Genomic DNA, 144179 nt, shown 5'->3' on the forward strand with positions numbered 1-144179 from the left:
GACAATGTTGCCCACTCTCATCACTATGATTCAACATAGCTTTGGAAGTTTTAGCCACAGCTATCAGATAAGAAAAAAAATAAAAGGAATCCAAATCAGGGAAGAAGAAGTAAAGCTGTCACTGTTTGCAGATGACATGATATTATACATAGAGAATCCTAAAGATGCTACCAGTAAACTACCTCAGCTAATCAATGAATTTGGCAAAGTAGCAGGATAGAAAATTAATACTCAGAAATCTCTGGCATACCTATACACTAATGATGAAAAATCTGAAAGTGAAATTAAGAAAACACTCCCATTTACCATTGCTACAAAAAGAATAAAATATCTAGGAATAAAGCTACCTAAGGAGAAAAAAGACCTGGAAGCAGAAAATTATAAGACACTGATGAAAGAAATTAAAGATGATACAAATAGATGGAGACATATACCATGTTCTGGGATCGGAAGAATCAGCATTGTGAAAATGACTCTAATACCGAAAGCAATCTACAGATTCAGTGCAATCCCTATCCAAATACCACTGGCATTTTTCACAGAACTAGCACAGAAAGTTTCACAATTTGTATGGAAACACAAAAGACCCCAAATAGTCGAAGCAATCTGGAGAATGAAAAATGGAGCTGGAGGAATCAGGCTCCCTGACTTCAGACAATACTACAAAGCTACAGTAATCCAGACAGTATGGTACTGGCACAAAAACAGAAATATAGATCAATGGAACAGGATAGAAAGCCCAGAGATAAACCCACACACATATGGTCACCTTATCTTTGATAAAGGAGGCAAGAATATACAGTGGAGAAAAGACAGCCTCTTCAATAAGTGGTGCTGGGAAAACTGGCAGTTACATGTAAAAGTATGAAATTAGAACTCTCCCTAACACCATACACAAAAATAAAATAAAAATTGTTTAAAGACCTAAATGTAAGGCCAGACACTATCAAACTCTTAGAGGAAAACATAGGCAGAACACTCTATGACATAAATCACAGCAAGATCCTTTTGACCCACCTCCTAGAGAAATGGAAATAAAAACAAAAATAAACAAATGGGACCTTATGAAACTTCAAATCTTTTGCACAGCAAAGGAAACCATAAAGAAGACCAAAAGACGACCCTCAGAATGGGAGAAAATATTTGCAAATGAAGCAACAGACAAAGGATAAATCTCACAAGCAGCTCATGCAGCTCAATAGCAAAAAAGCAAACAACCCAATCCAAAAATGGGCAGAAGACCTAAATAGACATTTCTCCAAAGAAGATATACAGATTGCCAACAAACACATGAAAGAATGCTCAACATCATTAATCATTAGAGACATGCAAATCAAAACGACAATGAGATATCATCTCACAGCGGTCAGAATGGCCATCATCAAAAAATCTAGAAACAATAAATGCTGGAGAGGGTGTGGAGAAAATGGAACCCTCTTGCACTGTTGGTGGGAATGTAAATTGATACAGCCACTATGGAGAACAGTATGGAGTTTCCTTAAAAAACTAAAAATAGAACTACCATGCGACCCAGCAATCCCACCACTCAGCATATACCCTGAGAAAACTATAATTCACAAAGAGTCGGGTCTTCCCTGGTGGCGCAGTGGTTGAGAGTTTGCCTGCTGATGCAGGTGAAATGGGTTTGTGCCCCGGTCCGGGAAGATCCCATATGCTGCGGAGTGGCGGGGCCTGTGAGCCATGGCTGCAGAGCCTGCGCCTCCGGAACCTGTGCTCTGCAATGGGAGAGGCCACAACAGTGAGAGGCCCGCATACCAAAAAAAAAAAAAAGAGAGTCATGTACCAAAATGTCCATTGCAGCTCTATTTATAATAGCCAGGACATGGAAGCCACCTAAGTGTCCATCAACAGATGAATGGATAAAGAAGATGTGGCATATATATACTATGGAATATTAGCCATAAAAAGAAACGAAATTGAGTTATTTGTAGTGAGATGGATGGATCTAGAGTCTGTCATACAGAGTGAAGTACGTCAGAAAAAGAAAACAAATACTGTATCCTAACACACATATATGGAATCTAAGAGAGAAAAAAAAAGGTCATGAAGAACGTAGGGGCAAGACGGGAATAAAGACACAGACCTACTAGAGAATGGACATGAGGATATGGAGAGGGGGAAGGGTAAGCTGTGACAAGGTGAGAGAGTGGCATCGACATATGTACACTACCATACGTAAAATAGATAGCTAGTGGGAAGCAGCCACATAGCACAGGGAGATCAACTTGGTGGTTTGTGACCACCTAGAGGGGTGGGATAGGGAGGGAGGGAGGGAGGGCGATGCAAGAGGGGAGAGATATGGGAACATATGTATATGTATAACTGATTCACTGTGTTATAAAGCAGAAACTAACACACGATTGTAAAGCAATTATAGTCCAATAAGAATGTTAAAAAAAAAAAACTGAAATGCATGGGGCCCAGAATATCCAAAACAATCTTGAAAAAGAAAAAGTTTGTAAGGCTCACCACTTTCCAACTTAAAAGCTTCCTACAAAAGTGGTCAAGACTGTGTGGTACTGGCATAAGAATATATACAAGGAATAGTATTTGGAGTCCAAGAACAAACTGAGATACTTATAGTAAATTTTTTTTTGACATGGGTGCCAAGATAATTCAATCGTGAAAGAAAAGTCATTTCAACAAATTTTCAACAAATGGTGCTGGGACAACTGGACATCCACATGAAGAAGAATGGAGTTGTATCCCTACCTCAAACCATATACCAAAGTTAACTCAAAATGGATCAGATATGTAAATGTAAATGATAAAACTGTAAAATTCTCAGAAGAAAAAACAAAGTAAATTTTCATGACTGTGGAGTAGGTAATGGTGATTTAGCTATGACACCAAAAGTCACTAGTAAGAACAAAAAAATAGACAAATTGGACTTCATCAGTTTTTAAAATTTAAATATTATTGGCTTTACAATATTATGTTAGTTTCAGATATATGACATAATGATTTAATATTTTTATACATTACAAAATGATCACCACATAAATCTAATTAACATCTCTCACCATACAAAGTTATTACAATATTATTGATTATGTTCCCTATGCTGTACATTGTATCCCCATGACTTATTTATTTTATAACTGGAAGTTTGTACCCTCTTGATCCTGTCACCTGTTTAATTCGTCCCCACACTCCCCTCTCCTCTGGCAACTATCTGTTTGTTTTCTGTATTCTATGTTCTGTTCCATTGTTTTGTTTTTTAAATTCCAAATATAAGTAAAATCATACACTATTTCTCTTTCTCTTTTTGACTTATTTCATTTAGCGTAATACCCTCTAGCTCCATCCATGTTGTCACAAACAGCAAGATTTCATTCTTTTTTCGTGGCTGAGTAATATTCATTGTGTATATACACCACATCTTCTTTATCCATTCATCTATTGATAGACACTTAGATTGCTTGCATATCTTGTCTATTGTAAATGACGGTACAGTGAATATGAGGGTGCATATATATTTTCAAATTAGTGGTTTGTTTTCTACAGTAAAATAGCTGGAGTGGATTTGCTAGATTGTATGGTAGTTCTATTTTTAATTTTTTGAGGAACCTCCATACTGTTTTCCATAGTGGTTGTACCAATTTATATTCCCACCTAGAGTGTACAAGCGTTCCCTTTTCTCCACATCCTCACTAACATTTGTTAGTTGTAGACTTTTTGATAATAGCCATTCTGGCAGGTGTGACGTGCTATCTCATTGTGGCTTTGATTTGCATTTCTCTGATGATTAGTGATATTGAGCATGTTTTCATGTGTCTGTTGGCCATCTGTATGTCTTCTTTGGAAAAATGTCTACTTGCGTCCTCTTTCCACTTTTTAATTGGGTCGTTTTTCTTTTAATATACTAAGTTGTATGAGTTCTTTGTATATTTTTGATATTAACCCCTTATCAGATAGATGGTTTAAAAATATCTTCTCCCGTTCAGTATGCTGCCTTTAATTATGTTAATAGTTTACTTCACTGTGTAAAAGCTTTTTAGTTTGATGTAGTCCCATTTGTTTATTTTTATTTCTGTTGCCTTTACTTGAGGAAACATATCAAAAAAATATTGCTAAGACTGATGTCAAAGAGTGTACTGCCTATGTTTTCTTCTAGCAGTTTTCAGGTCTTAGCATTTAGATATTTAAACCATTTTGGGTTTATTTTTGTATGTGGTGTGAGAAAGTACTCCAGATTATATCTTTTGCATGTTGCTGTCCAGTTTTCCCAGTATAATTTATTGAAGAAGTTGTCTTTCCCATTGTATGTTCTTGCTTACTTTGTCATAGATTGACCATATACATGTGGGTTCATTTCTGGGCTCTATTCTGTTCCATTGATCTATGTATCTGTTTTTGTGCCAGTACCATGCTGTTTTGATTACTGTACATTTGTAGTATAGTTTGAAATCAGGGAGGTTGATACAGCTTTTTTCTTCCTCAAGATTGTTTTGGTAATTGGGGTCATTTACATTTTCATATAAATTTTAGAATATTTGTTTTAGTTCTGGGGGAAAATTTCATTCGTATTTTGATAGTGATTCCACTGAATCTGTAGATTGCCTTGGGGAGTATGGTCATTTTAACAATATTAATTCTTCCAATCCACGAGCATGGTATAACTTTCCATTTGTTTGTGTTGTCTTCAGTTTCTTTCATTGTCTTATAGTTTTCCTAGTACAGCTCTTCTACATCCTTATTTAGGTTTATCCCTAGAATTTAATTCTTTTTGATGCAATTGTAAATGGAATTCTTTTCTTAATTTCTCTTTGATAGTTTGTTTTTAGTGTATAGATACACAGCATATGTCTGTATGTTAATTTTGTATACTGCAACTTTACTGAATTCATTTATTAGTTCTCATAATTTTGGGGGACATCTTTAGGATTTTCTATATATAATATCATGTCTTCTGCAAACAGTTATAGTTTTAATGGTTCTTTTTCAATTTAGATTCCTTGTATTTCTTGTCCTGTCTGATTGCTGTGGCTAAGACTTTCAATACTGTGTTGAATAAAAGTGGTGAGAGTGGACATCCTTGTCTTGTTCCTGATCTTAGAGGGAATGCTTTCAACTTTTCACTATGGTGTGTGATGTTGTGGAGTTTTCATATGTGGCCTTTATTATGTTGAGGTATGTTTCCCTCTATATCCACTTTCTGAAGAGTTTTTATCATAAATCGATGTTGAATTTTGTCAAAAGCTTTTTCTGCATCTATTGAGATGATCATATGGGTTTCATTCCTCAGTTTGTATTGTGGTGTATCACATTGATTGATTTACTGATATTGAAAAACACTTTCACCCTGAGATTAATCCCACTTGATCAATGTATTGTTGGATTTAGTTTGCTAATATTTTGTTGAGGATTTTTGCATCTGTGTTCATTAGTGATATTGGCCTGTAATTTTCTTTCTTGTGATGTTTTTTTCTGGTTTTGGTATCAGGGTTTTGCTGGCCTCATAGAATGAGTTCGAAAGCATTTTATACTCTTCATTTTGGTGAGGAATATTTTGAGAAGGACAAGTGTTAACTCTTCCTTAATTGTTTGGTAGAATTTACCTGTGATGCCCTCTGGTTCTGGACTTTTGTTTGTTGAGATTTTTTAAAAATAACTGATTCAATTTCACTAGGGGTAATCAGTGTGTTCATAATTTCTATTTCTTCTTGATTCAGTCTTTGGAGATTGTATGTTTCTAGGAATTTATCCATTTCTTCTAGGTTGTCCATTTTATTGGCATATAGTTGTTCATAGTAGTCTCTTATGATCCTTTGTATTTCTGTGCTGTCCATTGTAACTTCTCCTCTGTCATTTCTGCTTTTATTGATTTAGGCTCTGTCTTTTTTTCTTGATGATTCTGGCTAAAGATTTATCAATTGTGTTTATCTTTTCAAAGAACTGAATCTTAGTTTCATTGATTTTTTCTATTATTTTTCAGTCTTTGTTTAACTTTTTTTATTAGTTTCTGCTTTATAACAAAGTGAATCAGTCATACATATACATCTGTTCCCACATCCCTTCCCTCATGCATCTCCCTCCCTCCCACCCTCCCCATCCCACCCCTCCAGGCGGTCACAAAGCAACGAGCTGATCTCCCTGTGCTCTGCGGCTGCTTCCCACTATCTATCTACCTTACGTTTGGTAGTGTATATATGTCCATGCCTCTCTTTCGCTTTGTCACAGCTTACCCTTCCCCCTCCCCACATCCTCAAGTCCATTCTCAAGTAGGTCTGTGTCTTTATTCCCGTTTTACCCCTAGGTTCTTCATGACTTTTTTTAAAATTCCATATATATGTGTTAGCATACGGTATTTGTCTTTCTCTTTCTGACTTACTTCACCCTGTATGACAGACTCTAGGTCTATCCACCTCATTACAAATAGCTCAGTTTCGTTTCTTTTTATGGCTGAGTAATATTCCATTGTATATACTTATTTCTGCTAATATTTTTATTTTTATTCCTTTTACTAACATTGGCTTTTGTGTGTCCTTGTTTTTCTAGTTCCTTTAGGCATAAGGCTAGGTCGTTTGTTTGAGATTATTTTTGTTTCTTGAAGTAGGCTGTATCACTATAAACTTTCCTCTTATAACTGCCTTTGCTGTATCCCATAGATTTTGTGTTGTTGTGTTTCCATTTTGATTTTTCTCTGGGTATTTCTGATTTCTTCTTTGATTTCTTCAGTGACCCATTGGTTGTTTAGTAGTATATTGTTTAGCCTCCTGTGTTTGTGTTTTTTGCAGTTCTTTTCTTGTAGCTGATTTCTAGCCTCACATCACTGTTTTCAGAAAAGATGCTTGATATGATTTCAGTCTTCTTAAATTAATCGAGGCTTGTTTTGTGGCCTAGCATGTGATCTATCTTGGAGAATGTTCCATGTGCACTTGAAAAGAATGTGTATTCTGTTGTTTTTGAATGAAATGTTCTGTAAATATCTATTAAGTCCATCTAGTCTAATGTGTCATTTAAGGCCAGTATTTCCTTGTTGATTACCTGTATGATCTATCCATTGAAGTAAGTAGAGTGTTCAAGTTTCCTATGATTATTGTGTTACTGTCAGTTTTTTCCTTTACATTTGTTAATATTTGCTTTATGTATTTTGGTGCTCCTATGTTGGGTGTATATATATTTATAATTGTTATATTTTCTTCTTGGATTGATCCCTTTATCATAATGTAATATCTCTTCTCTGTCTCTTGTTTTAAAGTCTATTTTGTCTGATACAAGTATTGCTACCCCAGCTTTCTTTTCATTTCCATTTGCATGGAATACCTTTTCCATCACCTCACTTTCAGTCCGTGTGTGCCTTTAGATCTGAAGTGAGTCTCTTGTAGTCAGCATATATATGGCTCTTGTTTTTTAATCCATCCAGCTACTCTATGTCTTTAGATTAGATCATTTATTCCATTTACATTTAAAATAATTATTGATAGGTTTGTACTTATTGTCATTTTGGTAACTGTTTGGGGATTGTATCCATAGTTCTTCTTTGTTCCTTTCTTCTGCTTTTGCTCTCTTCCCTGGTGATTTGATGACTTTACTTAGTATTATGTTTGATTCCCTTTTTTTGTGTGTGTATCTATTATAGATTTTTGGTTTGTGGTTACTATGAGGTTTATATATAGCAATATATATGTAGTTATATATATATATTTATATTATATATATATATATATATATATATATATATATTTCAAGTTGATGATCTCTTAAGTTCAAACACATTGTAATTGCCCTGCCTTTTTACTCCCCCAACCACACATTTAATGTTTTGACATCATGTTTTACATCTTTTTGTTTTGTGTATCCCTTACCTACTTATTGTGGGTATAGATAATTTTATTACTTTTGTCTATTAACCTTCCTACTAGCTTTATAAGTGGTTGATCTATTACCTTTACTGTATATTTGCCTTTACAATGAGATTTTTTCCTTTTGTAATTTTTAATGTTTCTAGTTGTGGTATTTTCTTTTCTATTGATACTTTGATATGTCCTTTTAACAGTTCTTGTAAAGCTGTTTTAGAGGTGCTGAACTGTTTTAGCTTTCACTTATCTGCAAAACTCTTGATCTGTCATTCAAATCTTAATTATAGCCTTGCCGAGTAGAGTGTTTTTGGTTGTAGGTTTTTTCTTTCATCACTTTAAATATATTCTGCCACTCCCTTGTGGTTTGCATAGTTTCTGCTGAAAAGTCAGCTGATAGTCTATGGGAGTTCCCTTGTATGTAACTAACTGCTTTTTCCTTGCTTCTTTTAATATTCTCTCTTTATCTTTAATTTTTGCAATTTTAATTACAATGTGTCTTTGTGTGGATCTCTTTGGGTTCATCTAGTTTTAGACTCTCTGTGCTTCCTAGATCTGTTTGTCTGTTTCCTTTCCTAGGTTAGGGAAGTTTTCAGCTATTATTTATTCAAATAAGTTATCTGTCCCTTTCTCCCTCTCTATTCCTTTGGAACTTCTATGATACAAGTATTAGTATGTGTGATGTTGTCACAGAGATCCCTAAAACTAGCCTCATTTTTTAAAAATTCTTTTTTCTTCTTTCTTTTCAGCTTGTGTGATTTCCACCACTGTCTCCCAATTTGCTGATCTGTTCCTCTGGAAAATTATATCTACTGTTGATTCCTTTTAGTGTATTTTTTATTTCAGTTATTTTATTCTTATCTTTGGTTCTTCTTTACATTTTCTAATTCTTTGTTAAAATTCTTGCTGTGTTCATTCATTCTTCCTGTGAGTTCATTGAGCATCTTTATGATCATTACCTTGAATTCTTTATCAAGTAGACTGCTTATGTCTCTTCACTTAGTTCTTCATCTGGGATTTTGTATTGTTCCTTCATTTGGAACATATTTTTCTGTCATTTATTTTGCTTAATTCTCTGTCTTTATTTCTATATATTAGGTAGGTAAGTTACATTTTTGATATTGGAGGAGTGGTCTTATGTAGGAGATGTCTTATGGGGCCCAGCAGCACATTTCCTTCTGGTCACCAGAGCTATGTGCTCTATGGGTGCCCCCTATTTGGGCTGCATGTGTCCTTCTGTTGTGGTGGGGCTTACTACTGGCCACACTGGTAAGAAGGGCTGGACTCCAGGCCAGTTGGTTGCCAGGCTCTGCCTCATGCTCTTGGGCAGGGCTGGGTCCCCAGTGGCTACTTGTGGAGCCTATGGTGTCCAGGGGCTGGGGCTGGCCTGCTGGTGGATAGGGGCAGGTCACAGGTGGCTGGCTGCAGGGCCCCTGGGCCTGGGCCTGGTGTTGACTGGCTGGTGAATGGGTAAGTCCTCTGGCACTAATAGGCTAGAGGGAGGAATCTAAAATGGCAGTAACTAATACCAGTGTCCTTTTGGTAGAATGAACTTCCTAAAATCGCTGCTGCTGGGATGCAAATACTATTAATATACTAAAACACATTGAATTGTCCACTTTAAAGGGTAAATTTTGTAGAATGTGAATTATATCTCAATAATAAAATTAATGAATAAGTAAAATATATAATATATTAAAATATGATGAGTATAGATCTGAAAGTCGTCGCTAACATGATTCAGCCAATAACTACTGGGGATCCTCGATTTCCTCCTTAGCAAAATAAGGGTTTAGTCTAAATGATCTATAGGGTGACTTCCAAATCAAGTTTTCAGTGATTCCCTCAGTCTTCCCGCATGATTAGCAATTTTAAAGTAACTGATGGAAAGGTCACCTCTAGAATAAAATCCAGTCCTTATACCTTTGGTATCTCATTGAAGGCATCTCTATTTTTAAGTATTGGTTATTTTATCGATTTCCCTATTAATAGAGAACAACTTTGACTTGGTGGAATTTCTGTAAGTTTATAAATTCTCATGAAGATTTCTGATTGTGTGCTCATGGAGAGAAATACTGAAGTTAAAGTAATTTATAAAACTGAGTATAACCAGAAATAAGGGAACAGCTCTTACAAGGGTTTAATGAAGAAAACAACATGGGTAACTGTTGGATTTTTGAGCCAAGTTGTGAACATATAAAATAGTCATTGTTGACATGAAAACAGATGGTCAAAAGTAGTGATTACATAAGTTCTGAGTCCAAAGATTTTGTATAAACCTCACGGCACAGTGGTTAAGAACTTGGGCTCTGCGATCACCTTCTCTGGGTTAGGATGATGGATCCACCACTTACCAAGTCACTTGTGCCTGTTTCCTTATCTGTCACGTGGGTATAGTAGTTGTACCTCCCAGTAAGATGGTTGTGAGGGTTAAATAAGATGATGCTTAAAAAGCACTGAGAAAAGTATCTGAGCCATGGTAAGGACTCAGAAAACATTAGCATTATCTATTTTCAACAAATACTCAAACTCTTGATGAATGTTTTAAACACAACTGGCGTTGTTGACAAATACAGTGTTTACAGTGTGTTGTGCTCTAAACCAACTTTACCAGTAGTTATTTCTTGTTAGACAATGAGATTTTTTATATTGTAAATAACATTTTTTACAGAGTAAAAGCAAGAAAACGTCACCAGCAAAATGAAGATCATGCTAATTGTATTTGTTCTCACCCTTTGGACTGAAACACTGACATATCAGAGCCCAGGTACCAGTACATTTTATGTTTATTATTATCAGGAAAATAAATATTTTATGTCTCAACAAATCTTTATTTTAATAAATAGAAACAAGGAATTTATTTCTTTACTAAAAAAATCAAAGCAGACAGCATTTATTTGTAGTTGGTAATATATTATATCAAGCAAATGTAAGCTCTCAAGGATGATGGAAAGCCATGGGCAAAAGGCATGTATTATTCTACACCTGGCTAGGAAAACCTTTAATTATTCATTGATTTCTTGAAGTCCTGATGTTCCATGTCTGTATGAATAGAGTCAACCCATACGTTTTGTGGGTCAGTTTGCACCTTGGCTTTAATAAATGAAAGAAAAGGAAAAAAGGAACACCACAGAGGAAATTATATATATATATATATATATATATATATATACATATATATATATAAAATAAGCAATATAAAAGCTTTCATATTCCATACATGCATATATGGAATATGAAAGCTAGGTTTTTCTACTTTTCTGTAATTACTAAAAACATCATTCAAAGAAGTATTTTTAACCCTGCACTATGCTACCCTAAGACTTCCTAGTGAATTTCAGGATCATTTTGAAAGAAATGTCCTGCTTAGTTAAACATTTACCAGTAGATCACTAACTGGGTGGGTGGAGGTGGCTGACCATGACTGCTAAAGTCAATGCTCCTGGTGCCTCCCCTTGTCCAGACTCTCTTTATGAGTCAGGTACACACTCCCCCACCCCCAGCTGCTGTGAATATTGCCTACAATGGCAATAACTCATGGCTGTACCCCTCTTTCTCAGGACATTTGCCCTTGGCTTTCCCAGAGCCACCTTACCCGTAACCCTCCACTCCTTCCCTCCAGTTCTTGGGAGAAGTCTGCAGCTGATGACTGACTGATAGGCGGGTACAAAAACTATCCCTCTTGACCCAAAGGGTTTGTTGTCATTTTATTTTGATAGAGCCAGGCCCTGAGTATGCCAATGTGGTGTTTCTGGTGGATAGCTCCAACCACTTGGGAATTAAATCCTTCCCATTTGTGAAGGTGTTCATCAACAAGATGATCAGCAACCTCCCCATAGAGGCCCACAAGTACCGTGTGGGCCTGGCCTAGTACAGCGATGGGCTCCACGGAGAATTCCAGCTCACACCTTCAAGAACAGAGGACCCATGTTGAACCACCTCAAGAAGAACTTCAGGTTCCTGAGCGGTTCCTTGCGGATTGGGAATGCTCTCCAGGAGGTGCACACGACCTACTTCTCAAACGGGAGGGACAGGAGACAGTTTACTCTGATCCTGGTGGTCTTGGCTTCAACTGAGTCCGAGGATGCCATAGAAGTGCCCTCCAAGGCGCTGCGCAGCGATGGGGTGAGGATCATCTCAGTGGGGATGCAGGGGATGCCTGAGGAGACTCTGAAGGACATGGCCACAGGCCAGTTCCACTACAGTCTTCAGACGGTCCAAGATCTCAGCATGTTCTCCCAAAACGTGATGCAGATTCTCAAGGATGCAGCTCAGTACAAGGAGGAAGCAGCCCACTCTCATACAGTAGGTAAGGAAGCCTTTGGTTGAAGAGGTGTCCCATCCCCATGTAATCTGGTCCAGAGAGCCATCTCCTATTATCTCTATGGTGCCACTCACCAGAAATCTCAGTATTTCATGTGGAAATGCAGAAGACCTCCTTCTCATCAACTTTCAGTCTTGATCCCTTAGGCTGAAAGGAGGGCTAATTTTACCCCCATGACTTACAGCTTCTCATTTGAAAAATGCTTTATTTATGTCTTAAGCAAGTTCTCCATGAAGACCTGAAACAGAAGACCCTTGAGTACAAGTAGTTTCTGTGGGAGGTAATCCTAGAAAGCATTAGTAAAGAAAGGGTAAAGTGAGACAGGAAGTTACACATGCACTGTTGATGAACAGATGAAACAGGCCAGTACACACTCATGGGAGGTGCCCAGTAAGTGTGCTGCACTGATGAGGGGCCCCAGCCATTGTCTCCAGAGTGAGGTAGAAAGAGCCCCAAGCAAAATGGATCTTCCTGGCTGTCTCTGTGCTCTATTGTTGATGAGGGGCTATTCTAAGTAGGTGTTATCTTGTTCTAAGACTTGAGGAAGCCACCTGGTTTGGTACAAAGTGCCCTGACCACAGGTCAAGAGGTCCAGACAATGCCACTAGCTGGCTGTGAACTTGAGGAAGTGATGTCATCTCTCTGAGCCTTGCATCATCATCCTCCTTTATAAGGTATGAGAGTTGGAATGATCTTGAAATTTTTTCCTGCTCTATCATTCACCAATTCCTTGGCTATCACTATGGGTTGATTTTGCAGTCAGACCAGCCTAGGCCTTAATAACAAATAGACTTCCTGAATCATAAGAAGTTTATTTATTTCCCTTGTAACACTATAGGGCCAGTGTTCAAGTTGACAAGTTGTCTTTCTTCTATTTAGATAATTAGGTTGGCGGTGGCTCTTTCATCTTCAAATATTACTTTCAAGGTGCCTTGGGAATTGGTATAGAGTTGGTGGAAGGGAAAAAAGATGGAACGTCACTCAAGATGTGGTTTTATGGGCTAAGCTTGGAAGAGACACACACTACTTCTGCTCACATTTCATTAGCCAGATCTCAGTCCCATGGCCACACCTAATTGCAGGTGAGGCTGAGAAATCAGGTCTAGGCCTATGAGCAAGAAGAGGAAATAGGTTTGGGTACGTATCTAGAAGACTCTGTCACAGTTAGTGCTGCCCCTGAAGCATCAGGGAGTACTTTTACCTCCAGTCTTCCCATTCCTCACTCTTCCTGCCTTGGGAGAAATAGCAAGTTCTTACAGCACATGTGCTTCTCTTCCCAGAGAAAAAAACTTTCCTGTGACCCTTCACCCTGAGGACCTTGGAGATATTACAGCCCTGTAGGTAGCCTGAGCTTTCCAAGGCCATAGGACTTTACCACCTTCTTAGAAGGCTTTGTGTACTGATCTGTGTTTCTCTCACTCCTCCTAATTTATTTCACAGCAGTATACAGTGCAACAGGGTTTTGTTTGTCAAGACCCTATCCTTGCCTTTAGAGGTTAAGAGTAAGGGCTTTGGAGTCTGGATTCAAACCCTGGCTTGGCTGCTAGAGACCTTGAGTAAGTTACTTAACCTCTGATCTTCAGTTTCCTTACCTATAAAGTGAGGATAATAGTATCTACCTTACGATATGGGTGAGATGACTTGTATGGAGTTTGGCAGTTTACTGTCATTAATAGTAATAGCTCTTTGCAAATAAATACTGAGCTGAGTGGGCCATGCTGTAAGTTTGTTTTAGCCAACTATGTGAGGTTCAGAGTACATTGGTAGATTTATGAGAATTATTATAATTCCACAAATATTTCTGAGCTCCCAACAGGCACCAGGTACTGGAGAGATAGAGATAAGTAAAACATGCCTTCTGGCTTCTAGAGCTCATAATTTTGTGTATAGTTCTTGGCAAGATTGAGCTTATCTCTTGGCTACACCCCCCACAGTTGTGACTCCTCCACTTGTTCCTGGAGTGGGCATTCTGTGCATGTGATATACTCTCCTGTGGATTCCAGATTTATACAACCAACTGCTTACCTGGCATCTTCAATAGTATCGCAAACTTAATATGTCTGAAATGGAGCTCCTGACTTCTCCCTCCAACCTGTTCTTCCCACTATCTCCCCTATCTTGGAAAAAGATACCACCAATATCCACTCAGTTGTTCAGGCCAAAAACCCAGGAGTTTTCACCACTTTCTTCCTGTCTCCCAATACTCATATTCAATTTCTCATCAAGTTCTCTCTGTTCTATCTCTAATTCATATATCAAAACTACTCTTGTTGTTCTGTCTTACCTGCTTTATTCTTGACCAAGAGCCATTATCTCTTTCCTGGACTAGGGCAATTTTTTTTAATGAATTTTAATGAATTCATTATCTCCCCTCAGGAACTAGGGTGATATTTAAAAGATTTAAATAAGATCATCTGAGCCCCATATGATTGGGCCCTGCTTCCCTCTGACCTCTGACCATGATTGTTCCCCTCACTCATTGTCTCTGGCTACTCTGGGCTTCTTGCTTGTTTCTATTTCTTGCTTTTCTTTCTGCCAGAATTCTTCTTCCTTTCACACAATGTGTAGTTCAATCTTTCTCTTCATCTTTCTCAACCCAAATGTAATCCTTTCAGAGAGGTCTTCCCTGACTTTTTATGTCTCAGATCAGTTAGTTCTCATCCCACATCCCCAACATAGGGTAACTCAATTGAGTCACTTATTTTATTTCCTTGTTAGCATTTACTATGGTCTGAAATAGCATAATTTACTTATCTGTCCTCCCCATAGAATGTGAGTTCCCTGAGGTCAGGTATATTTCTACTAATTTATGCCTATATTTCAGCATTTGAAAGTGGTGGTGGTGGTTGTTCATACTGATAGTGGTGGATTTGGAGGTGGTGGTAGTGATAGTGTTGAAAGTTCAGGTGGTAGAGTTGCTGAAGATGAGGGGTAGTGGTGGTAGTCATAGTGGTGGTGATGGTGGTCACGAAGACCATGGTGGTGGTGGAGGTGGTGGTAGAGGTGGTACAGGTTGAAGTAGTAGTGGAGGTGGAGGTAGAGGTGGTAGTGGTGGTGATGGTGGTGCTGGTGGAGGTGCTTGCTGTTGGTGGTAGTAGTGGTGGTGGTAGTCATACTGGTGGTGATGGTGCTCATGAAGAACATGCTGATGAGATGTGGTAGGAAAATCGTAAGAAGCATTCTTCAGATAGAGGGAATAGCATTGCAAACCCTCTGAGGTCAATGGCCCATGTAAATTTTGCTGAGAGTTTTTATCCTTTGTTCACTAAAAAGTGTGCTAACTGCATCCATCATGACTGCCTCTATTTTCACTAACGCCTTCTGACAATCTGTAGAGTGCCTTTCTCACTCTGGGCCAGGGGTGTATACTAACATTCCTACTTTTTCTCCCTCTACAGTCCCCTTCCCCAGTGCCTGTCAGAAAGATTCGCTTGCCCACCTCATGCTCCTGGTGGATGAGTCTGTTGGGACCAAACAGAATCTAAGGAACCTGCAGAAATTCCTGAAGAATATCACCTCCTCCATGGATGTGAAAGACGACTGCCTGTGGCTTGGTCTTATGAGCTACAGTGACAGAGTTCAGGCTTTTTCTCTTCTGAGCTCAAGCATAACCCAATCTGAATTTCAGAAGCAAATCCAGAAGCTTTCTCTGCGGGCTGGGAAATCCACTGCTGGTGCTGCCATTGAGAAGATGAGTAGAGAAGGCTTCTCAGTATCAAGTGGCAGCGGAAGGGCACAGGGAGTGCCCCAGATTGCAGTCCTGGTCGCTGACAGACCATCAGATCACAAGGTGCATGAGGCTGCACTGGATCTCTGGTTGGAGGATGTAACTGTGTTTGCTATGGGCATCCAAGGGGCCAACAAGACCCAGTTAGAAGAAATAGTGTCTTACCCTCCAAGACAGACCATCTCCATGATGAAGTCCTATGCAGACTTGGAAATTTACAGTAAGAACTTCTTGAAAAAGCTCCAGAATGAAATATGGTCCCAAATTTCAACTCATGCTGAACAAATGGAACTTGATAAAACTGGTATGTCTTTAAAAATCCTGTTCATAGTATAAAAATAATATGAGCAGTTGTCTAGGGCTGGGGCAGGAGTGAGGACTTGTTGTAGTTGGGTAAGGGAACTTTAGGAGTTATGAAAATGTTCTAAAACTAGATTTTGGTGATGGTTGCACAACTTTATGAATTTCCTAAAAATCATTGAATGATTGCAGTGGATAAATGTTTTAAGCATATAAGTCATACCTCGATAAAATATAAAAAATGTTAATTATAAAATAGTTTGATAGTGTTGATGAACATAAAGAAGAAAATAAAATCACCTGTGATCTTATCTTTCAGATAAAGCCATTCTTATCATTTATTTCTCTTATCTTTTAGTCTCTTCTCTGTCTCTACACTCATGTACACACAAACACATGCATACACATTTTTTGAAAAACGATGTGACATTATGTGTATCAGTACTGCCAAACAGAATTTTTTGTAATGATAGAAATGTTCTTTATCTTCACTGTTCAATAAGGAGGCCACTAGCCAATCATGGCTATTGAGCACTTGGAATGAGGCTAATGGAACTGAAGAGCTGTGTTTTTAATTTAATTTAATTTAATTTTTAGTTTAATAGCTACATGCTGGAGGCTGTCGTATTGGACAATGCAGGAACACACTGTTGGGTAACTTGTACCAGTTACAATTACTTCTGAGTGTGACTAACTAAAGAAAAAAATAACAATGATTTCAATAGGATAAAACTATCTTTTATTTCTGTTTCACAAATAAGTCCTAAGGTAGGTATAAGGAGCTGGGTAGTACAACACAGTATCAGGGACCCTGTCTCTTTCTAAGTTACTTTTCTGCTCTTTGTGGTCTCTATTCCCAGCATGATAATCCAAGATAACAGCTCCTGGCATTACCTTCACATCCAAGAACAAGAATTATAAAAGAGAAGGAAAAGACAGGCTTCCCCCTTTTTTTCTTCAAGGATATTCCCAGGAATTACACTCACCATCTTTGCTTACATCCTATTGGCCAGAACTTAGTCACATGTCACTCTTCATTGTAAAAATGAGAGGTAGAAAATGTAGTCTTTACTTGGGGCAGCCAAGTACCTAGGCAAATATTGGGGACTAAATTAGTGTAGAAAAGAGAATGGATATTGGGGATAGCCGGTATGATATGCCTTATTCACTTTTCTGTCAACCGTATAACATGAACTTTTGTCCATCTCCTTAAATATTTTTTGGCAATATTCTTTTTAGGTTGGGAATAATATTCCATCCTGTTATATATGGATATAACATAATTCATTTTTCTATCACTTTTTAGGTTGGGAATAATATTCCATCCATGTTATATATGGATATAACATAATTTGTTTAACATGTCCTAAATTGTTGGATATAGAGGTCATTGCCAATGTTTCGCTCTTATAAAAGTATTGCAGGGATCATCATTGTACTTATATCTTTATACACAACTGAATCTGCTATAGTTTCACCAAGTTCTTTTCAAAGATGCCAGGACATACTGCCAAAAGATACTTGATGTGACTTCGAGTTTATCTAATTCTGAGATATCTGCTGACACTTCCCTGCAGATAAAATGCTTCCAAACAATTGGAACTCAAATTTGGCAGCACTCACATGGAAAAGAATCCTCCAATGATGTTAAAGGCTAATTTTAAATTCAGATTAGCCGATTGAAAGTTTAAAGATGCAATCCTGGACCAGCCCTTGACTTCCTCTTGCATATATACATTACAAGATAGCAGCAAAAAACCAGTCCCCTATTACCTCCTGAGTGATACAGAGAGGAGTCTCTCAGAGTGGCAGCTGCCTTGGTCTAGTAGCAACTTTTTGGGAATAGGAGGGATGTGTATCGTGATCTCTCTCAGAGAGTTTGAAATTATGTGACAAAAAACTATTATTGTCATTACAGAATTTCTAAATGGGAAGATATGGGACCAAGGCTAGGACAAGGGCCATCCTTATCTTCCATAAGACCTCAGTAAGTGGCTTCTTATTAATTCAGTGGCTCTCTAATACTGGTACCTGACTTAGATTGAGTTCCTCAGATGTAGATGTCAGATAAGGATTCATGTGAAACTGATATATTACAAATATACCCAGGAAAAACTGGAGATTGGTAGAGAAGGGAGGATATGGGACCAGGAAGGACAGGATGATAAGCAAAGACACATGGAGGGTCAATTCCACAGGACCATTTGAGAGACAGTGTGGGTTAAAGCTTAGATTTGTCCTAGTAAGGGGGCAATGTAACGAGAATTTATATGCCAGAACACAGAAGAGAATGTACATTTCCAGACACCTCTGGCTTAATACCAAGCAAAAAGGGTTTCAACAACCTGAGAACAGCCCACCCACCCACAGACACAGGTGCTAGCTATTGGAATGAAAGTGCTGGGAACTGGTTACACAAAAATGGTAAAGGATTTGAGGGGATACAGGCGGAGCACCAGAAGTGTCTGCTGTAAATTTATCAGGACTTCCTGAGGAGCTTGTTAATAATTCAGTGGCCCAACCCAATGACTCAGTCTCTGCAAGTAGGGCCTAGGCCACCTGGATTTTAGAAAACTCCCCAACAAACTCACTCTAGCAATATCTGAGAACCACTACCTCAGTGAATTTGCCATGGTCTACAGTGGGGTGGCCAGCTTTGTAGTTTCAGAATGGTCAGACACAGAGAACCAACCTCTACTGACTTAGTCCCTGCTGTATCCACCACCTTTGGCACCACTAGGTATTCAATTTATTAAATAGAACTTCATTAAAGCAAGGAAAGACTTACATTAACCAAACCAAGAGGCTATGCATAGAAAAAGATTGACAATTATCTCTGCAATGGAAATATTAGTGCCCAGGGACCTAGACATTCATGTCCACTGAGCAACATAGTCTCTCCCTGTAGACATATAGACAAGTCAGAAGCTAAACTGTAATCAAAAGACTGCTGGAGGATGTGGAATCAGAGCAAGGGAGTTAGTTTTATGACTGAAATGTGTAGTGGTATTTAATCAGGGGAATGACTATTTTAAAATCAAATATATATATATCTACATCTCTGTCTATCTCTCTGTATAACTGTGCAGGTGAGGCCTTGTGCCAGGAGACACATTTCTCTTCAACCCTGTGCACTTGAACTTTTTAGATGGATATATTCTGTAATTACACTGTCGAATATAATAGCCACTAGCCACATGGGACTGTTAAGCACCTGAGATGTGGCTTTTGCAACTGAAGAGCTGACTTTTAAATTTTATTTAATTTTAATCAGTTTAAGATCACATTTTAATAGCAACATGTGACTCACAGCTCCAGGCAGGGTTGGATGGGTATTGCCATGGTTACCCCTGGACTCAAATTTTTCTCTTCTTCATTACCAACCACCATTCTTCTTTATTGCATATGTAAGTCAATTCATTCTGGTTGCTGTCAAGTTTTTGTGGCCTGGCATCACCCCTGTCTTTTACAGATAACTGCTAACCTTTGCCCTGCTACTTTTTTTAAAATAAATTTATTTATTTATTTTTGTCTGTGTTGGGTCTTTGGGCTTTCTCTAGTTGCAAGGAGCGGGGGCTACTCTTCGTTGTGGTGCATGGGCTTCTCATTGCAGTGGCTTCTCTTGCTGCAGAGCACAGGCTTCAGTAATTGTGGCCCGTGAGCTCTAGAGTGCAGGCTCAGTAGTTGTGACTCATGGGCTTAGTTGCTTAGCGGCATGTGGGATCTTCCCAAACCAGGGCTTGAACCCGTGTCCCCTGCATTGACAGGTGGATTCTTAACCACTGTGCCACTAGGGTAGTCCCTGCCTTAATACTTTATATGTAGATTTCATAGTTTAATTCTCAGCATCAAACTTATTTCCAGTATTTCTGATTTCTTAAGGACCAACTCCTCATAGCCTGAAGTAGTGTCAATAGCCATATATTGCCAAAAGCTATCAAGAAAGAAAATATTTCTGAAATGACTAAATTGTGTTGTATTTTAAAGACCTTTTCACATACTCAACCAGGAAATTGTGCACATAACTAAATTTTAAACGTATGCTTTTCCTTCTACCTAACTTCAAAAATGGTTAAATAGAGTTTTAAATAGACTACTAGGAAAGTTAAAGCACATTTTCAGAGGAGCTGCTCAACAAAGGAAGGAACGTTGAGAGCTCCTTTATTTACAATTTTCTGTTGAAATCCTGTGATATACCAGGCCTACCGGGCAGAAGCAGAAAATTAGGCAAAGTCTCGCCCTCATGGAACTGACATTCTGTGACAGGAGACAGGCTGTGCTCATGAACAAATGAATAGGTAATTTCAGAAAGTAATGGGCATCATAAGGAAAATAGACAGGTTAATAAAATAGACAATGATCAATGTGCTTTAGCTAGAAGGGAAGCCCTTCTAAAGAACTGACATTTTAATTGGCACGACCAGGAGGTGAGAAGGAACCAGTCATGAAGATTTGGGGGGAAGAATATTCCAGGAAAGAGGGCAGGTGCAAAGGCCCTGGGGCACATTTAGAGTACAGGAGAAGCCCAGTGTTGCTGGAACACAGTGAGGAAGATGAAGAATTGCTGGAAATAGGGTCAGAGAGAAAAGAAGGGGGAAAGATCGGTTGATTTTTCATTTTTAAATTCTAAATACAATGATAAACCATTTAAGCAGAAGAGTAATATGATCTGGTTCTAGCTTTAAATACATATTCTAGTTCTGGACAGAAGAGTTTATTGGGGAAGTAAGAACAGAAGGTCATCTATCCCGTCCCATTTCTCAGGAAATGATAAGGCATAAACTAAAAAGCCAGGTGTCAATACCAGAAAAACGATTTTAACTAAAATCCTGGAGACTTGGGAATCTCGTCCTTACTCTTTAATTCACTGGCTGTGTGACCTCAGACAAACCACTAGGCCTCATTCAGTTTCAATTTCCTCAGACGGTTGTGGTAAATTTCAAAGGAGAAAATGGGTATGAATGTGCACAGCGAAGTGTCCAGGCTCTGTGCAAACCTGAAGTGTTCTCATTCTTTAGAAGCTGCGCAGCCTCATCCTCCTCTCCAAACCCTCCTGCAATGTTCTCTCCAGATTCTCTTATAGTTAACAGAGAATGCAATTTCTGCTTTCCATTTTTTTTGCAGGCTGTGTAGATACAAAAGAGGCTGATCTCTATTTCCTCATTGATGGCTCAAGCAGCATTCAGAATAAACACTTTGAGCAAATCAAGGAATTTATGTTGGCGGTGATAGAGATGTTTAGCATCTGCCCAGACAAAGTCCGAGTTGGAGCTGTGCAGTATTCCCACGAGAAGGAAGTGGAATTTGATATCAGTGACTATCCTAATGATGTGACATTAAGAAAGGCTGTTTCTAACATCAAGCAACTTGGAGGCAGAACTCTTACTGGGGCAGCCCTGGATTTCATTCTGCCACTAATAAGGAAGGGGAGGAAGCAGAAGATGAGCGAGGTACCCTGTTACCTCATTGTGTTGACTGATGGGATGTCCACGGATGGTGTCCTGGAACCTGCTGAGAGACTAAGTGCTGAACACATCACCATCCACGTGGTCGGCATTGGTGAGGCTAACAGAACACAATTGCAACAAATTGCTGGGACAGAGGAAAGGCTTAACTTTGGGCAGAAATTTGATTCTTTAAAAGACATCAAAAATGAAGTTGTTCACAGCATCTGCACTGAGAAATGTAAGCAAAAGAAAAAGACTTTATTCTCTGTACTTCGTTGGTTGCTTCAGGTGGACTAATAGGCTGAAACAAGGAATGACGTGACCAGTTGTCTGGCTTACATTTTGCTAACTTCCTTTATAACTGTGGAGGGATTCAACCCCTCACTTTAAGCCAATTGCCAAGGTTGGAGAATCCCTCTATAGACAGCTGCCCTTTTCGAAAGCCATAAGTGTGAAGGTTGCTAAGAATGTCGTTGCTTTGACAAAGCCCACTGCTGTGGAGGATAAGAAACTTTTTATTTGTGTGTGTGTGTGTGTGTGTACACACACTAATTCAGGCAGATGAGGACAGTGGAAAGAAAATGGGCTCTGGCTTTAAGTAGATTAAGGTTCAACTCACTTCACTGCTTGAACCTTGAACTTCCTCATCTAGAAAATGAGGATAATACCTACATCAGAGTATCCATATAGGTTTAGCATAATAAACACCAACCATTATTTCTCTATTATGAATGCATACCTAGGACATATGTAACCCTTGCTTATTTTTATTTATAACAGAAACACGTATTTGCATTTTTGTTCTGACTAAAATTAAGTGACAGAAGTAAGGAAGAACAATGTGCAAATTCCTGCACCTGATTGTTATTTCTCTTGTTAGTAATAGCCACTTATCTAAAAAAAATACAAATGAACTTATTTACAAAACAGAAGTAGACCCACAGACATAGAAAACAAACTTATGGTTACCAAGGGGAAAAGGAGGGAAGGGATAATTTAGGAGGTTAGGTTTAACACATACTGTATATAAAATAAACAACAAAAACCTACTACTGTATAGCACAGGGGACTGTACTCAATATTTTGTAATAGCCTATAAGGGAAAAGAATCTGAAAAAGTATATATATATATATATATATATATATATATATATATATATATATATATATATATATATATATATATATATGAATCACTGTGCTGTACACCTGAAACTAACGTGACATTGTTAATCAACTATACTTCAATAAAATTTAAAAAAATAATAATAGCCACTTACTAATTGAAGATGGTGTGTGTTTACCGCGAGTGTTAGCACCTGAAAATATTGTCTGCCAAGAGTCATGTTACTTATTGATTAAGATAAAGGATGATGGAGTCAAAGCATCAAAGTTCACAACCCAGATTTATCAATTATTGGCTGTGGACCTTGAATTGGTTACTTACTGTCTACCTGCCTTTGTCCCAGATGTGTAGGCATATTGTGAATCTTAAAGGTACTAATACATGCAGGGCACTTAAAAGAGGGCTTAGCCCATGGTAAGTGCTACTTAAAACGTGGCTATTTTAAAAGTTGGTCAAGGTGTTCACTGATGTGGAAGGGAAAAGAATTCTAACTTACTTGAACTTACAAAAGTGAAAATGTGTTAGAATTTTTTCTGAGTCACTAAAATCCAAAGAAAAATAAACCAGCAAATAAGTAGCATTAACAGCAAAATCCTAAATCACAACTTCATTGATTTTTTTCTTCCTGTTATGGACAGTAGTAGAGTAGGGTCTTCAGGATGTCTTAGAATGAGTGTAAGAGTACAGGTTCCCTGACGTTTCCTGGAGTTGATGCCAAGGAAAGTAAAAGGGTTTCAGAAAACCTAAAATAGATTGTACTTCAGGTCTTCTCAAGGGAGAAAGCCATGGACCAAGCTGAAGAAAGACAGTATGTTTTTTGTTGATCAGGTAGTGGCAGGTCAGGTGCCAAAACCCTGGCACACCTGAGGGGGGGAGACAAACTGTGGACAAGGAAATGAGCCATAATATGGTGAATAGAGAGGCAGGAAAACTAAGGACCCTATGCTGGAGGGCCTGGAAACCACTGACTGGTCTCAGAGCACATGTGGATGGAGTGACACTGTGTATTGGTTCAGGGACAGGTTAAGTGGTTCTAGCAAAAAGACCCTAAACTACACAACATAGAATATTGTTTATCTTTTGTGTAATAGTCCAGGGTAAGCAGTCCAGGTCTAGCAAAGAGGCTGGTCCATACTCAACACATAGCACCCATCTCTAGGTCAAATGGAGCTCCAGTCCTCATCACCCTGCATTTGTGGAAAGGGAGATAGGGCCAGGGGAGCCCACCATGCTCAATTGTTTTATTGTTAAGTCCCAGAAGTGGCCAAATCAGTCCTGCTAATATCTACTATCAAAAATTTAGTCACAGGGCCACAGCTAGCTTCAAGGAAGCCTGGGAAATATAGTCTTTACCTGGGCGACCATCTGCCTAGTTGAAACTCTTTTATTGACATGGAAGAGTGGGAGATGGTAGAGGGCAAGAAGCAGCTTCCATCACAAATAGAGATGAGGAGGTACATCCTGTGAATACTGAACCACAGGTAAAAGTCTCCTCTTTTGACATGTGTTCATGGAAGAGAACCTTCCACACTTTGCAGAGCTGGGGCTTTGCCAAGGCCACAAACGTCTTCAGGAACTTCCCTATTTACAACTTTCAAAATGGCTCCAGGGCAGCATGGATCTCAAATGATGGTTTTAATACTCTCTGGTGAGCCTTATACAAGTTATTAAAAAACAGATAGCATCTTTTAATTCTTCTATGGCTGATACTGTATCATCACTTTCAAATGTATCATCATTTGAAAATGATGATACATTTTCAAATACTATGGGATAGCTTCTGTGAGTATTGAGGGAGGGGCTGGTAAAAGAATGGCAGTGATAACAGATAGACAAAAGGGTTAAGACTAAGGAGATACATGCTAAAGAAAATATATTTACACTATATATAGAATATGTAATATAAATATATACTATGATACATATATATGTATATATATATACACACACAACTCCTGAACCATGAATTAATAACACATTTTTATGGCTTATAGAACTTGGTCTTCTATGCATATATATATGTACAGATACATATATATATGCATATAAACATCCACTTCCAGTCAGTAGGCTATCTACAAATTTTATGTATAAATAAAGGAACAGTCCATGTTGAATGGATATGTGCTTACTAATGTACTTATTATCTCTAGTAAAAGCTTTTCACCCAAATTTCTAATATTGATTTGTAGTGTTTATCAAATCACTTTATTATGTTTTAACATCTTTATTGGCATATAATTGCTTTACAATGTTAGGTTAGTTTCTGCTGTATAACAAAGTGAATTAGCTATATGTATATATATATCCCCATATCCCCTCCCTCTTGCATCTCCCTCCCATGCTCCTTATCCCACCCCTTTAACTGGTCAAAAAGCACTGAGCTGATCTCCCTGTGCTAGGCAGCTGCTTCCCATTAGCTATCTATTTTACATTTGGTAGTATATATATGTCAGTGCTACTCTTTCACTTCTTCCCAGCTTGTCCTTCCCGCTCCCAACGTCCTCAAGTCCATTCTCAACATCGGCATGTTTACTACTGTCCTGCCCGTAGGTTAGTCAGAAACTTTTTTTTTTTAGATTCCATATATACGTGCTAGCATATGGTATTTGTTTTTCTCTTTCTGACTTACTTCATTCTGTATGACAGACTCTAGGTCCATGCACGACACTACAAATAACTCAATTTCGTTTCTTTTTATGGCTGAGTAATATTCCATTGTGTATATATGCCACATCTTCTTTATCCATTCATCTATCGATGGGCACTTAGGTTGCTTCCAGGTCCTGACTGTTGTAAATATAGCTGCAATGAACATTGTGGTACATGACTCTTTTTGGATTATGGTTTTCTCAAGGTATATGCCCAGTAGTGGGATTGCTGGGTCATATGGTAGTTCTATTTGTAATTTTTTAAGGAACCTCCATACTCTTCTCCATAGTGGCTGTATCAATTTACATTCCCATCAACAGTGCATTGGGGTTGCCTTTTCTCCACACCCTCTCCAGCATTTATTCTTTGTAGATTTTCTGATGATGCCTGTTCTAACCAGTGTGAGGTGATACCTCACTGCAGTTTTGATTTGCATTTCTCTAATGATTAGTGATGTTGAGCATCCTTTCATGTGTTTGTTGGCAATCTGTATATCTCCTTTGGAGAAATGTCTATTTAGGTCTTCTGACCATTTTTGGATTGGGTTTTTTGGTTTTTTTTGAAATTGAGATGCATGAGCTGCTGGTAAATTTTGGAGATTAATCCTTTGTCAGTTGCTTCATTTGCAAATATATTCTCCTATTCTGAAGGTTGTCTTTTCGTCTTGTTTATGGTTTCCTTTGTTGTGCAAAAGCTTTTAAGTTTCATTAGATCCCATGTGTTTATTTTATTTATTTATTTATTTATTTTGTGGTACATGGGCCTCTCACTGTTGTAGCATCTCCTGTTGCAGAGCACAGGCTCCAGATGCACAGGCCCAGCAGCCATGGCTCATGGGCCTAGCTGCTCTATAACATGTGGAATCTTCCCGGACTGGGCACGAACCCATGTCCCCTGCACCAGCAGGCGGACTCTCAACCACTGCGCCACCAGGGAAGCCCTGTTTATTTTTATTTTTATTTCCATTTCTCTAGGAGGTGGGTCAAAAAGGATCTTGCTGTGATTTATGTCATAGAGTGTTCTGCCTATGTTTTCCTCTAAGAGTTTTGTAGTGTCTGGCCTTACATATAGGTGTTTAATCCATTTTGAGTTTATTTTTTGGTATGGTGTTAGGGAGTGTTCTAATTTCATTCTTTTACATGTAGATGTCCAGTTTTTGCATCACCACTTATTAAAGAGGCTACTTTTCTCCATTGTATATTCTTGCCTCCTTTATCAAAGATAAGGTGACCATATGTGCATGGGTTTATCTCTGATATTTCTATCCTGTTCCCTTGATCTATATTTCTGTTTTTGTGCCAGTACCATACTGTCTTGATTCCTGTAGCTTTGTAGTATAGTCTGAAGTCAGGAAGCCTGATTCCTCCAGCTCCATTTTTCTTTCTCAGGATTGCTTTTGGGTCTTTCTTGTCTCCATACAAATTGTGAAATTTTTTTTCTAGTGTCTGTGGAAAATGTCACTAGGAGTTTGATAGGGATTGCATTGAATCTGTAGATTACTTTGGGAAGTATAGTCATTTTCACAATGTTGATTCTTCCAATCCAAGACCATGGTATATCTCTCCATCTGTTTGTATCATCTTTTTTTTTTTTTTTTTTTTTTTTTTTTTGCGGTATGTGGGCCTCCCACTGTTGTGGCCTCTCCCGTTGCGGAGCACAGGCTCCGGACGCACAGACCCAGCGGCCATGGCTCACGGGCCCAGCCGCTCCGCGGCATGTGGGATCTTCCCAGACCGGGGCACGAACCCGTTTCCCCTGCATCGGCAGGCGGACTCTCAACCACTGCGCCACCAGGGAAGCCCTGTTTGTATCATCTTTAATTTCTTTCATCAGTGTCTTATAGTTTTCTGCATACAGGTCTTTTGACTCCTTAGGTAGGTTTATTCCTAGATATTTTATTCTTTTTGTTGCAATGGTAAGTGGGAGTGTTTCCTTAATTTCTCTTTCTGATTTTTCATTGTTACTGTATAGGAATGCAAGAGATTTCTGTGCATTCATTTTTTTATCCTGCTACTTTGCCAAATTCATTGATCTGCTCTAGTAGCATCTTTATGATTCTCTATGTATAGTATTGTTATCTGCAAACAGTGACAGTTTTACTTCTTTTCTGATTTGGATTCCTTAAATTTATTTTTCTTCTCTGATTGCTGTGGTTAAAACTTCCAAAACTATGTTCAGTAATAGTGGTGAGAGTGGGCAACCTTGTCTTGTTCCTGATCTTATAGGAAATGGTTTCAGTTTTTCACCATTGAGAATGTTGTTGGCTGAGGGTTTGTCATATATGGCCTTTATTATGTTGAGGTAGGTTCCCTCTAGGCCTACTTTCTGGAAGGTTTTTATCCTCAATGGGTGTTGAATTTTGACAAAAGTTTTTTCTGAATCTATTGAAATTATCATATGGGTTTTATCCTTCAATTTGTTAATATTGTTTATTACATTTATTGATTTGTGTATACTGAAGAATCCTTGCATTCCTGGGATAAACACCACTTGATCATGGTGTATCATCCTTTTAATGTGCTGTTTGATTCTGCTTGCTAGTATTTTGTTGAGGATTTTGGCATCTGTGTTCATCCATGATATTGACCTGTAGATTTCTTTTTTGTGGCATCTTTGTCTGGTTTTGGTATCAGTGTGATGGTGGCCTCACAGAAAGAGTTTGGAAGTGTTCCTCCCTCTGTTATATTTTGGAAGAGTTTGATTACAACAGGTGTTAACTCTTTTTTAAATGTTTCATAGAATTCGCCTCTGAAGCCACCTGGTCCTGGGCTTTTGTTTCTTGGAAGATTTTTAATCACAGTTTCAATTTCAGTGCTTTTGACTTGTTCATATTTTCTATTTCTTCCTGGTTCAGTCTCAGAAGGTTGTGCTTTTCTAAGAATTTGTCCGTTTCTTCCAGGTTGTCCATTTTATTGGCATATAGTTGCTTGTAGCAATCTCTCATGATCCTTTGTATTTCTTCAGTGTCAGTTATTTCTTCTCCTTTTTCATTTCTAAATATCTTGACTTGAGTCTTCTCCCTTTTTTTCTTGATGAGTCTGGCTAAAGTTTTATCAATTTTGTTTATCTTCTCAAAGAACCAGCTTTAGTTTTATTGATCTTTTCTATTGCTTCCTTCATTTCTTTTTCATTTATTTCTGATCTGATCTTTATGATTTCTTTCCTTCTGCTAACCTTGGGGTTTTGTTTTTCTTCTTTCTCTAATTGCTTTAGGCATAATCTTAGGTTGTTCATTTGAGTTTTTTTTGTTGTTGTTCCTTGAGGTAAGATTCTATTCTTACAAACTTCCCTCTTAGAACTACTTTTGCTGTATCCTATAGGTTTTGGATCGTCCTGTTTCCATTGTCATTTGTTTTCTGGTATTTTTCGATTTGCCCCTTCATTTCCTCAGTGATCCTTTGGCTATTTAGTAGCGTATTGTTTATCCTCCATGTGTTTGGTTTTTTACAACTTTTTTTCTGTAACTGATATCTAGTCTCATAGAGTTGTGGTCAAAAAAGATACTTGATATGACTTCGATTTTCTTAAATTTACCAGGGCTTGATTTGTGATGCAAGACCTGATCTATCCTGGAGAATGTTACATGAGCACTTGAGAAGAAGGTGTTATCTGTTGTTTTGGATGGAATGTCCTATAAATATCAATTAAGTCCATTTGTTTAATGTGTCATTTAAAGCTTGTGTTTTCTTATTTATTTTCATTTTGGATTATCTGCCCATTGGTGAAAGTGGGGTAAGTCCCCCACTATTGTTTTGTTACTGTCGATTTCCCCTTTTATGGCTGTTAGTATTTGCCTTATGTATTGAAGTTGTCCTATTTTCGGTGTATAAATATTTACAATTGTTATATCTTCTTTTTGGATTGATCCCTTGATCATTATGTCGTGTCCTTCTTTGTCTCCTGTAATAATCTTTATTTTAAAGTATTTTGTCTGCTATGAGAATTGTTACTCCAGCTTTCTTTTGATTTCCATTTGCATGGCATATCTTTTTTCCATCCCCTCACTTTCAGTCTGTATGTGTCCCTAGGTCTGAAGTGGGTCTCTGGTAGACAGCATATATATGGGTCTTGTTTTGGTTTCCATTCAGCCAGTGTATGTCTTTTGGTTGGAGCATTTAATCCATTTACAAGTAAGGTAATTATCATTATGTATTTTCCTATTACCATTTTCTTAATGTTTTGGGTTTGTTTTTCTAAGTCTTTTCTTTCCCTCTTGTTTCCCTCCTACAGAAGTTCCTTTAGCATTTGCTGTTTAGCTGGTTTGGTGGTACTGAATTCTCTTAACTTTTGCTTGTCTCTAAAGCTTTTATTTTCTCCATTCGAATCTGAATGAGATCCTTGCTGGGTAGAGCAATCTTGGTTGTAGTTTTTTGCTCTCATCACTTTAAATATGTCCTGCTACTCCCTTCTGGCTTGCAGAGTTTCTGCTGAAAGATCAGTTGTTAACCTTATGGGGATTCCCTTGTATGTTATTCGTTGCTTTTCCCTTGCTGCTTTTAATACTTTTTCTTTGTATTTAATTTTTGATAGTTTGCTTAATATGTGTCTTTACATGTTTCTCCTTGGATTTATCCTGTATGGGACTCTTTGTGCTTCCTGAACTTGATTGACTATTTCCTTTCCCATATTAGTGAAGTTTTCATGTATAATCTCTTCAAGTTATCTTCTCAGACTCTTTCTTTTCCTCCTCTTCTTCTGAGACCACTGTAATTCTAATGTTGGTGCATTTAGTGTTGTCCCAGAGATCTCTGAGACTGTCCTCAATTCTTTTAATTCTTTTTACTTTATTCTGCTCTGCAGTAGTTATTACCACTATTTTATCTTCCAGGTCACTTATCCATTCTCCTGCCTCAGTTATTCTGCTATTGGTTCCTTGTAGAGAATTTTTTTCTTTCATTTATTATATTGTACATCGTTGTTTGTTTGCTCTTTAGTTTTTCTAGGTCCTTCTTAAACATTTCTTGTATTTTCTCCCTTGTATTTCTAAGATTTTGGATCATCTTTACCATCATTACTCTGAATTCTTTTTCAGGTAGACTGCCTATTTCCTCTTCATTTGTTTGGTCTTGTGAGTTTTTACCTTGCTCCTTCATCTGATGCATTTTTGTCTGTTTTCTCATTTTGTTTAACTTACTGTGTTTGGGGTCTCCTTTTCACCAGCTGCAGTTCCCATTGTTTTTGGTGTCTGTCCCCAGTGGGTGAGGTTGGTTCAGTGGCTTGTGTAGGCTTCCTGGTGGAGGGGCCTGGTGCCTGTCTTCTGGTGGGTGGGGCTGGATCCCGTCTTTCTGGTAGTCATGGCTGCACTGGTGGTGTGTTTTTAGGTGTCTGTAAACTTAGTATGATTTTAGACAGACTCTCTGCTAATGGGTGGAGTTGTTTTCCTGTCTTGCTAGTTGTTTGTCACAGGGCATCGAGCACTGGAGCTTGCTGACCATTGGGTGGAACTGTGTCTTACCATTGAGATGGAGATATCTGGGAGAGCTCTCGCATATTGATATTATGTGGGGCCTGGAGGCCTCTGGTCGTCCAATGTCCTGCACTCGACTCTCCCACCTCAATGGCTCATGTCTGACACCAGGCGGGAGCACCAACACCTTGTCAGCCACATGGCTCAGAAGAAAAGGGAGAAAAAAATAAAAGAAAAAAATTTTTTTAATAATTTTAAAAATTATTCAAATAAAATAATAATAATAATAAAAAGAAGAGAGAAACAAAACCAATAAACCAATCCACCAATGATAACAAGTGCTGAAAACTATACTAAGATAAACATAAAAATCAGAAACCAGTCAGTTGCAGACAGCAAACCCAAGTCTACATTTGCTCCCAAAGTCTACTGCCTCAATATTGGGATGATTCATTGTCTATTCAGATATTCCACAGATGCAGGGTACATGAAGTTGTTTGTGGGGATTTAATCCACTGCTCCTGATGCTGAATGGAGAGATTTCCTTTTGTCTTCTTTGTTCGCACAGGTCCTGGGGTTCAGCTTTGGTTTTGGTCCCACCTCTACATGTAGGTCACCCTCAGGCATCTTTTCCCAGCCAGACAGGACAGGGTTAAAGCAGCACCTGATTATATGTCTCTGGCTGATTCAGGCTGGGGGGATGTGTGGTATGGTAGTTATAATTGGAACATGGGGCGAGCCTGTAGTGGTAGAGGCTGCCATGACATTGAAACAGCCTGAGTTGCACCATGTGTTCTCCCAGGGAAGTTGTCCCTGGGTCACGGAACCCTGGCAGTGGTGGGCTGCACAGGCTCCTGAGGGGGTGTGAATAGTGACTTGTGTTTGCACACAGGATTCTTGGTGGCTGCAGCAGCAGCATTAGCATTTCATGCCCATCTCTGTGGTCCGAGCTGTTTTCTGTAGCTCGCACCCAGCTCTGGAGCTCATTTAGGTGGTGCTCTGCCTTCTGTGGGTGGACAGGGAAGGAATCCCCTCTCCTCATGCACCCCAAAATAATTATCTCTTGCCTGTTAGGCAGGTCCAGACTTTTTTCCAGATTCCCTCCCGGCTAAGTGTGGCACACTAGCTCCCTTCAGGCTGTGTTCATGCAGCCAACCCCAGTCCTCTCCCTGGGATCTAACCTCTGAAGCTGGAACCTCAGCTTCCAGCCCCCACCCATCCCGGTGGGTGAGCAGACAACCCTCTCAGGCTGGTGAGTGCTGGTCAGCACTGATCCTCTTTGAGGGGATTTCTTCTCTTTGTCCTCTGCACCCCTGTTGCTGTGCTCTCCTCCATGGGTCCGAAGCTTTCCCCTTCCACCCCCCGTCTCTACCAGTGAAGGGGCTTCCTAGTGTGTGGAAACATTTACTCCTTCACAGCTCCCTCCCAGAGGTGCAGGTCTCATCCCTATCCTTTAGTCTCTGTTTTTTCTTTTGTCATCATTCAATAGGATTTGTTCCACGTGTATATATATTTTTGATGTAGTTGTGGGGAGGAAGGTGATCTCCACATCTTACTCCTCTGCCATCTTGAAGGTCCCCGCCCCCCAAATCACTTTAAATTATCCCAGAAAATAATGCTATATAAAGATTACCTGGGAGAGCCCGGAGGAAGATGGCGGAAGAGTAAGACGCGGAGATCACCTTCCTCCCCACAGATACATCAGAAATTCATCTACACGTGGAACAACTCCTACAGAACACCTACTGAACGCTGACAGAAGACCTCAGACCCCCCAAGAGGAAAGAAACTCCCCACATACCTGGGTAGGGCAAAAGAAAAAAGAATAGACAGAGACAAAAGGATAGGGACGGGACCTGCACCAGTGGGAGGGAGCCGTGAAGGAGGAAAGGTTTCCACACACTACAAGCCCCTTCGCGGGCGGAGACTGCAGGTGGCGGAGGGGGAAAGCTTCGGAGTAGCGGAGGAGAGCACAGCAACAGGGGTGTGGAGGGCAAAGCGGAGAGATTCCGGCACAGAGGATCGGTGCCCTCAGGCACACACCAGCCCGAGAGGCTTGTCTGCTTGGCCGCCGGGGCGGGCGGGGCTGGGAGCTGAGGCTCGGGTATCGGCTTTCAGTTGGAGCGCAGAGAGAGGACTGGGGCTGGCGGCAGGAAGAGAGCCTGAAGGGGTTAGTGCACCACGGCTAGCCCGGAGGGAGTCCGGGGAAAGGGTCTGGAGCTGCCGAAGAGGCAAGAGGCTTTTTTCCCTTTTGTTTCCTGGTGCGCGAGGAGAGGGCATTAAGAGGGCTGCTTGGGGAAGCGCCGGAGAAAGGTGCGAGCCGCGGCTAAAGGCGCGGACCTCGGAGACGGGCGTGGGACGCTGGGGCTGCTACTGCCGCCGCCGCCACCGTGGGGCCTGTGTGCGAGCGCGGGTCACTATCAGTCCCGCCTTCCGGGGGGCCTGTGCACACCGCCACTGCCGGAGTCCCGGGATCCGGGGACGGCTTTCCCGGGAAAGCGCACAGAGCGCCTCGGGCTGCTGCAACGTCACGCCGGCCTCTGCAACCGCAGGCCTGCCCCACACTGCGCTCCCCTCCCTCCCCCTCTGCCTGAGTGAGCCAGAGCCCCCGAATCAGCGGCTCCTTTAAACCCGTCCTGTCTGAGCGAAGAAAGGACACCCTCCGGCGACCTACGCACAGAGGCGGGGCCAGGTCCAAGGCTGAGACCCGGGAGCTGTGAGAGCAGAGACAGGGAAATCTCTCTGTGCAGCCTCGGAGGCAGCGGATTAAAGCTCCACGGTCCACTTGATGTGCCCTGCGTCTGTGGAGTGCATAAATGGACAGCGAATCATCCCAAATTGAGGAAGTGGACTTTGAGGACAAGATTTAAGACTTTCCCCCCTTTTCCTCTTTTTACAACGAATTATCCCAAATTAAGGAGGTGGACTTAGAGAGCAAGATTTCAGACTTCTCACCCTTTTCCTCTATTTACCACGAATTATCCCAAATTGAGGAGGTGGACTTGGAGAGCAAGATTTTTGATTTTTCCCCCTGCTCTCTTTTTGTGAATGTGTATGTGTAATCTTCTGTTTAAGATTCTCTCTGTATAACTTTGCTTCCACTATATGTCCCAGGGTTCTATCTGTCCATTTTTTTTCAATAATTACTTTTTAATTTTAATAACGCTACTATATTTCATACTTTATTCTATTTTACTTTACCTGCTCTTTCTTTTTTTCCTACTTTCCCTTCCTCCCTCCCTCCCTGCGATCCTCTGTTCCTTCTTTCTTTTTCTTTCCTCCCTCCCACCCTACTTCTTTCCACTTTCTTTTTCTTTCCTTCCTCCCTCCCTCCCTCCTGTCTTTCTTTCTTTCTTTCCTTCCTTCCTCCCTCCGTCCCTTCTTCCATTCACTCTTCCTTTTGCTTTCATTCCTCCCTCCCTCCCTCCTTTCTTTCTTTCTTTCTTTCCATCCTTCCTCCCTCCCTCCCTCCTTTCTTTCTTTCTTCCTTCCTTCCTTCCTTTCTTCCCTTCTTCCTTTCTTTCCCTCTCTCTTTCTTTCTTCTACTAATTCTTTCTTTCTACTTTTTCTCCCTGTTATTCTGAGCCGGGTGGATGAAAGGCTCTTGGTGCCGCAGCCAGGAGTCAGTGCTGCGCCTCTGAAGTGGGAGAGCCAACTTCAGGACACGGGTCCACAAGAGACCTCCCATCTCCACATAATATCAAGCAGCGAAAATCTCCCAGAGATCTCCATCTCAACACCAGCACCCAGCTTCAGTCAACGACCAGCAACCTACAGTGCTGGTCACCCTATGCCGAGCAACTAGCAAGGCAGGAACACAACCCCACCCATTAGAAGAGAGGCTACCTAAAAACATATTAAGGCCACAGGCACCCCAAAACACACCACCAGACCCACGTCCACCACCTGTCCACCAGAAAGACAAGATCGAGCCTCACCCAACAGAACACAGGCATTAGTCCCCCCCACCAGGGAGCCTACACAACCTACTGAAACAACCTTAGCCACTGGGGACAGACACCAAAAACAACGGGAACTACGAATCTGCAGCCTGCAAAAAGGAGACCCCAAACACAGTAACATAAGCAAAATGAGAAGACAAAAAAACACACAGGAGGTGAAGGAGCAAGATAAAAACCTACCAGACCTAACAAATGAAGAGGTAATAGGCAGTCTACCTGAAAAAGAATTCAGAATAATGATAGTAAAGCTGATCCAAGATTCTATTCCCAAGATCCAAAATCTTGGAAATAGAATAGACAATATGCAAGAAACAGTTAACAAGGACCTAGAAGAACTAAAGATGAATCAAACATCGATTAAAAACACAATAAATGAAATAAAAAATACTCTAGATGGGATCAATAGCAGAATAACTGCGGCAGAAGAACGGATAAGTGAGGTGGAAGATAAAATAGGGGAAATAACTGCTGCAGAGCAAAATGAAGAAAAAAGAATAAAAGAACAGAGGACAGTCTCAGAGACCTCTGGGACAACATTAAATGCACCAACATTCGAATTATAGGGGTTCCAGAAGAAGAAGAGAAAAAGAAAGGGACTGAGAAAATATTTGAAGAGATTATAGTTGAAAACTTCCCTAATATGGGAAAGGAAATAGTTAATCAAGTCCAGGAGGCACAGAGAGTCCCATACAGAATAAATCCAAGGAGAAATATGCCAAGACACATATTAATCAAACTGTCAAAAATTAAACACAAAGAAATCATATTAAAAGCAGCAAGGGAAAAACAACAAATAACACACAAGGGAATCCCCATCAGGTTAACAGCTGATCTCTCAGCAGAAACTCTACAAGCCAGAAGGGAGTGGCAGGACATAATTAAAATGATGAAGGAGAGAAACCTGCAACCAAGATTATTCTACCCAGCAAGGATCTCATTCAGATTTGATGGAGGAATTAAAACGTTTACAGACAAGCAAAAGCTGAGACAGTTCAGCACCACCAAACCAACTTTACAACAAATGCTAAAGGAACTTCTCTAGGCAAGAAACACAACAGAAGGACTATACCTACAATAACGAACCCAAAGCAATTAAGGAAATGGGAATAGGAACATACATATCAATAATTACCTTAAATGTAAATGGACTAAATGCTCCCACCAAAAGACACAGAGTGGCTGAATGGATACAAAAACAAGACCCATATATATGCTGTCTACAAGAGACCCACTTCAGACCTAGAGACACATACAGATTGAAAGTAAGGGGATGGAAAAAGATATTCCATGCAAATGGAAATCAAAAGAAAGCTGGAGTAGCAATTCTTATATCAGACAAAATAGACTTTAAAATAAAGACTATTAGAAGAGACAAAGAAGGACACTACATAATGATAAAGGGATCGATTCAAGAAGAAGATATAACAATTGTAAATATTTATGCACCCAACATAGGAGCATCTCAATACCTAAGGCAAATACCAACAGCCATAAAAGGGGAAATCGACAGTAACACAATCATAGTAGGGGACTTTAACACCCCACTTTCACCAATGGACAGATCATCCAAAATGAAAATAAATAAGGAAACACAAGCTTTAAATGATACATTAAACAAGATGGACTTAGTTGATATTTATAGGACATTCCATCGAAAAACAACAGAATACACACTTTTCTCAAGTGCTCATGGAACATTCTCCAGGATAGATCATATCTTGGGTCACAAATCAAGCCTTGGTAAATTTAAGAAAATTGAAATTGTATCAAGTATCTTTTCCGACCACAATGTTATGAGACTAGACATCAATTACAGGAAAAGATCTGTAAAAAATACAAACACATGGAGACTAAACAATACACTACTCAATAACGAAGTGATCACTGAAGAAATCAAAGAGGAAATTAAAAAGTACCTAGAAACAAATGACAATGGAGACACGACGACCCAAAACCTATGGGACGCAGCAAAAGCAGTTCTAAGGGGGAAGTTTATAGCAATACAATCCCACCTTAAGAAACAGGAAACATCTCGAGTAAACAACCTGACCCTGCACCTAAAGCAATTAGAGAAAGAAGAACAAAAAACCCCCAGAGTTAGCAGAAGGAAAGAAATCATAAAGATCAGATCAGAAATAAATGAAAAAGAAATGAAGGAAACGATAGCAAAGATCAACCAAACTAAAAGCTGGTTCTTTGAGAAGAGAAACAAAATTGACAAACCATTAGCCAGACTCATCAAGAAAAAAAGGGAGAAGACTCAAATCAATAGAATTAGAAATGAAAAAGGAGAAGTAACAACTGACACTGCAGAAATACAAAAGATCATGAGAGATTACTACAAGCAACTCTATGCCAATAAAATAGACAACCTGGAAGAAATGGACAAATTCTTAGAAATGCACAACCTGCCAAGACTCAATCAGGAAGAAATAGAAAATATGAATAGACCAATCACAAGCACTGAAATTGAAACTGCGATTAAAAATCTTCCAACAAACAAAAGCCCAGGACCAGAAGGATTCACAGGCGAATTCTATCAAACATTTAGAGAAGAGCTAACACCCATCCTTCTCAAACTCTTCCAAACAATATCAGAGGAAGGAACACTCCCAAACTCATTCTACGAGGCCACCATCACCTTGATACCAAAACCAGGCAAGGATGTCACAAAGAAAGAAAACTACAGGCCAATATCACTGATGAACATAGATGCAAAAATCCTCAACAAAATACTAGCAAACAGAATCCAACAGCACACTAAAAAGATCATACACAATGATCAAGTGGGGTTTATTCCAGGAATGCAAGGATTCTTCAATATACACAAATCAATCAATGTGATACACCATATTAACAAGTTGAAGGAGAAAAACCATATGATCATCTCAATAGATGCAGAGAAAGCTTTTGACAAAATTCAACACCCATTTATGATCAAAACCCTGCAGAAAGTAGGCATACAGGGAAATTTCCTCAACATAATAAAGGCCATATATGACAAACCCACAGCCAACATTGTCCTCAATGGTGAAAAACTGAAACCATTTCCACTAAGATCAGGAACAAGACAAGGCTGCCCACTCTCACCACTCTTATTCAACCTAGTTTTGGAAGTTTTAGCCACAGCAATCAGAGAAGAAAAGGAAATAAAAGGAATCCAAATTGAAAAGAAGAAGTAAAGCTGTCACTGTTTGCAGATGACATGATATTATACATAGAGAATCCTAAAGATGCTACCAGAAAACTACTAGATCTAATCAATGAATTTGGTAAAGTAGCAGGATACAAAATTAATGCACAGAAATCTCTGGCATTCCTGTACACTAATGATGAAAAATCTGAAAATGAAATCAAGAAAACACTCCCATTTACCATTGCAACAAAAAGAATAAAATATGTAGGAATAAACCTACCTAAGGAGACAAAAGACCTGTATGCAGAAAATTATAAGACACTCATGAAAGAAATTAAAGATGATAGAAAGAGATGGAGAGATATACCATGCTCCTGGATTGGAAGAATCAATATTGTGAAAATGACTCTACTACCCAAAGCAATCTACAGATTCAATGCAATCCCTATCAAACTACCACTGGCATTTTTCACAGAACTAGAACAAAAAATTTCAAAATTTGTTTGGAAAAACAAAAGACCCCGAATAGCCAAAGCAATCTTGAGAACGAAGAATGGAGCTGGAGGAATCAGGCTCCCTGACTTCAGACTATACTACAAAGCTACAGTAATCAAGACAGTGTGGTACTGGCATAAAAACAGAAAGATAGATCAATGGAACAGGATAGAAAGCCCAGAGATAAACCCACGCACATATGGTCAACTTATCTTTGATAAAGGAGGCAGGAAAGTACAGTGGAGAAAGGACAGCCTCTTCAATAAGTGGTGCTGGGAAAACTGGACAGGGACATGTAAAAGTATGAGATTAGATCATTCCCTAACACCATACACAAAAATAAGCTCAAAATGGATTAAAGACCTAAATGTAAGGCCAGAAACTATCAAACTCTTAGAGGAAAACATAGGCAGAACACTCTATGACATAAATCACAGCAAGATCCTTTTGGACCCACCTCCTAGAGAAATGGAAATAAAAACAAAGATAAACAAATGGGACCTAATGAAACTTCAAAGCTTTTCCACAGCAAAGGAAACCATAAACAAGACCAAAAGACAACCCTCAGAAGGGGAGAAAATACTTGCAAATGAAGCAATTGACAAAGGATTAATCTCCAAAATTTATGAACAGCTCATGCAGCTCAATAGCAAAAAAACAAACAACCCAATCCAAAAATGGGCAGAAGACTTAAATAGGCATTTCTCCAAAGAAGATATACAGACTGCCAACAAACACATGAAAGAATGCTCAACATCATTAATCATTAGAGAAATGCAAATCAAAACTACAATGAGATATCATCTCACACCAGTCAGAATGGCCATCATCAAGAAATCTAGAAACAATAAATGCTGGAGAGGGTGTGGAGAAAAGGGAACACTCTTGCACTGCTGGTGGGAATGTGAATTGGTATAGCCACTATGGAGAACAGTATGGAGGTTCCTTAAAAAACTAAAAATAGAACTACCATATGACCCAGCAATCCCACTACTAGGCATATACGCTGAGAAAAGCATAATTCAAAAAGAGTCATGTACCAAAATGTTCATTGCAGCTCTATTCACAATTGCCCAGAGCTGGAAACAACCTAAGTGTCCATCATCCAATGAATGGATAAAGAGGATGTGGCACATATATACAATGGAATATTACTCAGCCATAAAAAGAAACGAAATTGAGCTATTTGTAATGAGGTGGATAGACCTAGAGTCTGTCATACAGAGTGAAGTAAGTCAGAAAGAGAAAGACAAATACCGTATGCTAACACATATATATGGAATTTTAAAAAAATGTCATGAAGAACCTAGGGGTAAAACAGGAATAAAGACACAGACCTACTTGAGAATGGACTTGAGGATATGGGGAGGGGGAAGGGTAAACTGTGACAAAGCGAAAGAGAGGCATGGACATATATACACTACCAAACGTAAGGTAGATAGATAGTGGGAAGCAGCTGCAGAGCACAGGGAGATCAGCTCGGTGCTTTGTGACCGCCTGGAGGGGTGGGATGGGGAGGGTGGGAGGGAGGGAGATGCATGAGGGAAGGGATGTGGGAACAGATATATATATATGACTGATTCACTTTGTTATAAAGCAGAAACTAATTAAAAAAATCATAGAATATTAGAATTAAAAAAAAAAGATTACCTGGAATTTTGTGTTTCAAGAATATACATAAAACCCTGACATATTAGTCATATTAGTGCCAAAAATTGCTTACTTTTCTCTGTCCTTCTTTTTTGATCACCATTGCATCTTTAATGCATGACCTGATGCTTTCTATTTCATAAACTTCGAAAATTATGAATAAATAAATGCATAATGCATATATGCATAAGTGAGTGAATGAATAAATACTTTTGAAGTTGCATTTCTTCTCTAAAACTTCTTAGGTAATCTTCAATGAATTTCTGATTTAGGGTTATAGTCAGCAGGCTTCTACAAAAGAAGCAGATAAAATTTTCAAATGCAATGGAAATTGCTTGAGTTAATTTTAGATGTTTTCTGATTAAAGGATTTATTTCTCCTTTACTGTCTTTTATACATTCTGAGGACAATTCCAACCTGGTTTATTTCTGGTCTTTTTGATTACATGCAGGATGTGAATACATGAAGTTCGATATCATGTTTCTGGTGGATGGTTCTAGCAGTATAGGATCTGAAAATTTTGGGGAAATGAAAACCTTCATGAAAAACCTGTTAGCTGAGGTTCAGATTGGCCCAGACAAAACCCGAATTGGTGTCATTCAATTCAGTGATTATAAGAGGGAAGAATTCCAGCTGGATAAATACTATACACAAAAAGAAATTTCTGATGCAATAAACAGAATGTCTCCCATCAGCCAAAACACTTTTACTGGAAGTGCACTAACCTTTGTGGATCCATACTTCACTGAGCCCAAGGGGGGCCGTTCAATGGTCAAAAAGTTTCTCATCCTCATCACTGATGGAGAAGCCCAAGATGATGTGATAGACCCTGCAAAATCTCTTCGGGACAAAGGTGTGATCATCTTCTCTGTGGGGGTGTACGGGGCCAATAGAGCTCACCTGGAGGAGATCAGTGGGGACGGCAGCCTGGTCTTCCAAGTTGAGAACTTCGATGATCTAAAGGCAATAGAGAGTAAACTCATCTTCCACGTGTGTGCTCTTCATGGTAAGTGACCCTGTTATCCTGCAGGACTCAAGGGTGTGAGCTGTTGACTTTATAATGGGGTGAACAGTGACTTGGACACTGGGCATGGCCTCCAACTGGACTTTGGTATTACATTTTGGTCTTATCTATGCTATGTTAAAATACCCATGACCTCAGGAACATATATACGAAATACCAAGGCATATTCTAGAATAAAAGTTTTGTCAACTAATTTGGCAAAATGTACTCTGATTTTAATGACTTTAAATATATTCCAAAAAGGTCTCAGAATTTTACATTAAATTTCCAACTCTTTAGTACCTGCATACCTAGATTTTCCAGAGCCAATTTTTAATCCCAAATAATTCCCCAAATTGTTTCTTGGCTACCTATAACCATTGTTAAGCAGTAAATAGAAATACAAATTCATCTTCCTCTTAGTTAAATTAAAACCAATATCCTAAGCACAGCATCCCCCCAACAAAAATCCTCTGTATTTTAAAGTTATAGTGTATATTTTCATTACTTCACATTATTCTCTTACTCTCTATCGCCTAAGTATCATGTATCAGCTGTTCGTCTGTCTATCCCTTTGGAAATTTTTAATTTGCTACTTTTCTTAAAACAATTGCTTGAGGTCATCACTTTTATCTGACAAACTGTAATCCTTTTCAAATTGAATTGAGCAACCTTCAGTTTGAGCCCATCAATTTTAATGACTCGAGTAAGATCTTGCTATAAATCCACATGTAAGGTTAACTTTTAAATCTACCACGTGCTGTTGTTATCTGTGTTTTGGATACAACTAAGGGAACAAACCAAAACATTAGTAATTGTATATTGTTCCTCTGGCAACAGAGGCCTCCTTTGGACTTCGTTCTTCAGGATTATGTGTTTCAAAATTTCAGAAAGTTAACAAATAAGATGTCTTAGTATAAACTCTGAGCTTTAGGCAATAGCTCTAAGATTTCTCTTGCAACAGCTTAACTGGAAATTTTTTTCTTCCTCCAAGAATGGCAGTGATTCCCAAACTCTTGGGATTGTGGAGACATTCTAAGAAAGGCTTACCTTAAGGCCACGGCCCCACCTTTGAAATCCAAAGGGCTCTTTCTGGCCTTTCTTCATTTTGAGAAATGTAATGTTTGTGGAGACCCTGTCTATAGCAAGAGGTGAAGTTTTAGCTGACTCATACATTAGATCAGTTCATAAATATTTATCAAGTTATGAGTAGTCACCAAATCACACTGGGTTTTTTTTCTGACATAGCCTGGGCTCATCCACATTGGATGAGACTTGAAATTTTGAGGCCTCATTGCCAGAAATAAGGATTGGAGGTAAGATAGGCAGGTGGAGGGTGAACCTTTGGGAAGCATGTGCTTAAGTTACTTAGGGAAGGAAAAGAGTGGAAACAAGCTCACACTTTGGAGACTGAGCCAGAGTGGTTGCTTGGCTTCTAATGTGGAAGAGGGCTTGGGGCTGGGGTGAGGTGACAGGAGACTTAGCTCTCCCCCTACGTGGGCTTTTCTGGGTTCCAGTTTGAGAAGTCAGGGGAAGGAATACGTATAAATACAAAGAGGCATGGTGCACATGGGAAATTTTCTCTACTAGAAAATGAGGAGACAGCTGGAGCCTGAAGGAGCAGGATGAAACTCCAAGTTTATCCACTGAGCCCCTGACCCTTTCAAAACTACAGGCCAGTCTGGCAAACATTGATCGTGTCTCACCACTATACTACATTGAATTACCTTCTGACATTCCCTTCCAGTTGAAAGCCTGCTTAGCAAAAGGTGTTGCACGACCCGATGAAATTTAGCAGAATAGAGTCAGGAGGCGTGAGGAGCACCAATCTGATCATGGAGTTATATAGATAAGGGTGCCAGTGTCCTTGGAATCATGATATGGGCAAGTTGTACATCTCTCAGCCCTCAAATTCTTTCTCTTTAAAATGGCAACAGTACCTAAGTGAAGTACAGTATCTGGCACTTGGGAGGGATGTGGCAAACATAGTTTCTTCCCTTCTAGTCTGTCTGTGCAAAACACACAGCAGAAAGTTTGTGATGCCTGCTCTCTTCTCCTTTCAGATTGTAAAAGGATTAGACAGTTAGACATTGTGTTTGTGCTGGACCATTCAGGCAGCATCCTTCCCCAAGACCAAGAAAGCATGATCAACGTCACTATCCATTTGGTGAAGAAATCAGATGTTGGCCCGGACAGAGTTCAGTTTGGAGCACTCAGATACTCAGATCATCCTGAGGTTCTCTTCTACCTCAATACGTACTCAAACAGATCAGCCATCATCGAGCATCTGAGGAGGCCCAGGGATGCGGAAGGGAATACCTTCACTGCCAGGACTCTGCAGCATGCAAACAACATGTTCATGGAGGAACATGGCAGCCGTCTCAAACAAAACGTGAAGCAGATGCTGATCATCATCACAGATGGGGTATCCCATGACCGAAATCAGCTCAGTGACATGGCTTCAAAATTAAAAGCCAAAGGCATCATCATCTATGCAGTGGGTGTAGGAAAGGCTGACCAAGAAGAACTGGAGACTATGGCAGGGAATAAAAGCTATACTATCCACGTCAGTAATTTCAACAAACTGAAAGATATTTACCTGCCTCTGCAAGATAGTATGTGTACCAATGCACAAGAGGGTAAGTTGGGCTGTTAAAGTTTCTACAGGGATAGCAATACAAGTTTACACAAAAAATATATGATAACTTGGCTTCCCATTACCTGGGTGTCACAGGATGAACATTTCTCTGCTCAGGCTACCAGTTTTTCTCATCTCTGAAAGAAATGCATTATTGATTAAGCAAGAGTCTAAAGGTCCTTTGCCACCATACTGAAGACATTATACAAGAAGGTTTCAGAAGCAGTCCTTGCTATCTGGCCTCCCTGTTTCCTTTTTCTTGGCAGAAAGGACTCTTCTTAGGGCAATATTCACCTTTCCTCATTTCACGGCTGCCTGTGCTGCCCGTTTGCTTAATGGCCCCAAGTGCAACTACTCGGTATCAGTTTCAGGCCAAACTCAAGTGGAGAGTTTCATGGTTTAAACAGATAGACTTTTGTCTTCAAAGTTCCAGGGGCCTCTAAATGGGATTGTCGGCATCCTGTAGGGCCATTGGAAGTCCAAGTGGTATAGTGAACTTTTCTGGATAAAGGCCAGGAATGGGGTAATAGAGACTGGCTGCTAGGAACCAGTAGGGAAGGGGCCAAAGCTGATCCATGAGATACCCCGGGGCAGGAGGGGCTGGAGGCATCACATCTGAGGGAGGAAAGGGTGAGATTTGCCACCTGACCTCAAAGCAGCAGATATTGACAAGTCATCTAGGAGATCTCTGTGCCTCCTTGGAAGGCTGGAATCCTGGCGAGATATTAACCCAGGCCTCCCGACATGGCAGATGCATCAGTCAACCAGCTAACTTCGTTTCTTCTTTCCTCTTCCCTCCCTTCTTCTGACTTCCTTCTCTTTTTCTTTTCCTCCTCCCTTCCTTCCTCTCTACCAGTTTGAAACCTACTTTTGTGTCCAACACAAATCATGTTTCTATGACTGACATTAACTCACTCTCATCTCTGTGAAATAGTCCAGCCCCAAACAAAACCTCCCCCCATATGCTGTGTCGGACCAGCATTTGCTAGGCTGGGTGAAACTACTTCTGATCTCCACAGCTCTACTTTACTTAAGTAAGCAATAAATTCAGCTTCTTGGTTTCAGATACTGAATAATGGTATTTAAGAAAACATGACTTTTCCCAAGGGAGTGGGGCCAGCTCAATTCTTGCACCTGTCTGGTCCTTCCCTAGACTCCCACCCTTGCCATCTGTCCTGCTCCCTTCCAGACCATCCTTAACACGGAGTGATCTTTCTGATACACAATGGGCTGTGTCACTGATCTGCTCACAGGTTACAGTTTCTAAACTCCTGTGATCCACGTAGCCCCTGCTGACATCTCCCACTTCATCTCCTGTCCCCCATTTCACAGTCTTTCCCATCATCCTGAAATTCCTCCATCTTTGCATGCATCATTCTACCCACCACGAGCCTGCCACTTCCCTTGGCTGCACCTAGCTTGTCTGTCACATCCAGCCTTTGTTTGCCAGTTTCCTGACCCAGCACCTGGCAGTGTCCCCACCGTGGTCCTCAACTCCTGCACCTTCTATTTCTCCTGGTGGTAGCACTTAACACATACTTGCTGTTTCATTACCTGTACCCATCACAAGACTACGAGCTCCTTGGGCAGGCTTGGGCTTTTTTTATCACTGGGTCCTCACCAAATCTAGGACATTACTAGGACTACAGTCTTTTCCTAGGAATATGGGGACTGCTTTCTTCTCATCTCCCACACCTGTCTTTTTGGAGTACATGCTGAGATGGAGTTTGGGATGCAAGAAGTTTATTAGGGAGGCACAGCTGAGAAAGAAAGGGGGGAAAGCAGAGCAGGCAGTAGAAGTCAGTGATGCATGCTCCGTCGTCTCAGTTACCTTCAGTGATCACTTTAGTGCTGCCCCATCCCAGCCTTCGCATTTGAAGGGAACCGAGCATCATCCCTTGGTTATGGACCATTTCACACTGGACTTCAGGGAGATGACCCTGTACCCTGTTTATTAACACTTGTCCATGAAATTTTAATATTTGGGTTATGATATTATTAAAACAATTTGTAATATAAAAAAGTGCTGGATTTAAGGATAAAAGGGACCTAGGTACCAGCTCCTCTGCATAGTAATTGCGTATTCTGAGGCAACTTACTTAACCTCTGAATTCCATTTCTTTACCTAACAAACAGAATAATTCCTCACAAGGTGATCATGAATACTAACCATTATTGTATGCTAAACAGGTTTTTAAAATGATAATTTTCAACACAAATGTAAAATGGTAGCATTAATAGTAACAGGATTACTAATAATAGTACAGTGGTACTTGACTTGGGTGAACGTTCCAGTATGGGTATGTTGAAGGGAGTTCAAGCCTTTGTAATGACTTTTTAAAGAATATATTCAACCTAGTCAAACATCTTACTTTCTTTCTCAGAGTAGTGTTCAGTGTCCTTTCAAATGAATCATGTAATTAATTAAAATTTGAAACAAAGTCTTTTAGCTTTCTCGTCCCCACTATTTTTTCTTCTCTTTGAGGGCCAATCGTGGTTCTCTCGTCTGTTACCTTATCTCAATTTGCCATGAAAGTGAGGATTTCATAAAGCAATTTAAATATTTGAACAAAGGGAAAACTTAGAATGACTCACAAGAACAGTAACTGATTTATTTTTTCAACTTCAGTCTGTAACATTCAAGAAGCCGATGTGATTTTCTTTTGTGATGGCTCTGACATGGTATCTGATTCAGACTTTGTTACCATGACAACTTTCTTGTCAGACTTAATTGATAATTTTGACATTCAGTCTCAAAGGATGAAAATTGGGATAGCACAATTTGGGAACCACTACCAAGAAATTATTGAGTTGCAAAACTTTCTGACTAAAACCCAGTGGAAGTCTGAATTCAAACTATGACGAAGAGCAACGGGCTTCCACGAATGGACTTGGCCCTGAAACAAGTGAGCGTTATGTTTGAGCAATCCACTGGTGGGAGAAGGAAGGCTGGTGTCCCTCAGACTTTGGTGGTTATCACATCTGGGGGTCCCCGCTATGATGTGGCAGAAGCAGCGAAGACCCTGAGAGAAGGTGGCATTTGCATTCTGGCTTTGGGCATAGGAGATGTTTATAAGGAACAGCTCTTGTCGATAACGGGCAATTCTGAAAAAATCATCACTTTTAAAGACTTTGATAAACTAAAGAATGTGGATGTGAAAAAAAGAATGGTCCGTGAAATCTGCCAGAGTTGAGGGAAAACCAGTGAGTGCTCCCTTTCTCTTTCTTTGTTATTATTTGATTGCAGCTTCCCAGTTGTCCATTTCCCAAGGTGTTTGTGGGTGAGTCCAGCAGAACACGTGTGTGGTGAGAATAGACATCTCCTCTGTTTCCAGAAATCGAGATCGGTCAGCCTCCTTCAGAGACAGGGAAAGGGTGCAGAGGCTGGAGGAGGCCCTGGGTTGTGTCCCCTGGTCAGCCCTGCCCCCTAATGTAATCCAGTGGTTATACTCCTCTAACACCTGGAACTCAGCCTCCTATTTCTACCCTCTCTGCTTCTGGAAGTCCTAGAGCAATGCCCTGCATCCCACAGGAAGTAAGTAAAATAAATATTTGCTGATTGGACATTTTCCTATTTTAACTTTGTTAAACCATCTTGTAAGGGATTCAGTGCGCATGTGTGTGTGTGTGTGGTCCATCTGTGTCAGATGTGTCAGCACACATCTGTACATTTTCTTCTTTGAATGATGGCATTCATATAATCATAACATAGTAAAGATTTGAGTTGTCCTTGGGGATTATTTAATTTCCAGAGTTCACCAATGCTGATGGCTACAAAGGCCGGGTGGGTCATGGAAGTGAGTCAAGTGGGCAGGGAGTGAAGAAAATGAACGCAGAGCCACGGATCACCTGATGAGGATGTCATTTTTCAGCTCCAGCTGAGAGTTGCCGCGTGGGACTCAGGTTCTGTACACTTGAGGCTGAGAGTTGGGAGGACAGAGCAACAGTGAAGGCTAATATTTTGTGGAATTTGCACAACAGGCAGAAATTCCCCAGAGTGCTTCTGTTTATAGACTCGTTATGATGGAAGCAACTTCTTTTACAAAACACATTGGTTTTTCCAAGCTCTCCATTGGGGTGCTCACTGGGGGCAGATGACAGTGGTGGAGGAGCCCGGGACTGGAATCAGAATGCCAGGGTTCCCACTCTGGTTCAGCAACAGCAACCTCCATGCATGACCATCTCCTCCTGTGTAAAATGAGCAACTGGACAGGGTCAGGGGTGACCAAGTGGCAACTTGTAGCTGAATTGGGTTTGTCCTATTTGGTGTTGACAGCTTCTTAATTAATTGATAACTTTTACAAACTGGAGATATTGTATTAAAATGCAGATTTCAGGTTTCTTTTTGAAAAATCAGACAACGTAACCACATTAGGCCCCGTTTCCCACATGGCTACTCTCAGCTGGAACTGAACGGTGAACAGATGTGTCGTTGCTCTGCGTTCATTTTCTCATTCCCTGCCCACTTGACTCGTTGACATTACCCTCCCGGCCTTTGCCGCCAACTGAGTTGGTGGCCTCTGGATTAAATAAACTCTAAGGACAATTGAAATGTTTAATATGTTATAATTATATGCATCATAATATGTCATCATTAAAAGAAGAAAATATGCACACACACGCGCACACACACACACGAGGCCAGCCACTGAGAATAAGACTAAACCATGATTAGACTTCAAACAGTTACTGAAACATGTAACATTTGAATGGGACATGCAAGGGTGGGGAGGGGGAGGGTGAACCTGTGCTACATGTTGACCGAGCAGCCAGTATTTTCCTTCTTGGACACTTTTGGGTCCTAGAGACCCTCTAGCCCTAGACCATGACTGCTTCCCCTTTTCCTGACCCATCTGCCCTTCCTTGCTCCTGTCTGTTCATTAATTTGGCCTTATTTCCCTTGGTCTCCAGACTGCTTTCTGGACATAGTGGTCAGCTTCGACATTTCCACTCACCTGCTGGGGCAGTCGTTGTTCCATGGCCACCCCCGGCTGGAATCATACCTCCCAGGCATCTTAGAGGACATTACCTCCCTCAGGGGTGTGAGCTGCAGGGCAGGCACAGAGGTACAGGTGAGTGTGGCCTTTAAGGTGAACAGTGACCAGAAATTCCCCGCCAAGTTCCAAATCTACCAGGAAACAATATTTGACAGCCTACTGCAAGTCACTGTCAACGGGCCAACTCACCTGAATGCACAGTTCGTGCAGTCCATCTGGGACACGTTTAAGGATACCTCTGCATCCCGAGGACAATATCTGTGACACATTCTAGCTCCCATCTCTATGCTCTTGTATTGGTTTCTCCCTCCCAGTTATATGTTTTGTTCTCATGTCACCCCATTCTATGCTTTCCTCTTTCTCCAGGTATTACTCATCTTTTCAGATGGTCTTGGGGGTGAAAGAAAAATAATGCTTGAAGATAAATCGGACAGGCTCAGAGAAGCAGGTAAAGTTGAAATTGAAAAAGTAAATGATGAAGCATGGAATCTGCTGAACAAGTCTGTACCTACTAGGGTGCTCTGGAATTTGGGATTTGCCTGGCCATTTGAAGCAACTGCTGCTAGTGTCCTGCCCAAACCCCCTTGACCAGCTGCCCACTTATCCCCCAAAGGCTGCAAATGCTACAGCCAAGTTCTTATACCTGTGATCTTCTATAGATGTGTGCCCTTGACTGACCCCAACAGTGACCTGATGCTTGGAATGGAGGTTGGGGTCACACATCCCGCCTGAGGGATGGGAGCAGGGGTAATTATTGCAGAGGGATACAGAAACCCAGCACTCTTGCCTGAAGTGGGTCAACTCTGGTACAGCCTACACTCCAGGGACCCTCAGAAATCAGACCCAGGTGAGGACTTTACTGAGACACATCCTTGCTCACAACCTCCCCTTCCCTTTCCTGCTTCTCTCTCTCCCTCTGTAAGCCACTTACACACAGATTCCTGTCTCAGATTCTGCTTCTAGGAACCTAAGACACTTCTTATTGTGTCTGATTTTCCATGGGATAGATTGCAGCATGGATTTTGAAAAGCACTTCTCACTATACCTCCCCTGTCCATGTCATAGTTTCAGAAGAGCTGGGAGCTAAATGCAGAAGCAGAGAGTCACATACAGAGACAGGAGGCAGGCAGGTGACTGGCAGGTGGGGCATGTTATTGGAGGCTTCCTTGGTGTAGCCCTCGTGGCTTCCAGTGTTCAGCTTCCATGGAAACTCCCAGGGGCCATAAATGTCCTGGTTGTGTCACCTTCCCTTCTTGAATCCCTACTATATATTTCCACTGTTCTTAGAATATCAAATTCCTTCATATGGCCTGTGAGGCTTTACAGGATCTGGCCCCACTTCCCACTCAGCTTTACCTGGCTGCTCACACTCTGTTCCAGCATCAGAACTTTTTCCATTCTCCCTCCAATGTCCTTTTCAACCTCACCCTCCCCACCCTTGCATGTCCTCTTTCCTTCTGCCTGGGACTCTCCCCACTCTCAGCTTCCCCCAAGTTCTCACCACCTCCCTTCTCTGGTTCTTTCTCTTGACCAACTTCCATTCATCCTTTAGGATCAGTCTAGACATCAGTCCTTTGCAGAAACCTTGTGTGACCTTCCAAAACCGAGTTAGGAGCTTCTTCTTCAGGTTTTTGTAGCATCCTGACCCTCTCCCTGGTACAATGATTAATACATAATAGGCTCCTAATAAGCAAATATTTGTTTAATGAAAGGAGGGAAAGAGTAAATGGACCAGCAAATGAATTAATGAGTGAGTGAATGGGTGAATAAATGAATTCCTGGGTATGGCCAGGAGTTCAGCTGAGACTGGAATCACCCTAGGCATTCCTCAAGCTTCCAGGGCCCACCCAGCTGCCAGGGTGTTTGGCAGTAGAGATGATTTGAGAGCTATTTACATTCTATTTACAAATTTTGTGATTAATTTACAAATTACTGTGATTAATTTACATTCAGAAAAATTCAGTTCATAGCAGCACTATTTACAATAGCCAAGACATGGAAACAACCTAAATATCCATCGACAGATGAATGGATAAAGAAGATGTGGTACATATATGTAGTGGAATAGTACTCAGCCACAAAAAAGAATGAAATAATGCCATTTGCAGCAACATGGATGGACCTATAGATTATCATACTAAGTGAAGGAGATCAGACAGAGAAGTACAAATATCATATGGTATCACTTTTATGCAGAATCTAAAAAAATGATACAAATGAACTTATTTACAAAACACAAATAGACTCATAGACATAGAAAACAAACTTATGGTTATCAAAGGGAATAGTGGTGGGGGAGATAAATTAGGAGTTTGAGATTAACACATACATACAACTATGTATAAAATAGATGAACAACAAGGACTTACTGTATAGCACAGATATTGACTATATTCAATATCTTATAATAACCTATAATGGAAAAAATATATATATTCTGTTATATATATATATATATATATATATATATATATATATATATATATATATATATATATAACTGAATGACTCTGCTGTGCCCCAGAAACTAACACAACATTGTAAATTAACTATACTTCAATTTTTAAAAATGGTGAAAAAAATAAATTAAAAAAAGTTACTAACTACCATGTTAAAAAAAAATTCAGAAGAGCTCTGAAGCTGAACAATATCATTTCTTAAAAAATTGCTTTCAAATGCCCCAGAACTGCATTAAGATTGGTGGTGAGGCTACTGGGCATATACCCTGAGAAAACCATAATTCAAAAAGAGTCATGTACCAAAATGTTCATTGCAGCTCTATTTACAATAGCTCAGAGATGGAAACAACCTAAGTGTCCATCATCGGATGAATGGATAAAGAAGATGTGGCACATATATACAATGGAATATTGCTCAGCCATAAAAAGAAACGAAATTGAGCTATTTGTAATGAGGTGGATAGACCTAGAGTCTGTCATACAGAGTGAAGTAAGTCAGAAAGAGAAAGACAAATACCGTATGCTAACACATATATATGGAATTTAAGAAAAAAAATGTCATGAAGAACCTAGGGGTAAAACAGGAATAAAGACACAGACCTACTTGAGAATGGACTTGAGGATATGGGGAGGGGGAAGGGTAAGCTGTGACAAAGCGAGAGAGAGGCATGGACATATATACACTACCAAACGTAAGGTAGATAGCTAGTGGGAAGCAGCCGCATAGTACAGGGAGATCAGCTCGTTGCTTTGTGACCGCCTGGAGGGGTGGGATAGGGAGGGTGGGAGGGAGGGAGATACAAGATGGAAGGACTATGGGAACAGATGTATATGTATAACTGATTCACTTTGTTATAAAGCAGAAACTAACACACCATTGTGAAGAAATTATACTCCAATAAAGTTGGAAAAAAAAGATTGGTGGTGAGGAATTAAACACAATTTCTGCTAGTGTTTTTCTGCAAGATTTCTTAGATTTCATGCCGAGGTCAGGAACCAGTGCCTCATGTGTGTACTGAAGATGCAGGCAAAGCGCTGTTGGGTTCTTCAGTATCAAGAACACTCCTTTCTCTTGGAAAGGAAATAAGATGGGCTTTCCTTCTTTTTTGTGTACAATTCCTGGGGTTTTATATCTGTTGTATTTACTGCCTAGGGCTTGACGCTTTGCTGGTGGTTTCCCTAAACTCAACCTCTCATGATGAGTTTTCCAGCTTTGAATTTGGAAAAGGATTTGATTACAGGATTCACCTGACCATTGGAATGAGAGAATTGGGCAATATGGTATCATAGTATCTGGTGAGTTGCTGAAGAAAAAAAACCCATTATTCAAAATGCCCAGGGAACATTGGAATTGGAATCCTGATGAGTATTCCCAAAGATTCCCTTGTTTGCCCTAAATTCAGTTACATGGTCTTTAACATATGAAAAAGTGTGAAAGCCCAGAGCATTGTTTTTTGCTTCCCCATGCCCTTTCATCCTTTGTCATCTCGCCAAATGAATGCATAGGAAGCTAAAATCCAACCAACCCCTAATCAAATCAAAAGCCCCCAACAGTTTATGCTGCTGAAATCCCAGGAAACAAGAGCTGTCAACTAGGAACCAACCAGTCTTGTGCACACCTGGCCTGTGGCCATCTGTGTAGTGAGTGCCCCTTCTATAAATAGAGGTCATTTCCTTGGAAAAGATATGTCACCAGTGCAGTTACTGATCTCGTGCTCTCTCTTCAGGGTTAAGTCAAAAAGCACCTCTTATTCTCTGCAGCCCCTCACCCAATGAGACAGTACAGGCTGTAGGTGGTGAATTATGATTTATGTCAATTCAGTTCTTATGTGATGAAGTTCCTCACCATAGTTGCTCACCCATTTTTTCTTTTTTCCAGGGAAACATTGCGGAGAGGACTTGCTGCTGTACGTTTTGCAAGTGTTCACAGACTCCAGGACCTCAAGGGATCCGAGGACCACAAGCCTTAAAGGTGCCATTCAGTTGTGACATGCTTTTACCTAATGGGCTTTGATTTGGTGTAGGTGGAGCTGAGATTGAGTAGCTGGGTTTGCAACCTTCGCTTGATGCTGATGTAATTACTTTGGGCCATTTGTGTGACTTCTATGGTGTAGGAGCCAGATCAGAAGGGCTCACATTTTTTAAAATATACATTTTATTGAAGTATTAATTTATAATGCTATGTTAATTTCTACAATACAGCAAAGTGATTCAGTTATACATATATAGACATTCTTTTTCATATTCTTTTCCATTATGGTTTTTCATGGGATATTGAATATAGTTCCCTGTACTATATAGTAGGACCTTGTTGTTTCTCTATGTTATACATAGTAGTGTGTATAAGCTAATCCCATACTCTTAATTTATCCCTTCCCTCCTTCCCCTTTGGTAGTATAAGTTTGTTTTCTATGTCTGAGTCTATTTCTGTTTTGTAAATAAATTCATTTGTATCATTTCTTAGATTCCATGTATAAGTGATATCATGATATTTTTCTTTCTCTGAGTTACTTCACTTGGTCTGATAATCTCTGGGTCCGTCCATGTTGCTGCAAATGGCATTATTTCATTTTTTATGGCTGAGTAATATTCCATTGTATAAATATACCACATATTCTTTATCCACTCCTCTGTTGATGGGCTTTTAGGTTGCTTCCATGTCTTGGCTACTGTGAATAGTGCTGCTGTGAACATTGGGGTGCATGTGTCTTTTTGAATTAGAGTATTTTCAAATATATGCCCAGGAGTGGGATTGCAGAATCATATGGCAACTCTATTTTTAGTTTTTTGAGGAACCTCCATGCAGTTTTCCATAGTGGCTGCACCAATTTACATTCCCACCAACAGTGTAGGAGGGTTCAGAAGGCTCACTTTTGATGCTACTATTAAGAATGACTCCCTTTTCTCTTATGTATCCTTGGTGGTGTTGCTCCTTGGCTTTGCAATTTACACTTTTGCACATTAGACAGTTTGAAAGGTGTCAAGAGGTGTTAGAAATGGTGGGGAAAGTTGTGCTTCATCAACAATGATATGTGATTGAACTGCAAAAAGAACATAGCACTGCAGATTAATAGCCCTTAAAAAAAGATTATGAAAGATCAATTACACAGCAATAGCATAGATAAATATATCACGGTATTTTAATTCAGTAGAATGCTCTAAGGTATTGAAAATGAATGAACTACAGCTACACATAACAACAGGGATAAATTTTACAAACACAATAATGGCCAAAAAAAAGCAAAACACAGAAAAGTACATATGGTATGATTTCATTTATAAAAAGTTTGAAAAGAGGCAAAACTAACCCATAGTGTCTAGGGATGAATGATTAAGTAGTGAAGTTTTTTTTTTTTTTTTAAGTCCAGGAAATATTATCATAAAAGCAGGAGTATGTTCCCAGGGGAGGGATGGGGAGTTGTTTGTGATTGGGTAGCTGCTGTGTCTGGGTACCAGCCATGTCCTATTTCTTGGCCTGGGTGGTGATGACACAGATGTTCACTTCATAATAATTAAGCTGTACCTTTATATTTTATTTACTTTTATGCACTTTTCAAATGCATTTTAGATATCACAATGAAAAGGAGTCTGGGCTATTTTATTTTAAGAGCTCAAACACGATTCTTGCTCCTCAGTGCTGCATTGTCCATCCTTGTGAAAGGATAATTGATCAAGGACCTCCCTTTAGGTCCTTGTTGTTTATCTGTTTTATACACAGTAGTGTGTATATGTTAATCCCAAACTCCTAATTTATCCCTCCCCTTGACTTTTTACTAAGTTACAGTGTTTTGTTTAACACAGTTTCGTCTCTTATTATGTTGCTTGTTACGAGAATTCTATTCCAAGAGCAGAACTCCCCAGTATACTGAGCAGACAGTGCGGACCTGTGTTAGAGGGTGAGGAAAGCAAACCTTAAAGGAAATCCTTGCCAAAAATAAACCACGAGGCAGTTAAACGCAGAGGGAGAGATGATAGCAACTTAAATATGCGTAACCTTGTTGTTGGAGAAGGGCTTATTCTTTTTTGGACTCTCAAACAAGCAGAAGAAAGTAAAATGATCTCTTTGGAAATGTTATCAGTTTGCCTGATGAAAGGGTCCTGGTGGCCACCACTGTCCTCCATGCAACACTCCCAAGCACAGGGCTGACCCTGAAGCCCTGAGCTGCACTGGATTTCAAACTCAGCCTCCTGTAGGCATCAGGAGGCCACCTCCACAGAGGGCTTCAGAGCCAATAACAAGGACAAAATCCAGCCCCAGAACTTGTCTGACTCTCTTCACACTCACAGCCACACCTGCAAAAACCACAACCAGGTTGGGGGGAGGGTCTTGCTTAAAATGCCTAATGTAACAAGTTTGAGTTGATGGAAGATGATTAAGATCGAATTTTCTCTCTTTCCTCCCAGGGTTTTCCAGGTCTGAAAGGCAGCAGAGGACACAAGGGAGAGGAGGGAGACCCTGTAAGTTTTCGTGACACACTGCCCGCCATACTTACTGATTTCCTTTTTTCATAAAAAAAGCTTTATTTTCCAGAAGGGATAAATGGGGTTTTGTTTATATATTTTTTGTAGTTTGGGGGGAGGAGAAATGAGTTGCTTTTCTTTTTTTTTTTTCCTTTTCCTTGTTTTAATCATGAGGCACTTGCTAAACCTACTATTTGGGAGAAGGAGGGAGCAGGCTCACCTACATTTTGCCTGGCACAATTTTGTGGGTGGCAGTGAGCTGGGCATCCTCTTTCCTGCCCCTGCGCACAGTGAAGCTGGGTTATTTGCGAAGGGCTCTCTCTGGACCTGCAGCCCAGTGCTTTGGACATGGAAATAGAAGCTGGCAAAGCACCCCCTAAACATGGTGTCGTGGTCCCATGCCACATGTGGTTTTCGAATCTCAATCTTTGACCCCCAAACCAGAACTCTCACTTGGTTCACCAAATTATAAAAATGGATTTGGAGGAACTGAAACCACTTAGGTGGCTCCATTGGGATAAGAAAAGCTTAGGAGACATCCAGCCTGCATCTCCATCCCCTTAGAATCCTTATCTGCACAGCAAGTTGTGATTAAAAGTATAGGCTTCCAGATTGGGATTGACATATATACACTAATATGTATAAAATGGATAACTAATAAGAACCTGCTGTATAAAAAAATAAATGAAATTCTAAAATTCAAAAAAATAATAATAATAAAATCATTTTTGAGATCTGAAAATAAATAAATAAATAAATAAATAAATAAAATTATAGGTTCCCAAATCAGACAGTCAAGGGCTGATCTAGATGTGAAACCTTAACAAGATATGTAACTTCTTGACCCTCGGTTTCCTCATCTGTAAACACTTATAAATTCCTCTAAGACTATAGTTTACCCACCCTGTACCTGCAGAGGGGTCATGGAGCCTACTGAGCCAGCTAGGGTTTGAGTGAGGGTAAGAGTGTCACCCAATGCCTGACTGTGAGCCCACAGCTGGCTCTCAGCAACTGTGGCCATAGGTGAGGCCTCCTGCTTTTACTGGGAACAATCCTCAGAATAAAGAAAGCAAAGCAGCAAAAGGAAAACCATCTCTCCCCTCACCTACCTGGAAAGAAAGAACTAAGTTCATTTCTAAATGAGTATTTATCCACACAGCAAACCATTAGCACCTTCTGTGCACCCAGATCTGAACCAGGCACCAGGGACACAATGGGAGAAGAGACAGTTGGGGGTTCCTGCTCTCAGGAAACACAATATCGTTCTTCTCTTGAGACTCATTTTATTCTAACCCTTATCTGTATTTAAATATTTCCTGGGAGAAGGCAGACTAATGGGAGAGGCACATGTCATTGACCTTGAGTGCTCTTCCCTGTGTGGATGCTCTAACTTTGGGGATCTTTAACCTGGTGGTCCTTCCCATGAGCACTGGCTTGGGGCAGTGTCATTTCCTATCAACTGCTTCTACTCAGTTCTGGTCCCCTGGCACAAACTTGCTTCTCTGCCGTGAGCAATTTTGGGTTTTCCAGGCCAGCGTAAGGGCCTGGGCAAGATGTTAGGGCCAACATGTATCAGTGGAGCATTGGGAATGTGGCTGTGAAGTGAAGTGACTTCAAACCTTTGGCTGTGCTTTCTGATAAGGGCAGGGAAGCAACTGAGCCCATCCCACACCTTTGTGTGATCTTGGATCTGTAAGAAAGCCCTGAAGGGAAAATGCCTGAATCGAGGGGAAAAACAGAGTTAATTAATGAATTTGCAGGAGAGTTTGCTTTGTCTAGAGCTCAGAGTGTCCAGCTGCTCTGGCTTCACTCTTGAAAAGTAAACAGCTGGCAGCTTCTGGCAAAAGAGTCACTTTGGATACCTGTTTGGGTACCTTTTCTTAGGGAAGACAAGGAGACACTGGACCCCAAGGAAATAGAGGGATTGCAGGATGTCCAGGGGAGTGGAGTCGAAAGGTAAATATTGTATTTTAAATTCTCTATGGCATCCTCTCCATCTCTCCTCTGTCCCCTCCCTCTTCTGTGTTCTCTCTTCCATCCCCCCTCCCACTTTCCCTTTCTCCAATTACATGTTAGTTTCCTCTTCTGCAGAGTAAGTCTATTTAGTCATCTCAAATCTTGAGCATTATTAAATTCCACATGTAACCTCTTTGTGGTTGGAAACCCAGAAGCTACTAAAGAAATACAAAATCACTCTCTTAATGGAGCCAGCCCCTTCCTGCTCCAACAGACTGTGAATCCACATTCTCCTTGACATGCCAGTGAGAGATATTTAATCTTTTACAGGGAGCCAAAGGATTTGCTGGATATAAGGTACTGTAGTTACTTCTTCAGTCCAATTTCACTTCCTAATGGGCTTTAGTTTACTGATAAGCACGTGGCAGAGATCTCCCTTGACCTGACTGCTGCCCATCTTTGTCTTTCAGGGAGAACATGGAAACGATGGGATTGATGGACTCTATGGGGAAGAGGTAAAACCCTTTTTCCTCAAGTACCATAAAATCGTCATGAGGTTGATCTATTTCTTTAATGGGAATTTTGTTTTCCTTGTCTTCTTTTAGGGCTTTCATGGGCTTCCTGGGAAAAAGGGAGAAAAGGGTGATCCAGGATCCCAGGTAACACTTTTCAGTACATCAAAGAAGGAGAATTTGGTGTTAGAGATAGTCTTCATTGTTGTGTGTCACAGGTTATGAGGAATAAAGTTGACAGTAATGAAGCCTATTACCACTGAATAGATGTTACATCCCCATTTAGGGCAAGTGGGTAACTATGCAGTTTTCAAGAATTTCCAGCTAGAAAGATTCAAGACTTGCAAGGATCTTCTATGAGCATGTTTTTCAGAAGTCTGCAAATGAATGCATTTGCCTGTTAGCAGCTTACCTCTTCTCTTTATTGTATCAGAAAAAAATAAAAAGCAAGAGAAAGAGACAAAATTATTTTGGTGGCCTTGGTGTAGCAAATCACAGAGAAACATTTTTTTATTTTCAAATCATTTTGACACTCATTAATGTGTGCCTCCTTGGTTCCAAGCGGCTCTCCTTTTATGTTCTGATTCACTTATTTATCAAATACTTCTGAATACCTGGCATGTGTCAGGCACTAAGTTATGTGCTAACGACTCAGAGATGAACCACACTGTCCTTGTCTTCAAGGATCCCCTGGTGTAGTTGGAGAGACAGACATACCAATAGCTAATGACGACACAGTATGTGGTTGGGGTCATGTTATAGGTAACTAGGTGGGAGCCCAGAGAAGGGCACCTAGCTCTGCAGGGTGGGGAGGGAGTGCAGGAAACCTTCCTGGAGGAAATGATCCCTGAGCTGAAGATGAATAGGAATTAGTAAGATGTGGAGAAAGGGCAGTCCACACAGAGGGAACAGCATAAGTAAAGACATGGAGGCTTGGGGGCCCTGCAAGTTGTTCTGCTCGGTGTGAGCTTTAGGGTACAGGTGGAGGAAGGTGAGGTTCATGAACGGGTGGGAAGAGCTGGTGAAAGCACTGGTGAGCCATGGAGGAGGAGTCTGGATTTTAGCCATTAAAGAATGGGGAGCCTTAGAAAAATTGTAAGTAGGGAGGTCACAGTTAAATTTGCATTTTAGAAATATTCCGTGACAGTAGTGTGGGGGATGCATTGGGGATGACATAGATGCAAGACAAATATGAGAGGCAGATCTGTAATAATCAAGGTGAGAAGTGATGAAGCCTTCAAGTAAAGCAACAGACACAAGACCCATGAAGGTTGTAACAGGGTCCAGGCTGGAATGAGGACCTAGTGTACAAAATTTAAGGAAGCACTCATTCTCAGAGTGAAGCAAAGCGTGAGTGCCTTCCTAAATTTTGCACCCTAGGTACCTTGTTTGTCTCACCCTAGTTCTGACTCCGGGATATCAGATCTCCAGGTAACCAGAGAAGCAGGGAATGAGAAGCCAGTCAAAATACCTGCAAGGATCCCAGCTTGGGCAAGTTTAGTTGGGAACAGTTGAGTTTGAGGTGACCATGGAACATCCCAGTGGCAGTTTCCAGTGGACAATTTAATTACAGATGTCAGAAGTTGCTAGACTGGCTGGGATGCCCAATACGATACCCACTAGCAATATGTAACTACTTAAATTCAAATTAACTAAAATGAAAAATTCTGCTCTCAGTTGTATTAGCCACATTTCGTGTGCTCGACAGCCAACTATGGCCAGTGGTTACCATATTGGACAGTGCAGATGGAGAACATTTCCGTCTCTGCAGAAAGTTCTGCTGAGCAGTACTCTGCTAGACCATGAGAAGTTTTCCCTTTTCCCAGCCTTTTTATAAATAATCCTGACTATAGGCTTAAAACTGGACCTTGTACTGTTTGAGAGGTCAAAGGGAATCTGGCTGGGATAGAGGAACGTGGATCATTTTGTCTGATTGATTTTGTCCCCTCCAAACACCACGACCCTTGACATTTTAACACTCTCCTACAAGCTAACTCAGAAGCTCATTTTATTTTTTTCGGGGCAGCCCAGGTTCCAGAGGCCCTCCTGGGGGATATGGAGAGAAGGGCGTCCCTGAGGATCCTGTAAGTTACTGGGGCCCAAGTGGCTCTTAACTGTGTAGTTTACTCCACACTTCTCATGTCTCCTGCTAACCTGTAGGCAAAGACATGTCTTGGGAGGGGGTGGTAGGTGTTGACTAAGGCTTATTGGTTTGGGGAAAACCTGCATCTGATTTGGGCTGATTATGTCAAAAATTCAGAGGTGGGAACTAAAATTCCATCTAATTCATCCTTATGTATCTTGAGACTTTCAAGTTCCTTTGGGAATGAAATTTCCATAATTTTGCTTATTGGGTTTCTAACCTTATTGATTCCCTATTTGAAGACTCGATTATAGGGGAATCTTACTACACCTTTGAGAGACTGGCATAAGCATGTTTGGATGAGTGCATCAGTGAAGCTGCCAGTACAGAGAAGGGAAAATTGCCATAGCTGCAGCAAGCACTCTTTTAATTCTTCATTTATCACTAAGCCTCCTTCAGACTTGGAGAAATATTGTTTCATTTTTTTTTTAATTCGTGAGTTTCAAATATGGAGAATTTTCTCACACCTCTCGTTACTTAACCCAAATTAGTTTAGTTCTTAATATTGTACCATTTTGAAAAAAAAAAAAGCTGATATTTCTTGATTCTAAAGTATTTTTTAAATCTTCCCCTAGGGTAATCCAGGACAAAGCAATAACATCAAAGGACAAAAGGACTCCAAAGGAAAACAAGGAAGACAAGTAATTGGACCTATTTTACATATATGAGTTGATTAATTCTGTTACCAAGCTAAGGCTTTCCTGAAGTCTAAATTATTTAGTAAAATACTTAACAGTTTTTCTAACTGAACAATCACCCCTAAGTTCCCATTTAAAAGAGCCTTATTTTCTTAAAATAAGGTATGCCTGTAGTAGGTTACACCTACTACAAAGTTATGGGCAAAGTTATTAAGTTTCTAGCAGGTGATATTATTTTATGGGGAAATTGGTCATTAGCAGTGCATGTTGCTATACCATTTTCCTCTTTAATGGATATATACCCAATAGGGTTAATAATGCAGAAACATTCTGACATGACACATTTATTCTCTTTTAATAGTGCTTGAGATTTTTATGCTGATGTCTTTGTCATTTACTCAGAATCTTTTGCCTTATGATCTTGGGGGAACAATTGTGTTTCTAGGGTAGAACCAGCCCGAAAGAGACACAAGGCAGTCCTAGTTCCAGAGGGAGTAGTGTAAGTATTTCCGTGGACATTTATTTCCCCTCCTTATCACCTGGAGATGCCAAGAGGCATTCAGAATATGTGTCTCTGCAGTTTGCTGATCCAGGGCAGATACACTGACACTGTTGTCATTTGGGGCCAGGTAATTCTTTGTTGTGATGGGATAGCCTGTGCATTATAGGATGTTTTGCAGCATCCCTGGTCTCTACCCACTAGATGTCAGTAACACCCACTTCTCCCCAGTTGTGATGTCCAAAAATGCCTGCAGATCTTGCCAAATGTCAGTCAGGGGTAATGGGGATGCGGTGGTGGGGCAAATTACCCCTGGTTGAGAACAACTGTGACAGTCTGCCTTTCCCTTTCCACCTTCCAGAAACTTTTAAATGTCTTTGAAGAGAGCCAGTGACTTTCACATAAAAACCTTCCTCCAGTAGCTTAGCATCTTTGAGCTTCTGTAGAATATTAAGAAATAAGAAAATGTGCTGTCTTCCTCCTCATATGTCGCCAAAGGGAAAGAAGAATTACAGATAAATTCTTCCTGAATAAACTAAAACATTGGCGATTAGAGCCAAACTAGTGGCAACCTGAAGATGCTGTGGTAATTTTACAGCATCCCGTGTGATATCAAGCCTAAAACAGAAATGTTGGATTTCTGCTTCTTTTTAAGGAACAACAAAGAAATCACTTTTCCCTTTGTGGACTACCAAAGTTAGAGAGGATATTTATAATGTGTTAGAAACCCTTTCAGCATGCACTCAGAATGGAGATCATCAAAAGAGAATAATGTCCAAATGTAGATTTGGCCCTGAGTTTTGTTCACGAGGACACTGAAAATACTTGGCTTCCTTTTCTGTCACAAAGTTGGAATCTTCTCACCACTTTGAAAGCTATGGCTGATTGCCTCCCCCTCTGGGAGAGATAGTGGATGAATGTTTTAGTTCCTCTTGCCTTTGTTTATCTTGACTCATAGTTCTTAAGGGAAAGAGTCTGCAGTTGGATGGCTTAGACCTCCCAGTGCTTCTGGTGAAATTCATTGGGACTTTGCCCACCTCTCCATACAAGAGAATTAAAATTAATCAGAGGAAGCATGAGAGCAGCAAGATAAACTAAATGTTATAAATTTTAAAGATAAATATGTAGTTTTGTTGGTTTAAGAGAAATACTTTTAGTTTGAAATAGCTTTATAGCTGTCATCATCAATCAGGCACTTTAAAAAAAAAAGTGGGGTCGGGTAGGGGATTAGTACTTGGACAAACCAGCCAATGACTAAGTCACTCCATGGACAGGAGGCTCTCAGCCTCCCTCCCTCATCCTCACCCACTTTGCTGCCCATCTCCTCCTTTGTAATTAAACAAATCAACATGGATGGATATAAAACAATGGCTTTTCTACCCCCTCCTTCACCTTTCCAGTGAAGGCTAGAATTCTCTATGATGGTCAGAGGATCTTAAATGGATGACAAATTCTAAAAACACAAGCAAACTTAAGACATCTCCTCCCACATGACAGAATTTCAACCTGTGTAAATTAATTGTTGCCCCAGCTATTGACAAAGCAACGGATCCATGTACTAAGAACCAGAGCATTTGAAACCATGTTCCAGGCCCATTGCCTTTGGCCTGTCAGGCACAAGGAATACATATAAATAATAGTATTTATACTTCTAGAGCACATATTTTGTGCCAGGTCCTAATCAAATCACTTTTAAATATTGATTTGTTTAATCCTCATAACAAATCTATCAGGTAGATACTATTATTATATCCATTTTACAGATGGGAAAAAGCAAGAAACCTTGGACAAGTTGCACAGGATCAGGATAGGTAAATGGAAGAGCTGGGGTTTGAACCCAGGTAGTCTCACTCCTAATCAGCCAGGCTCAGACCTATTGTGCAATTGCTCTGTGCCACCCAGGCTTTAAAGGGAAGGGGTGAGCTCAAGGCTGCCTGACTTCTGAGGACACGTCCCTAACCATTGTGCTACTAAAATAGGAATGCTATTTTATCCTTGCTTTTTAATGTAGACAGAATTATGACATCATGGAAACAGTGGCTTCAAACTGTACTGTTTCTGCTCTGCTTTCATCTGTCAAGAGTTCTGTGAGTCACATCAAGGTACAAACAGCTGACAAGTTACAATGGGTAACTTCTCCCAAAGGGTATTTGCACTTTAAAAGCAAAGAGTACCTGAATCGAGGGGTAGAAACTCCATGGAAGAATCCTAATCATCAGCCAAACTGGTGGAGGTGATATTTGGTCAGGTGTTTTATTCTAAGGAGGTTCAGAAGCTGGACAGTTGAAAGAAAACAGCTGCTCTGAAATCATTTCCATGGCTACCTTTCCAAGTGAACGTAGGAAAAAGTTTTTAGTATTTGCTTTGTACATAAAATAATCATAGTTGTTTATCACCACACAAAGTAGATCAATGGGTGAGATGTTCTGCCGCTTTCTCAACAAGGCAGAGGTGGGAGGTGAGGGGTGAGAGTAGACTCATCACTGCTATTTAGGGAGAAAGTTAGGATCTGGGGCTTGGATCTTCTTCCCGCTTGACTACACTCTGGAAAGCAGAGACAGCCACTAGCTGGAGAGCCTGCACTGGCAACTTCAGGTAGCTTCTGGAGAGGTGCTGCCAGATTTTAGCTTCAGACCAGCTTTTCTCAGACAACCCTGATGGTGGCATTTGGACCAGCACAGAGCTGACCTGACCCCATCAGCCATTTCCTCCTTGGAGAATTCCATGGAGTCTAACTCCACTGGGCCCATGGGAAGCACTGTGTATAATGAGTTTGTACTCCCCCCTAAGATATGATCAGGGACCCAGGACAGGGAGATATGGCACAGCTTGTTCTCATGCAGGAAACCTCTGATCAGCAGACAGTACTTTGTAAGATTTGCTGGAGAGGGGAGGTATCAGACAGGTGCTTCAGGATTATTTCATTCTCCAAACAGCCTCCTGGATAATTGTCAGGGTTGTCAGACTGGAGCTAGGTCTGTAATGACTTTTGGATTGGTTTGCGATCAATCCTCCAAATGTTAATTAAATGCCCAGTGTGTAAACTTGTCTTTGGAGAGCGATTTCGGGGAAACCATTTCTGCGAGCTGCCGTTACTCTGTCTGTCAGGGACAAGACAGGTCGGGTTGCCTCTAAGGAGTCTCCATCCAGACACCCACACACTAACATTTTGTCTTTTCTGATCCAGTAAAGAGAAGGCCAGAGGGGGGCCCAGGGTGCCTTGATGAGTATCCTTCCCCCCACCCCCGTCCTCTGTGGAAGGTGAGGCCAAGGAGATGTCTCACAGGCAGATGGTACTGCCAATGAGTTAGCATTTGATGCGGCTGCTGTAGGAAGGGCTGAGCGCTGGACATGAGCCCCATTGACTGGGGGATCAGTTAGACTGCCAGACACAGGACAGGCCTGACCTAAGGCAAGCCTCCTTCACAGACATTTCAGAGACAGGGGACCTGTGCAACCCTGCAGGCTGTGCTATTCACACACCCTGGGCATTGACAGCAAGAGAGTGAAATTCTATCTTAGAGTAAGAAGTAACCTGGAGTTCAATTCTCAGACAGTTTGGAAGAGTACAATCCTAGACCAAGTAGGGCATGAGCCAAGAGTCAGACAAGATAGTTCCTGGGTACCATGCTCTGAAGCCCTAGGTACTATGAAGAGAAAACGTATATGGAAACCATGTGAAGAGAATCTTAACACTGAAAACTCATCCATCAGGGGGAACCAGGGAACCCTGGACTTAAAGGTACATCAGGAGCCGAAGGATTACAAGGCTCACAGGTATGCTGGAATATTTGTAATACTGATAATGCTGTTATTCTGATGGGAAGATGTAGTTCTGTATAAAAATAAATAACTGAGACAATTTGAAGCTGCCCCCACCCTCCTCCATGGTACATTTCTCTGGGATTCTACGTTTCCCATTGAGGGTGGGTGACTTTGCTCTGTCAAAATTTGCAGCTCACTGATAGAAGAAAGACTTGCTCTTGTGTATACCTGGCATCATGTCTGCATTTTAGTCATAGTGAATTATTGAGACCTTAATACTATGTTAGTAATCAGTATCCAGATCAACAAATTGATTTTTCTTAAGTGAAGTCCTGCACGCAGACTCCGATGAAGGAAAGTTAGGAATTGGCAACTATTACTCACCTCTTCCAAAGCTGACTTTACAGGGGATGACAGTGCTTCTGGAATATCACCGATAGGTCTCCATGTGAGTCATCTGCATTTTTTCTTGGTCATATCATTAGTGAGATGGGCATTGGAATTAGGACGTCTCTGTTTCTTTTCCATGTCAGAAATATGCCAGGGTCATCCTAGAGAATGGTTTGCAACACATGGGTACATAGTCACCTGATGGAGTCTACTTTAAGCCTGAACTTTTCTGGGAGGACCTGCCTACATAGATGTGTCCATTCTAAGACCTTTCCAGGAGTTCATTTTTCTTCTAGAAAGTTCTAGATTCTTCATACTAAGCCTGAATTTGGAATTCTCTTGAGTGGTTCTGGTGTCCTCCAGAATGAGTAACCATGGGACCAGCCTAAATCCATCCCCAGACTTTTTAGGGAGAGGGGTGACATTACCCTCAGCCCCTCCAGGGTCCCTTTGATGCTCAGGCTGTGAAACAAGGCCAGCCCAGGGGCTGTAACTACCATTTGCACTGGGCAGCCAGGACATCTTACAGCTGCTGCTTTGGTGATGAGAAACAATACCAGCACCTCTAGTTTTTCTTTCTGTGTGAGAGAACCATATGAGAACCATGCATTTGATGGGAAATATGACCAAAAAACTATGCTTTAATTCCTCTGACAGGGATCTGCTGCTAAAATGTCCTTTTGTGCTAACTTGCTTTCTCTTTTACACATTGATGCACTTTGGCCCAGGTAACCTGCCCCATCAAAGGAATCCATCTTCCTATTGTTTATGTCTCACTTCCTTCTTCTATGGGCTTTATTTCTCCTTTTAGTCTCTTTTCCATTTCTCCCTCCCTTTCCATTTCTCCCAGACCAAGAGGGCTGAGGTCTTACACCCAGGCAGGATATTCCTTCATAAGAGCTGCTCCACTGAGTCTGGGTCTCCTGTCAACTCCTCTTCTGAGACATGCTTAATCGTAGTGTTAAAGCTGCTTGAAGGTCTGGATAGATGCTTTTCCATGCAGGTGTTTCAAAAGCACTAATGAAGAAAGTCAGTTTTCATTGACTTCATTGCATTGTGTTTCTTTTGTTACCACCAAAGGGGTCAAATGGACTTCGCATCAGGAAAAGAGAGAAGGGAAACCAGGGGCACAAAGGGCCTCAGGTGTGTGACTCAGATGGTACCGTCAATGGTCTCCAACCTTCATTTTCCTCTTGCTTCAAAGACATCTTCATGTAGAGTTTATTTTATATTATCTAGTATGAAGTATTTCATTTGGGGATTAACTTGGGACAAACTGGGGACAAATCTTTAGCACAGCTCAGATTCCTTGTACATTCGTCTTTCTCCTTCCCGGGGATTTGACTTGGAATGCACAAACCCACTTTATCCACCTGAAGGAAGCCTTTAGAAGAAGGCACATCTTGCTGACTCATGAACATTTCAAAACCTGATACATTATTCTGCTTTTTCTAACTTTTAAAAATTATCGGTGCCATGCCTTTCTCTATTGACTATAGATATTTGAAATGGACTCTGCAAAGATCCCTCGTTACCCAAATTTATTTGATTCTTAAGTTCAGCTTTGAATTCACCCTCTGAAACTACTTGATTCCCAAGTTTCTGACAGTCAGTAATGAGAGTTTGGATGGTGAGAGATTCGTATTAAAAATGTTCTGAATCGGGGCTTCCCTAGTGGCGCAGTGGTTGAGAGTCCGCCTGCCGATGCAGGGGACATGGGTTCGTGCCCCGGCCTGGGAAGATCCCACATGCCGCGGAGCAGCTGGGCCCGTGAGCCATGGCCTCTGAGCCTGCGCGTCCGGAGCCTGTGCTGCACAACGGCAGAGGCCACGGCAGTGGGAGGCCCGCGTACCGCAAAAAAAAAAAAAAAAAAAAGTTCTGAATCTATTCAGTTTTTCAGCACAGATAGCGAGAGTTTAGAAGGCAAGTGATACCCATGTTTGCTCAGTTATCTTCCCAGCATATTTGTGAAAGACCTTTTTGCCCCTTTGCAGATCAGGAAACTGAAACACATTTGACATCCCATTTTATATGTGTGGATGGCACAGAGCACAAAAGTGACAATGACAGTACAATGTCTTGTTCTAACAAAATCAGTCCATAACAAACTTGTCACATTCAGAAATAACATGTGTTGTGTCAAGAGTGCCTTTTTTATTTCTCACTAAGCCCCCATTTGAACTAGCGATGTCACTGCCAGTGAAGACTTGGGGTCCTCTAACCAAGACTGTAGCCTGAGTCACCTGGTTTCAGGCTGGGTTTCTTGTTAAGGAGGCATCAAGAAATTGTTATAAATGACACAAAGAAAAGCAAAACTAATCTAACAGGTTTTGTACAAATTGCTGTAGCACCAACATCTGTGTTTCCTATATTTTTTCAGGGTGCTCCTAGGCCAGTGGGAGATAAAGGGAGTGTTGGAAGGCCTGGACTTTTGGGGGAAAAGGTAAGTGTTATTTCTTACAGATTTCAGATACTGAGAAAAGAGTAACTCCATTTTTTTTCTTGATTTTCATGTTAATTCTTCACATGATCCAGGCACAATCAACCACTCACCAGCTTTCTGCCAATATTCTTTTCCTTCCTCTCTGAAACTGCCCCATTTCACTAGGAGAGACGAGGTTTATTCACCTGTCATGAAACAACTGATAAACTCAACTCGCTGGTTTCCTGAATGCATCAAGGCACTTGGTGGTAGAGTCAGCCAGGGTCATGGGGGATGTCAGAACTCAGATCTGTTCATGCATGCAGTTCTCGGTCTAGCTCAACCTACCTTCTCAGAAATGTCCTTACTGGAGATTGTTAGAGAACAGACCGTTGGCTGTTCAGAATCTCACTCCCCTGCTCAAAATCTTTCAGCATCTCCCTCCCCCAGGGCCAGCTTCATGGGCCTGGGACCCGTTCAGTCACACAGGGGGCCTCGCTTAGAAGGCACCCCTACTTGGACTCAAGCTCTGCTATCACAGTCTGGAAAGTTTGCTTTTGAGTTAAGGGCCCATGCTTTCATTTGAGTCCCACAGATTATGTCACTGGTCTTAACTTCGGATGACCCTTAGGAAAATCTCCAGATTTTCCAGTAGCTTAGAAGACCCTTTGACCCTGTTTAATTCTAAGGCTTCCTAGCTCATCTACCTCCTGTGTGCCTGCCCAGGCTTCTCACTGTGCCTTCCTCCTCCATTCTCACTCCTCCCTCAGTCCTTCTTCCAGCTCTCACAACTTATCCTTTAAGCCTCAGCATCCCTGCTCCTTTCCTTCAGGCAGCCAGCCTGCCCACCCCACCAAATCTGACTTACAGTCCCCTTCTCTCCACTGCCACAGCACCCTGAATTTTTTCTTCTACTGTAAATATACACAGTGTAGAATTGCCTAATTGTCTCTCGTTCCAAACAGAGTATTCTTGGTGAGGGCAGGACCACATCGGTCATGTTCAACAGTTCCTTTTCCAGGACAATAAATAACTGTTGGATGGGTGAATAAATCAGCAAATGAATCCACTTTCCCTAGAGTAAATTTTCCACTCTTTCTCTTCTCCTTTAGTCCTTCTATAACACTGGGAAAGCAGTACTGAGTCCAGCTTTGGGCTGTGCTGGTGTTTCCTGCTTGCCTTTGGGAAGATCATTATTTGTTTCCTACACTCCCTTGCTTACTGAGCATTGAACCCTCACCGAGAGCCCTGAGTGTCCCCAGTTAGTGGACAGAACGTCCTATGGTGGGAGCCAGGTTTGATTTTTACTGATCTAAAGCTTTCCTTGTCTCACTAGGGAGAACCTGGAATTCCTGGAGATCCAGGGCCACTGGGGCAAGCTGGACAGCAAGGAAAGCAAGTATGAGGTTTTAGGACTCTTACCCTTTAGCAACTCCAAGGGCTCAGTAAAAGAAGGGGGCTGACACCATTAGCTTAAGCACCTGGGGTCCTGAAGGTATTTTGGGACCTCCTAGGAAGATGTAGGGACATTCCTCCTGCTCCCTGAAGCACTCATTCTATAGCTAGTCTGTCTGCTTAAACAAAGGGAGAACAGCAAAAGGGAAAGGAGAATGCAGAGAGAATAATGGATGAGCTCAGTATTTTAACAACCTATATGGCCATGTCAGTTGAAAATCAGGTGACTTCTTGTAAAACTCCAGAGTGACAAGAGGGTAGTAGGATCAAGAAACAGGGTATCTGTTCTAGTTGCTCTGGCTATACCAGAGTCTCAGTTCATAAAGCAGTCAGTATAAGAAAAAAATAGGAAAAAAATTAATTTCTTTTCAAAAATAACATTTATTACAAATGTTAGGCATAGATATTGTAGAAAATTGACTAAGCATAAAACATGGGAAATGGGAAAGAAAAATTACCCATAATCCCACCATTTTGAAATATTTATCATTAATATCCTGGAGATAGAAAAAAAAACATTCTTTTCCCTATTAACAATGTATCATGGGCATACTTCCATATCATTATATTTTTCCCTCAAAGTTACTTTCAATAGCTTCAAAATATTCTACTGAATGTATATACCTTAGTTCACTTGACCAACTTCTTATTACTGGATATTTAGTTTGCTTTCAGTTTTTCACTGTCTTAAAATAGCACAGCAATGAATATTCTTGTATGTAACTAAGTTTTTGGAAAAAACCATAATTAATTTCTATATAGAAATTTCTAGAAGTAGCATAGCTGGTTCAAGGAATATGTATATGTTTAATTAAGGCTTTGACCTCTATTGCAAAGTGTCCTTAGGAAAATTCCAAGGACGTATGTACCCTTGTGTTGTGCAGGAAGAGTGCTCACTTCAGGGCATACACACCAACAATGGGTATTGTCACTTTCTTTTTTTTCATCTTTACCAATTTTACTGACAAAAATGATGTCTCATTAATGTTTCAAATTGCATTTCTTTGGTTACTAGTGAAGATAACATTTTTCAATATGTTTATTGTCCATTTACGATTCCTTTTTGGGGAATTCCTCACCCAGTGTTCTTTGGACCAGCTCCTAATTTTCCAGGCAAGTAACTGCCACTGACTCCACTGTCCTAAATGACCATCCCTCTGCCTCCTGTCATGTCTGCACAGTGGAGCTGAGCAAAGAAGTACCAGGGCATATACCAGGAAGTGTGGAAAACTAAACGGCATGAATATTCCCAGAGTTCAAGTTCATCAGGCCCCCTCCACCTGGAAGTCTCTGGTGCTTTTATCCTGACACCATAATCTCCCCAGTATAGGTTACAATTAATTTTCACTCTTGAGAAATTGAAATGAACTGATATATTCACAGGGTGATTATGGCATTCTGGGCTATGGTCCTATGGGACGAAAAGGAGTAAATGTAAATATGGAAAACAATTATTTCTTTAATTGGTGAATCAGTTAAATGGTGTGTTAATTTATTTATGTTCTCTGCTGAAAATCATAGGGCCGAAGAGGATTCCTTGGAGATATGGGTCAAAAGGTATTGTGAACATAACTTGTCAAAGTTACCATGATCTTGACCTTCTACTTGAGAATTAAGATAAGTCTGTGGATCTGAATGAAACAGGGAAAAAAAAAAAGCAAGACAATCGGTTTGCCCGAGCTTTATGAAGAAAGGACCATACTTAACTCCTATGAACCTTTAAATTGGAAAATTTGTCCTTCACTGCCTGATGTCCCTTGTCTTGAAACCCTACCTCTAGGTACCCTCTCAAGTTTGGTCCTTAGTCCTTTTCTTGATTTCTCTTCCCTGGTGATCTCATGCAAAACTCTTGCCTTCTGCTATTGTACTTTGCCCTTCATTATCATGGCCTTCACTTCCTCTTACCTGAAAGGTTACCATATTCTCATTAGTCTCCTACTTGCAACTTTAACCTGCTTCAGTTAATCCCAAACACTACTCTCTTGAGCATATAAAGTATAACTAGAATTCCTCATTGCCTACCAGCCTGAAATTCACCTCCAAGCTCTACGACAAGACATTCCTTCCATTTCAACCAGAGTAGCTCAGGTTATATCTGTTTTATACATTGGAATTCCGTAATAAGATCTATTAAAAAAAAAAGCATCCTTAAAAATGAACTTATTTACAAAACAGAAATAGACCCACAGACATAGAAAACAAATTTATGATTACCAAAGCGGAAGGGGGGAGGGATAAATTAGGAGTTCGAGATTAACATACATACAATACTATATATAAAATAGATAAACAACAAGGACCTACTGTATATATAGCACAGGGAACTACACTCAATATTTTGTAAAAACTTATAAAGGAAAACAATATGAAAAAGAATATATATATATTATATATGTGTGTGTGTATAACTGAGTCATTTTGCTGTACACTTGAAACTAACACAACACTGTAAATCAATTATACATCAATAAAAATTAAATAAATAAAAGTATCTTGTATGTCTTCCAATCATTGATGCTCAAATTAAAATAGAAAATATGGATTAAAAAATAGAATGTCTAAGTAAATTGAATCAACTACAGTATAGGAAAACAGCCAATTTTTGATTCCCTTAAAAGTGCTTTTAATTGATGAATTACCAAAAGAGATTCTTTCCTTAGGTGGAGAAGGGTTCAAGAAGGGACTATATAAATAACTGTTAGGATAGGAGTTCTCATTGTAAAGGACCAATTTTCTAATTTGCTGATAAAGAGAGAAAATTAGCATATTTCAATTTACAGATAAATGGTAAATTAGCATATTGATAAGTGTTAAATTAGTTTTCCACCAAAGTCAGAATAAATTTCTTTTTACCTTCAATTTTTTCAGAAATGATTCATGAATTTAGGAAGTAATTCATTATTTAGTACTTTATGTAGTCAATACCCCATATGTTTTCCTTGATTTTCAAGCATTTTTCTTTAGGTATTTTTAGTAACTAATTGGATAGCCTTTGTATTGATATTGATGCATAAATATTTGTATTCTCAGAAAATTAAAATAGTTTGGAGAATATCTAGGTGTATCAATGACTTAGTTCTAAATGACAAGAAGAAATGACATTTAATATTTAATATATGATATAGTTATAAGATCAATTAGATTTTTGTTTGGAGAGAATTATTTTTATTCTTTCATAGCAAGTATTTTAATATCTTGATTTCTTATATCTGAATCTTTAGGATGTTGTTGGTGATCCTGGAATTCCTGGGGGGCCTGGACCCAAAGGATATAGGGGACTAACAGTAAGTGACCTATAATTCCAGAAATAATAAATGTTTCTTTGGAAGATTCTGGCTTTTATGTTGTAATTATAAATGTGGATTGTCAATCCAACCCAGGGTCATCTGAAATGTCACTTCCTAGCTGTGTGATCTTCAACACATCTTTTCAAGGTCTCTATTTCTATAACATGGGAGTTAAACTTAATGACACAAAAGCTACTTTCAGCTCTAAAATTCTATGGTTCCATGAATCTGAACTATTTTAAGTATTTACAGATTGATAACAGGGTATTCTAAAAATTGCCAGTGTCTTCCAGTCTTTTCTAGGGCACATGTTAAAGCCCAGAATATTAACCCTGTGAGTGGAAATGAAGCTGACATCTTCCTACTGTGTCCTGGAGCGTTTTCTGACAGTTCCAGTCCCCAGAGCCAAGGTCACCTGGGGTATTCATTTTAAGGAAGGCTGTTGAGATGTTCTAAATAGCAAAGTGCAGAATAGAGTGTTATACTTATTAAAAAACCAAAATGCCAAGACAAGCATCCTTTCATTTTAAAGTTTCAGTGTAATATCGATGGTCATTACCAGCATGAAAGAGATGCAATTCAACAGATATTTTACATCTGACTGGACAAATTTCATTAGCATCTATATCCATCACCTTGAGTTATGGGAATGATACAGCCAACCCATGTCCTTATATATGTGGGGAATTATTTTTCTTATTTGATTCTTTGCAGATGGCAGCTTTTTATTAGATCTCCGTATGCTCTAGTGTATTCACTTGTTTAAAGTGCCAATTCTAGCTTATGACTAATTTAGATTTAAATGCACAGCCAGTGCCAGAGCAAAGTTTATCACTAAATGAAGAGGCTAAGAGGGAAATGGATGTTTACCAATAATTAAGAATGACTATTTAGGATGAAAGATTAAAATCATATGATCATCTCAATAAATGCTGAAAAAACATTTGACAAAATTCAACATCCTTTCAATATAAAAATTCTTAACAAATTGGGTATAGGAGGAAAGTACCTCAACATAATATAGGCCATATTTGAAAAATCCACAATTAATATCACACTCAACAATGAAAGGCTGAAAGCTTTCCTGCTAAGACCAGGAACAAGACATAGGTGTCCACTCTTACTACTCCTTTTCAACATAATACTGGAAGTCCTAGCTAAAGCAATTAGGCAAGAAAAAAAAAAAAGTCATCCAAATTGGAAAGGAAGAAGTAAAAGTGTCTGTTTGCAGATGATATGATCTTATAGATAGAAAATCTTAAAGACTTCATTAAAAACTGTTAGAAGTAATAAACAAATTCAGTAAAGTTGCAGGATACAAAATAAACATATAAAAATCAGTTGTGTTTCTATACACTAACAATGAACTATTGGAAAAATTAATTTTTCTGTGAGTTCTGCGGGGAAAAAAATGGCAATTTATATTACACATAAGGAATTTGATTAACTTGAATTAATAGTTGCTTTTGCTAAATTTTTTTTTTAATTATAAAGTCACATTAAGGCTGAGGTAGTCTTCATGGATAGAGGATGTAGAAACTCATGTATATTTCTACCTGCAGCTCACTGAAGGCTTGAAAGGTGAGGAAGGCTCTCAAGGACCCCAAGGCCCTCCTGGACGGAGAGTAAGTACACTCATGAGAACTAAGGGGCATGTGCTGCTTCCTAGGGTTCCCACTGGAATGAGCACAGAATTTAAAGTCAGAATTACTGGCTCAAGTCCAGACTCTGCTTCTTGCTACTTGGGTGCCCTTGGACTAGTCCCTGGGTCTCTCAATTTCCTTCTAAAATGGGAATGACATGTCTTGTTGGAAACACCTCAAAAGGTAGCTGTGAGGATCAGATAGTCAAATGTGAATGCTCTTCATAAACTATAAAGTTCAATGCAAATATGAGTTGTGACTGTTAATTTTTACTGAAGGTTTAAAAATAGTGATGAGAATGCATAAGCTTCATTAAGGTGTCCTGACAGGTTGATAGAATTTCACAAACCACTATTTTTGCTTTACTGACCTTACGATATAGACGCTGGGGAGCTTTGGAAATAAAATTGCAACTTTCCACTGTGATTCAATTACAAAAGAAATGGCACCTCTAGAAACGTTCCTGGGCAGAGCCAGGCACATCTCCCACTGACAAGATATCCATATCTCTATTTTAGTGCCTTATGTGTTATTGTGATGACATTAACATGTCTCGCTCCCCTAAAGAGAACAGTCAAATAAGAACTAAATGTTGCCAGCATCTGTATTTTGTGTGTGAGGTGCAGGAAGCATTGTGTAAGGACAGGAGAAACTGCTTCTTTGTTTTGTGTATTGTGATTGTTTTCTGACTACCTTGAGGAGTTCTTTAACTTGCAACTTTATAAAGAAATCAAAAACATTGATGTTTTGTGGAAAACTGAATCCGTAGTAGAATGATAATCAACTCACTGTAAAGGATACTCTGGTACAATCTTTTCTTTCTTTTGAATTAAGGAACTGGTGACTATTCTTAGTCATGTAGGTGAGAATCTGGTCTCTGAGTCAATCTGGACTGGTCTGGATTTGCCTCCTTTCCAGATTCTGGAGCTCTCCCTGGAGGTCCCATATCCTCCTGCTCTTGTGTTTGGCCATGCTGGTCTGGTATACCATGGTTTCTCTGTCTCATGCCTGTGGTCCTCAGTCTCTCCTTAAGGAGTTGCTCGAAGTTATTCTTAAACTCAGTCTTTTGGAACCTACTCTCCAAAGTTCTGATCTTCTGTAGGATGTGGGCTGCCTACTCTATTCATTAGCTGGAAACTCTTCCTCTCTCTTTTTAAATGGCTGTGCATTATTTTCTGTTTTCTGCTGTCACTTGTAAATGGAAGAATAAGACTCTGAATCTTTTAGTGAGATGCATATTTCTTGATTTGGGTCAGGAAGAAAATATGCCCCCAGTGGGTAGAATCATGGATGCCATGACAGTTCTGGTTAATACCAGCAGTACACAGTGGGCCACCTCAGCATTCAGCAGACACTTAACTGTTCATTGGATGGATGAATGGATGGATGGATAGATGGATAGATGGATGGATGGACAGATGCCCAGTTGTCGTTTAGAACAGAGGTTCTTACACTGACATTCATGGATGAGCTTCTGAGGGGTCAGTAAAATCGTACAGCAATCATGAGCATGTGAGAGCATTTTCTGAAGCCAGCAAACATCCTAGCTTTCAGTGTTTGATCAATTAAGCTAATGTCTACCTAGACTGAACTGAATGATTTTTCTAGGACGACAAGAAGGAAAGAAACAAAAGTACTTTTTAAAGATACTTGTACTGCAGATAGAACATTTAGCTGTAACTAACACAACACTGTAAATCAACTATACTTCAATAAATTTTAAAAAAAGTAAATAGGCAAAGTATTTGAATAAACACTTCACAAAGGAAAAAAAAAGAAACTCTCATCCCCATGGGAAAAGAGACTTCTTCCTTCTGTGCAGACACTTATTATGACTATAATTTTAAGTGTCATGTTTGGACTTAACTATAAAATGCTGACCGCCAGCTCCCAGACCCTTCACACTGCTTTTCTTTCCAGGTCCTGACAGTTTCCAACTCATTTTCTTCACGGGGTAGGTCCTGTGTTGCTAGGCAATTCAGTGCAGGGCTGCTCGCTGCCTGACCCATTCTGTTGCTCCATCTGCTGCTGAGTCCGTGGACACTGGCTCCTTGGACAGGCGATGTTTCCTTTCCTCTCTCTGACCTCCATTCACACCTTTCACCTCCATGTGCCCACCACTCGTCAGCCTGAACCGGAGGATGGAGGATGGTCTTCCTGGGGCCTAGACTACAGTCGGTGTTCCATGGTGCCTTAGACCCCTCAGATGATGTCACCCCTGAGCCCGTTAAGTCAACTCCAAGAGATCCTGGTCTCCTACAAGCCTGCTGACATAGATCCACCAGATCTTTGAGCTCATCCCAAAGTTTGGCACCATTCACTTTATTCCAAAAAAAAAAAAATTTAGTAAATTTAAGCACTCAGTAACACTTCAGGGGTTTGAATTAAATTTATCAGGTACCCTGCTGGGCACTAAGAAAGGGAGAGATTAAAAATAAATGGAAACTGGTGCTGCCTTCCGGGAAAATCCATGATGATAGGTCAGCTCTGAAGATGCTATCTACCACTTCATTAATAATTTTTACTATAGGGCTAAGAAATAAGGCATAGTTCATTTTTCTCATTTTCTTGTTCATTATTGGCTTGCATATTTTAAAAATTTCTTTGCAGCAAAATGTCTTGATTCAAAATACATCTCGAAATCAACACTTTCTCTTCTATTTCTGTTACTGGGAACAACGGTTGGGAGACGCTATATTTTGAGTTTAATGTATTTTGAGAGTTAGACAGATTGGGGAGTTGAGGGGGTGCTTAATTTTTAAATAATTTCATTTTCTCTTCCTGTATTCAGACTTTAACAAGGACTTTGAAAAGTTTTGTTTGATACATAGGGCAGATTACCTATGAAATTCCCAAAGTGCAGTCATCATAAGACTATTAGGATTGAGCTGGAGATTGCAGACAGTCCCATCTTTATTATAGCTTGTTGAAAGCCTGCCATGGTCCTCTGTGCTGCCCCCTTCCTCCTGCCACCCTCGCTGTCATCCCAAAGCCCCTGAAATCCTCTCTCTGGAAACAGCCTCTTTGTCCTCTGAATCCCTGTGAAGAATAATAATCACTCTCTACCTTTCAGTATCATGATCCTCCCCAGACAAGCTCCTTGAGGACAAACTTGCATTTGTTCATCTTCATATGTATCTCACAGCACATGTTACCCTACATTTCACATGGTGGATACTCAATAAATATTTGCACATAAGTGGATGAAAATCTTCCAGCTGACTTTATCATTATTAGTAGATCATTTCTGAAGATTTTTGAAGAGAATAAACTTTCAGATTTTTTTTGAATTTTATTTTTTTTATACGGCAGGTTCTTATTAGTTATCCATTTTATACATATTAGTATATACATGTCAATCCCAATCTCCCAATTCATCACACCACCACCCCCCACCACCACTTTCCCCCCTTGGTGTCCATATGTTTGTTCTCTACATCTGTGTCTCTATTTCTGCCCTGCAAACTGGTTCATCTGTACCATTTTTCTAGGTTCCACATATATGCGTTAATATACGATATTTGTTTTTCTCTTTCTGACTTACTTCACTCTGTATCACAGTCTCCAGATCCATCCACGTCTCTACAAATGACCCAATTTTGTTCCTTTTTATGGCTGAGTAATATTCCATTGTATATATGTACCACATCTTCTTTATCCATTCATCTGTCGATGGGCATTTAGGTTGCTTCCATGTCCTGGCTATTGTAAATAGAGCTGCAGTGAACATTCTGGTACATGACTTTTTTTGAATTATGGTTTTCTCAGGGTATATGCCCAGTAGTGGGATTTCTGGATCATATGGTAGCTCTATTTTTAGTTTTTTAAGGAACCTCCATACAGTTCTCCATAGTGGCTGTATCAATTTACATTCCCACCAACAGTGCAAGAGAGTTACCTTACCTTCAGATTTTCTGATAAGCCATAGTTTCCTTTAAAAAATTTCCATACAGTAAAATTCACTCTTTTGTTCAGTTTTTACACATGCATAGATTCATGTAATCATCACCACAATCAGGATACAGGAAGTTCCATCAGCTCAAATACTCCTTCCAATTTCTTTTTAAATAGCAGACTGATGGTGGGCAGTGAAGTCTGAGCATTATATAGCAAAATATCACTGCTCTGTATTTAGGTAACACCTTCAGGCTAACAAAGGAGAGTCTTTTCCTCTCTTTACATGTGGGTACCTCTGGTTCTAGAGTTTACGTGACACTTGCATTTTCCCAGACCTCAGTGTCAACCTATCTCACTGGAGTAAAGGGAATGGGAAAGGCTCTGACCCAGTGAAATAACTTAATACTTTTGCTTCTCATTTTTGTAGAAAAGTGTCCAGTGTATCCAACAGAGCTAGTATTTGCCCTGGACAAGTCCTACGATATCACAGAGCAGAGATTTAATGAAACGAGGGACATCATCATTTCTATTGTCAATGACCTTCACATCAGGGAAAATAATTGCCCTGTGGGAGCAAGAGTTGTGGTTTCCTTCGACTCAGGCACCAGCTACTTTATCCGTGAGTCTGACTACCATAGCAAGAAGCAACTCCTTCAGCTTCTTTCCCAAATTAAATATCAAAACTCCAGGGAAGTCCGAGACATTGGTAACTCGATGAAGTTTGTGGCTCGGAACATATTCAAGCGTATGTTAGCAGGAGCCAATGTGCAGAGAGTTGCTGTGTTTTTTAGCAATGGACAATCTGTCAGTAGGTCATCCATCATCATGGCCACCATGGAGTTTAGTGCCCTGGATATCAGCCCTGCAGTCTTTGCTTTTAATGAAAGGATTTCCCTTGAGGAGGCTTTTGGGGTAAGTACTTCCCTGGTCAACGTATTTATTTTTAAGATAGTAATACTGGCAGGACGGGAATACTGGGGAGTAGGGGGACAGATGTGGCCTCTTGTCTCCCTTTGCAATTTTCACAGCTGTATTTTTGCCAGGTTCCATGAAACCCAATCTTTAATAAGCACAGTAGCCAATGATAGCAGCCACCTTTGTTCAGGTCCTGCTGGGCACCAGGCACTGTCTCTAGAGCTTTACATACACACTCAGGCATTCTCCAACCCTCTGAAGTAAATGCAGGTTATCTCCATTTAAAAATCAGGAAACTGAGGCCCAGAGAGTTTGAGTGACTTCTTCAATTTTGTACAGCTATTAAGTGGCTAAATCAAGATTTGAACTAGGGCTCTCAATATAATGCTTTACCAGCCCTCTGCCAACCTGGTGTTTCTCAAATCTGTCATCTGCTAGCTGTATCTCATTAAACAGCTGGTCTTAACCTGTAATGGGTGAAGTTTAGGGGTTTTTGAACCCTTAATGTTGTGTAAAACTTTGATGAGTATGAAGCTTTTTCCCAAGAGAGGTTCCATCACTTTTGGATTCACAGATTCTCATGGGATCTGTGCTTCCCTCCTTCTCCCCGCAAACTGAAGAACTTCTCCATCTACTGTTCAGCTATTTTAAAATCTACTCATATTATCCATGAGATACATGCTCCTGGACCTGGGTGGAATCATTATGTCATCCAAGAGGTTATAAAGGTCTATTTTTACACAAATACACATGTCTACTATAAAAAGAAAAGCCCTCTATAACATGAAGAGAGTCACTCTGCTCGTAAGGTATGCATAAATATTTTGGAAATAGGAGTCATAGGGAGAATAGATCCTGACAGAAAGGATTGTAGGAATTTGAAGTATTTTCTATAAAAATAATTACTTCCCAACATAGATAATTTATTTATCAGTTTTGTTATGGTATATGTCCCCCCACCAGAATGTAGGATAGAGATTTTATCTGCTTTGTTCATTTCTGTATCCCCAGCACCTAGAATATTACCTATTTAACATTGTAGGCATTCAATAAATATTTGTTGAATGAATGCATGGATGAATGAAGAACATGTGGTTGACTCCTGTGAATAAACGTCCTTGATTACCAAGGTTGCAGTTAATCTTTACATGGGGAACCAACAAGGTAAAACACAAAATAACACCCAAAGTATCCAGTTTCATAAAAACTAGAGAGCAGGAATGTAGTAACTACTTTCCAACTATAATGCTGGAATGATAATAAATATTACCAAATGTTCAGTCAGCACTTTACAGAAAAACAGAGGGAGTGGTTTTTCTACCTTTTAATTTCCCAAGGGAGAAAGAACAAATGCATGAGCATCTATGTTGATTGAGAGATCCCCTCATCACCTGGGAATGATAGATTTCTATTATTGTAATTAAAGTGTCTGTATTGCATGGTGTCTCATACAGAGTAAATGCCCAATATATAGTTATTGAGTCTGAATGAATGAATGCTATATATTGCCCATTTCAGTGAGTATCCAAGCAAAAATATAACCAAGAGACAGACAAAATCAGGCAGTGTACTACCAAGAATTTTGAATAGACTTAGTGTCCTCTGTCTACATCATTTTGGAATAGACCTTTTAAAAATTGAAGTATAGTTGATTTACATGCTGTGTTAATTTCTGCTGTACAGAACATGATTCAGTTATATATATATGTATATATATATATATATTGTATACACACACATATATATATAGGCATACATATACATTCTCTTTTATATACTTTTCCATTATGGTTTATCACAGGATATTGAATATATTTCCCTTTGCTATACAGTAGGACCTTGTTGTTTATCCATTCTATATATAATAGTTTGCACCTTCTAATCCCAAATTCCCAATCCATCCCTCCCCTCCCCCCCCCCTTGGCAATCACAAGTCTGCTCTCTTTCTCTGGGAGTCTATTTCTGTTTTGTAGATATGTTCATTTGTGCCATATTTTAGATTCCACTAGTGATGTCACATGGTATCTGTCTTTCTCTTTCTGACTTCACTTAGTATGATAATCTCTAGGCCCATCCGTGTTGCTGCAAATGGCATTATTTCACTTTTTTTATGGCTGAGTAATATGGAATAAACTTTTAATTGGAATTTGTGGTTGGAGAAATCCACTTGACATCTGAAAGATATACCTTCTTCTAGATAGTGTGATTGGTTGGAAATAGTTGGAATCACTACTTAAAGAGGCTAAAGGAAACTTGTGAATGTAAAATTTCTGCAAGACCCAACCCCAGAAACTGATGTATAGTACATAAACAGCTGGTGCATAATCAGAAGTGTGTGAAAATTCAGTGTAGAATTGCAGGTTTGGAGATAAGAATGAGATATTAATATCTACCCCAGTGGGTGAATCTTGTGGTTAACTTGTGGCAGTTTCCTCATCATAAAATTGGTTTGCTCATACCTGTTCTATATGCTTCCTTGGGTTATGTTTGGGATCAAGGGGGGATAGTGTGTGTGTGTGTGTGTTTGTGTGTGCATAAAGATGCACTGAATAGAACAATGGGCTACAATGCAAGGTGATGGTGATTAGTTAGGTGTTTTTCAAACTCTTAAAGTGTGTGCACAGTGTATTCCTGATGATGACTAAAGAAAATGAGCAAGTAAGCATATACTTCTTTTTCAATGCAGTTTGACAACACGGGAACATTTCAGGTGCTTCCTGTTCCTCCAAATGGGGAATATGAACCATTAGAAAGACTTCGGCACTGTACTCTTTGCTATGGTAAGACTAATGAGAAGAATTTATTGTGCTGAAACACTTAAATGCCTTCTGGGTGAGTTATTAAATCTACCTTTATCAAAGAATTATATTTTTGATTGTAGATTCTATTTTAAGTTTTCCAATCTTTCAACACCATATGTCAGAGTTTCAATCTCTGTAATGTTTGAAGTTTCCATAGAATGTGAAAATTGGTTTAGAAGATTATCCCAATTGATTCGGCTTTTCCTGGGGACAATTTGATAGTTTGTATCAAAAGCATCTAAAATATTTTCTAAAAGAGTTTGGATATGTCTTATAGACTTTAAGTATACATGTTACTTACACCTGCTTTCAACAAAGACATTTCCAAATTGTCTGCTAGTGGCCACAGAAATTATGGGGATGTTGAAAATTCCTTATTAATTTAAATGATGTGAGATTGAAGAGGTATTGATCAGATGATTAATTTTTGGTAATCAGTCCCTTACTCTCTTGAAGATCTCAAACAACAGTGTCTTCTGTGCCAACATTGAACCAGTGATAAGTCTCTATGTGTTTTCAGATAAATGTTTTCCAAATACTTGGAAGAAAGAGATTTTCTTACCTGAAAATTCATACATGGATGTCACCTTCCTCTTAGACTATTCTAGGAATATAACAAGTGATGAGTTTAAGGATGTCAAAGACTTGGTGAGCTCAATGCTTGACAACTTTGATATTGACTCAGACCCTGTAAACTCAGACTCTGGTGATAGGATTGCCTTGTTGAGCTACTCTCCTTGGGATGGGAGGAAGAAGGATGTGGTAAAAACAGAGTTTGAGTTTACAACTTACGACAATCAAGCTCTAATGAAGAGGCACATCCAGACTTACCTCCAACAGCTAAATGGAGAATCCACCATTGGCCATGCCCTACTGTGGACTGTGGAGGATCTCTTCCCAGGAACATCCAAACTGAGAAAACATAGTGTCATCTTTGTAGTCTCCGCTGGAGAAAATCATGAGAGAAAGGAATTCTTAAAGAAGATGGCTCTGAGGGCCAAGTGTCAAGGCTATGTCATATTTGTGATTTCTCTGGGCTCTACACATAAGAAGGACATGGAGGAGCTAGCCAGCCACCCACTTGATCACCATCTGATACAGCTTGGGAGAATTCATAAACCAAACCTGGATTACGTTGTGAAGTTTTTAAAGCCATTTGTGTACTCAGTGAGACGTAAGTCACTATTTTGTTTTCTCTTTGTTTTAATAAATTAGTGTTTGTTAGTAGTATTGATAACCTAACATACCTCTGTATCTATAGCTAACCAAAATATGTGAATTAGATGGTGAAAGGGGGACAGGAATAGGACACATCTTGATTATAACCTGTTTATGCTTTGGTCATAATGCGGTTAGACCTTTTTCATGATATAATGTCTCTTAGCCAAAATCTCAGCACTAGAAGGAACAGAGTAACTGGAGATCCCCTGAACTACACTTGCTCAACTTAAAGAATTTCTAGCAGCTCTTAGGTGGTCTCCAGGTTGAGCATTTAAATAAAAGTTTTCCCTGCTACACCTGGTTTATTTCCAACCTTGGAGTACCCTGAAGACCTGTGTGAGAGTGCTGCTCCCAAAGAGTCTGAGCATACAGACCGCACAGGAATCTTGTTAAAATGGAGGTTCTGATTCAGTATGTGTAGGATGGAGCCTAATATTCTGCATTTCTAACAGGTTCTTCAGTGATGTCAATGCTTCTGGTCCACAGATCACACTTTGAGTAGAAAGGTTCTAGGACAATGTACTCCAAAACATTACCCATTGGACCAGTGTTAGTCCATAAACTGATGAGTAAAGAAAGAAATACAGAAATTGAGAATAAGCATCTAGAAACTTTTAAAGCAATTTGACATTGCCACATTATACAAGTGTATAAACAGTGGACATTGTCTCATTGAACAAGATATAAACCAAAAGTATCAGTCTGCAAAAGGCTAGAAATAAAAATATCTTGTCCTTCACCACAGGTGATTTGAGAAATGTTCTTTCTAGAGAGGTGGTTCTCAACTGGGGATGATTTTGCCCCCCAGATGACATTTGGAAATGTCTAAGAGACACTTTTGGTTGTCAGAACTAAGAGAGAGGATACTACTGGTATTTAGTGGGTAGAGACCGAGGATGCTGCCAAATATCCTACAATGCACAGGGCACTCCCCACAGCAAAGAACAATCCAGCCCAAAATGTCAATAGCATTGAGGTTGAGAAATCCTGCTCTAGAGGATCCCATGGAATCAGAGCTGAACCTTTTCTTTCTGGGAATCTGACAAGTGTAGAGTTAGGTTCTGTTGGAATCAATCCCACTACCCTAGGATTCCAAAGTCACCCTGGTATTCAAGGAATCTTCAATACCACCATAGTGACAATGTCTTGGAAGTTCACTCTTCATTGAAGAAGGAGCCTCCCCTTTCTCCTGTAATTCATATTCGACTGAAGAATCCAATAATTACCCCTTTGGGAATATCATGTTATTTCTTTAACTCTAAATGCCTTCCATTGTATAATGCACCACTGTATTATGAAAAATGAAAGAAAAAGTGCTTCCAGTTAAATGTTGATACTGACTTTCCTGTTAGAGTTTTTTTATTTTATAGTCCTCAAAAGAGTTCTTTTAGACAGACTACGATATGTCACCCTTGTGCATACATAAAAAGGGAATATATGTGAAATAGACTTGGTTAAGGTATTCCTAAAACTTCTTCTAGTCAAAATTTGACTTTTGTGAGCTCTTTCTTGACTCAGAGTCATTGATACCCATCTTTTCCCATGCAATATTTTTCTTTATACCATCAAGATAGATGATGGATTTTTTTTAGAAAATCTTTTTTTTAATTTAACTTTTTTTTTTTTTTTTTTTTTTTGTGGTACGCAGGTCCCTCACTGCTGTGGTCTCTCCCGTTGCGGAGCACAGGCTCCGGATGCACAGTCTCAGCAGCCATGGCTCACGGGCCCAGCTGCTCCACGGCATGTGAGATCTTCCCGGACTGGGACACGAACCCGTGTCTCCTGCATCGGCAGGCGGACTCTCAACCACTGCGCCACCAGGGAAGCCCTAATTTAATTTTTATTGGAGTATAGTTGATTTAAAATGCCGTGCCAGCTCCTGCTGCACAGCAAAGTGAATCAGCCATACATATACATAAATCCACTCTTTTTAAGATTCTTTTCCCATACAGGTCATCCCAGAGTATTGAGAAGAGTTCCCTGTGCTATACAGTAGGTCCTTATTAGTTATCCATTTTATGTATAGTAGTGTGTATATGTCAGTGCAACCCAATGGAGCAGCACTTTAAAAAGACTCTATGAAATAACACAAAACTGGTCTTGCTGGGCTCTTAAATTAGGCTTTGCAATTATTAGAGCTAGCTTACTTTTGATTTCCATCTGAGCAATGTTGTTAAACACATCCAGTTCACTGTCTTCCCATAACCACTTGGTTTGTAGGGGTTAAAAGTCTCCTTTACTAATACTTCCGGGAATTTTTTCTAAACTGCTGACCCCAATTCTACAAGTTTTGGTACTGGCACGTTTGTTGTTCCCACATGCACAGGCGATAACAATGGCATCACGAATCCTTCCTCACCAATAGCAACTGTCAACTGCAATTGATTAGAAGACATAGTCTCATTTCAGAGAAATAGAAAAAAATGCTCATCTTAGAACAAGAGAAATATGATTATTATAAAACCATAAACATTCTGTGAGATATTTTCATGGAGTCTTCGATCATTCAATGGTCAAAGATTTCCTTTCACTAAAACCTATTTATTTTCCTGAATGAGGGGAAAATTATATATTTCTCAGTATTCCACAGTTTATAGAACAACAATAGAAAGAGGTAAAGAAACATATTATTGAGGTCAGTAAGCTAAAATATTTCCTGTGATTATTTTCCTCCTAGGAAATCAGTGTTAATTCATGCAGAAGCACAGAAATAGCATCATGTAATAAAATATTACTTTTTCTATTAACATAAGTCTGAGTGAAAATGTATTATAGGATCAGAATAAAATTATGTTAGCCTGAACATATGGAAATCGTGTCTCTGCATCACAATTAACCCTTAAATGAACAATTTGAGGAGGTCCGTTTCCATGACCCCAGTAATTCTTTGGCTGCAAAATGTTCTAAAATCAAATCCTGAATGCTATTTCTAGTTGCTACTATTTTCTGTTCTCACCCAAGCCAAATTGTGCTGAAATACTTTAGTGACATTTATCGTTTCAAGAAGATTCCTGTTGGAGTTCTCTTTCCCTAGTAAATACAATTTCTAGTTTGAAAATCTCACTATAATTTTCCTCTCTCACTAGGAGGATTCAATCAGTACCCACCACTGATGCTTGAGAACATCTGCAGACTCATCAATTCAAAGGAAGAGGATAATCGAAGTATCAATCTCCTGTGAGTTAGAAAGCTCTGATATTTACAAGTGACTGTTGATTGACTGAGGGGTGTGTAACTGGCTGATGGCAGATAAGGTCTCTGAAGGAAAGGCTCTTCATGTATTCCATTTTCTGTAGCAGAAGTTGCACACAAGCATGCTTTCAGGATTGATGTTTGTGTAACATCCTCATGAGCTTATTACAATTTTGCTTTAAAATTCATGGTTTCCTCAGAAATTTCCATATTGAAATTTACCCCAGAATTCAGTCTCAACCCACCTTAACCTTACCTCTCATCTCTCCCCATCATAAGCTCTGAGTTCTGGCCACACTAGACTCTTATCTGCCTTGTGTGACCAGAGGTCCAAGAGTTCACCTTCCTGGACCTCTGGTCACACTGCCTGGGATCCTGTTCCTTCCAGTGAAACCCTACCCATCCTTCATGGTCCTGATTAAACCTGCCTCCTCTTCAAAGCCCATCTTTACTCTCAGTCAAAATCCACAGTTCTTCCTTTTTTAATAGCTTTTTTTTTTTTTTTTTTTTTTTTTGCGTTACGCGAGCTTCTCACTGTTGTGGCCCCTCCCCTTGCGGAGCGCAGGCTCCGGACGCACAGGCTCAGCGGCCATGGCTCACGGGCCCAGCCGCTCCGCGGCATGTGGGATCCTCCCGGACCGGGGCACGAACCCGTGTCCCCTGCATCTGCAGGCGGACTCTCAACCACTGCGCCACCAGGGAAGCCCCTTTTTTAATAACGTTTTACACCTCTGCTGAGGCACTTATTACAGTTTATCCCAATGTCTTGTCTCACTGAAGTATGGGGTTCCATGTGATTCATTGTTTCATTCCCAAAACAGCATGAAAGACCCCACAATATCATTGCATATGTAAATAATTTTCTTTAAAATTTTATCTTGCATGAAAATATAAATAATTAATCTGAATGGACTTGAACTTCAAACAGAATGAGAATGGCCCATTTGGTTGCTCTGTGCTTTTCTCTCTATTTCACCAAGCTTGGATCCCAGACTACAGCCTGTGAAAGCCCAGAGTTAGCCCATAATGGCCCTGTCCTGTCAGATTGCAATTAAGCAAATAGCTTCTCAAAATAGATGCAGTCTTTCCCATAAATCCTATATATGCAAAATGGCAAGATGAAGTGTTCCTCAGAATTCATGCAAATACATGTTCCTCTCATGTCAGGTTTCATTTATACTTAGTAGTTTAACAAGGAAGTGTCCAGCAGCTCACACCCTCTGAAGGACAATATGGCACTGATGTCCTGTGAAGCAGTGTTTCCCAACATGGAATAGACAATACTCTTATTTAAAGGAAAATCGATTCTTACAGGACTACATTTTAATATAATGTTATTTTACATGTACAAACACAAATCTAGCTGCAAATACCATATGTGTATAGTTCCTATGCAACTATCAAACAAAAATAAATTCGTACGTCAAACCCAAGGAAACTCAGTAAGACACAAATTTAAAACAGTAATTTAATGTATTAGATGATTCTGCTTTGCCAAAATAGAATTCCTAAAAACTGAAAAAAGAAATTTTATAGCCAAGCATGTAAACAACCTAAATGTCCATCAACAGATGAACGGATAAAGAAGATATAATACACACACACACACACACACACACACACACACACACACACACTGGAATATTACTCAGCCATAAAAAATGAAATAATGCCATTTGCAGCAACATGGGTGGACCTAGAGATTATCATACTAAGTGAAGTAAGTCAGACAGAGAAAGACAAATATCATATGATATTGCTTATATGTGTAATCTAAAAAATGATACAAATGAACTTATTTACAAAAGAGAAGTAGACTCACAGACTTAGAAAATAAACTTACAGTTACCAAAGGGGAAAGGTGCAGGGGAGGGGGATAAATTAGGAGTTTGGGATTAACATATACATACTACTATATATAAAATAGGTAAACAACAAGGACCTACTGTATAGCACAGAGAACTATACTCAATATCTTGTAATAACCTATAATGGAAAAGAATCTGAAAAAATATACATATATATGTATATATATATATATACACATATGTATGTATATATATACACATATATATGTATGTATAAATGAATCACTTTACTGTATACCTGAAGCTAACAGAACATTGTAAATTAACTATGCTTCAATAAAAAAAAATTTAATAATATGGTGCATATTGGTTAAAATGTGTAAAACACGATGCATGCTGCAGAGTCACCTCTGCTCTCAGCTTGCCCACTCAGTTCTGTGAGTGCTTGATTCCCCAGCACTTGTCTTCACCTGCACTACTGCAAAACGCTCATTCCTACTCTAGTCATCGTATCATTTGGCTTTTGCTTGGTGTGAATGTATTGTTGATAATATTATGTCTGACTTTATTTCCTTTCCTCATTAACTCTCAACAGTTAAAGTAGTACCACTGGGTGCCAAACAACAGTATCAATGCAAACATAAACATGGACTTGAAATTGCATAAAGGTGCATTAATAGAATAAGAATAAACTTATATTGAATTTGTTTTTTGCCATCACCTAAATAAAAACACATTATTTTCAAACTATCATTCTTACTCCAAAGAATATAAATGTAGACACCATTTTAGGAAGCATGGTGTCAATGAGATATATTTTATATAGTTTTATTCTTCTCAGAGCAGTTGATGGTAGATTAAATGACTATTTTCTACATTTTCTGTGGAGATTGACATCAAACTGAGACACATTATTTGGTTGTCCCAAGTAACCTATGGGTTTCTTGTCATTTATCTAAAACTCTGTGACAAATCAGACTTGATTTATTCCAAAGTAGTGTTTCATAGGCTATAAGCAGATGGCAGGAAAGGGAAGGATAAATGGGAATTTACACAAATGTATCAGTATATGCTTTTTTTAATGAAGTATAGTTTATGTACAATATTATATGAGTTTCAGGAGTACAGCAGAATTATTCAGTACTTTTACAGATTATATTCAATTAAAAGTTATTACAAGATAATGGCTATAAGTCCCTGTGCTATACAAAATATCCTTGTTGCTTATCTATTTTATACACAGTAGTTTATATTTCTTAATCCCTTACCCCTAACCTTCTCCTCCCCCCCCCCCTCTGGTAACCACTAGTCTGTTCTCTGTATCTGTGAATCTGTTTCTGTTTTGCTATATACATTCGTTTGTATTATTTTTTTAGATTCCACATATAAGTGATGTCATACAGTATTTGTCTTTCTCTCTCTGACTTACTTAACTAAGAATAATATTCTCTAGGTCCATCCATGTTGCTGCAAATGGCAACAATTCATTCTTTTATATGGCTGAGTAATATTCTATTGTATATATACCACATCTTCTTAAGCCAGTCATCTGTTGATGGACATTTGGGTTGCTTCCATGTATTGGCTATTGAAAATAGTGCTGCTGTGAACATTGGGGTTCATGTATTTTTTCAAATTAGCGTTTGTGTTTCTTCAGATGTATGCTCAGGATGCAAATTTCTGGATCATATGGTAGCTCTATTTTTAGTTTTTTAAGGAACCTCCATACTGTTTTCCATAATGGCTGCACCAATTTACATTCCTACCAACAGTGTACAGGGTTCCCTTTTCTCCACATCCTCATCAACATTTGTTATTTGTAGACTTTTTGATGATAGCCATTCTGACAGGTGTGCAGAGCTATCTCATTGTGGGTTTGGTTTATATTTCTCTGATGATTAGCAACGTTGAGCATCTTTCCATGTGCCTGCTGGCCATTTGTATGTCTTCTTTGGAGAAATTTCTATTTAGCTCTTTTGCCCAGTTTTTAATTGGGTTGTTTTTTTTTATATTGAGTTGTATGAGTTATTTATGTCTTTTGAATATTAACCCCTTATCAGTCATATCATTTGCAAATATTTTCTCCCACCCCATAGGTTGTCTTTTAGTTTTGTCAATTGTTTCCTTTGCTGTGCAAAAGCTTTTAAGTTTAATAATTTCTTTATTTTTGCTTTTATTTCTTTTGCTTTAGGAGGCAGAGACAAAAAAAATATTGCTTGCAATTTATGTCAGAGAATGTTTTGCCTATATTCTCTTGTAGGAATTTTGTGGCTTCTGGTCTTACATTTAGGTCTTTAATCTATTTTGAGTTCATTTGTGTATATGGTGTGAGAAAATGTTCTAATTTCATTGTTTTACATGTAGCTGTCCAGTTTTCCCAGCAGCACTTATTGAAGAGACTGTCTTTTCTCCATTGCATATTCTTGCCTCTTTTGTTGTAGCTAGGTTAAGTGACCATAAATGTGTGGGCTTATTTCTGGGCTCTCTATTCTGTTCCATTGATCTCTGTATCTGTTTTTGTGCCAGTACCTTGCTGTTTTGATTACTGTAGCTCTGCAGTATAGTCAGAAGTCTGGGAGGGTGGTATCTCCAGCTTTGTTCTTTTTTTCAAGCTTGCTTTGGGAATTCAGTGTCTTTTGTGATTTCATATGAATCTTAGGATTATTTGTTCTAGTTCTGTGAAAAATTTCATGGGTATTTTGATAGGAATTGCATTAAATCTGCTTTGGGTAGTATGGTCATTTTAGCAATATTAATTCTTTCAATCCAAGGGCACAGGATATCTTTCTATTTCTTTGTATCATCTTTAATTTCCTTATCAATGTTTTATTGTTTTCAGAATATGGGTCTTTTACCTCCTTGGTATTTTATCCTTTTCAAAGTGATTTTAAATGGGATTGTTTTTTCACTCTCTCTTTCTGATAGTTCATTATTAGTGTATAGAAAAGCAACAGATTTCTGTATATTAATCGTGTCCTGTGGCTTTGCTTAATTCATTTATTGTTTCTAATAGTTTTCGGGTAGAGACTTTAGGGTATCTATATAAAGTATCATGCCATCTGCAAATAGGGACAGTTTTATTCCTTCCCTTCCAGTTGAATGCCTTTTAATTCTTTTTCTTATCTGATTGCTGTCTCTAGGGCTTCCAAAACTATGTTAAATAGAAGTGGTTAAATAGCCTTATCTTGTCCCTAAATTTAGAGGAAAACCTTTCAGCTTTCCACCACTGCATATGATGTTAGCTGTGGATTTGCCATAAATGGTCTTTATTATGTTGAGATATGTTCCTTCTGTATCCACTTCGATGAGAGTTTTTATCATGAATGGATTTGAATTTGAATTTTTTTTTAATTTTGTCAAATGCTTTTTCTGCATATATTGAGATGATCATGTGATTTTTGTCCTTCCTTTTGTTAATGTGGCATATCACACTGATTAATTTGTGTATTTTGAACCATTCTTGTGTCCCTGGAATAAATCCAACTTGACACAGTGTATGATCCTCTTATATACTGTTGTATTCATTTTGCTAATATTTTGTTGAGAATTTTTGTATCTGTACTCATCTAAGATATTGGCATGTAATTTTCTTTCTTTGTAATGTCTTTGTCTGGTTTTGGTTTCAGGGTACTGGTGGCCTTGTAGAATGAATTTGGGAGTGTTCTGTCCTCTTGAATTTTTTGGAATAGTTTTAGAAGGATAGGTATTAGTTCTTCTTTACATGTTTAGTAGAATTCCCCTGTAATATAATGAATTATTTGATTGAAATAAATTTAGATTTTTATCACCCAGTTGTCTTTCTTCTAAGAAATAATTAAGTAACTATATTAAGTTGTTGGGATATTTTATTTGTATTTCCCAAAGTTATATAGGTTCACCTAAAACTTTCCCTTTTATCTTCTAGATTTACCCCTGAGCCACATGAGATTTCTTCAGGAGAAAACAGCTTCATTGGCCAGGAACTGAGTGTGGGCAGAGATTCATCTTCTGTGTTGGAAGACAGTGGAAGTGACCATCTGGCTTACATTCCAAGCCAAATGTTTATGCCACAGAAATTAACAACTAAATATGTAAAAGATCAGGATTCTGAAGAAATTGCAAGTCTCGCTTCTGGTAAGGAAATGAAAAGTTATAGCGGTAATTTAAAAATAACTGGATCCTCATCTTTTAACACTAATAGAGAATCAAATAAATAAGGTGGGTATAAAAAGCAACTTTTTTCAAGTTCAAGATGGTGGCTACAACTGCAGCTTTTATTTCATCTGAAGATTTAAATGGTAACAGGTACCACTCTGGAAATCACTGATAAGCTCTAAGAAATGTCCCTGGTATGCTCACCAAACTTAAGATTTCTCTAGAAACCACAATTTAGGTTAGTGTGATGTAGAAGGAGGTACTATAGAGAATAACATAGCAAAGGAGGAACTTTTAAAAGTTGTCCTGACCAGTGCCCCAGAATTTGTGATTGCATGAGAAGGTGTAAGGTTTTTTCACTGGAAATAAAATAAACTACCCCACTCTCTACTCTATACATTTTAATGGCAAAGCAGTAATGCTTTTTGTCAGGATTTAATAGTTTCAAACAAATCAGATCATAGAATTTTGGCTGTATTTTCATTTAAAAGGGTGGGCATTCTAAACAGACTATTCAGCTATTCCATCTATGTATCTAGAGTCTCCCAAAATGCTCATTTGGCCAGAATGCCAGCATTTAACACATTATGTCATAAGTATCATGTGTGATGTTAGAATATGCAAGTTTGAAAGAAAAGGCGGCCAATCTCATAATATTCATTCTTCGTAATTTCCTTGGATAAATAAATGTTCTTTTCCTTGGGTTCAACACTGATGTCCCCATATTTCCCCCCATTTCTGAAATATACATGTTTGAATTTTGTCTTTAAGGCAGCTAAACTTTCCTTTATAGAAGCTAGAATTGAGAATTAAAGAGTCAATTAATCACTAGTTGAAAAATAAGACTTTTAAAAAAGTAATGAAGTAAACCTGGATGTACGTAGTTCCTTGGCATTAAGGCATTCAAGTGTGTGAGTTCTTATTTAAAACAGGTTTTTATCATTATATAGACATAGCTTAAAGAAGAAAATACAAAATTTATTCTTCTTAATGGATGCAGTTAATTTGGGGTATTCATTTTAACGATATGGGAATTACAACAGCCTCAAGGCATAAGAATTTATTATGGTTTGGTTTAGGAAGAAAAGAAAAGAAAAAGAGAAGTTATTTTGGCAGAGTTGGAATACCAAATTGTCATTTGTGATAGTATTGTTAGTGGTAAGCATTTTAAAGTCTAATAATTGAGAAGTGTGAAACTTTTCAAGAAAGACCGAATTAGTTGGATATTTAAGGGAACAAAGGAGAAACTCATCTTTGCAGCCATCTTTAATGACTGTTGTTCAGTAGTAATAGAAACACTTTTCACTTGGTTTTTCAGATGTCTGGGTATCAAGATACTCATAACCAGTTTAAGGTCCTATTTGGCTGCAGAAATAATTGTTGCATGGTTCTATAGGAAAAATATGTCAATTTGCTGTTACGCCCACCACACCCAATTTCTCTTGCAGTGGATTGAAGTGTTGGGAGTTCTGTGGAGGATTATGTTGAGTTGATTGCCTGGAAACAGAGTCTCAGACCTAAGGATAATATATATTTTTTATCCTTTACAATAAATCTGAGTCTCAGATCATCAGTGTTGTCTAGGGACTTCATACTATTCCTTTCTTTCTTTACTTTTATTTTCTTTTTAAAATCATTGCTAGCTAGTTGTCAAAAGCTGCTGAGAACTTTCTGTATAATGTGCCATCCTCAAGGAGAGTAAATCGTAGTTCAGATATTTTATCCAGTCGCTAAGAGATGAGCTTTGATACACATTCCAGATGTATAGCACAAATAAAAAGATTGATAACTTCTGTAAGAACTTCCACATGCTATGCTTATTACTCATTTATAATGTGATTCTTATGGCCAAGGGCTGATTTTTGTGCACTTGAACAGAGAGTCCTGGGGAAGTCAAGAATCTTAACCACTTAAGAAATTTTTAGAGTTCCCAGAGTACTGTGGGCTGGCAATGAGTTGTGTATCACTCTCTTTCACAAGAAACACAACCACTATCTCTCTACCTAGACCTCTCCCTTGCTTCTTCCTCCCTACTCCAGTTTCCAAGTTCATCCTTGATTGCATCACCTTTCTTGGCCCTCTCCACTCCTTACAGCAGCTCAAAGACAATTTGTATCAGGATCACCTGGAAGCCCTTCACAAGCATAGATTCCTAAGCCCTTCTCAGTACTACTGCTCCATATTTAGGGGTGTGAGTGGCCAGGAAAAAGCCACAAGCTTTAAAACCACCACAGGTGATTTTTGTAGGTCCTCATTTTTCAGATCCACAATCCCAGTGATTCTCAAAAAGTGTGTCCCTAAACCAGCAGCATCAGCATCACCTGGGAACTCATTAGAAGTGCACTGATCCTGGACCTACTGAAGCAGAAACTGGAGGTGGGGCTCAGCCATCTGATTTTTAACAAGCAAAAAATCTGATCCAGGCTGAAGTTTAAGAACTACTGTGCATGCTACCACTTTGGTGTGCTTCCAGATTTGCTCTGTGTTCTCAGCTAAAAGCAGTTGAGTAACTAGTATCACAGAACAGAAGAATTCCTATTGTCAAAGGGATCCAGGTAAACTGGATTATAATTTTATTTTACTCATCCAAGAACACTGAACATTCATCCACCCATCTATTCATCCAACATCTATCTAACAAGACATTTTAAGATCCAAATATGTAGGGGTTATCTAGAGATACTATTATGCATTTTGACCACGCATCCACAATATAAAAATTCCTTGGAAAATTCAGTTGCTCTTAATTACTCACCAATGGAATACACATAGTTCTTTGGAATTATGTAATGAAAAATGGGTGGTTTAATTCTAATTAAATTTCAACTGTTGACCCAATGGTGAGCCTAGCACTTTCATCAAAGATGCTATGTTAACTAATACTTAAGATACAGTTAGTCTATTGTCAAGATTAAAGAGGGACAGGATAATTTTTAATGAATGTTAAATAGCAACCCAAACTCAGCCTAGGGCACACTCATAGCTTTAAGCACTCCCTGGCCTTAGGATAATTTCAGCTGATGTTCTTTTCAATGAATTTTATTAAGAAATAAGAGGCAACACTTCCTTCTTCAAACGAGGCTGGAGTTGTGCTTGAGGGAATTTGCATGGATTTTGTTTTACATTTTTATTTTGCTAACTTTGATTGTGATCTACAATCAGTTTTGTTTTTTTAAGCCAATGTATCTTTTAATTTTGAATCAATCATAAGGTATTAGAGCTGGAAAGGTATTTAGTGATTAGCTCTTGCAAATTCACCTGGGGATAATTCCACCCTACTCTACCCTAGGAGACATATTGCAATGTCTGGAGACATTTTTAGTTGTCATAACTGGAGGGTACTACTGGCATCTAGTGGGTAGAGTCCACAGATGCTGCTAAACATCCTACAATGCACACAGGACATCCTCTCACAACAAAGAATTATCCAGCCAGACTGTCAATAGTGAAAGAAACCCTGTTTTAGAAGAAACTTCAAGCCCCCAAGATAAGGGAACTAAAAAATTCAGTACAGGGACTCAAGATTTCTACACCCTGTCCACTGTTTCCCAGTACACCCTCAGGATTCTGCTAATTTTTTAAAAATTGTAAAAGTACTATCATACCATAAAAAATTTTAATACAGAGTCACAAATCACACAATTTAGCAGACTGAGCTATTTGTTGTGTGGAGTACAGTCTTTGGTTTTTCCACAGGCATATAAGTTTACATAGTTTTATTCAATTTCATATCCTGCTTTTCACATATGTTATACTTTTTACATATTGCTGCAAGCTTCATACTGATTTTTCTGTGTTCTCATAATGTTACTTTCAATGAATGAATGTATTTAACTATTTATCTGTTGTTGAACACTTAGCTTGCTTCCAATTTTTGCTGTCACGTGTTGAACTTGAAGACATATATCTTCTGCTACATTTAAATCTGTACTGGAATTAAATGCAGCAGAGCTAGCTTCTGAGTCACCCAGTGGAGCAGTCCCCCAGCTGAATGTCCTACTTTCATATCTGTACACATGCTAAAGAGGTCAGTGATAGAATTGGGATCATGTCTGAATTGTAATGACATATTTCATGAACGCTTTAGGAAATCTCAACCATCTGGATGTTCTTTGGGAGACAAACTGTGTCTCCTGTTCATTTTAAGCTGTGGACTGAGGTTGTGACTTTCACTTTTGCTTGAGAATTTATTGTATAGTTATTATACTTTGGGCGTCTTCCTTGAAGATTTTGCATGCGGCAGAGCTAATGTGAACTACGAGTTCATGGGATGTGGATGATTTGACTTCATGGAGGCTGCTTCTGTAGGTCTCATGCAATCATTTGTTGCAATTACTAAAGCAATGTTCTATAGTGTTAACAACACTTTTTTTCATGGGGACCCTTTGCTAATGGAATAAAACGTAGATAGTTGAAGTGATAATTGGGTGATGGTGGTGGTGGCGATCAACAAAGCAGTGGCAGCCCTCATTGAGGACTTCCTATAGGAAAGGACTCTACCAAGCATTTACATGGATTTTCCCATGAATATCCATGGAGCAAATATGTATCTGACTCCTGTTCTGAATTAAGCCCCATGCTAGTCTTTTGGGGGGTTAGAGATATTTTTTTAAAAAAAGATTCAGACAGTGACCCTGTCTTCAAGGAGCTTGTAGTCTGATAATCAGAGTATACTCTGAGTAAAAAAAAAAAAAAAAAGCCTAATACAAGTAAGAAAGTATTCACTTTAATAAAAAGTGCAGGGAGATCAGCTCGGTGGTTTGTGACCACCTAGAGGGGTGGGATAGGGAGGGTGGGAGGGAAGGAGATGCAAGAGGGAAGAGATATGGGAACATATGTATATGTATAACTGATTCACTGTGTTATAAAGCAGAAACTAACACACCATTGTAAAGCAATTATACTCCAATAAAGATGTTTAAAAAAAAAAGTGCAGGGCTTCCCTGGTGGCGCAGTGGTTGAGAGTCCGCCTGCCGATGCAGGGGACACAGGTTCGTGCCCTGGTCTGGGAGGATCCCACATGCCACGGAGCGGCTGGGCCCGTGAGTCATGGCTGCGGAGCCTGCGCGTCCGGAGCCTGTGCTCCGCAATGGGAAAGGCCACAACAGTGAGAGGCCCGCGTACCACAAAAAAAAAAAAAGTGCAGGTGGAATGCTTTGGGGGCCAGTATTCATTTCAGCATTGTATTCACTCTCTCACTTGATGATCAAACAATGCATGAAAAATAATAGTAATCACAGAAGCTACCACTTATTTAGTGCAACTATGCGCCGGGCACTTTATATACATGGTTTAACTTAATCCTTACCACGAAAATCTATTATTATTATTATAATGACTATTACATATTACAGATGAGGACACTGATGTGAAGGTTAAGATCCTCAAGCAACATCACACAGCTTGTAAGCGGCAGAGCCAGGATTCAAATCCATGCCCATTTCCACAGAAACGTTAACAATGTAGGCTGTGTTGTCTGGCAAGGGCATTGTCTGCATTTTCCAATGACAAAATATATCCAGCTGCCAAATTTGACTATCATCATGTCATCAATGGGAGAGTTATTTTTAAAACAATTTTGGTGGTACAATTCAATTTTTAAATTTTAATTTAATCATTTTTCTCTCATGCTTTTTTATAAACCATACATGTTTAAAGCCATAAATATTTAATTCTTTTTTTCATATCATTACTGGAGTATAATGGCCTTAAAATGTTGTGTTAGCTTTTGCTGTATAACAAAGTGAATCAGCTATACAGTTACTTATAAACCCATATCCCCTCCCTCTTTCATCTCCCTCCCACCCTCTCTATCTCACCCCCCCATCCCACCCCTCTAGGTGGTCACAGAGCACCAAGCTGATCTCCCTGTGCTATGCAACTACTTCCCACTAACTATCTACTTTATATTTGGTAGTGTATGTATGTCCACTCTCTCACTTTGTCCCAGCTTACCCTTCCCCCTCCCCGTGTCCTCAAGTTCATTCTCTAGTAGGTCTGCGTCGTTATTCCCGTCATGCCCCTAGGTTCTTCATGACTAATTTTTCTTTCTTTTCTTTTTTTCTTCAGATTCCATGCATATGTGTTAGCATACGGTATTTATTTTTCTCTTTCTGACTTACTTCACTCTGTATGAAAGACTCTAGGCCCATCCACCTCGTTACAAGTAACTCAATTTCGTTTCTTTTTATGGCTGAGTAATATTCCATTGTATATATGTGCCATATCTTCTTTATCCATTCATCTGTTGATGGACACTTAGGTTGCTTCCATGTCCTGCCTGTTGTAACTAGTGCTGCAATGAACATTGTGGTACATGTCTTTTTGAATTATGGTTTTCTCAGGGTATATGCCCAGTAGGGGGAATGCTGGGTCATATGGTAGTTCTATTTTTAGTTTCTTGAGGAACCTCCACACTGTTCTCCATACTGGATGTCTCAATTTACATTCCCACCAACAGTGCAAGAGGGTTCCCTTTTCTCCACACCCTCTCCAGCACTTATTGTTTCTAGATTTTTTGACGATGGCCATTCTGTCCGGTGTGAGGTGACACCTCATTGTGGTTTTGATTTGCATTTCTCTAGTGATTAATGATGTTGAGCATCTTTTCATGTGCCTGTTAACCATCTGTATGTCTTCTTTGGAGAAATGTCCATTTAGGTTTTCCACCCATTTTTGATTTGGGTTGTTTGTTTTTCTGATATTGAGCTGCATGTGCTGCTTATAGATTTTGGAGATTAATCCTTTGTCAGTTGCTGCATTTGCAAATATTTTCTCCCCTTCCGATGGTTGTATTTTCATCTTGTTTATGGTTTCCTTTGCTGTGCAAAAGCTTTTAAGTTTCATTAGGTCCCATTTGTTTATTTTTTTTTTATTTCCATTTCTCTAGGAGGTGGGTCAAAAAGCATCTTGCAGTGATTTATGTCATAGAGTGTTCTGCCTATGTTTTCCTCTAAGAGTTTTATATTGTCTGGCCTTAAATTTAGCTTTTTAATCCATTTTGAGTTTATTTTTGTGGGTAGTGTTATGGAGTGTTCTAATTTCATTCTTTTACATGTAGTTATCCAGTTTTCCCAGCACCGCTTATGGAAGAGACTGTCTTTTCTCCATTGTATATTCTTGCCTCCTTTATCAAAAATAAGGTGACCATATGTGTGTGGGTTTATCTCTGGGCTTTCTATCCTATTCCATTGATCTATATTTCTGTCTTTGTGCCAGTCTTGATTACTGTAGCTTTGTAGTATAGGAAGTCAGGGAGCCCGATTCCTCCAGCTCCGTTTTTCTTTCTCAAGATTGCTTTGGGTATTTGGGGTCTTTTGTGTTTCCATAGAAATTGTGAAAATTTTTGTTCCAGTTCTGTGAAAAATGCCATTGGTAGTTTGATAGGGATTGCATTGAATCTGTAGATTGCTTTGGGTAGTATAGTCATTTTCACAATGTTGATTCTTCCAATCCAAGAACATGGTATATCTATCCATCTGTTTGTATCATCTTTAATTTCTGTCATCAGTGTCATAGTTTTCTGCATACAGGTCTTTTGTTTCCTTAGGTAGGTTTATTCCTAGGAATTCTATTCTTTTTGTTGCAATGGTAAATGGGAGTGTTTCCTTAATTTCTCTTTCTGACTTTTCATCATTGATATATAGAAATACAAGATATTTCTGTGCATTAATTTTGTATCCTGCTCTTTTACCAAATTCAGTGATTAGCTCTAGGAGCTTTCTGGTAGCATCTTTAGGATTCTGTATGTATAGTATCATGTCATCTGCAAACAGTGACAGTTTTACTTCTTTTTCTGATTTGGATTCCATTTATTTCTTTTTCTTCTCTAATTACCATGGCTAAAACTTCCAAAGCTGTCTTGAATAATAGTGGTGAGGGTGGGCACCCTTGTCTTGTTCCTGATCTTAGAGGAAATGCTTTCAGTTTTTCACCATTGAGAACGATGTTGGCTGTGGGTTTGTCATATATTGCCTTTATTATGTTGAGATGGATTCCCTCTATGCGTACTTTCTGGAGAGTTTTTATCATAAATGGGTGTTGAATTTTGTCAAAAGCCTTTTCTGTATTTACTGAGATTATCATACGGTTCTTATCCTTCAATTTGTTAATATGGTATATCACATTGATTGATTTGCATATATTGAAGAATCCTTGCATTCCTGAAATAAACCCCACTTGATCATGGTGTATGATCCTTTTATTGTGCTTTTGGATTCTGTTTGGTAATATTTTGTTGAGGATGTTTGCATCTATGTTCTTCAGTGTAGTTTTCTTTCTTTGTGACATCTTTGTCTGGTTTTGTTATTAGGGTGATGGTGGCATCGTAGAATGAGTTTGGGAGTGTTACTCCCTCTGCTATATTTTGGAAGAGTTTGAGAAGGATAGGTCTTAGTTCTTCTCTAAATGTTTCATAAAATTCACCTGTGAAGCCATCTGGTCCTAGGCTTTTGTTTGTTGGAGATTCTTAATCACAGTTTCAATTTCATTATTTGTGATTGGTCTGTTCATATTTTCTATTCCTTCCTGGTTCAGTCTTGGTAGGTTGTACTTTCTATGAATTTGTCCATTTCTTCCATGTCTTCCATTTTATTGGTATATAGTTGCTTGTGGTAGTCTCTCTGATCCTTTGTATTTCTGCAGTGTCAGTTGTTACATCTCCATTTTCATTTCTAATTCTGTTGATTTGAGTCCTCTCTCTTTTTTTCTTGATGAGTCTGGCTAATGGCTTATCAATTTTGTTTATCTTCTCAAAGAACCAACTTTTAGTTTTATTAATCTTTACTCTTGTTTCCTTCATTTCTTTTTCACTTATTTCTGATCTGATCTTTATGATTTCTTTTCTTCTGTCAACTTTGTTTTTTGTTGTTGTTGTTGTTTTTCTTCTTCTTCTTTCTCTAATTGCCTTAGGTGTAAAGTTAGGTTGTTTATTTGAGAAGTTTCTTGTTTCTTGAGGTAGGATTGTATTGCTATAAACTTCCCTATTAGAACTGCTTTTGCTGCATTCCATAGGTTTTGGATCATCATGTTTTCATTGTCATTTGTCTCTAGGTACTTTTTTGATTTCCTCTTTGATTTCTTCAGTGATCACTTGGTTATTTAGTATCATATTGTTTAGCCTCCAAGTGTTTGTATTTTTTACAGTTTTTTACCTGTAATTGATATCTAGTCTCGTAATGTTGTTGTCAGAAAAGATATTTGATACGATTTCAATTTTCTTAAATTTACTGAGACTTTATTTGTGACCCACGATATGATCTATCCTGGAGAATGTTCCATGTGCACTTGAGAGGAAAGTATATTCTGTTGTTTTGGGATGGAATGTCCTTTAAATATCAGTTAAGTCCACCTGGTCTAATGTGTCATTTAAAGTTTGTGTTTCCTTATTTAATTTAAGTTTGGGTGATCTGTCCATTGGTGAAAGTGGGGTGTTAAAATCCCCTACTATTTTTGTGTTACTGTTGATTTCCCTTTTTATGGCTCTTAGCATTTGCCTTATGTTGGGTGCATAAATATTTAAAATTGTTATATCTTCTCCTGGAATTGATCTCTTGATCCTTATGTTTTGTCCTTCTTTGTCTCTTGTAATAGTCTTTATTTTAAACTCTATTTTGTGTTATATGAGAATTGCTACTCCAGCTTTCTTTTGATTTCCATTTTCATGGAATATCTTTTTCCATCCCCTCTCTTTCAATCTACATGTGTCTCTAGGTCTGAAGTGGGTCTCTTGTAGACAGCATATATACAACCCTTGTTTTTGTATCCATTCAGCCAGTCTACATCTTTTGTTTGGGGCATTTAATCCATTTACATTTAAGGTAATTATCGATATGCATGTTCCTATTACCATTTTCTTAATTGTTTTGTTTTTGATTTTGTAGGTGTTTTCCTTCTCCTGTGTTTCCCACCTAGAGAACTTCCTTTAGCATTTGTTGTAGAGTTGGTTTGGTTACACTGAATTCTCTTGGCTTTTGTGTGTCTGTAAATGTTTTAATTTCTCTTTCAAGTCTGAATGAGATCCTTGCTGGGTAGAGTAATCTTCATTGTAGGTTTTTCCCTTTCATCACTTTAAATATTCCCTGCCACTCCCTTCTGTCTTGCAGAATGTCTGCTGAAAGATCAGCGTTAACCTTATGGGGATTCCCTTGTGTGTTATTTGTTGCTTTTCCCTTGCTGCTTTTAGTAATTTTTCTTTGAGTTTAATTTTTGATAGTTTGATTAATATTACTATTTCTCATATTAGAGAAGTTTTCAACTATAATCTCTTCAAATATTTTCTCAGACCTTTTCTTTTTCTCTTCTTCTCTTGGGGTCCCTATAATTCAAATGTTGGTGCATTTAGTGTTGTCCCAGAGGTCTCTGAGACTGTCTTCAATTCTTTTCATCCTCTTTTCTTTATTCTGCTCTGTGGCAGTTGTTTCCACTCTTCTATCTTCCAGGTCACTTATCCATTCTTTTGCCTCAGTTATTCTGTTACTGATTCCTTCTAGAGTATGTTTAATTTCATTTATTGTGTTGTTCATCATTGTTTGTTTGCTCTTTAGTTCTTCTAAGTCCTTGTTAAAAGTTTCTTGTATTTTCTCCATTATATTTCCGAGATTTTGGATCATGTTTACTATCATTACTCTGTATTGTTTTTCAGGTAGGCTGCCTATTTCCTCTTCATTTGTTTGATCTGGTGGGTTTTTACCTTCTTCTTCATCTGCTGCATATTTCTATGTGTTCTCATTTTGTTTAAGTTAATCTGTTTGGGGTTGCCTTTTCACAGGCTGCAGGTTCGTAGTTCATGTTATTTTTAGTGTCTTCCCCCAGTGGTTGAGATTGGTTCAGTGGCTTGTGTAGGCTTCCTTGTGGGGGGGACTGGTACCTGTGCTCTGGTGGGTGGGGCTGGATCTTGTCCTTCTTGTGGGCAAGGCCAAATCCGGTGGTGTGTTTTTGGGTGTCTGTGAACTTAGTATGACTTTAGGCAGCCTCTCTGCTAATGGGTGGGTTTGTGTTCCTATCTTTCTAGTTGTTTGTCATGGGGTGTCTAGAACTGGAGCTTGCTGGACGTTGGGTGGAGCTGGGTCTTAGTGTTGAGACAGATGTCTGGGAGAGCTCTCACTGATTAATATTACATGGGGCTGGGAGGGCTCTGGTGGACCAATATCCTGGATTTGGCTCGCCCACCTCAGAGACTCAGGCCTGACACCCGGCTGGAGCACCAAGAATCTGCCAGCCACATGGCTTGGAAGAAAAGGAAAAAAAAAATGAACAGATGGAACCCCCAAACTTATGGTAAAACAAATCTAAACAGACAAAATCACACAAAGAAATATGCACACACACACTCACAAAAAGAGAAGAAAAGAAAAAAGGAAAAGAGCAACCAAACCAGTACACAAACACACCAGTGATAACAAGCACTAAAAACTAAACTAAGATAAACATAAAACCAAAAACAAATCAGACACAGAAAGCAAACTCCAAGTCTACAATTGCTCCCAAAGTCCACTGTCTCAATTTTGGGAACATTTATTGTCTATTCAGTTATTCCACAGATGTAGGGTTTATCAAATTGTTTGCAGGGATTTAATCTGCTGCTCCTGAGGCTGCACAGAGAAATTTCCCTTTCTCTTCTTTGTTTGCACAGCTCCTGGGGTTCAGCTTTGGTTTTGGCCCTGCCTCAGCATGTAGGCCACCCTCAAGTGTCTGTTCACCACCTAGATAGGAGGGGGTCAAAGCAGTGGCTGATTAGATCTCTTTTGCTCACTCAGGCTGGGGAGAGGGAGGGGCACCATAGCCATAATTGGAATGTGGGGCGAGCCTGCAGCAGCAGAGACCGGCATGATATTGCAACAGCCTGAGGCACACCATGTGTTCTTCTGTGGAAGTTGTCCCTGGCTCACAGGTCCCTGGCAGTGGTGGGCTGCACAGGCTCCTGAGGGTGTGTGGTAGTGTGACCTGCGCTTGCATACAGGATTCTTGGTGACAGCAGCAGTAGCATTAGCGGTCCATGCCTGTCTCTGGGGTCTGAGATGATAGCTGCAGCTCATGCCTGGCTCTGGAGCTCAATTAGGTCATGCTCTGCCATCTATGGTCACACAGAACAGGAAGTCCCTCTCCTCACGCATCCCAAAACAATGGTCTCTTGCCTATCCAGCAGCTCCAGACTTTGTCTCGGACTCCCTCCTGGCTAGCTGTGGTGAACTAACCCCCTTCAGGTTCACACAGCCAACCCCAATCCTCTCCCTGGGGTCTGACGTCCAAAGCCCGAGCCTCAGCTCCCAGCCCCCGCCCGCCCTGGCGGGTGAGCAGAGAAGCCTCTCAGGCTAGTGAGTGCTGGTTGGCACTTATCCTCTGTGCAGGAATCTCTCCGCTTTGCCTCCTGCACCCCTGTTGCTGCACTCTCCTCCGTGGCTCTGAAGTTTCCCCCCTGCCCACACCCCATCTCTGCCAGTGAAGGGTCTTCTTAGTGTGTGGCAACTTTTCTTCCTTCACAGCTCCCTCCCAGAGGTGCAGGTCCCATCCCTATTCTTTTGTCTCTGTTTTTCCTTTTTTCTTTTGCCCTTCAGGTACATGGGGATTTTCTTGCTTTTTGTGAAGTCTGAGGTCTTCTGCCAGCATTCAGTAGGTGCTCTGTAGGAGTTGTTCCACATGTAGATGTATTTTTGATGTATTTGTGGGGAGGAAGGTGATCTCCACATCTTACTCCTCTGCCATATTGAAGGTCTCTTTAATTTAATTTTTAGAAATTCCTGCTTATAACTCATTTAAAGGACATAAGGCCAGATAGATTGGCCTTATAAACTCATCCAGAGGCCAGAGCAAAAACTAACACCATTAAAACCAAAATACCACTATTTACAATAGCCAAGACATGGAAACAACCTAAATGTCCATCAACAGATAAATGGCTAAAGAAGATGTGATGTATATATACGATGGAATATTGCTCAGCCATAAAAAATAATGAAATAATGTCATTTGCAGCAACATGGATGGACCTAGAGATTATCATACTAAGTGAAATAAGTCAGACTGAGAAAGACAAATATTACATGATATCACTTATATATAGACTCTAAAATACAACACAAATGATATTATTTATGAAACAGAAACAGACTCACAGACATAGATAACAAACTTATGGTTACCAAAGTGGGAGGGATAAATTAGAAGTTCGTGATTAAAATATACACACTGCTATATATAAAATAGATAAACACCAAGGGCCTTCTGTATAGTACAAGGAACTACACCTTACAATACCTTGTAATAACCTATAATGGAAAAGAATCTAAAAAAGAATATATATATGTATAACTGAATCACTTTGCTGTACACCTGAAATTAACACAACACTGTAAATCAACTACATTTCAATAAAATTTTTAAGAAAACAAAGATCCATGTGGTCTGGGTATAAATAACTCCTAAGGCATGCATCACTTTTCTCAGTGTGCTGGCACCTTTCTGTAGATTGTTGTTTCAGAGTGTGACATAGATGGCAAGAGTGAGTCGTTTGGACCAAGTGCCACCTAGAAAAGTCTAGGCCAAGAAAGATATTTATTCTGTCTTTGGGGAAAATGATGAAGTCCATTTTAAGACAGTGACTCCTACTTGTTCAGGCAAATGGTGGAGAGAGGAACGCATCTAACAAAACAAGAGATTGAAAAGTATGTCTCTATTTCCCTTTGGCATAAAATCAATGACACACAGTCACAGACACATAAGAGACCATAAGAGATTTGTGCCCCAGCCTAGAGCTTGACCAGTGGCCTCACCAGACAGGCCTGGATTGGCAGTGTGAAATGGAGAGGTGTGTAAGTCATTCCAACTCCTCTGCAGTTAAAGTATGTGTAAATGCAACAGAATGAGCTTGTACGCATGTCCGTTGTGTTCCACTAATATCAACTGACTTTGCATTTTTGGGAAATTCTGGTTTACAGAATATAGTATCATGGGTAGGATTTTCAGATATCTGAGACTTTTCTATGTTTTTTTCCTTCTAAAAAATATATTTATAGAGTGCTTAGGATATGCTAGGCACTGTGACATTTTTATTTAATTCTCTCAAAAACCTTATAAGGTTATAGTTTATTATAACAATTTTATAATTTTTTAGATAATGGAACAGAGGCATGGGAGAGACTCAGAATCACAGAGCTAACAAATGGTATAGACCCACCTCAAACTCCTAAGGTTCTGCTCATAACCACTGTTCCATAATGACTAAAGAAGAAAATACTGCAAATTTTATTTAACTGCCTACTTTTGGAAGAAAACTTTCTTTAGTAGCTTCAATCATTAGGAATAGCATTGACTGAGAACCTTGTGCTTCAAACCAGGTCCTGGGCCTCTGGCAAGGTGGCTAATGTGTCCCTTAATGTGTCTGTTCCACCCTCAAATCTGATGAGCAGTTCTTCTGAAGGTGTTACACAGAGCTGGGTGCAAATCCTGCCTCTACCACTTACAGGCTGTCTTTTCTTGACCAAGTCATTTGCCCCCTCCAAGCCTCAGCTTGCTCATCTGTAAAATGGGCACAATGATAATTTCATCCTTATAGTGCTGTGTGGAATATTAAATGAGAGGAGATAAGCATGGAGCTGAGCACAAGACCTGAAGCATCCTGGATGCTCAGTTCAATACTGAGAAAATGGAAAAATTGAAAAAGAAAGCATTGCCAGACTCATAGGAAGTCATAAAAGAGGTTAACTTGAAAAATATCTGCTGCAGTCCTTGTGGACAGAAATGTACATATAAAGTAACCACATTTGTCCATGTAGCTTGCCTATAGAGAACACATGGCTAATTTTGGCCCCTGTACAAATTCCAAGGCAGACCACAAGATAACTCATGCATATCTTGAGATTTCTCACAAACACCATAGCTCCACAGCATATGTAATCCCAGTCCAGATGGCTCAATCTCCCTCAATTCCCTTCCACCTCTGCTTCTCCCAAAAGTTACTGGAGCACACCTGGCCCTGTGGCTTAAATCTCAGCTGAAATTAGGCTAATCCCTAGGGGCACTCCCCTGGAAATCCAGCTGCATCCCTCATTCCTTTTGAGTCATAACAAGTGAGCAAGCCCTTCCTCCTCTGCCATTCTGAGGAAATTCTTCCACAGAGTTGGAGATAAGAATTTGGCATGGTGACATTTCCAGAAAATACACAGCATTGCTCTGAGCTGTGGGTAACCTTTATCCACACTTCTGCCAGATTTTCTTGAAGGAAAATGTTTTTAAAGGCCCAATCTTTCCTAATAAGATAATTTAGACTCAAAGCAGAATAATCATAGGTGATTATTTAGTGTTTGACTAAATTTTAAAGTTTAGCATTTAACTTCTTTGATTCTCATGCTAATCCCGTAATAGGTAGAGAACCTATTTTTAGAGATGTTGAAGGTAAAATATACCTCTTTAGAAAATAGTTCTGCTGGGTACTTTGGAAAAGGATTGAGATTTTGCTCATTTATAAAGAGAAAACTGGAAAAAAAAAAAGTACTATTTCTGGTGTGGGCAATGTATGAAAAAATATTTCACTAACACGGTAAGTCAACCCTTCCTCTTCTTTTAATGAAGTATAGTTTATTTACAATATTATATTAGTTTCAGTTGTACAACGTAGTGGTTCAATGTTTTTATAGATTATATTTCATTTAAAGTTATTATAAAATATTTGCTATCTTCCCTGTGTTGTACAATATATCCTTGTAGCTTATTTACTTTATACATAGTAGTTTGTACCTCTTAATCCCCTACCTCTATCTTGCCCCTTCCCCCTTCCCTCTCTTCACTGGTAACCACTGGTTTGTTCTCTGTATCTGTGAGTTTGTTTCATTACATTCATTTATTTTTTTATTTTTTAGATTCCACATAAAAGTAAAAACATACAATATTTGTCTTTGTATGACTTATTTCACTAAGCATGGTATCCTCCATGTTCATCTATGTTGTTGCAAATGGCAAATTTTCATTCTTCCTTTATGGCTGAGTAATATTTCATTGTGTGTGTGTGTGTGTGTGTGTGTATATATATATATAAAATGTCTTCTTTATCCATTCTTCAGATGGTGGACACTTAATTTGCTTCCATATCTTTGCTATTGTAAATAATGCTGCTATGAACATTGGGCCAGTGACCTCACCAGACAGGCCTGGGTTGGCAGTGTGAAATGGAGAGGTGTGTACAAAATCTCATGTATCATACAAAGTCTAATGTATCTTTTCAAATTAGTGTCTTCACTTTCCTCAGATACATACCCAGGAGTGGGATTGCTGGATCATATGGTAGTTCTGTTTCTAGTTTTTTTGTGTGTGGAAACTCCATACCGTTTTCCATAGTGGCTGCACCAATTTACATTCCCACCAACAGTGTAGGACAGTTCTCTTTTCTTCACATCCTCACCAGCATTTGTTATTTGTGACTTTTTGATGATGACTATTATGAGAGGTGTGAAGTGATATCTCACTGTGGTTTTGATCTGTATTTCTCTGATGACTAACAATGTTGATCATCTTTTCATGTGCCTGTTGGCCATCTGTCTGTATGTCTTCTTTGTAAAAAAGGTCTCTTCAGGTCTTCTGCTCTTTTTTTGATTGGGTTGTTTTTTTGATACCATGTTCTACGAGCCCTTTATATATGTTGAATATTAACCCCTTATCAGTCATATCATTTGCAAATATTTTCTCCCATTCAGTAAGTTGTATTTTTGTTTTGTTGATGGTTTCCTTTGCTGTGCAAAAGCTTTTAAGTTTCATTAGGTCCCATTTCTTTATTTTTGCTCTCTTTTTTCTTTGCCTTAGGAGCCAGGTCCAAAAAAGTATTGCTACAATTTATGTCAAAGAGTGTTTTGTCTATGTTCTCTTGTAGGAATTTTGTGGTTTCTGTCTTACATTGAAGTGTTTAATCCATTTTGAGTTTATTTAGTATATGGTATGAGGAAATTTTCTAATTTCATTGTTTTACATGTAGCTGTCCAGTTTTCCCAGTACCACTTATTGAAGAGGCTCTTTTCTCCATTGTATATTCTTGCCTCCTCTGTTGTAGATTAATTAACCATAAGTATGTGGGCTTATTTCTGGGCTCTCTATTCTGTTCCATTGATCTATGTGTCTGTTTTTGTGCCAGTACCTTGCTGTTTTGACTATTGTAGCTTTGTAGTATAGTCTGAAGTCTGGGATGGTGGTATCTCCAGCTTTGTCCCTTTTTTCTCAATATTGCTTTTGCTCTTCAGGATGTTTTGTGGTTTCACATGAATTTTAGGATGATTTGTTCTAGTTTTGTGAAAAATGTCATAGATATTTTGGTAGAGATTGCATTAAATCCATAGATTGCTTTGGATAGTGTGGACATTTTAACAATATTAATTCTTCTAATCCACAAACATGGGCTATCTTTCCATTTATTTGTATCATCTTTAATTTCCTTCATTCAACAATATTTTATAGTTTTCAAAGTTTAGGTCTTTCACCTCCATGGTTAAGTTTATTCCTAGGTATTTTATTCTTTTTGATGTGATTTTAAACAGGATTGTTTTCTTGCTTTCTCTTTCTGATAGTTCATTATTAGTGTATAGAAAAGCAACAGATTTCTGTGTATTAATCTTGTATCATGCAACTTTACTGAATTCATATATTAGTTCTAATTGTTTTTTGGTGGAGACTTTAGAGTTTTCCATATATAGTATATTGTCATCTACAAACTGAGACAATTTTACTTCTTCCCTTCCAATTTGGATGCCTTTTATTTCTTTTTCTTGCCCTATTACTGTCACTAGGATTTCCAATACTATGTTAAATAGAAGTGGCAAGAGTGAGTATCCTTGTCTTATTCCTGAATTTAGAGTAAAACCTATCAGCTTTTCATCGTTGCATATGATGTTAGCTGTGGCTTTGTCATAAATGACCTTTATTATGTTAAGATATGTTTCCTGCATACCCACATTTTTTGCTTTGTTTTGTTTTGTTTGCTTTTACTTTATTTTTTTTAATTGAAGTATAGTTGATTTACAGTGTTGTGTTATTTTCAGGTGTAGATCAAACTGATTCACTTATGTGTGTGTGTGTGTATGTTGTATACATATATATAGATTTTTTTCAGATTCTTTTCCCGTATAGCTTATTACAAAATATTGAGGGTAGTTCCCTGTGCTATAAAGTTTTTATCATGAGTGTATGTTGAATTTTGTCAAATGCTTTTGAGGTGATCATGTGATTTTTGTCCTTCCTTTTGTTAATGTGGTGTATCACACTGATTGATTTGTGAATATTGAGCCATTGTTGCATCCCTGGCATAAATCCCACTTGATCATGGTGTATGATCCTTTTTATATATTGTTGAATTAGGTTTGCTACTATTTTGTTGAGGATTTTTGCATGTATATTCATCAGAGATATTGGCCTGTAATTTTCTTTTTTTTTGTAGTGTCTTTTTCTGGCTTTGGTATCAGGGTAATTTTGGCCTCCTGGAATGAATTTGGGAGTGTTCCCTCCTCTTCAATTTTTTGGAATAGTTTGAGAAGGATAGGTATTAGCACTTTGTTGTAAGTTTAGTAGAATTCCCCTATGAACCTGATCAGTTCTGGACATTTGTTTGCTGGGAGCTTTTTGATTACTAATTCAATTTTACTACTAGTGACCACTCTGTTCAGACTGTATATTTTTTTCTGATTCAGTCTTGGAAGATTGTATGTTTCTAGAAATTTATCCATTTCTTCTAGGTTGTCTAATTTGTTGACATGTAACTGGTTTTTTTTTCTTTAATTTTTATTGGAGTATAGTTGATTTACAATGTTGTGTTACTTTCTTCTGTACAGCAAAGTGAATCAGTTATACATATACATGTATCCACTCTTTTTTTAGATTATTTTTCCATATAGGTCATTACAGAGTATTGAGTAGAGTTCCCTGTGTGATATAGTAGGTCTTTATTAGTTATCTATTTTATATATAGTAGTAGGTATGACATGTAACTATTGATTGTAGTATCTCATGATGTTTTGTATCTTTGTGATATCAGTTGTAATTTCTCTTTTTTCATTTCTACCCCTTCCTCTTCTACCAGAACATTTATGAAATACTTTTCCTTATGTTTTAACAAAGTGTGTTGATTGGCCTTTTTTAAAAAGCCAAAATGGAGATCCTGGTGGCAGAGCAGGTAATGATTAGTAAATTCCAGGATTGTAAACTCAAAAGGAAAGAAATGTCCATTTAACTAATCTTCACACATCCTCATACACTATTGCCAAGAACTCTAGAAGAGGTTTTGGCAGTATTTTAGGGCTAAAGTATATTATATAGCATCCATTGCATAGACAAATATATTTATGCTTTTGTCTGCACTTCCAGTTTTATATTTAGCAATTAAGAATCTTGATATTTATCAAAAATTCTAAGAATTTGAAACTAGGTTCTTGGTGGAGGATTGGAGGTGCATAGATTTCAAACAGCTCATGAAATGTAACATCCTGTTCAATAACTATGAATGTACTGATAAAGGAAAAGTCTGGTACATTAATGACCAGTTCTTAGTCCTTCGTAAGAAGGGAGAGAACATAGGAATATCTCAAGCAAGATGGTTAGTTCTCATGTATTAGAAATGCCCAAGGTGAAGTAACAGGAACTGGATTTACCTACCAATTGAAATAACCAAAAGAAAAAAAAATATATATATATATATACATGAAATGAAACAACAATTGTCAGGACACTGGACTTCAGGAAATAAAATGATCTCTGAGAGATGAGAAGCCAATGAGATGAACCCTATGATTTCTCGTGCTTACTGCCAAGAGAGAGTTTCCAGGCCATGGTTCAGGAAGGGGAATTCAGGTGGAACCCAGTGCACTCCTTGAGATGAGGAAGCAGAGCTGAGAGTCCAGGGAGACCAAGGTGGTAAGAATTCACAGGACAGAACACCAGAGAGGAGAGAGCTGTTCAGAGAGCAAAACCCAGAACTCTGCAGAGGATGCCTCTTCATCATTCATCAGAGTGCTGATAGCACGAGCATTGAGGAAATGACCAGAGCATGGGGGAACATTCTTCTGAAAGGATTAGAGGATAATGCCCATTGCTCACAGGGCCAGGGATAGTGCCTGTTACCACCAGTGAGACTGGAAAAACTCATAATTCATAGAGTACTGGGAAGAAAATTCAGGAAGGTCTTGCTTCAGTAGTGGGGAATAAGTAGCCTTAAATTAAGTACCACTCTGGACATACCTAACAAATCATAACAGCAAGACCCAAAAAGATCAAACCGTTTTCATGTAACTTGACTGCCTCCCAAAACAAGTCATATGGGTATTTATAAGAATATAAAACTATCCCATATCTAACAAGGCAAATTTCATAATGTCTGGCATAAAAAGCAGAAAGAACCCATCATCAAAACCACAATCACTCAAAACCAAATCAGAACTGACAAAGATGTTAGAAGTAATGAAGAAATTAAAACAGTTATTGTAACTATACTCCATATGTTAAAAAGTTAAGTAGAGACATGGAAAATGTAAAAAAAAAAAAAAAAAAAATTAAATAGAATTTGTAGAGGTGAAAGCTGCAGTGCCTAGGATGAACAATACGCTGGATGGGATTAATGGGAAATTAGATTTGATAAAAGAAAAGACTAGTGACCTTGAAGATGTAGCCATAGAAATTATCCAAAATAAAACTCAAGGAGAATAAAGACTTAAGAAAAAAAAAGACCCTCAGTGGGTTTCAAGACCTCTCTCAATAACTGACAAAAGAATAGACAGAAAATCAGCAGTAATATCGTAGACCAGAACAACAGTATCAGTTAATTTGTCCTAATTGATATTAATAGAACACTGCACACAAAATAGCAAGTACACATTCTTTTCAAGTACATGTGAAACATTTACCAAGATAGACCATACTGTAGACCATAAAACAATTCTCAAAATTTGAAAGGTTTCAAATCATTCCAAGTATATTCTCTGACCAAAACAGAATTAAGTTGAAATCAATAGTAAGAAGATCTTTGAAAAATCCCCAAGTATTTGGAAACTAAATAAAGCACTTCTAAATAATCCATGGTCAAAGAAAAAAGCAAAGGGGAAATTAGCAAGTATTTTGAAATGAATGAAAATAAAATCACAATATACTAGACTTTGTAAGATTCCACTAAAGCAGTACTGTCTACTAAAGCAGGATGTCATTCATAGCATTAAATGCCTATACTGATAAAGAAGAAAGGTTTCAAATCAATGACCTCAACTTTCATCTTAAGAAATTAGAAAAAGAAGAACAAGTTAAACCTAAGGTAAGGAGAAGAAAGGAAGTAATAAAATTAAAGCAGAACTCAATGAAATAGAAAAGAGAAAATCAATAAAACCAAAAGTGGATTTTTGATAAGATCAATTAAATTGATAAACCCATAGTCAAACTCACCAGTAAAAAAGAGAAAACACAAATTACCAACATCAGGAATGAGAGAGGAGAAATATTCTACAGATATTAAAAGGATAATCAGGGAATATTATAAGCAGTTTTTACCTATAATTTAGACATTTTAAGTGAAATAGGCAAATTAGTTTCAATGCACGAATTACCAAGCCTCACTCAAGGAGAAGTAACCTAAATATTCCTAAACCTATTAAAGAAATTGAATTTGTAGTTCAAAACTTTCCATAAAGAAAACTCCAGGCCCAGATGACTTCACTAGTGACTTCAACAAAACATTTAAGGAAGAAATAATACCAATTCTGCATAAACTCTTCCAGAATATTAAATAGGAAGGAATGCTTCCAAACTCATTCTTTGAGGCCAAAACCAGACAAATACATTACAAGAATAGGAACCTACAGGCCAACATTCCTCGTGAACATAGATGCAAAAATTCTAAACAAAATGTTAGCAAATCAAATCCAACAATATTAGCTTGATGTGGCAATCATTATACAAGGTATACTTATATCAAAATATTGTACACTTTATTATTAATTTTTTTTCATTCAATTTTTAAATTTTTTTATTGAAATATAGTTGATTCACAATGTTGTGTTAGCTTCAGGTGTACATCGAAGTAATTCAGTTATACATACATATATATGTATATCTATATATTCTTTTAAAAAGTGGGCTTCCCTGGTGGTGCAGTGGTTGCGAGTCCGCCTGCTGATGCAGGGGACGCGGGTTCGTGCCCCGGTCTGGGAAGATCCCACATGCCGCGGAGCGGCTGGGCCCGTGAGCCATGGCCGCTGAGCCTGCGCGTCCGGAGCCTGTGCTCCGCAACGGGAGAGGCCACAGCAGTGAGAAGCCCGCATACCGCAAAAAAAAAAATAAATAAATAAAAAATAAATAAAAAATAAAAATCCTTTTCTAGTATAGGTTATTATTACAAGATATTGAGTATAGTTCCCTGTGCTATACAATAGGCCTTGTTGGTTATCTATTTTACATATAGTAGTGGGTATATGTTAATCCCAAACTCCTAATTTATCCCTCCCCCCTCCCTTTCCCCTTTGGTAACCATAAGTTTCTTTTCTGTGCCTGTGAGTCTATTTCTGTTTTTGTAAATAAGTTCATTTGTGTCATTTTTTTAGATTCCACATATAAGCAATATCATATGATGTTTGTCTTTCTCTGTCTGACTTACTTCACTAAGTATGATCATCTCTAGATCCATCCATGTTGCTGCAAGTGGCATTATTTTATTCTTTTTTATGGCTGAGTACTGTTCTATTGTGTATATATACCACATTTTCTTTATCCATTCATCTGTCAATGGACACTTAGGCTGCTTCCATGTCTTGGTTATTGTAAATAGTGCTGTTATGAACATTGGGGTGCATGTATCCTTTTGAATTATAGTTTTCTCCAGATATATGCCCAGGAGTAGGATCACTGGATCATATGGTAGTTCTATGTTTAGTTTTTTAAAGAACTTTCATACTGTTCTCCATAATGGCTGCACCCATTTACATTCCCACTGACAACGTAGGAGGGTTCCTTTTTCTCCACACTCTCTCTAGCATTTCTTATTTGTATACTTTTTGATGAACGTTGTACACTTTAAATATATACAAATGTTATTTGTCAGAAAAAAATCCTACAATAAATAAAAAAAGATAATGTGGAGTTTACCCCAGGAATGCAGAGATCATTGAGCATTCAGAAGTCATCTGATAGTATTTGTGTGTTGTTTTTCTGCATTCTATTTCAATATTAAACTTTTGTGGCATTTATACAGGTTAATCAATTCATTTGTGAGGGTGGTTGCTGTGAGGATTAAATAAAGTAATAGATGCAAAACATGAATAAAGGGCCAAGCACAATTGGACAGTAATAAGTTTTTGCCAGTTAGGAATCTACTTCTTGCTTGATTAGGTTCACAAACATACTTCTTTCATAGAAAAAAAAAAGAACATTGACCACGTCCTCCTGTCTTTCTGAGCTGGCATTTCCTGTTGTGACCTCACCAACCAGCCATCGTCCCCATGATTGTAGACATGGTTTCATGACCCTTTAGAGCAGAGCCACTTGAAGTGCTGGCCTCCAACAAGATAAGAAGGTAGCATCAGAGTGTAACTGGGGCATTGTTTCCTTCCTTGAGAAGGTCTTGATACAAAAAATAAATAAATAAAATAAAATAATGTGTGTGCTTAGTGATGTACTCGACTTATATCATGGTGCAAGTTTCTTATCTTGTCATGGGCCAATAAGCTGTTTGTGGACTGGTACTTTGAGTACCAAGGTCTTAGAGTATGCCATGTCTTACACAGAATTTGGATTCTAAAGTCAGCATTTATACTTCTTCTCATGACATCATACTATGGTGCATATTTTAAGCATGTATATAAAGATGTCATCAATAAATGTGTCTTTGACATATTTACTTTGCTCTTGGGGTCATTACATATAATGAAATCTCATGCAGTATGTACTCCAAATTTTGTAACCATGTGGCATGCGCTAAAAATCGCTGTATGTCTTTCACCTTGCATATGAAAATAGCTGGAGGATCCATCAATCCTTTGACAAAGATCAGAGATGGGGTAGCAAATAGGTTTCTTCACATGTGAGAATACCTGTCAAGTGGTAATGGCTCTCCACACACTGTGTAGAGATGTACTTAGAGAATGCATCTGGGAACAAGTACTGATATTGATTAGTAACGTATGCCATGGGTGTGGGAATGAAGTATGACAACACCTCATGCTGTGTATTGCCATTCTTGGCCAAGAGTTTCAAGGTTTTCCTTCTACTAAAAATAGTGACTTGAGTTATTCTGTTGCAGGACAGGAAAGCCATGGCAGAAAAGAAGAACCAAGTCTTACTTATGAACTCAGAGATGCCTCTCCTCAAGAATATTACATGGATGTGGCTTTTCTCCTAGATGCTTCCCAAAGAATAGGAAATGATGAGTTTAAGGAAGTGAAAGCTTTTATAACCTCAGCGCTTGATTACTTTCACTTGGCCCCAGATCCACTGACCTCCACCTTGGGAGACAGAGTGGCAGTCCTCACATACTCTCCTCCAGGCTATATGCCCAACACAGAAGAAAGCCCCATCTACCTAGAATTTGATTTGGTTACTTATAACAATATACACCAAATGAAACATCATCTCCAAGACTCCGTTCAACAGCTCAATGGAGATGTTTTTATTGGCCATGCCCTACAGTGGACAATTGACAATGTCTATGTAGGAACCCCCAACCTGAGGAAAAACGAAGTTATCTTTGTTATATCTGCAGGTGAAACCAACCCTTTAGACAGGGGAGTCTTAAGAAATGTATCTCTGGAGCCAAGTGTCAGGGCTACTCCATATTTGTGTTTTCCTTTGGTCCTCTACACAATGACAAGGAATTAGAAGAATTAGCCAGACACCCACTGGATCATCACTTAGTCCAGCTTGGCCAAACCCACAAGCCAGATTTGAACTATATCGTCAAATTTGTAAAGGCTTTTGTTCATTCAATCAGACATAAGTCATTAAAGTTTTTCTCTTCTGTTGCTTTTGCAATAGATACCTCTTTGCACAATCCACCAGTTGACTTAGTAACATGATTCTCACTTCAGTCAAGAGTGGTGGAGTCTAGGTATGAGTAGGAGGCAATGAGAAAACCACAGAGAAAATCCCTGGTCCTACTGACCTTGAGCTCTGCTGTCCCACTGTCAGGGTCTTTGCCAGAAAGTGAAAAGTGTCTTTTAACCCTAATCTGTGTTTACTATGTGCCAAGTTTTTTAAAGGATTGTATCATATAATCCTCAGGATAACCCTCTAAGGAAAGTAGTAGTATCCCCATTTTACAAGTGAGAAAACTGAGGTTCACAGACATTAAATCAACTGCTCAAAAGCTGACAGTTAATAGTTGGCAAATTCTAGACTCAATCCTATGCATTCTGACCCCAGGGCTGTGCTCTTATCCATTAAACTATACATCAATTACTAAAGCTTTAATGAAGTATTACAGTGGTATCACTGTAATACATAATACCCCACTGCCACCACCCTCCACCCACTCCAAGGACTTCTGTTTCATCTTGTCACTGTAAATCAACTTTGCTTCTGACTTGAATTCTTAAGAGCCATGGGGACAAATCTCTTCTAGAGCCTCTGTCTCAGACAGCTGGCTCAGGCACAGCCAGGCAAGGGGTTTAAGGGAGTCTTTTCACAGTAGGCATTTGAGAGAGGCTGCCCAGTCTCTGTCCATGTGCTGTAATTCCAGACATGATTATAGTAGCAAACATAAGAGCTTGTAGCATCAAGCAAGTCTGGGTCTGTGCCGGGAATTAGGAGTGTGATAGAGGCCACCCTGAATGGTTGTCTGTAGCTCCTGCAAGTTTAATGGGGAATCAGAGAGATGCAGATTTTTCTGGCACTCATAAAGCCCAGGGCTCATGGAACTCTCAGCATCTTGGCACTCAGGATTTATATTTAGTGGCAAGCTTGTCACTTGCAAAAAAAAAAAAAATGATGCCTTCTTCCAACCTCAAGATAAATAGGGCAGACAATTTCAATAGTTAATACTGTTTTCTAGAAATAATTTCCTTTTCGAGTGAGAGAACCAGATGTTATAAGGGAATAAGAGATATCTTTGAATTATATTGCAAGCTTGTGACACACAGAGCATGAGAATTTTTGACTCAATCACTGCTATAACTCACTGACTTTGCCAACAAGGTATTGCAAAGTCAGAAGGCGCATATTTTGCTGAGTTCCTTATAAAATTAACTTGCTCTTGGAAACACCTCCAACCACAGGAAAAGATGAACTGACTTTGGGTGATAGAATGTGGAAGGGTAAAATTTAGACTAACCACCCACTCTCTCTCCAGGTGCCATCAACAAATAGTCCCCTGCAGATATGAGACCCAAATGTGTTAACATCACCTCTCCCAACCCAGAAAATGGTGGCACAGAAAATATTGTATTGTGAGTTGACAAATTCACAATTTGGGTAATACTACCACTGGAAACAGTCCTTAAGAAAATAATTTGAAAGAAATGGCATTTTAGTTTTCAAGATGCAAGTTTGGTTGTGGGGTGTATGGGTGTGTGTGGGAGCGGTTGTGTTTTAAATGTTCCTGATTTGTGACACACCACAGATCTGGTGTTAATAGTACATAGAATATGATCCATATTCGAAAGAACCATGTTTCCAATTTTGTAGCTTTTATGAAAAATGAGACCCCTATTAATGCCTTATTAGTAGCTATATAATATCATTCAAATATTGGGTACTGTTAAAACAGAAAACATATAATATCAAAGGTTAGATGTAATAGTTTTAGAGCAGAAGAAAAAGATGAAAAAGAAAAACTCACAAAGCAGCAACAAAAACGTTTGCTGTTTCAAAAACAGAACCCATATGGAGACTGGCAGGAAGAATTTGTTTAAGTTTGATTTCACAAAGTCCAACCCTAAGTACTCAGTAAAAATTCAGTGATGAAAATAATATTGATTTGGAGCCCTAAACCATGGGCACAAATGTCTAATTTCCCTTTGGAATTAAAAAGTTGCCCCTCAGTCAAATTTCATCCACAAACTGCATTTGGACTATTCCAATAACATGCATAAAATTGATTCCTGTTACATTATCTGTCTGCGTCTACACTGAATCCTGAAAGGGACTTGGTTAACATATTTCTTCATCATTTTTCTCTGTTTTTCAGCCTTCTTCCTGATGTATATGAAATAGAGATGGAGAACAGTGAGACTTTGGGTGAATTAGATTCCCAGCAGCAGCAGTTCTTTGAATTAGGGAACGGTCAGAGCAACAGTTCTGGGACCACCACTGATTTGATCCAGAGGTTATACATGCTCTTTTCAACTAGGGAACTGATGATGAAAGACAAGGAAGAGGCACATTCAGAAGAAATTACAGCTCCAGCAAATGTCAGACAAGATGAAAAATGTAACCTGAGTGCATTAGAGTTGACAACTCTGAAATACCCTTGTTTGTTTGGATTTTCCCTGGTAGGAGATGAGCAATGAGAACTCATGGAGACAAATAGAGACTGTAGAATAGAGGGGCTTATCAGCTAGGGCTACAAGGGTCCCCAAAACCAGGGGGCAAGGGAGATAAAACTCTAGGAGGGCAAAAAAAGGAGCCACTGGCCTTGACAAAACCAGAACTAGATATAAATGCCTGGGGTGGGTCAAGGAATAGAAACATAAGAGGGAGAAGAGTAAGGACCACAGGTTCTGGGGGAGTAGGAGGAACCCTGCATTCTTGTGGAGATGGGATAGGAGAGGAACTGAGTAGCAGGCCTCCAGAATTTGAAGACTCAGGGTCTGCTTTCTCCCTTGTTGACCAGGTCTTTCCTTGTCCGAGATGTAGGCTCCTGGCCGAGCCCCAGAACAGTGGAACCTGGAGAGGACAAGGCTGCTATGGTTCTGAGATCTCTGTGCGCTTGTTAGGCTGCGTAGGGAAGTGGCTGTGAACGTGTAGCTAAAGAGAAAATAGGAGATGGAGAAGAGGCAGGCATAGTCAGTTCGAGGGCAGCTGTTCACTGTCTCTGCTATGTATCAAAATCATGGGAGAAATTATTTTAAAATAAGTATTCCTGGGTGTCTACTAACGCTGAAAATGTGCATATCCTATGACCCAGCAATGTTACCCCAATGTATATATCCCAAAGTATGTAACAGTAAAATATATATTCGCTAAGGGTCAGGTACTAGAATGTTCATAACAGAACTATTTGTAGTGGCCTTAAAGTGGGAACAAAAATGCCCAACTGCACATATGATAAATGTTGGTATAATTATGCAATAAAACACTATATATGTATGCAGTATGTATGTAAAGTACTATATATGTATGTATACTTCATATATATATACATATATACAATGTATTTTATGTTATATATGGTATATACTGTATTAATATAATATAATATTAATAATATAATATAATATAATAATCCTTCTGATTCTAAGCTTATCATTTTCAGCCAAAAACTACATTGAAATATCTAACAGAACTGATTCAATCAGGATTTATAGTAGTGTTTTCCAAACTTGTATGCACACTAGAATTACCTGTGCTGCTTCTAAAAAGTATGGATGCCTGTGTCTCGACCCCAGAGAATGTGATTTAATTGATATGGAGTGTGGGGTGGATTGTGGAATTGTCAGCAAATATTCAGCTGATTATAATGTATAGAAACATTTGAGAAATGCAGATTTTTAAGGTTCCTTCCTGTGCTTACACTGTTAATTATATCCCCTGCTATGGACTAGATTGTGTGCCCCAAATTCATATGTTGAAGCCCTAAACCCCCCACTCCCCTGTGTGTCTGTATTGGAGGTAGGGCCTTTAAGGAGGTGATTAAGGCTAAGTGAAGTCATAAGGGTGGAGGCGTGGTCTGATGGAAGTGGTGTAATTATAAGAGGAAGAGACACCAGGACTCTCCACCATGTGAGAACACAAAAAGGAGGTGGCTGTCTGCGAGCCAGGAAGAGAGCTCTCACCATGAACCAAACTGGCTGGTTCCCTGATCTCAGACTTCCCAGCCTCCAGAACTGTGAGAAAATAAATTACTGCTGTTCAAATCACCCAGTCTATGGTATATTTTATGGCAATCTGAGCTAAGACATCCCCTCTTACACCCACCCACTCTGCCTCTGAGTTACCCTGAGTCCTTCCTCCCAGTGTTGGGAAAGCACACTGAATCAGGAGTTGCTAGACCAGGGACATGTCCAAGTAAAGCACTAAACCTCTCTAAGCTTCAGTTTCTCCATCTGCATAGGAAAGATATTAATTCCTGTCTCCTGCTTTTGGAGGGGAACAAATGAGGTCATGTTTATGAGATTGCCATATAAACGTGGAGCTCTGTGCCTGGGTGAACTACGTCAGTACCTGCCACTTTTCCTTACTCAACTCAACTTTTCCTTACTCCCTTCCAACCCCCTACTTGATTTCTCACTTGTGTCCCTTCCTCAGTATCACCTTCCCAGTGCGTCCTCTCCCCCATCCAGTCACCAGTCACTTGACCTCACTCCAGTTTCCTCCTATCAGAGTTGTCCTTTAGAATAGAATAGAATAGATAGTTGGCAACAAATTCTCTTAGTTTTCCTTTATCTGGAAATGTTTTTATTTTGTCTTTACTCTGGACAGATATTTTCATTGGGTATAAAATTCTGTGTTCACAGTTCTTTTCACTCAGCACTTTAAAGAAAAATGGTGTTCTACTATTATTTGGCTTCCATGGCTTCTGATGAGAAATCTACAGTCATTTCAATAATTGTTCCTTTCTTTTGTAACATGTACTTTTTCTCTAGCTGCTTCCAGATTGTTTCTTTATCTTTTATTTTCAGCAGTTTCATTATGATATGTCTGAGTGGGGTTTTCTTTGAGCTTTTAAAATCTGTAATATTATGTCTTTTACCAATTGGGGAAGTTTTGGCCATTATTTCCTCAATTTTTTTTTCTGAATGAATCTCTTTCTACTTTCCTTCTAGAATCCCAGTGAAACAAATGCTGGACCCTTTTGATATTGTTCGTCAAGTCTCCAAGGCTCTGTTCATTGTTTTCAATTTCCTTTCTCTCTTCAGATCATGTAATTAATCTACCCTGAAATTCACTGACTCTTTCCTCTGTCATCTTCACTCTGCTACTGAGCTCATCAAGGGAATTTTAAAAATTTCAGATACTGTATTTTTTAGTTCTAAAACTTCTTTTTGGTTGTTTTTTGTAATCTCTATGCCACTGCTGAGAATATCCTTCTGTTCAAGTTGTTTCCCTTTGTCTCATGGAGCACAGTTATAATAGCTGCTTTAATATCTTTGTCTGATAATTGCAACATCTGAGTCAATTAGAAAGTTGGCATCCATTGTCTTATCCTTTGAATACCATTCACATCTACTTGTTCTCTGTTATGTTACATAATATTGGATTGTATCTTGAAAAAAAATTTTTTTAGGTTGAAGCATGTTGGTTTTTAAAACATACATATAGTTTTTACTGAAGTATAGTTGATTTACAATGTGTTAATTACAGGTGTACATCACAATGATTCAGTTATATATACATACATAAATATACATATATGCATATATATATATATATATTCTTTTTCAGATTTTTTCCCTTATAGGTTATTACAAAATATTGAGTATAGTTCCCTGTGCTATACAGTAGATCCTTGCTGGTTATCTATTTTATATATAGTAGTGTGTATATGTTAATCCCAAACTCCTAATTTATCACTCCCTGTCCCTTTCCCCTTTGGTAACCATAAGTTTATTTTCTATGTCTGTGGGTCTGTTTCTGTTTTGTAAGTAAGTTCACTTGAATTTTTTTTAAGATTCCACATATAAGTGATATCATATGATATTTGTCTTTCTCAGTCTGGCTTACTTCACTTAGTATAATAACCTATGTCCATCCATTTGCTGCAAATAACATTATTTCATTCTTTTTATGGCTGAGTAATATTCCATTGTATATATGTTCCACATCTTCTTCAAATATTACATATTGTAGACTCTAAATCTATTATAATTCTCTGTAGAACTTTAATTTTTTCAGCAGACAATCAATGTGCTAGGTTCAGAATGTCAGTGTCTCACTTTCTGTGGGCAGTAGTTCCAATCTCAGTTTAGTGTCCAAAGCCTTTGCTATCCTGTTTTTGAGTCTTTCACATCCATGTACCGCTTAGAGGAGAACCTGGGACTTATGTAGTTCCCATCGTTAAAATTAGAGAACCCCTTTCTCCAGCTCTTTTCTCTGAGGCTACCCCCACATGCTGACCAACAGGTCCTCTTTTCTTGGTTACTCTGCCCCCAAAGAGAGGGGACAGAGTAATTTCTCTTTAATTTTAGCTATCTAGCCTTCTACTCAGCTCCAAACTGGAGCCCACCTTTAGAGCAAAACCATGAGAGAAAAGAAGAAAAAAATGGAGATTTCTTCTATGATCTTTGACACATAGGGAGCCCTTTTCCTAGTTCTTCTGGCCAGAAATATGGGGGTTTTATCAACACTTGCTCCATGGCCACCATGGAGCTGCAGGACTGAGGCTCTGCACAAGGCCAAAAAAGAAAATGGGAAACTCATGCCTCTTTACAATATCTGCTTCTATTTACTTTTCAGAGTTCTTAAGTAGTTGCTTTTTGTGTTTTGTCAAGTTTTCAGTTGCAATCAGTGGAAGAGAGAGACAGCATGGGTTCACTCCATCCTGAGGCCAAAGTAAGCTTAGTCCTTCTTGACCAGACCATATATTTCATCATATTTATATCTATTTTTCCTTTTCTTACATCTTATCTTCTCTCTCCTCTTTGTCTATATTTTTCATACTTCTTCTTTCCTCATCTCTTGTTTTCCATAATTTTGCTGATTTTATTATATTCTATATGCTATCTATATCTACAATTATACTCATATCTAATATAAATAGTATATATAATATATAGCATACAATATACATTGTATATATGTATACATACATTATATATAATATACATACATTTTATAGATATATAAAATAATATATATGGTATATACTATATTGTTATATATGGTATATACTATAATTATTATCAAGTGAGCATTACCAATACCTTTCTTGTTTATTATCATTTCTCATAATTTTCTCCTTCAAAAGCTTTCCCCATTTTTCTATTTAATTATATATCATACATATAGAAGTGGATGATATCTTTAATCATTTCCCTCAGAGAGTTCTAGCTGACAGCTTGATTTGGTGACTTGGACAGCCTTGCTCCTTGAAGTCAGTCTGAGTCTTTTCAGAAAATCTCAGTTTGGCTTTCTTCTTAGAATTATGGGAGGTTAGAATTTGAAAATTGGAATGGCTTTAGAAATCTCTGAATTGTACTGTATCTTTTCACAGATAAGGAAATGGAAGCTGCAGACATCTGAAGTGTCTTCCCAAAGAACATTCACAGCACCTAATCCAATACTGTTTGTCACAATGTTTCATACTCTATAATTATGTTTATAGAACACAAGTTCACCTTAAAGCTTGAAAAGGAGATAATAAAACCTACCTCTGCATTGTTGAAAATGCTACCTATGAAGCTCAGAATATACTGTGTTGGGCACATAACCAACAAGGCTTATCCCTCTATGAATTATCTGTCTGGTAATATGTTTGACAATTAAAAATAAAAATCCATTGTGAAGAATGATCAGCCTTTACACTGCTTTGCTTTGCTTTTGTTTTCCCAAAGAGAGGGCTTTTCTTTTCATCTGCCCATTTTTCTGATGTTTTCACTTTTATCCACCTACATAATGTACACATTTTCTGTTTGCTCATTATAATGTACACTTGCAAGATTTTAATGTACATTTTTAAAAGTGTAATTGTATTCGTTTTTCCATTATGTGAACCCAGGGCTTGTTTCTTAGCCTTTATTTTTCCAACATCAAGTGCAGTGTTTCTCAAAGTGTGGTCCCTGGACCAGGAACATCAACATCACCTAAGAACTCATCAGAAATGCAGATTTGTGGATTCCACCAAAGACCTACTGAGTCAGAAGCTTGGGTTGGGGCCCTCCAGATGATTTTGATGCAGGCTAGAGTTTGCCATCCACTGACTTAGTGTACAGATATTGAGCCTAAATTAGCCGTCTTAAAAGGGGGTCCGGTCACCAGATATTAAAAGTATTTGGGAAAAATCATTTTTCCATAAAACACTAATAAATAGGCGTCCTTTTTGCAGGACTTATCAGTGACTTTAATAGGCTCATGTTTATTGTGATTCTGAGAGAAGAGCTAATATTCAAACCATTTTGACCACAGCATTTTGTATCAGGGAGCATCTTACTGGGGTCATGTTTTATAGAAATCACTTTGGAAAACTAGTTGAAAGAGTGAATCCAGAGGTCAGACATGGATCTGAATCTTATTTCTGCAATTACTGGTCATTTGACCTTGGACATATCATTTTGCCTCTTGAGCTTCCATTTCTCCACCTGGGGTAATTGTAGAGCCTACATCATAGGCTAATGTGAGCAGTAAATGAATGTAAAGTGCTTCAAACAGCAGTTGGCATAGAGTAAAAGCTTAATAAATGTTACCTATTGTTTAAGATGATGAGGAGGAGGATGAGGAGGATGTTGATGACCATGGTGAAAAGAAGTCCAAACTGAAAATGAGGAGATCCAGAAGCTAGTTTCGGTTCTGTCACTAACTAGCTTTGTGATCATGAAAAGTCACCTGATTGCCCTGATCCTCAACTTTATTGTTTAAGGAGGCACTTGGGCAACACTAGTGTTTTTTATACTTGGGAACAATTGGAGACCTGCAAAGACTTTCAAGTGCATGGATTTCTAAAAACTAGTACTAAAGGACTCTATCTATCTGAGAATGTTTTTTTCTGAAGAATAATGGAGGTCTCTCCTGCATCCCCTTTTACAAGTGCTCCTCACATCACACACACACACAAAAATGGCATATTTCTCAGTCATTCTAAATCTTATGGTGCTTTGCACAGATGTAGAACCCTGTTAGGGAAACACAGAATGGGGGGGGGGCATGTTGTCAAACAAAGTTTCATTTTAAATATTGGATCTGTAGACCTCCTTTAAGCCAGGTAAGAATTCAGGTCTTTCCCATCCTGTACATGTTTCTGTTACAGAAGAAGTGTGTTGCTAGAGCTTTGTTATTTGAACTCATGCTTGGATATTCTGAACCCAGATATGTTATAGAGTGGGCTTGATTGGAGTTATGATAAATTTCACTTAGTAATCTGCCCTGTTCCATTTCCCAACTCTTGTCAAAGGATGCATCCCTCCTGAGTGAGAATTCTGTGAGAACAAAGCAAAGAGAGCACCCAAGAGAAATAATCAATGGAGAGCAAGCGTGGTTTCATCAGACCAAAAAAATCATAGCAAGAGCCTTAATCATTTAAGTATCTCAGAATGAAATCTCAGGGTGTCATAACAGAGACCCTTAGTAACATACTTATTTCAATTGGAAGAAGAAATCAGTCTTTCTAAGGCAGAAATTAGTTTTACAGTAAGGACTAGTTGATTGGTTTTACAGTAAAGACTAGTTCTGCCAATTAGGATATATGGTGATATATCCTATAAAGTGAATGAGCTAAGTTGCAGCTTCAAAATTCTGAAAAAAAAATAAAACAAGTTATAAGAAATATTATTTTATCAAAGAATATAATAGTACATGCGTCCAATGTGCTTATTTATTATGTAACTGGAGGTTTGTACTTCTTAATCCCCTTTTATCCCTTCCAGCTACCACCCATTTGTTCTCTGTATCTATGAGTCTATTTTCATTTTGTTTTGTTTGTTTATTTTGATTTTTAGATTCCACATATAAGTGAGATCATGTGGTATTCATCTTTGACTCATTTTACTTTGCATAATACTCTCTAGATCCATCCATGTTGTCACAAATGGCAAGATTTCATTTTTATGGCTGAGTAATATTCCATTCTATCTATCTATCTATCTATCTATCTATCTATCTATATATATATACATATACATACCAAATCTTCTTTATCCATTCATCCATTGAGTTTCTTCCATATCTAGGCTATTGTAAGTAGTGGTGCATTGAACACTGAAATGTATATATCTTTTTGAATTAGTGTTTTGTTTTCTTTGAGTAAATAGCAAGAAGTGAAATTGCTGGGTTTTATGGCAGTTCTATTTTTAATTTTTTGAGGGACATCCCTACTGTTTTCCACAGTGGTTACAACAATTTACAATCCCACTGAAAGAGCACAAGATTTCCCTTTCATCCACATCCTCACCAAAGCTTGTTATTTATTGACTTTTTGATGATAGCCAGTCTGACAGGTGTGAAGTGGTATATCATTGTGGTTTTGATTTGCATTTCACTGAAGAGCATTTTTTCATGTGTTTGTTGGTTATCTGTATGTCTTTGGAAAAATGTCTACATGGGTCCTCTGCCCAATTTTTCATTGGGTTGTTTGGTTTTTTGATGTTGAGTTGTATAAGTTCTTTGGACATTTTGGATATTAACCCCTTATTGGATATACCCTTTGCAAATATCTTTTCCCATTCAGTAGGTTGCCTTTTTGTTTTGTTGATAGATTCCTTAACTGTGCAAAAGGTTTTTGTAGTTTCATGAACTCCCATTTGTTTATTTTTGCTTTTGTTTCTCTTGTTGCTAAAGAGTCAATCTTTAACCAGTCCTTAAGAAAAGCATACTGCCTATGTTTTCTTCTAGGAGTTGTATGTATCTTAGAGTTAAGTCTTTAATCCATTTGAGCTTATTTTTTTATGGTGTGAGAGACCAGTTCAGTTTGATTCTTTTGCATTTAGCTATACAGTTTCCCAACACAATGTATTGAAGAGGTTGTCTTTTCTCCATTGTGTATTCTTGTCTCCTTCATTGTAGATCAATTGACCATACAGGTGTAGGTTTGTTACTGGGTTCTCTATTCTGTTCCATTGATCTATATATCTGTTTTCTGCAAGTACCATACTATTTTTATTACTGTAGCTTTGTAAGATAGTTTGAAATCAGAGAGCATGGTACCTCCAGCTTTGTTCTTCTTTCTCAAGATCGTTTTGGCTATTCAAGGTCTTTTGGGTTTCCATACAAGTTTTAGAATTATTTGTTTTTGTTCTGTGAAAAGTGCCATTGGTACTTTGATAGAGATTGCATTGGATCTGTAGATTGCTTTATGGAATTTAGTCATTTAAATAATATTAATTCCTTTAATCTATAAGCATGGTATATCTTTCCACCTCTTTGTATTATCTTCAATTTATTTCATCAATGTCTTATAGTTTACTGAGTACAAGACTTTTACCTCACTGCTTAAGTTCATACCTAGGCTTTTTTTTTTTTGATGCAATTGTAAATGGGATATTTTTTTTAAATTTCTCTTTCTGATAGTTTGCTAATGTATAGAAATGCAACAGATTTCTGTATATTAATTTTGTATCCTGCAACTTTACTGAATTTATTTATTGGTTCCAATAGTTTTTGTGTATGTGTGTGGTTTCTTAATGGTTTCTATATATCATATCATGTCATCTGCAAGTGGTTACAGTTTTACTTTTTCTTTTCCAATTTGGATGCCTTTTATTTATTTTTCTTATCTGATTGCTATGACTAGGATTTCCATTACTATGTTGAATAGAAGTGGCAAGAGTGTGCATCCTTGTGTTTTTCCTGATCTCAGAGGAAAAGTTCTCAGTTTTTGACTGTTGAATATGATGTTGGCTGTAGGTTTATCATATATTTCTTTTATTATGTTGATATATGTTCTCTTTCTGGAGAGTTTTTATCATAAATGGATGTCAAATTTTGTCAGAAACCTTTTTTGCATCTCTTGAGATGATCATATGATTTTTATTCTTCAGTTGTTAATCTGTTGTATCACATTAATGATTCACAGATGCTGAACCATCTTTGCATCCTAGGGATCAATTCCACTTTATCATGGTGTATGATCCTTTTTATGCATTTTTGAATTTGGTTTGTTAGTATTTTGTTGAGGATTTTTGCATCTGTGTTATCAGTGATGTTGGTCTGTAATATCTTTTCTGTCATCTTTGTCTGTCTGGTTTTGGTATTCAGGTTATGCTGCTCTCATAGTTGTGAAAAATCTTTTCTGCTAGTCTTCAGGTCGTTTTCACAGATAGTCGCTCTATAAATAGTTGTAATATTGGTGTACCAAGGGGGTAGGTGAGCTCAGGGTCTTCCTACTCCACCATCTTGGCCACACCTCTCTTATTTATTTTATAACTGGAGGTTTGTACCATTTAATCTCCTTCACCTATTTCTCCCACCCTTCCCCAAGAACCACTAGTTTGTTCTCTGTATCTATGAGTCTGTTTCTGTTTTATTATGTTTGTTCATTTCTTTGGTTTTTTTAGATTCCACATATAAGTGAAATCATATGGTATATTTAAATGAATAATGGTGGTATCAGATCACTGTGATGTTTAGATTCCATTGGGTAAATTAAAAGAGGAGAAATGTGGAAGTTTTATTTTTAAATGTCAGTTTTTACAATATGTTACAAATTACATCCTTTCCAGCTATTTAAACTCATAATTTAAAAACAAATAGATGTACACTTTAAAATATGTAAGGCAAGAGTACATGTTTATTTTCCTTTGAGGTGGGTATGTAAGCAAAATTGTGTGAAGACAAGTAAGCGAGATTGTCTTTCAGATCCTGTTTTGAGCTGGGCTCCCCAGAGTCAACCCTGAGATGTGGATTCTCATGAATGTGAGATGGAGATGGCACTCACTCAGGGGAGAATCGGAAGGAAAGGGAGGCAGCAAGACAGGGGAGGGGTAGATGCAAACAAGGATGCCATCTCAGGAAAGTGCCACAGAGGGCAGCTTTAGCTCGTTCCTTCCAGTCACTCAGACGTGTGAGTTGTGCTGCAGAGTTGTCCTGACCAAAGGCTTTCTTATTCCTTCATAGATCATTGATTGGTCAAGGGCTGCCTTGAACTCCCAGATACACCCTATGTGGTTAAATCCACTCTAGTAGCTGGGCATCAGCACTCCAAAGAATAATATGTGCTGATGTTGGAAGCCAAAGCTCACACGGGGGTGATCGGGGAGGAGTTGTGAAGAGAGATAGGAGGGAAAGGAATGTTGTCCTAGAAATTAATGCTAAAAAAAAAAATCAGAAGGATTCTGGGCATAGTCTTTCTAGCTCTGCACATTCCTCCTAGCTCTGAATCAGTGATACCAGCCACTAAATATGCTACGCATCAAATTTCAGATCATCAGTGTACCAGTATTTTCCCAGGAAGAAGTATATCTACAGTTCTACTTACATGTTGTTCATTTATATCTCTTATCACATCACTCTTTTATTATAACTATTGAAAATGACAAAACTATGCATGTTTTTTTCTTATGTGGCATAAAAAGGAGTAGTCTCTAAAGGGAACATTTTAAACAAATCCAGTGACATTAAGAGCAACACATATTTTTGTTTTGCAGATGGTGAGGACACAAGATAATCATAGGAAAAAAGAACATAGGTCCATTGCCATGAGTAATTCTATGTGGTTCTAACCAGGAAGCATAAATCATCTATTAGAGGTGGAATGTTAAGTGGCAGGATTTTTTCATGAAAACATTTGGCTAATAACATGATAAATTTGTTCTGTTTCAAATCTGAGGGCAAAAACTTCTCTGAGTGAAGACATCAATGAGCAAACCAAGAAACTAGGAATGATTTCATTTCTCCTGAGAATTGGGACAACTGACCTTGAAGAATTAATAACTGAATCCTTTCTTTGACAACTCTGCATGAGGCATCAATTGTGATGATGTACCTGCCTAAAGGATATTTTTGCCATAATTTTTAATCACATCTATATCTCTAATTGGACTCGAGTAAAAAGAATTTAGAATTAGAATTTCCTAAGAACGTCTTCTATCTATTTAGAGAAATAGAAACCCATCATTATAGGCAATGCTTGCTCTTTCTAGGACATTTACAAAACAATGGAATTTGTAAGAAAGAAAAATATGAGATGAGGCTAATTTTATAAACTGCTATTTTGTGCTGTGATCCTGTGTTTTATATTTTAGCATGCTTTGCTCTGTGTGTACTTGATTTTTGCTTCAAACAAAACAAAACATTATGGAAAAGCATGAATACTCTATCTGACCAGAACTGTTCTTGGGAATTACAATGTTCTAAAGTTCTAAAATAAAGGCAAGTCTGATGTGGCCACTTGTTCTATTCATTTTTACTTAACTGTAGTCCAACTCAGACCCATTAGAACAGCAATACAGGAGTAAGCATATTTGGAAAAAATACATTAAATGTAAAATAAACCAATAGTGAGTTGGTTTTAAAAATTATTCAGTTTGGTTAAGGCAACAAGTAATTACCAAGTCAATGAATATATGTTGTATATTTTTAAAGTGACTATGTTAAGGGGGTAATACTAAAGGCTTTTTCTATAATTCTCCTTAACATTACTCTTGTGTTTGAATGTTTTTAAAATAATCCAATCAACTAATTCTAGGTTGTCAAAATTTTTACAGTAGCTATTTATTGCTCTCTGGGAAGTTCTAAAGCAAACTCTACTCATTTAATAAAGTTTTGTTTTACCCTAAGAGTACATCAGATCCCTAAATCTGAAAGTAACATGGGTTATCAAGAATGTGAGGCCAACTCTGGAGAACAGTATAGAGGCTCCTTCAAAAACTAAAAATAAGCAATCATATGATCCAGTAATCCCGCTCTTGGCATATATCTGGAGAAAACCATAATTCAAAAAGACATATGCACCCCGATGTTCATAGCAGCACTGTTTACAATAACCAGGACATGGAATCAACTTAAATGTCCATCAACAGATAAATGGATAAAGGAGATGTGATATATAAATACAGTGGAATACTACTCACTTATATGTAGAATATTAAAAAATATGATACACATGAACTTACATACAAAACAGAAACAGACACACAGACATAGAAAACAAACTTATGGTTACCAAAGGGGAAAGGGAGAGGGAGGGATAAATTAGGAGTTTGAGATTAACAGGTACACACTACTGTATATAAAATAGTTGACAAACAAGGACCTACTGTATGACACAGGGAACTATGCTCAATATTTTTAGTAACCTATAAAGGAAAAGAATGTGAAAGAGTATATATACATACATAGATACATACATATGTACATATATGCATGTATGTATAATTGAATTATTTTGCTATACAACTGAAACTAACACAACACTGTAAATCAACTATACTTTAATTTAAAAAACATAGAACAAGGCCAGAGAAACTCACACTTTGCTGATGGGAGTGTGAATTGTCCTGCTTCTGAACAGCATCCTTAACCATGTCTAGTAAGGTCGATGATGCACATATCCTACAATCCAGCAACCCCACACTAGATCTACATGCCTACAGAAGCTCTCACGCAGGTACACAAGGAACTATATACAAACACGTTCACTGCAGCACTGTGTATTTTAGTGAAGACTTGAAACCAACCGAAATGTCCTAAATGTTTATAGAATGGAATATGATACAGCAGTTAAATTGATAAACTAGAGCTGTACCTATAAACATGGGCAAATCTCAAAGACAGTACTGAGCCAAAAAGAGTTGCAGAAGGATACATTATGACATCATTCATACAACATTCTAAAATCTGAGAAGCAATACCACACATTGTTTATGAGTACCCAGAACTGGAGTTAAAGCATATGTGGGAATGATAAACACCAAATTCAAGGCAGTGGTTATCTTTCAGTGGGGAGGGGTAAAGCTGAGGTCCAACTGTCATTATAATGTTTTATTTCTTAAGCTGGTTGGTGGAAAGTGGGTGTTCCTTATATTATTTTTTATACATTTTTGGATATCTGACATATTTCATGATTTAAAAAGTGTATACCAAGTCATGGAAATAAATGTAGAATTCAAGTAAAGCCTTATGCTACATCTAGAACCATGATAAGATTGTGAGGACTTAATACATATATATAGCCTATATATCTTATATGGGGAATATATACTTATATATATTCTAGCAACCTTGACTTAATGCAAACTCCTCAGGGGCAAGGGTAGTTTTTATATAAAATAAAATATACCTTTAACACCAAGCATCAGGGAAACTTGTCTCCTTCCTTGGTATGCCACAGAATTTGAACCAATGTATAAAATTAGTTTTTGTTACCATTGAGTATACATTCAATTTTGATGTGAATTTTATATCTGAGTGGTCACAATTTGATGCATATAAGAGGTAAGAAGGGTGATATGAAATGACATTGTTTCATGGGAGGAACAATTACACTGGGAACTTTTAAATAGATGTGTTTTGGACATTCAAGTCAAAAATATAATACTTGAATGCTGTGGGCACAAAAAAGTTGAGAACAAACAGCAGAGAATGACCACAGGATGATAAAAAATACCATGCATGAATTCAGAGTAAGGCTGCTAAGTAGAGCCAGTAATTGCTTTGGAAATCAAAGAAGGAAAAATATCACTTGGAATTTAAATACTGGAGAAACTTCAAAGAAGAAATAGAATTCACACCAGGTCCCTCCTTCCAGTTCTTTAAAATAAGAGTACAAACTCCTTCCATGCCTTAAAAGATCCTGCAAAATCACTTTTCCAGCCTAATCTTTCTCCACTACAAGGAACCTCTTCCCCTCCCTACCTCCTATTCATCCTCTGCTTGGCTCTCGCCTGCTTGGGAACACCTTCCATAAATTCCTGAAGCTGAGCAGGGTAACCCACCCAAACACCCACCATTTTTTCTCCCAGTCCAGGATCGCTCCCTCTGGGTCCTCACTAGGGAAGGTTATATTGACTCCACCCATTCACTTGTCTATGTCCCCAAGGGACAGTGAAGTGAGCATCCCTATTTGTTCATCATTGTATCCCCAACACCCAGGATGGTGCCTGGCACTTAAAAGGCACCCAATGAAGATTGAATGAATGAAAAAACTCATCTTGAAAGAGGAATGTGGTTTAGTTCAATGGGGTGGGGGTGATTGGCATGAACAATGACAAGGAAATAAAAGCCAAAACAAAACAAAAGTGTGTGTATTTGTGCACTGAAGTGAGTGGGGAAATTGGGAGTATGTGAACAGAGTTTGTAAGGGAGCCAGTATGGCTGGATTAGAAATCTGGGGACTAGTGGAAGCTGAAGCCATGGCAAGTGTAGTGAATTGCTGAAAAAAGCTTTTTTTAAAGCTTAAAAAAAAAAACCCAGCAAGCTTCTTTAAAAATTTAGTTTGAACCACTCCCCAATAGCCAACCTATTTGAATTTGGAGTGTTCTATAAGCAAAATTACATGTCCTCAGAAAGGAGTCATGGCACATGCATTAAACCCACATTTTCCCAGGGGTTCTGTGCAGAAAAGACCTCTAGTTGAGCCAATGCAGGCTTCCATGTCATGGATCATGCATTGCTGAATAGCTGGTCAGAATTACAGATGATTAAGAATCCTGTGATATTTCTGGAAAACTTCATATGACATTTTAAATCTGATTCCTAGCTCTTTTATCTGAGTGTGAGCAGTGGGGTTGAGAATTTGAATAGTCATAGTTGAAAATTTGTGCAGCCCCTGTGCGACTCCCTCAATTGGAACCTCTTTCCATCTCTGACCCAGAACTCTGGGATTTCCTTTTAAATTTCTCCTCCAGCCCCACGTCATCCACCTTGACCATGCTTGCACCTCTCCCCTCGTATGCTAGGATCTTAATATGTGCTCCATAACTATTTTTCTTTGTGCAGGAAGAGATGAATGAATAAGCTGTCTTGCTGAGCCTGGCTAATGTCCTACTGGCCTCCCTCTCTTTTCCCTGGCTTCTACTTCCCAAACCGAATTTGGATTCTGTGTTGAGAAAAAGTCTAATAAGGGCTAGAAGCTGTCCTCTACACAAATGCTGCTGAGAAGGAAGCTCTCACCTCCTGTGATGAGTACAACAGCTGTGTGGGGGCCTGGCTCACAAGATGACTGTTTGCAGTCTCTTACAGAAGTGTATCTAAGACTCCAGGTTGACGAATATTATAAGAATAGATGAGTAAACAGCGTAAGTCATCTTTTTTTAAAATTGAGGTATAGTTGATTTATAATGTTGTGTTAGATTTAGGTGTACAGCAAAGTGATTCAGTTATATATATATATATTCTTTTTGAGATTATTTTCCCATATAGGTTATTACAAAATACTGAGTACAGTTCCCCATGCTATACTGTAGGTCTTTGTTGTTTATCTAATTTATATATATATAGTAGTGTGTATATGTTAATCCCAAACTCCTAATCTATCCCTCTCCTCCCCATAAATTCTTTTCGTTACTAGCACGCCTGCAAAGTAAAACAGCTGTTCCTAATACGATATAAATTGATCTACAAGTGCCCTGTGTTTCATGGTGTTGGAGGACCACAATCCAAAGTACTATAAGTATAGTTGATGGCCCACAAACCAGCATCATCAGCATAACCTGGGAGCTTGTAGGAAATGCAGAATTCCTGGGTTTGGCCCTGAGACAATTGGATCAGAATCTACATTTTATATACACTACCAAGCGTAAAATAGATAGCTAGTGGGAAGAAGCTGCATGGCCAGGGAGATCAGCTCGGTGCTTTGTGACCACCTAGAGGGGTGGGATAGGGAGGGTGGGAGGGAGGGAGACGCAAGAGGGATGAGATATGGGAACATATGTATATGTATAACTGAGTCACTTTGTTATAAAGCAGAAACTAACACACCATTGTAAAGCAATTATACTCCAATAAAGATGTAAAAAAAAAAAAAGAATCTACATTTTAAACAACATATCCAGGTGATTCTTGGGCACATCTAAGTCTGTGAAGTGCTGGCCTAGAATTCACTTGCTTGAAGCTCTGCAAATGAGTAGATGCATTTTGCTAATTTTTCAGTTCAGCTTGTTGACATCGTATTTTGGAGATCTACCATGTAGCATGCATTTTGCCAGAAATAGGGAATGTAAAGGTAAATAAAGGTGATCTTTTGAGCTCATGGTCTAGCTGGAAAGACTGAGTCAAAAAGAGGTCACTTTGATTTCATGTAGTAGTGCTAAGGTGAAGGTGTGCAGAAAGAACTGTGGGAATATGGAGGACTCCTTACTCCAGACTAGGGACCCAGAGGAGTTTTCATCAAGAAGCTGTCCATTGATATGGAAGAAAATGAATACAACTTAGCCAGGCAAAAATCAGGTAAGTAATCCAACAGAAAGTAAATTGTCTCTCCCAGATTTTTGTCCTTAAAATAGATTTTTGTCTAAACCATAAACCCCATTGTGTTCCTGGGGAAGGAGGATTGACTATATGGATTCCATGTTGCTAACTGGGTTTAAGAGTGATGGAGATGAGGATGGAGAGGTGAATACAGACCAGCTACAGAGAACCATGTGGACCATGTTTAGATTCTGTTCTGGAGGCACCAGAGGAGGGATGTGGTTGAACTTTTATTGTGGCTGGTCCTGGCTGCTGAGGGAAGAGGGAATTGGAGGGCAGAAGAACTAGGCATAGCATAATCAGGTAGATATCCAAGCAAGAGTGGACAGTGCTGCTGTCCACAGTATATATATATATATACACACACACATCACACACATACACACACACAGTGGAATATTACTCAGCCATAAAAAAGAATAAAATAATGCCATTTGCAGCAACATGGATGAACCTAGAGATTATCATAATACTAAGTGAAGTAAATCAGAGAAAGACAAATAATATACCACTATTTGTGGAATCAAAAAAATTATATAAATGAACTTATTTACAAAACAGAAATGGACTCACAGACATAGAAAACAAACTTATAGTTGCCAAAGGGGAAAGGGGGTGAGATAAATTAGGAGTTTGGGATTAACACACTACTATATATAAAATAGGTAAACAACAAATACCTACTGTATAGCACAAAGAACTATACTCAGTATCTTGTAATACCTGGAAAAGAATCTGCAAAAGAATATATATATATATATATATATATATATATATATATATCTGAATCACTTTGCTGTACACTTGAAACTAACACCACATTGTAAATTAACTATACCTCAATAAAGAAAAATTTTAAAGTAGGATTGAGATGCAAAACCTGCTTAAAGAAAAAAAACAACACAGTACCCAGCTCATTGGATTAAATGAAATAATACCTAGCACAATGCCTGGCATATGGGAAATAGATAATGTTAACTCTTATTCTCTTCCTCTATCATTATTTACAGTAAAATGATGGGACTGGTCTCATCTTCCCTAAAATTCCCTCAGTTTATAAATTCTGTGCTAAAGAATTTGCTGGTTTCTTTGGTATTTGCAGCTTCTTTCTGAAACCCTTCAATGAGTGTCCTCATCTCAAGAATTAGTACTTGCTAAAATCAGCCATCCCTTTCCTGTCACCCTCCCACTACTCCAGCTTCCCCAGGATGTCCAGCCAGCTGTGTTTCATCCGTAGCTGCAATAGAGCTGGGTCACTGTTGTGCTGACTCTCACGGGAGCTCCACTGTGCTGAGTTGTTGTATTCAGCTCCCTCTACAGCATGTGTGTGAGAGCTCTGATGCCAGACCGGTGGAATTTATGTCCTCTGGACACATGTGCAGTGATATATGGACCACACTCCACAGCTTGGATGCTGATGACCTTGTTCTGTTATCTGATATCCTGTAGGCTTGAAGGTGATCCAGTATGTAATTTGGAATCGCGGGAAGAGTAAGACTTGTTCTACCACATACTGGTTATGTATGCTGGGCTTAACCTGTGGCTTAACTTCTTGGAACCTCCAATTTTCTCATCTGTGAAACTGGTTTTGTGAGATGTTGTGTGTATACAGTGCATTAGATAGTGTTCAGTTTGCAATAGCTACTCAACAGCTGTTAGGAGCCATCCTAATGACTCTATCTGGAAAGCTGGTGATAGATTTCAGGGTAGAGAAGGGAACAGGGCTGTATAGAACTTTAGAGAGTGCTAATCATAACTTTCTAAGCCTTTTACAGTACACTTGACTTGCTGTCACTGTGACACTTCTGTCACTGTTTAGGTAGCATATTTCAGCAGCAACATTTGCTTCACCATTCCCACTACATTTCTAAGAATTCTCCTCCACACAGGCTGGAATATGACCTCAGACACCTTCACACTCATGGCTGTTCCATAGCAGTGGACTGACTGTGTGGTGGGGCAGAGTCATGGCATTCTTTTTCACACATGCCTTGTAGTACCCAGCAGGCTGGTTCAGCCCTCTGTAAACACGGGAGGGAATGTCTGCAGGGCTTCTGCCAGTGTTTGCAATCTGCCAGGTTGGAAGATTTTTTCCAACTGCCTGAAAACATGTTCTGACCTTAGTGTCTGGATCTCTTGTTTCATCGCTTACTCCTGGAGTTAGAATAACTTTCAATCAAGTGAGGTTTTACCATGCAACACAGTTTTACCCCAAAACAAAAAGGGGCTGGACACAACTAACATAGAATCAGATTTGCTTGGTTTCTACCAGAAACCAGCTGGTGCTGATGTCCCAGCAATATTGTGGCTATTTTCCAGACATTTGTTTCTCAAAGTGGGGTCCAGGACCACTCCTATCAGAATTTCATGGGTCTTGTTAAAATAGAGAGTTTCCAAGGCTCCCTCAATTCTATTAACTTGGAATCTCTGGGTGTAAACATAGAAGCTGCATTTTAACACATTTTTAGGTGATTCTTATGCATGCTGTATTATACTTTTTAAATTTGAGTTGCTACAAAAGTATTACTAGCTCAAACTTTTAAAAAATCAAATAACACTAAAATATTCATAATTAAAGTCAACCGTCACTTCCTTTCCCCTGCCCAGATCCATTTCCCAGAGATTACCATATAAACTTTTATTTCTTTCTTCTTTTATTTTTTACCTATTTCTAGATAATGTGCTAATACTGCAACTGTTTTTCATATTGATTTTACACATTATCTGCTGACTTCCTATAATGATTGATGAATATTTAGCAATTTATCCAACATAATCATCCATCCTTACCTTCTTCATATAGTCCCTTAAGTTAAACAGAGTTAGAACTGTTAGTTTATGACTATGTAAATATCACTTAGTATTGAGCCAAGAAAGGACCATGAATATCTCTTTCTTACTCGACTTCCGTTTTATCTTAGACTTTCAGTGCTGTCAAATTTATTTTACAAATACTCAAATATACCACATACGTAGCATTTTCTTTTCCTTGTCCTGGGAGAAATCACCCCCAGAGTACCCCATTCTTCTGCTATGTGTGGACTCTTAATTCTGCTTTCCTTGTTAGATTTCCTTTTACCAGGTTCCATGCCTTCTACTTTCTTAGTCTACTTACTGATTTTGAAAAAGCACATCCTCCAATAACTTCCCTAAGAACCAATGCACTGGAGATACAATTTTTCAGTCCTTACATGACCCCAAATGTCTTTATTCTGACCTCATACTTGGTTCATGGTTTGTACTGGGTTGAAAAGTGTCCCCCTCAAAGTTCATGTCCATGTCCACTTGGAACCTCAGAATGTGACTCTATTTAGAAATAGGGTCTTCACAGATGTAATGTAATTAGTTAAGATGAGGTCATACTGGATTAAAGTGGGCCCTAAACCTAATGACTTGTGTCCTTATAAGAAGGTCATGGGAAGACACAGAAACACACACAGAGGAAAGAAGTCCATGTGAAGACAGAGGCAGAGACTGGAGCGATGCATCTATAGGCCAAGGAATACTTGCGATTGCTGACAACCGTGGAAGCCAGGAAAGAAACATGGAACAGACTTCTCTCTCAGAGCCTCCAGAAGAAATCAACCTGCCAACACCTTGATTTTGGACAGCTGGTCTCCATAACGGTGAGAGAATAAATTTCTATTGTTTTAAGGTACCCAGTTTGTGGTACTTTGTTATGGAAGTACTAGGAAACTAATCCATGGTTTATCTGGGTGTAAAATTCTATGTTGAGCATAGAATTGAACACAATTTACCTCCAAATTATGACAGCACTATTCCATGGCATTATAACTTCCAGTATTGGTTTAAGGAGTCGAGTGCCACTTTAATTCCCATTTCTTTGTACGTGTAAGTGTTCTCTGACCACAAGCTTTTAGGATGTTTCTTTATCCCTGGTGTCCTAAAATTCATAAAGATCTTTCTTAGGTATTTCTTTTTTTAATTAATTGAGGTGGGTACGTGACGAGCTGATCAATCTGGCAAGTCAAGTCTTTCAGTCCTGGGGAATTTTCTTGTGTGATTTCTTTGCAAATTTCCTCTTCTCTATTTGTTGAAGATTAAAATCTTCCAGATTGACCTCCCCAAATTTCTTATCCCATTTCCTAGTCTCTACTTCTCTTAGAGGTTTTCTTGGCTTTATACATCTATAAGCCAAGAAATACTTGGAATTGCTCTGCTTTCTTAGAGCAAGTTCTACTTTCTTAGAGGCTTCCTTGGCTTTATGTCATCTATTTTCTGCATGTTGTTTTTTCTGTTTGTTTGAGTCTTTGTCATACTGGGAACTTCCCTCAGATGCTCAGTGATCCTTGGCTGTCTGTTTGTATTTAAGAGTGCAGCATTAAATAAGTGATTAGAAATTTGCTGTGAGGAAGAGGCTTGTCAACCAACTCTCTCTTTCTCTCTTTCTCTCTCTCTCTCTCTCATATAAAGTGTTTGTAAGAACAGAGGTGTGTGTGTGTTCATCCACCATGATGAGCCAGAAGTTTATTTTCTAGTGTACAACACACAGCAAATATTTCTATTATAATGTTTTATTTAGTGAGAAACCTCTAGTTAAATTAGAACACTGGCATTGGAATTAGAGAGATATATATAGACACCAGTTCTGATATTTACTACACACTTAATGTTCCTAAAACTCAGCTTCTTGCCTTTGAAGAGAAATGGACAAGAACCTCCTATGAGAAGTCAATGCTAGTGCATTGTGTTCATGATTTCCACCTTGGAGATTACTTACAGTTGATGGGATCACCAGTAGGAAGAAAGTCACAATTAGTTTAGGCGAATTCCTGCAATCCCTGCAGACCCTCAGCATCCCCCCCACCCCCCGGTGTGGAATAACAGAATGACAAAGGGGAGTGATCATTTAACAAACATAACAAAATCAACCTGTCTCAGAAATCTTATGATGGAGAACAATCCTCATAGATAATTAACAAACTGTTACAATGCAAAGGAAAGGAAGAAAAATGTCAATGAAAATTGTAAGCTCTCTCTTCTTTTGGTCCAAATATGACTTCTTCACAAGAACAAGGCTGACTGAAAAATTAGTCTTTTAAATAGTTTCCAGTGATAGTTTATATTTTTCAAAATCTAACTATAAAATCCCTCAGGAATTAGAAAACATTAACTCAGAGCCCAAATTCAGAAAGATAGTAACAAATTATTCATGGCTCAAGAAAAGAGTTTAACAACAAAATGTGTTGTGTAGTTGTATTTGAAATATTAACAAATGTTCTCAAATTCCCACATGTACATCCAGACTGACTGATTTCCTCAAAACTTAGGCACTGCCTGATGATGTATTACTCCACCAACAGTCTAGAGATTCTTATTCCTGAAAAGTAGAATATTTGTACTGTGATACAAGCCACTCATGCAGCTTAATATCAAAAAAAATTAACCCAATCTAATAATGGGCAGAAAACCTAAATAGACATTTCTCAAAAGAAGATACACAGATTGCCAACAAACACATGAAAGGATGCTCAACATCACTAATCATTAGAGAAATACAAATCAAAACTGCAATGAGGTATCACCTCACACCGGTCAGATTGGCCATCATCCAAAAATATACAAACAATAAATGCTGGAGAGGGTGTGGAGAAAAGGGAACCCTCTTGCACTGCTGGTGGGAATGTAAATTGATACAGCCACTATGGAGAACACTATGGATGGTCCTTAAAAAACTACTAATAGAACTACCATACGACCCAGCAATCCCACTGTTGGGCATATACCCTGAGAAAACCATAATTCAAAAAGAGTCATGTGGGCTTCCCTGGTGATGCAGTGGTTGAGAGTCTGCCTGCCGAGGGGACACAGGTTCATGCCCCGGTCCGGGAAGTTCCCACATGACGCGGAGCGGCTGAGCCCGTGAGCCATGGCCACTAAGCCTGCGTGTCCGGAGCCTGTGCTCTGCAACGCGAGAGGCCACAACAGTGAGAGGCCCGCATACCACAAAAAAAAAAAAAAAAGAGAGTCATGTACCGCACTGTTCATTGCAGCACTATTTACAATAGCCAGGACATGGAAGTAACCTAAGTGTCCATTGACAGATGAATGGATAAAGAAGTGTGGCACAGATATACAATGGAATATTACTCAGCCATAAAAAGAAATTGAGTTATTTGTAGTGAAGGGGATGGACCTAGAGACTGTTATACAGAGTGAAGTTAAGTCAGAAAGAGAAAAACAAATACTGTATGCTAACAAATATATATGGAATCTAAAAAAAAAAAAGGTTATGAAGAACCTAAGGACTGGACAGGAATAAAGACGCAGACGTAGAGAATGGACTTGAGGACACGGGGAGGAGGAGGGTAAGCTGAGACAAAGTGAGAGTGGCATGGACATATATACACTACCAAATGTAAAACAGATAGCTAGTGGGAAGCAGGCACATAGCACAAGGAGATCAGCTCGGTGCTTTGTGACCACCTAGAGGGGTGGGATAGGGAAGGTGGGAGGGAGGGAGACACAAGAGGGAGGAGATATGGGGATATATGTATATGTATAGCTGATTCACTTTGTTATAGAGCAGAAACTAACACACCATTGTAAAGCAATTATACTCCATTAAAGATGTTTAAAAAAATGAACCCTAATGTAAGTTATGGATTTTAGGAGATTATGATGTGTCAGTGTAGGTTCATCGATTGCCATTCTAGTGAGGGATGCTGATAATGGGAGAGGCTATGCATGTGTGGGGCAGGGCAAATAGGAAATCTCTGTACCTTCTTATTAATTTTGCTGTGAACCTAAAACTACTCTAAAAGATAGTCTTAAGGTTTTAAAGGGAGATAGAAATACCCAAGTTGTTTCAAACATGTAAAAGTTTTCCAATACCTGGATCGGATATTTTTTATGTTAAATTTAAAGTAATTAAAGTTAAATGAAATTAAAAATTCAGTTTCTCATTCTTATTAGCCACATATGAAGGTCTTGAAAGCCACATGTGGTTGGTGGTGACTGTATTGGACAGCACAGATATGGAAGGATAGGTACATAGATATATAGATATAAGGATAAGGGTAGGGATGTGGATATGTCACAGATAAGCATTTCCCCATATCAATATCATATCAGTTCTTCCTAACTTGATTTAGGTTCAACACAATTCCAATCAAAATCCCAGCAATTTGTTTTGTAGATACTGACAAACTGATTCTAAAGTTTATATGGAGAGGCAAGAGATCCAGAATAACCAACATAATATTAAATGAGAAGAGCAAAGTTGGTGACTGACACTATTCAACTTCAAGACTATACTTACTATAAAGCTACAGTAATCAAGACAATGTGGTACAGGCACATCTCATAGATATTGTGGGTTTGGTTCTAGGTTAACACAATAAAGTGAATATCTCAAAAAAGTGAGTCACACAGGTTATTTGGTTTCCCAGTGTTATGTTATGTTATGTTTATGTTAAGTTATGTTTATGTTATACTGTCACCTAAGTGTGCAATGGCATCATGCCTAAAATATATATATATATATACCATAATTTAAGAATACCTTGTTGCTACAACATGCTAACCATCATCTGAGCCTTTGGCAAGTCATAATCTTCTTGCTGTGGCGGATCTTGCCTCGATGTTGATGGCTGCTGACTGATCAATGTCATGGCTGCTGAGCATGGGGTTGGCTGTGGCAGTTTCTTAAAATAAGCCAGTGATGAAGTCTGCCACATCAACTGACTCTTCCTTTCATGAAAAATTCCTCTGTAGCATGCAGTG

At 38.8% G+C, this 144179-nt stretch overlaps 1 protein-coding gene across 1 annotated transcript; it reads left to right on the plus strand.

The window, feature by feature from the left end:
- Positions 1-10523: 10523 nt before the first annotated feature.
- COL6A5 (collagen type VI alpha 5 chain) lies at positions 10524-120180 on the plus strand (the record flags this gene model as incomplete). The annotated part of the gene is given in 45 exon segments (XM_079705244.1): positions 10524-10590; positions 11543-11691; positions 11695-11725; positions 11728-12132; positions 15546-16178; positions 21299-21858; positions 40503-41055; positions 43116-43691; positions 46320-46534; positions 46540-46881; positions 46885-46894; positions 48602-48942; positions 49054-49135; positions 52300-52433; positions 52437-52442; positions 53026-53118; positions 55551-55604; positions 57492-57563; positions 57894-57920; positions 58034-58078; positions 58169-58222; positions 60097-60159; positions 60794-60859; positions 61302-61353; position 64543; positions 64545-64578; positions 65070-65132; positions 66591-66653; positions 67891-67953; positions 69269-69331; positions 70771-70821; positions 70909-70944; positions 72609-72671; positions 74237-74303; positions 78576-78604; positions 78608-79126; positions 81816-81909; positions 82451-83104; positions 86238-86328; positions 92056-92264; positions 116530-117033; positions 117036-117235; positions 118590-118669; positions 119410-119713; positions 120055-120180. Coding segments are annotated over 45 exon segments (7944 nt in total).
- Between the last annotated feature and the right edge of the window lie 23999 nt (positions 120181-144179).

The sequence above is a fragment of the Hyperoodon ampullatus genome, assembly GCF_949752795.1.
Source record: "Hyperoodon ampullatus genome assembly, chromosome: 5".
Classification (NCBI taxonomy): domain Eukaryota; kingdom Metazoa; phylum Chordata; class Mammalia; order Artiodactyla; family Ziphiidae; genus Hyperoodon; species Hyperoodon ampullatus.